Here is a 144,179-nt window from a genome sequence, read left to right as displayed (position 1 = left end):
TTGAAGGGTGAGTGAGAAGAGAGGTAGGAAGAGTGAGAGAGGAGAGGTATGAAGAGTGAGAGACAAGGGAGGTATGAAGAGTGAGTGAGAAGAGAGGTATGAAGGGTGAGTGAGAAGAGAGGTAGGAAGAGAGAGAGGAGAGGTATGAAGAGTGAGTGAGAAGAGAGGTATGAAGCGTGAGAGAGCAGAGCGGTATGAAGAGTGAGAGACAAGGGAGGTATGAAGAGTGAGTGAGCAGAGAGGTATGAAGGGTGAGTGAGAAGAGAGGTAGGAAGAGTGAGAGAGGAGAGGTATGAAGAGTGAGAGACAAGGGAGGTATGAAGAGTGAGTGAGAAGAGAGGTATGAAGCGTGAGAGAGCAGAGCGGTATGAAGAGTGAGAGACAAGGGAGGTATGAAGAGGTGAGTGAGTGAGTGAGTGAGTGAGTGAGTGAGTGAGTGAGTGAGTGAGTGAGTGAGTGAGTGAGTGAGTGAGTGAGTGAGTGAGTGAGTATGGTATGAAGAGTGAGTGAGTGAGAAGAGAGGTATGAAGAGTGAGAGACAAGGGAGGTATGAAGAGTGAGAGACAAGGGAGGTATGAAGAGTGAGAGACAAGGGAGGTATGAAGAGTGCGACAAGGGAGGTATGAAGAGTGAGAGACAAGGGAGGTATGAAGAGTGCGACAAGAGAGGTATGAAGAGTGAGAGACAACAACAAAAACTCTGTGTGATTGCCCATTGTGACCTGGACTGTCGGACTACACCCCCTGTGTACCAGACCGGATTGGCTGAGGACCCGAGTGTGAGGATTACCCCTGGAAAAGGGAACGGACAAAGAGAATGGCTTGTGGACTGTGAGGTGATTGAATTCCCCCTTCTTTCCCTGTGTACCAAAATCCCTAATAAACTTCTCCTTCGCATTCTATTTGTGCTACTGGTGCCTGTTTTATTATTGAACATGGTGATGTGGAATCCCCACACCATTGATCTTGCTACAATATCTTCTGTGAATCCATAAAGCAGACAAATTTTGAGGATTGGTCGAAAATATCCTTTATTAGGCTTCGGGTACACTGGCAATGGTGTTTGGCATGGTGGGCTGTGAAAGTAGAGTGCTTGTGGAAAATGGTCTTGTCCAGTCAGCGGTGTACGGCCACCTGGGTAAGACTGTCGGAATTGGTGTAGGGCTCGTAGACCTTAACCACCAACCGTTTGGACCTCTTGTAGAAGATTTGCTGGTACTTCACGTCTCCTGGAAAGACATGGTTGTGGTTTAGCATTTTACACTTTTTGTGGAAGGGACGTAGGGCAAGATGCCTTTCTTTGTTAAAGGTGTCAACCGTTTGGGACCTAAGTGTTTAGAGACAGACTAGTGTATTGTTTAGGGACGATGAGGGACATTGGGAGCTGCTTTTGAGAGGAAAGATCAGTCAACAAAGGGAATGGGCTGGAGGGATAAAGAAGAAGGTGTGAAATGTCTTAGGAGGGCAGTTTTTACACAGTAAAAATTCTTGTGTATGTGAGATTAAGGAGAAATGGTCACTCTCATACACAACAATACATTTACTGTCTCAAAGCACAACCCAAACCCCTTCCTCATCTCACCTTTCAGTGTCCCTTGCTCGTTTTTGTCCCACAATCTTGTGCTCCATAGCCGCAACAATCTTGTGCTCCATATGTTCCCTCCCTCATGCTTGTGTACTGCCAGAAGAGAAATTACAAAATTGTTATAATACTGTTATTGCATCAAATGATTGTTTTATGCAACAGAATAAAGAGTTCTTATAACTCTGTCTGTGTGAACTGAACGTGTGCCTCTGGGAGATTTAACACTGACAGTGGATTTACGATGGATTGGTGATAAACCTAACAAGACTGCATTCCATAGCATGATTAGTGTCTGTGTGCTTGACTGGAAGGTACCAGGGAGAGATGGCTGCAAACTCAGTGCCTCTTTGATTGACATCATGGGAAAATCAAAGGAATTCAGTCAAGACCTCAGATTTCTTTTTTTAGACCTCCACAAGTCTGGTTCATCCTTGGGAGCAATTTCCAAATGCCTGAAGGTACCACGTTCATCTGTACAAACAATAGTATGCAAGTATAAACACCATGGGACCACGCAGCCGTCATACCGCTCAGGAAGGAGACGCATTCTGTCTCCTAGAGATGAACTTACTTTGGAACGAAAAGTGCAAATCAATCCCAGAACAACAGCAAAGGACCTTGTGAAGATGCTGGAGGAAACAGGTACAAAAGTATCTATATCCACAGTAAAACGAGTCCTATATCGACATAACCTGAAAGGCCGCTCAGCAAGGAAGAAGCCACTGCTCCAAAACTGCCATAGAAAAGCCAGACTACGGTTTGCAACTGCACATGGGGACAAAGATTGTACTTTTTGGAGAAATGTCCTCTGGTCTGATGAAACAAAAATATAACTGTTTGGCCATAATGACCATTGTTTCGTTTGGAGGAAAAGGGGGAGGCTTGCAAGCCGAAGAACACCATCCCAACCGTGAAGCACGGGGGTGGCAGCATCATGTTGTGGGGGTGCTTTGCTGCAGGAGGGACTGGTGCACTTCACAAAATTGATGGCATCATGAGGGCAGGAAAATTATGTGGATATATTGAAGCAACATCTTAAGACATCAGTCAGGAAGTTAAAGCTTGGTCACAAATGGGTCTTCTAAATGGACAATGACCCCAAGCATACTTCCGAAGTTGTGGCAAAATGGCTTCAGGACAACAAAGTCAAGGTATTGGAGTGGCCATCACAAAGCCCTGACCTCAATCCTATAGGAAATGTGTGGGCAGAACTGAGAAAGTGTGTGCGAGCAAGGAGGCCTACAAACCTGACTCATTTACACCAGCTCTGTCAAGAGGATTGGGCCAAAATTCACCCAACTTATTGGGAAGGCTACCCGAAACGTATATATATACATATACATAATATTCTGACATTTCACATTTTTTAAATAAAGTGGTGATCCTAACTGACCTAAGACAGGGAATTGTTACTAGGATTAAATGTCAGGAATTGTGAAAAACTGAGTTTAAATGTATTTGGCTAAGGTGTATGTAAACTTCCGACTTCAACTGTTTAAAGCATTACGTCAAATTAAATATTTGTTTAAGTCTGTGGGAGAAAAACAAAGTACAAAGCAGGAAATGCATTTTTCTATTCTATTACGTTAAACAAAAATTACGTAAAACAGAAATTCTTAGCCCCAGCGCTTTTGGATTGCCCTGCCCGGAATCCTCTCAGCACTTAGGAGACGTACGTCCCAGTGATGGGGTGACCTTCAGTATGTCTGGCTGACTGCCTTCCTGTGAGGGGTAGAAGTGACCCTTGTTGCGTTCCCTGTGGGGTGTACATGGGGGATGACCCCCGCCCCATTAGTGGTGGTTGTTACAGAGTTGGAAATCTTCACAAAGGAGGGAAGGATGTGAATATATAGTTTCACATTCAGGTGAAATGTTTGGACATTGGGGTCCAGATAATGTAGGAAAACAACCGCGCACACACACACACATGAGTGGAAGGAACCTATTTGAGTGGTTTAATCTGTTGCTGTTGAATAGAATGAGGAGGTTATGATTTTAATATACTGGTAAAAAACTTGAGCTGGCCCAGAGAAAATTATTTTATTTAGAGGTGCTGACTCATGGCGAATAAGCTATGAGCTATAGAAATGAAGAGAGTCACACGCTCTATATATAATCTTCCAGTAATTTATTAGGTAAATGTATTTATATTCATTTGTATTGCTTATGATTTTAATATTTACCATAAATTCCTGATATACTGCATTCTCTTTCTACTGAGTACTGACATTGTTGTGATCATATGGCCTTACTGTCTGAAAACTCCAGTAACACTACACCACCCTTGTAATGACACAACACTCTCTCTTTCTTTTAATTTCACAAGGCAACACATGCAGTTAAACTGTGCCATGAATGTACACAAATAATTAACTGGTTAATTGATAAATACAATCATCTTATCATCAACCACAGCTGAATCCAATGATAGACGTCTTGCAGTGATGGTTTTGCAAATGGATGTACAGTCTTTATTATTGTCTAGTGGTGGTATAAGTTAACATCATATCCCTGTAAATCCTCATGGTACTCCAGACAGGTGTACAGCCTGCAGTATGTCGCTCTGGATAAGAGCGTCTGCTAAATGACTTAAATGTAAATGTAAATGTATGGTTTTCAGGCGACGGTCCAGCAAGGAGAGGTGTTGTAAAGAGAGCAGGTGGGGCCACACTCTCCAGGTGGTCCTGGGACAGAGACTCCCTCAGGACATCACTCAGACGGAAGCCCGGGAGGGACAGGAGACGCAGACACATAAGAGTGGAACGACGGATCTTGAGAGAGAGAAAGAGGAGGACAAGGAGAGAAGAGAGAAAGAGAGAGAGAGAAGGAAGACAAGGAGAGAGAGAGAGAGAGAGAGAGAGAGAGAGAGAGAGAGAGAGGAAAGGGAGCGAGAGAAAGAGAAAGAGAAGGGAGAGATGTCTCATCTTGCACTTTTTTTCTGCTGCAGTTATCCAGATCTTTATACGTCGTAAGGGCACCAATATGGAGGGTTTATCCACAGTATGATGCCCAAACCTAAAAAGAACATAGTTTCCACAATATTACATAACTGTAATATCAGTATGTATAAACTACAACAACTTCAACATATGCACTGGTGACGCCTCATTCAGGGCAACTGAGGAACAGCTCCACCAGTCCAGCAGATGGCGCTGTTCTGAATGTAATTCTGTCCAGCAGATGTTCTGAATGTAATTCTGTCCAGCAGATGGCGCTGTTCTGAATGTAATTCTGTCCAGCAGATGGCGCTGTTCTGAATGTAATTCTGTCCAGCAGATGGCGCTGTTCTGAATGTAATTCTGTCCAGCAGCTGGCGCTGTTCTGAATGTAATTCTGTCCAGCAGATGGCGCTGTTCTGAATGTAATTCTGGCATTAATTTGTGTCACAATATTATATCATATTAGTTAGCAAACAATGTAAACAAAATATATAATGCATGCATGTCAACAATTTGATCCTTATCAGTTTCATGGGAATATGCATTTTGATCTTGACTGATGTAAGTAAGCGTGGCTAACTGGCTGAACTAGTCACATTCTGGAGCAGATAAACACTGCCACTGCATGATATAAAAAAGCAACATTTCAGCACAATCATCCTAAATTGTCATAAGAAATGACATGGGGTTTTTGGTATAACCATAGCCTGACATTATCATGCTATTAGTGGGGTTGTTATGTAGAATACTAATTAATCATTAAGTGATCTTGTGAGACATATCACCAATCTGAGAAATGGCACATTCAGTGGCGCATTCAGTTCACCATTTTATTTTTTACACCATTACACCAGGTCCTGGTGACGTCCATGATTTCCCCTGCTAATCAACATTGTTTATCTTCCCTCTCTGACTGTAAGTTAGGCCCCCCGGTGAATGGTGTGATCTGATCATCATCACGGCAATATACACTGCTCAAAAAAATAAAGGGAACACTTTAACAACACAATCAAACTGTCCACTTAGGAAGCAACACGGATTGTGTTGTTTAAGTGTTCCCTTTATTTTTTGGAGCAGTATATATCTACTAAAATGAGAGGGAAAGACAAGTGATTGTGTAACATAACGTCCACTTCATAAAATCAAAGGATAATTTATGTAAAAAAATGTTCATTAGATAGTAACTTTCCTATAGTAGCCAGCTGACATCGAACATAACCTTGTAAATTAATTTATGTTGCAAATATAATAGATAGCCTAGGTTCTGATGTGGGTGAGACTTTGCTTCAGTATACATTCCTCGAGCTCGTTATGTGTCTTGTTTTGTGCACGGTACTCGAGCCTGGAAGGACTCACAGCTGGTAAAAACCTTATAGCCTATTGCACAATATAATCCAAAATTCTAACAAAATACACCAGCGACATTATTTAGGAGATAAAGGTTGTGAGCACAGCGTTTCTGATCAGATCAACAATTATCTTCTAATGTATTTGTGTGGCTACGATGCCATCTTCAAAGAGCACAGCTTGGTTTCCAGAGCATTGAAAGAGACCAATTAAATTGGCAACTACCGGGGTCTGATGTTGCTTCTGGCAATATAGTAAAAGGAGCGTTGTGTTGGGTCTGGTGATGTGCTAAAGACTGACGTAGGCCATTTTGAAAAAAGCCGATGTATTGTATTTATGGGTAGCCACCTCCTGTGTGTGTTGTTGCATGAGCTGGCTGCTTTTTCCTCCTTGCTTGGCAGAGATCTCAGAAAAGATAAAACTGTGAACCCGCTACCCAAATGTATCACAGAAAATGTATATGCCATATTTCAAAATCGATAAGACTTCCCCAATTTAGTGTTTTCGCTGTGACTGAACGTTTACATTTTCCGTAGATGTGAGTTCTATCCTAGCTCTGTAACGTAGCTCTCCCTCGCTCTCCCTCGCTCTCCCTCGCTCTACCTCGCTCTCCCTCGCTCTCCCTCTAGCTCGCTCTACCTCGCTCTCCCTCGCTCTCCCTCTAGCTCGCTCTACCTCGCTCTCCCTCTCTCTCCCTCCCTCTACCTCGCTCTCCCTCCCTCTACCTCGCTCTCCCTCTCTCTCCCTCCCTCTACCTCGCTCTCCCTCCCTCTACCTCGCTCTACCTCGCTCTACCTCCCTCTACCTCGCTCTCCCTCGCTCTCCCTCGCCATCCCTCGCTCTACCTCGCTCTCCCTCGCTCTACCTCGCCATCCCTCGCTCTACCTCGCTCTCCCTCGCTCTACCTCGCTCTCCCTCGCTCTACCTCGCTCTACCTCGCTCTCCCTCGCTCTACCTCGCTCTCCCTCGCTCTAGCTCGCTCTCCCTCGCTCTCCCTCACTCTAGCTCGCTCTACCTCGCTCTCCCTCGCTCTCCCTTAACCTCTTGGGGCTAGGTGGGACGCTAGCGTGCCACCTGTGGTGCACTCCATCAACAGCAGGTGCATTTCAAGAGCGGCAAATTTGAATCCAAATAAATGTCAAAATTCAAATTTTTCAAAAATACAACTATGTTACACCATTTGAAAGATAAACATCTCCTTAATCTAACCACGTTTTACGATTTCAAAAAGGTTTTACGGCGAAAGCATAAATTTTGAGTATGTTAGGACAGTACATTTACAAGAGTTGTGTGTAATGTTTTGTCAAGTCAAAGACAGGGTCACCAAAACCATAAAACCAGCTAAAATGATACACTAACCTTTTACAATCTCCATCAGATGACACTCCTAGGACATTATGTTAGACAATGCATGCATTTTTAGTTCTATCAAGTTCATATTTATATACAAAAACAGCGTTTTACTATGGCATTGATGTTGAGGAAATCGTTTCCCTCCAATAACCGGCAGTCAAGTCAGCGTCACAAATTAAATAATTAAAATTAGAAAACATTGGTAAAATATTATATTGTCATTTAAAGAATTATAGATTTACATCTTTTGAACGCAATCAACTTGCCAGATTTAAAAATAACCTTACTGGGAAATCACACTTTGCAATAATCTGAGCACTGTGCCCAGAAAAATACGCGTTGCGATACAGACTAGACGTCATGTTGGGGAGATCTAAAATCGAAAATACTATGTAAATAATCCATTACCTTTGATTCTCTTCATCAGATGTCACTTCCAGGTATCACAGGTCCATAACGAATGTAGTTTTGTTCAAAAAAGCTCATCATTTATGTCCAAAAATCTCCGTCTCGTTAGCACATGATGTAAGCCAGCCGGACTTCTCGTCATGAACGAGGGGAAAAAATATATTTCCGTTCGTTCAAACATGTCAAACGTTGTATAGCATAAATCATTAGGGCCTTTTTTAACCAGAACATGAATAATATTCAAGGTGGACGAATGCATAGCCTTTTATAACGTATTGGAACGAGGGTACCCAACATGAAGTAGCGCGCCAGGTGTCTAATGGGACATCACCGTTCCATGGCTCTTGTTCGGTCAGATCTCCCTCCAGAAGACTCAAAACACTTTGTAAAGGCTGGTGACATCTAGTGGAAGCAATAGGAAGTGCCAAAATATTCCTAAACCCCTGTGTTTTTCAATGGGATAGGTTTAAAGTCAATACAACACATCAGGTATCCACTTCCTGTCAGAAAATGTCTCAGGGTTTTGCCTGCCAAATGAGTTCTGTTATACTCACAGACACCATTCAAACAGTTTTGGAAACTTTAGAGTGTTTTCTATCCATATATAATAAGTATATGCATATTCTAGTTACTGGGTAGGATTAGTAACCAGATTAAATCGGGTACATTTTTTTTATCCAGACGTGCAAATGCTGCCCCCTAGACCCAACAGGTTAATGATAGGGGTGCACACTTTGACAGACATTCCAACAACGAGTCAGAGGGGTTTAGCAACATAGACAAATGTTCTGTTATTGCCCTTTAAGACTATACAGTAATACAGACCTATGTAGGCCAACATCTAGACCAAGAGCGTAGTATATGGCAATATTGTACAAATCTTATGGGCTTGATAAGAGTATGAAAATCAGCTATATGCTGTACCTGGATCAGTTTTCCCAGAGTGGTGTCGCTACAGCGGACACTGTACTTCCAGTTCTTACTGCTCTTCTTCACCCCCAAACTCCTCAAACCTACTGGGGGTTAACCAATGACCCTGGACCAAAATGCAACTTTCCCCTGAGACAGACCAATGAGGAAGTCAGATATCATACATACTCGGGTTTTATATTTTTCCTCAAATATAACATTTATAGTTTTGATTCAAGATTTAAATGAACACTCAGTGACTCAGTGGTATTATAGAACCCCAGTGTTAGTGTTAAGTCTTAGGCAAGGTTATTCAGGCCGAACCACCCACCTTTGGTCAGCTTGTCCCTGTTGAGCATGCCGTCTTTGTCCCCACAGGTGACCGGGAGCTCCACCAGGAGCTCAGCTGGGACTGGGAGCTCCATCGGGACCGGGAGCTCCCCCGGGACTGGGAGCTCCATCGGGATCACCCAGCGCTGTGACTTATGTGTACTCTTCCGACCCGACACTAGAGCACAGAGAAAGACGGGTCAAAATCCTCTGTGGAAAGAAACATGGACCCCAAAATAGTTTTTTTTTACCTGGAATCCAAAAGGGTTCTTCAAAGAGTTTTCCTATGAGAACAGCCAAATAACCCTTTCAGCTTCTAGCTTTTACAATTTTTTAGAAGAGTGTAGTATATACCCAATTTAGCGCACAACTTTTGATCAGAGTCACATAGTGTATAAGGTATTATTTTAAATGCAGACAGTGTTCCCAGTACCTCCAATCGTTTCTGACACATGGTAAAAGCTATAGGATTTTATGATGTTTATCACATGTATAGTAGTTGAGAAAATTAACATATAAGAAAAGCAATGCCAGTAATACTATTCCTGCAATAATGAATAAAGAGAATAAGTTCATTACTGGTGCCGATCGGTCCAGCGGTTCTGGAGAAGAAGACGTTTAAAGTAGTCAACATCATTAAAAATAGTCCAAAATACATCGAAAGCATATTGCGTAATCAGTTGGATTTTGAGTTTTGATATTTGGCAAGCGTGTCCTCTTTGTCCTGTTGGTGACACATTGGGCCCACAGCTGAACCCCGGGCATTGCTGCTTGCAGCTGTAGTGTATGTTTGAAGTTACAGAGGGACTTTAGACTTTCTAACTCAAGGCCTCCCCCCCCCCCCCCCCCACCCAGCCTGGGAGGTAGGTCAGCCTCTGGACCATCCTCTTCTGACTGGGGGTGGACGTGCTGGGCTGTTCCTCCTTCTTAGCACACTCACTTACCAGTGGTTAGATGTGCCAAGCTTATAGAGACATACCCCCAAGAGACTTGCAGCTGTAATTGCTGCAAAAGGTGGCTCTACAAAGTACTGACTTTGGAGGGGTGAATAGTTATGCACACTCAAGTTTTCATTTTTTTAGTCTAATTTATTGTTTTGCATCTTCAAAGTGGTAGGTATGTTGTGTAAATCACATGATACAAACCCCCCAAAAATCTATTTTAATTCTAGTTTGTAAGGCATCAAAATAAGAAAAGTACTTTCACAAGCCACTGTATCTGGAGGGCTTTCAGTCCAGACTGAGCTTGCTACCAGGCCAAGGTCTGTCTTCTACTCTGCCTGCCACCCCGTGTCTAGAGGGGTTTCAGTCCAGACTGAACAGTCTATTCACAGGATCAGCTATCTGCAGCCAGCTTCATGGAATGACATCAGGAAGACATTGGATCAAAGTGTAAAGAACATTTTCATTGCAATTGATGCCAATTCTCTCACTGAAGAGACAGTGTTTCTGAACAGACCAGTGATATGGAATTACAATTATATCAGCTTCAGTCTGAACATTCAGAACAGCCGCCTTCTTGTTTTATAGTGGACACGCAGGTTCGAGCCGGTATTTTGTAACGGTGTAGCATTATAGGGATAAAAGATTATTCATTTTCATAAAATAAAGCCAAACAAACACCTTGTTTAGAATTTATTTAAATATTGTCAATGGGCCCGATTCCGATTTAGGAAATGTACGCCTTTCCTTCACACTTCTCATTATTAGGTATTCAGACTTACCTTATGAAGGTGCAGAACAAGGTGCGTAACAAGGTGCAGAACAAGGTGCGTAACAAGGTGCGGAACAAGGTGCAGAACAAGGTGCGTAACAAGGTGCGTAACAAGGTGCGTAACAAGGTGCGGAACAAGGTGCGTAACAAGGTGCATAACAAGGTGCATAACAAGGTGCGGAACAAGGTGCGTAACAAGGTGCGTAACAAGGTGCATAACAAGGTGCATAAAAAGGTGCGGAACAAGGTGCGTAACAAGGTGCGGAACAAGGTGCGGAACAAGGTGCATAACAAGGTGCATAACAAGGTGCGGAACAAGGTGCGTAACAAGGTGCGTAACAAGGTGCGTAACAAGGTGCGTAACAAGGTGCGGAACAAGGTGCGTAACAAGGTGCGTAACAAGGTGCGTAACAAGGTGCGGAACAAGGTGCATAACAAGGTGCGGAACAAGGTGCATAACAAGGTGCGTAACAAGGTGCGTAACAAGGTGCGTAACAAGGTGCGTAACAAGGTGCGGAACAAGGTGCGTAACAAGGTGCGGAACAAGGTGCGGAACAAGGTGCATAACAAGGTGCGTAACAAGGTGCGTAACAAGGTGCGTAACAAGGTGCGTAACAAGGTGCGGAACAAGGTGCGGAACAAGGTGCGTAACAAGGTGCGTAACAAGGTGCGGAACAAGGTGCGGAACAAGGTGCATAACAAGGTGCGTAACAGGCTTTGCAGTTTTTATTCAATAGGAGTCACGTGTACTCCCTCTCCGCCCTCTAGGTCAACAGGCTGCTCGTTAGGGCGAACACCTATCACCAGCGTTATGCACCTAACGACGCTCACCTGGACTCCATCACCTCCTTGATTACCTGCCCTTTATATGTCGCTCCCCTTTGGTTTCTTCCCCAGTCGTCATTGTTGCCGTTTCATGTCGGTGTGCTGTTTGTGTTTCTTGTTTTGTTCATTTATTTATTAAATGTATTCACTCCCTGAACTTGCTTCCCGACTCTCAGCGAACATTATTATATATTATTTATATTATTATTATATTATAACATTATTATAGAATGACGACTCAACAAAGGGAAGCATCAGGGAGTGTTTTTTAAACAGATTTGTGTTGGAGCCGGAGCTACCTGGGAGGCCTCAGCGGGTTCGATAGGCTCCCATGCCTCAGCGGGTTCGATAGGCTCCCATGCCTCAGCGGGTTCGATAGGCTCCCATGCATCAGCGGGTTCGATAGGCTCCCATGCCTCAGCGGGTTCGATAGGCTCCCATGCCTCAGCGGGTTCGATAGGCTCCCATGCCTCAGCGGGTTCGATAGGCTCCCATGCCTCAGCGGGTTCGATAGGCTCCCATGCCTCAGCGGGTTCGATAGGCTCCCATGCCTCAGCGGGTTCGATAGGCTCCCATGCCTCAGCTGGGTGAACAGGTTCCTGTACCTCAACCAAGGCACCCGGAGGCTCTCACTCAGCCGGTTCGTCAGGCTCTCACTCAGCCGGCTCATCAGGCTCTCACTCAGCCGGCTCATCAGGCTCTCACTCAGCCGGCTCGTCAGGATCTCACTCAGCCGGCTCGTCAGGATCTCACTCAGCCGGCTCATCAGGCTCTCACTCAGCCGGTTCGTCAGGTTTCTGAGGCGACCGGTCCGCTCCGGATTCCCAGGATCGTCCCTGTGGTCTCATCAATTTCTAAATTACAGTGCATGGAGAATGCTATTTGTAAATTACAGTGCATGGAGAATGCTATTTCTAAATTACAGAGCATGGAGAATGCTATTTCTAAATTACAGTGCATGGAGAATGCTATTTCTATCAGGAAAAAGGACATGCTTTTTCCACGTGGAACCGAAAGGTTCGCTCCACCTTATTCATGGTTTCCTCCCGCATAACGGTAGGGGGGAATTAAGTCAAGGTCAGAATATAGCATTACTAGAGCAACACCTTCATTTCTTAGATCTCCACCCAGAACAATTAGCAGGTGAATAGCATGCTATCGTCACGCTTAAATCCAAGGTCTACGCATAGAGAGAAAAGCGCATAAAAAGGGAATTACCTTCCATTTATGCGTGCTTAACTCGGGTTGGAATCGGCCGCCAACAGAACACAGAAAAGGTACTCCACACCCACCCACACCATTCCATCCGTACAACCAGGGCTGTGAACCGCAGGATATATAGCAGTACTATATTGTCTGGCCTCAATCCATACATGAACCCCTACGTTAGAGGGAGGATGAAATAACACACTCCCCTGCTGTCAAACATTTTCTTTATTGAATGAATGGACTGCTGCTATTGAACAAAAACTGAAATTATCATTCAAAATGAAAAAGAAATTGGATAAATAAAAGCCAACATAGTGATTCTGATTTCCCATAGAATATACATTAAACACTGTAGCATAATATTATCTAAACACTATAGTCTCCCCAGGCAGCTTCACTCAATACATTAGATGATAGACTACTGGAAGGAGCTCATTCCTCTGCACCTCTACAGGCTGACTGATAGACAGATCACCCATGGTCTGCTTTATTCTCTTACTATAGATGAATGATGTAGGATAATAAGGGCAACATCATTTTATACCATTAAAAGGATAAAGTCACTGGACCTCATAATGTGAGCATCCATCAACACTAAATAGTTCCTATAGAAGGAACAAGTTGCAACGTAAATGTAAAAGCCTCTAAATGAACACACCATAATTTCATGGACATTGAGAATGAAACAGACTTGGGGCTCTATTCAATCCGTATCGTGGAAGTTCAGCGTTTACAGCGCGATTTAAATTTAAAGCAAATGTTACTGCGCTAGCGGCGACTGCATTCACAGTGAACACTGAATATGTTTGGCTCAATGGAGAATGAAAGGAATTCCTATCACTTCAGCAACCCAGCTTGAATAGAGCCCCTGGGTGCATTGATTTGAATTCAACGTTTTGTTTCTTTTAAAAATGTCTATATGTGACCTACCTGTAACACATGTTGTAGCCTGGCTGAGAGGCAGTCTGATCTATCATTACATAGCTCGATCTATCTATACAACCTCAAACTGATTCTATAGATCCAATGAAAAGAAAGTAAAGGCATTTCACTGTACTTGAAAACGAGTGACCTTATGGTTCATTCTATAGATGTCTACCCCATTCATATAAAAAGCCTTCCAGAGATAAATTATCTAAAACATATCCGGAAAATATAGCAGCTTCTCTAACAGAACCATTACAGCTCTATGTACAGATTTACTATGTTATTTTCCACACAAATGTACCATGAGTAAAAATATCATTTAAAAAAAGCCTGAAACCATCAACATGAAAGGCTTACTAGTGAGTACATTTTATTGTCCAGTGTTGTATGTATGTATGTTTGCATTTTGATATGAGCCGTTGGTCAGAGTGCTGGGGCTAGGCCTGGATAACGGGTAGTTAGGGCCCCAGGTTGAGGGCTCAGGGCTGGGCAGACACTGCACTGCTCTCCTCCCCTCCTGGACCAGACATCTGCATGAAGAGTTCTCGCAGTTCGCTGACCTCATCTTCCTGCGGCTGGGCAACGCCGCGCTGCTCGCGCTCCTCGATGAAGTCCCACAGACGGACAGAGTTCAGGAACTACAAGACAACAACACAGGACAATTCACAGCAAGTACTTTAATTTTAGTACCAGTATACCGGTTTAGTATTAGCATCATTGTAGTGTTGTATAGAGGTTCAGTATTAGCATCATTGTAGTGTTGTATAGAGGCTCAGTATTAGCATCATTGTAGTGTTGTATAGAGGTTCAGTATTAGCATCATTGTAGTGTTGTATAGAGGCTCAGTATTAGCATCATTGTAGTGTTGTATAGAGGTTTAGTATTAGCATCATGTTAGTGTTGTATAGAGGTTCAGTATTAGCAATGGGCCCCTGAGTGGTGCAGCGGTCCAAGGCAATGTATCTCAGTGCTAGAGGCGCCACTACAGACCCTGGCTCGATTCCAGGCTGTATCACAACCGGCCGTGATTGAGAGTCCCATAGGGGGGTGCACAGTTGGCCCAGTGTCGTCCGGGTTAGGGTTTGGCCGGGGTAGGCAGTCATTGTAAATAAGAATTTGTTCTTGACTGACTTGCCTAGTTAAATAAAGTTTAAATAAATAAAAATAAAATCATGGTAGAGGTTCAGTATTAGCATCATTGTAGTGTTGTATAGAGGCTCAGTATTAGCATCATTGTAGTGTTGTATAGAGGTTCAGTATTAGCATCATTGTAGTGTTGTATAGAGGTTCAGTATTAGCATCATGGTAGTGTTGTATAGAGGTTCAGTATTAGCATCATGGTAGTGTTGTATAGAGGTTCAGTATTAGCATCATTGTAGTGTTGTATAGAGGTTCAGTATTAGCATCATGGTAGTTTAGTATAGAGGCTCAGTATTAGCATCATTGTAGTGTTGTATAGAGGTTTAGTATTAGCAATGTGGTGCTGCTATTTTTATTGACTTGGCCAAAGCTTTTGATACGGTAGACCATTCCATTCTTGTGGGCCGGCTAAGGAGTATTGGTATCCCTGAGGGTCTTTGGCCTGGTTTGGTAACTACTTCTCTCAAAGAGCGCAGTGTATAAAGTCAGAAAATCTGCTGTCTCAGCCACTGCGTGTCACCAAGGGTGTACCCCAAGGCTCCATCCTAGGCCCCACGCTCTTCTCAATTTACATCAACAACATAGCTCAGGCAGTAGGAAGCTCTCTCATCCATTTATATGCAGATGATACAGTCTTATACTCAGCTGGCCCCTCCCCGGATTTTGGGTTAAAGAGACAGTGGGTTTAGGGTTTAGAGCTTGCGGTAGTCACCTCATACAAGTACTTGGGAGTATGGCTAGACGGTGCACTGTCCTTCTCTCAGCACATATCAAAGCTGCAGGCTAAAGTTAAATCTAGACTTGGTTTCCTCTATCGTAATCGCTCCTCTTTCACCCCAGCTGCCAAACTAACCCTGATTCAGATGACCATCCTACCCATGCTAGATTACACAGACATCATTTATAGATCGGCAGGGAAGGGTGATCTCAAGTGGCTAGATGTGCTTTACCGTTCGGCCATCAGATTTGCCACCAAATCACTGCACTCTATACTCCTCTGTAAACTGGTCATCTCCATATACCCGTCGCAAGACCGACTGGTTGATGCTTATTTATAAAAACCTTCCTAGACCTCACTCCCCCTATCTATCTACTGCAGCCCTCATCCTCCACATACAACACCAGTCACATTCTGTTAAAGGTCCCCAAAGCGAACACATCCCTGGGTCGCTCATCTTTTCAGTTCGCTGCAGCTAACGACTGGAACGAGCTGCAACAAACACTCAAACTGAACAGTTTTATCTCAATCTCTTCATTCAAAGACTCAATCATGGACGGTCTTACTGACAGTTGTGGCTGCTTTGTGTGATGTGTTGTTGTCTCTACCTTTTTGCCCTTTGTGCTGTTGTCTGGGCCCAATAATGTATGTACCATGTTTTGTGCTGCTACCATGTTGTGTTGCTACCATGCCGTGTTGTCATGTGTCGCTACCATGCTGTGTTGTCATGTGTCGCTACCATGCTGTGTTGTCATGTGTTGCTGCCTTGCTATGTTGTTGTCTTAGGTCTCTCTTTATGTAGTGTTGTCTCTTGTCGTGATGTGTATTTTGTCGTAAACTCAGCACAAAAAAAAAGAAATGTCCCTTTTTTCAGGACCCTGTCTTTCAAAGATAATTCGTAAAAATCCAAATAACTTCACAGATCTTCATTGTAAAGGGTTTAAACACTGTTTCCCATGCTTCTTCAATGAACCATAAACAATCAATGAACATGCACCTGTGGAACGGTCATTAAGACACTAACAGCTTACAGACGGTAGGCAATTAAGGTCACAGTTATGAAAACTTAGGACACTAAAGAGGCCTTTCTACTGACTCTGAAAAACACCAAATAAAAGATGTCCAGGGTCCCTGCTCATCTGTGTGAACGTGCCTCAGGCATGCTGCAGGGAGGCATGAGGACTGCAGATGTGGCCAGGGCAATAAATTGCATGTCCGTACTGTGAGATGCCTAAGACAGCGCTACAGGGAGACAGGAAGGACAGCTGATCGTCCTCACAGTGGCAGACCATGTGTAACACCTGCACAGGATCGGTACAGAATGCACAATTCCTCCATCAGTGCTCAGACTGTCCGCAATAGGCTGGACTGAGGGCTTGTAGGACTGTTGTAAGGCAGGTCCTCACCAGACATCACCGGCAACAACGTCGCCTATGGGCACAAACCCACCGTCACCGGACCAGACAGGACTAGCAAAAAGTGCTCTTCACTGACGAGTTGCGGTTTTGTCTCACCAGGGGTGATGGTCGGATTCGCGTTTATCGTCGAAGGAATGAGCATTACACCGAGGCCTGTACTCTGGAGCGGGATCGATTTGGAGGTGGAGGGTCCGTCATAGTCTGGGGTGGTGTGTTCACAGCATCATCGGACTGGGCTTGTTGTCATTGCAGCCAATCTCAACGCTGTGCGTTACAGGGAAGACATCATCTTCCCTCATGTGGTACCCTTCCTGCAGGCTCATCCTGACATGACTCTCCAGCATGACAATGCCACCAGCCATACTGCTCGTTCTGTGCGTGATTTCCTGCAGAACAGGAATGTCAGTGTTCTGCCATGGCCAGCGAAGAGCCTGGATCTCAAACCAATTGAGCACGTCTGGGACCTGTTGGATCAGAGGGTGAGGGCTAGGGCCATTCCCCCCCAGAAATGTCCGGGAACTTACAGGTGCCTTGGTGGAAGAGTGGGGTAACATCTCACAGCAAGAACTGGCAAATCTGGTGCAGTCCATGAGGAGGAGATGCACAGCACTACTTAATGCAGCTGGTGGCCACACCAGATACTGACTGTTACTTTTGATTTTGACCCCCTTTGTTCAGGGACACATGATTCCATTTCTGTTAGTCACATGTCTGTGGAATTTGTTCAGTTTATGTCTCAGTTGTTGAATCTTATGTTCATACAAATATTTACACATGTTAAGTTTGCTGACAAACACAGTTGACAGAGAGAGGACGTTTCTTTTTTTCCCGTCCCCGCAGGAGGCATTTTGCCAGGCCATCATTGTAAATAATAATTTGTTCTTAACTGACTTGCCTAGTTAATTAAAGGTTAAAAAAAAAATGAAATTAGCATCATGGTAGTGTTGCATAGATTTTCAGTATTGTATTGGTCACATACACATGGTCAGCAGATGTTATTGTGAGTGTAGCAAAATGCTTGTGCTTCTAGTTCCGACAGTGCAGCAATATCTGACCTGTAATCCAACAATTACACAACAACTAACTAATACACACAAATCTAAAGGAATGGAATAAGAATATGTACATATAAATATATGGATGAGCAATGACAGAGCGGCATAGGCAAGACGCAATAGGTGGTATAGAATACAGTAAATACATATGGAGATGGGCAATGCAAGATATGTAAACATTATTAAAGTGGCATTAAAGTGACTAGTGATCCATTTATTAAAGTGCCCAATGATTTCAAGTCTGTATGTAGGCAGCAGCCTCTCTGAGTTAGTGATTGCTGTTTAGCAGTCTGATGGCCTTGAGATAGAAGCTGTTTTTCAGTCTCTCAGTCCCAGCTTTGATGCACCTGTACTGACCTCGCCTTCTGGATGATAGCGGGGTGAACAGGCAGTGGCTCGGGTGGTTGCTGTCCTTGATAATCTTTTTGGCCTTCCTGTGACATCGGGTGCTGTAGGTGTCCTGGGGGGAAGGTAGTTTGCCCTCGGTGATGCTTTGTGCAGACTGCACCACCTTCTGGAGAGCACTGCGGTTGAGGGCGGTGCAGTTGCCGTACCAGGCTGTGATACAGCCCGACAGGATGCTCTCAGTTGTGCACCTGTAAAGGTTTGTGAAGGTTTTAGATGACAAGCCAAATTTCTTCAGCCTCCTGAGGTTGGAGAGGCGCTGTTGCGTCTTCAACACGCTGTCTGTGTGAGTGGACCATTCCAGTTTGTCCGTGACGTGTACGCAGAGGAACTTAAAAAAAAAACTTTTCACCTTCTCCACCGCGGTCCCGTCGATGTGGATAGGGGGCTGCTCCCTCTGCTGTTTCCTGAAGTCCACGATTGTCTCCATTGTTTTGTTGACGTTGAGTGAGAGGTTGTTTTCCTGACACCACACTCTGAGGGCCCTCACCTCCTCTCTGTAGGCTGTCTCGTCATTGTTGGTAATCAAGCCCACTACTGTTGTGTCGTCTGCAAACTTGATGATTGAGTTGGAGGCGTGCATGGCCACGCAGTCATGGGTGAACAGGGAGCACAGGAGAGGGCTGAGCACGCACCCTTGTGGGGCCCCTGTGTTGAGGATTAGCGAAGTGGAGATGTTGTGTCCTACCTTCACCACCTGGGGGGCGGCCCGCCAGGAAGTTCAGGACCGAATTGCACAGGGCGGTGTTGAGACCCAGGGCCTCAAGCTTAATGATGAGCTTGGAGGGTACCATGGTGTTGAATGCTGAGCTGTAGTCAACGAACAGCATTCTCACATACAGTGGGGAGAACAAGTATTTGATACACTGCCAATTTTGCAGGTTTTCCTACTTACATAGCATGTAGAGGTCTGTAATTTTTAATCATAGGTACATTTACATTTGACATTTTAGTCATTTAGCAGACGCTCTTATCCAGAGCGACTTACAGTAGTGAATGCATACATTTCATAAACATTTTTTTTCCGTACTGGTCCCCCGTGGGTACACTTCAACTGTGAGAGTCGGAATCTAAAACAAAAATCCAGAAATCTGGCTCCAGCGCGCGACCGGGAGCGCGACATTCTTGTTTCTCCTTTTCTATTGACGAAGCTTTTGTCCGGTTGAAATATGATCGACTATTTATGACAAAAACAACCTGAGGATTGATTATAAACATCGTTTGACATGTTTCTACGAACTTTTATGGTACTTTTTAGATTTTTCATCTGCATGCTGTGACCGCGCTTTGTTCCAATGGATTACTGAACAAAACGCGCAAACAAAAAAACGGAGGTTTTTGAATATAAAGAGGGACATTATCGAACAAAACAAACATTTATTGTGTAACATAGATTCTTGGGAGTGCTTCCATAGAAAGATCAAATGTAAGTGATACATTTTATTGCTATTTCTGACTTTTGTTACTCCTCTTCTTGGCTGCTAACTGTTTGTAATGATTTGTCTGCTGGGCGCTGTTCTCAGATAATCGCATGGTATGCTTTCGCCGTAAAACCTTTTTGAAATCTGACACAGGGGTTGGATTAACAAGAAGTTTATCTTTATGCTGGTGTATAACATTTGTATCTTTTATGTATGTTTATTATGAGAATTTCTGTTTTGTTGAGTTTCACGCTCTGCAATTTCACCGGATGTTGTTTGAGACAGTGGATTATTGAACAAAACGCACTAACAAAATGGAGAATTTTGGATATAAAGAGGGACTTGATCGAACAAAACTAACATTTATTGGGTAACTGGGAGACGTGTGAGTGTAACCATATGAAGATCATCAAAGGTAAGTGATTAATTTTATCGCTATTTCTGACTTTTGTTGCTCGTCTACTTGGCTGCTAACTGTTTGTAATGATTTGTCTGCTGGGCGCTGTTCTCAGATAATAGCATGGTTTGCTTTCGCCGTGAAGCCTTTTTGAAATCTGACACTGTGGTTGGATTAACTAGAAGTTCATCTTTAAACCGATGTATAACACTTGTTATATGTTTTATGAATTTTTATAATGAGCATTTCTGTTTTTGAATTTGGCGCTCTGCAATTTCACTGGATGTTGGCCAGGTGGGACGGTAGGATCCCACACCCCCTAGAGAGGTTAACTGACTTGCCTAGTTAAAGAAATAAAAATTAAAAGTAGTGGTGATAGTCTTATCAGAGCAGTCATTGACCCTAGTCTTATCAGAGCAGTCATTAACCCATAGTCTTATCAGAGCAGTCATTAACCCTAGTCTTATCAGAGCAGTCATTAACCCTAGTCTTATCAGAGCAGTCATTTACCCTAGTCTTATCAGAGCAGTCATTAACCCTAGTCTTATCAGAGCAGTCATTTACCCTAGTCTGATCAGAGCAGTCATTTACCCTAGTCTGATCAGAGCAGTCATTAACCCTAGTCTGATCAGAGCAGTCATTAACCCTAGTCTTATCAGAGCAGTCATTTACCCTAGTCTTATCAGAGCAGTCATTTACCCTAGTCTGATCAGAGCAGTCATTTACCCTAGTCTGATCAGAGCAGTCATTAACCCTAGTCTGATCAGAGCAGTCATTAACCCTAGTCTTATCAGAGCAGTCATTTACCCTAGTCTTATCAGAGCAGTCATTAACCCTAGTCTTATCAGAGCAGTCATTAACCCTAGTCTTATCAGAGCAGTCATTAACCCTAGTCTTATCAGAGCAGTCATTTACCCTAGTCTTATCAGAGCAGTCATTTACCCTAGTCTTATCAGAGCAGTCATTAACCCTAGTCTGATCAGAGCAGTCATTGACCCTAGTCTTATCAGAGCAGTCATTAACCCATAGTCTTATCAGAGCAGTCATTAACCCTAGTCTTATCAGAGCAGTCATTAACCCTAGTCTTATCAGAGCAGTCATTTACCCTAGTCTTATCAGAGCAGTCATTAACCCTAGTCTTATCAGAGCAGTCATTTACCCTAGTCTGATCAGAGCAGTCATTTACCCTAGTCTGATCAGAGCAGTCATTAACCCTAGTCTGATCAGAGCAGTCATTAACCCTAGTCTTATCAGAGCAGTCATTTACCCTAGTCTTATCAGAGCAGTCATTTACCCTAGTCTGATCAGAGCAGTCATTTACCCTAGTCTGATCAGAGCAGTCATTAACCCTAGTCTGATCAGAGCAGTCATTAACCCTAGTCTTATCAGAGCAGTCATTTACCCTAGTCTTATCAGAGCAGTCATTAACCCTAGTCTTATCAGAGCAGTCATTAACCCTAGTCTTATCAGAGCAGTCATTAACCCTAGTCTTATCAGAGCAGTCATTAACCCTAGTCTTATCAGAGCAGTCATTTACCCTAGTCTTATCAGAGCAGTCATTTACCCTAGTCTTATCAGAGCAGTCATTAACCCTAGTCTGATCAGAGCAGTCATTGACCCTAGTCTTATCAGAGCAGTCATTAACCCATAGTCTTATCAGAGCAGTCATTAACCCTAGTCTTATCAGAGCAGTCATTAACCCTAGTCTTATCAGAGCAGTCATTTACCCTAGTCTTATCAGAGCAGTCATTAACCCTAGTCTTATCAGAGCAGTCATTAACCCTAGTCTTATCAGAGCAGTCATTTACCCTAGTCTTATCAGAGCAGTCATTTACCCTAGTCTTATCAGAGCAGTCATTAACCCTAGTCTGATCAGAGCAGTCATTTACCCTAGTCTGATCAGAGCAGTCATTAACCCTAGTCTGATCAGAGCAGTCATTTACCCTAGTCTTATCAGAGCAGTCATTAACCCTAGTCTGATCAGAGCAGTCATTTACCCTAGTCTTATCAGAGCAGTCATTTACCCTAGTCTTATCAGAGCAGTCATTTACCCTAGTCTTATCAGAGCAGTCATTAACCCTAGTCTTATCAGAGCAGTCATTAACCCTAGTCTTATCAGAGCAGTCATTTACCCTAGTCTTATCAGAGCAGTCATTTACCCTAGTCTTATCAGAGCAGTCATTTACCCTAGTCTTATCAGAGCAGTCATTTACCCTAGTCTTATCAGAGCAGTCATTAACCCTAGTCTTATCAGAGCAGTCATTTACCCTAGTCTTATCAGAGCAGTCATTAACCCTAGTCTTATCAGAGCAGTCATTTACCTTAGTCTTATCAGAGCAGTCATTAACCCTAGTCTTATCAGAGCAGTCATTAACCCTAGTCTTATCAGAGCAGTCATTAACCCTAGTCTTATCAGAGTAGTCATTAACCCTAGTCTTATCAGAGCAGTCATTTACCCTAGTCTTATCAGAGCAGTCATTAACCCTAGTCTTATCAGAGCAGTCATTAACCCTAGTCTGATCAGAGCAGTCATTAACCCTAGTCTTATCAGAGCAGTCATTAACCCTAGTCTTATCAGAGCAGTCATTAACCCTAGTCTTATCAGAGCAGTCATTAACCCTAACCCATAAAATTCCACCTTTATAATAAAGCATTCCATGCATCTATTATCACATTTGCAGACTAAGAAAGCCTACTATTACTAATGTGATGATTAGATTGGATACTCATAATTGAGCCTAATAATATAACTCAATCACTATTGGCTGAGTAAGTAGTGGCGTAGTGTAGTCCTAGGCTATATCAGGTATAGTGCATTCAGAAAGTATTCAGACCACTTCCCTTTTACCACATTTTGTTACGTTAGTCTCATTCTAAAATGGATCAAATCATTTTTTCCCCCCTCATCAATCTACACACAATAACCCATAATGAAAAAGCGAAAACAGGCTTAAAAATGTTTGCAAATTTATTCAAAATAAAAAAACAAATACCTTATTTAGATAAGTATTCAGACCCTTTGCTATGAGACATGAAATTGAGCTCAGGTGCATCTTGTTTCCATTGATCATCCTTGAGATGTTTCTACAACTTGGGAGTCCACCTGTGGTAAATTCAATTGATTGGTCAGGATTTGGAAAGGCACACACCCGTCTATATAAGGTTCCACAGTTAAAAGTTGTTGTGACTATCATTAATGTGATGACATGATATTCATCAAATAATTACCTAACGTTTAATTATTACCTGATTAAATTAATCATGTAACAATTCAATCATTAGGAATCTGGGGCACCACGGGAAAAGTTTGTTTAATGAGTTACCGTTTCCCGAATTAACTGAAGAACATATCAATATCATACCAGTCATCAATCAATAATTTCCTCATATCAGTCTCATTCTGAATGTCGCTGACTCCGTAAATCCGCACAAACCCGTGTCTCATCGATTATTTCGTACCACACAAATTGATTTGATGATTTATTTACTAACAAGCTAAATGATAACATAAGATAAAGATACACGGTATAGGTTATTGTACTTAATACGATGACAACAAGTCCCTAGCGGACCAACACAATACGACACGTGTTACACAAGATGGAGATTTAAAGAAAGAGAGTGAGAGAGAAATAACACTTGGATACATTTGTAAACAACGCTTAGTTTATCCCTAATACCTTGCCCCGAACTGCCGCTCTTATGGGTAAGAAGTGTAATGCATGTATTTACGTGTTGAAGGTCTCCGTTTGGTATCGCTGTTGGGCCCAGGCCTTCGTGGGCCAAGTTCCGCTTAGTGAGAGAGATTCGACGTAGGCCTTGTTTTTTGGATGGCCGTCTCCTTCGTTCTCAGGTGTAAGTGACTGATTGTCCACAAGATGTCACAATGTCCTTTCCCTTAGTTGTCTGTTTCCTTGTACTTGTTCTGGAAGAGTGGTCTTCTGAGGATGGCTAATCAGCCATGTAGCTGATCCCAGCTTGGGGATGAAAGCAGAGTAGACAAACAATGACCTGAAGAGAATAGCCGGATGGCCCTGCTTAAATTCACCTTCGTAGATACAGTACTCAACCGTAGCATTGATTGGTAAGAGGTTTTATTTGTCTTCAACCTCGTGTTGCGTTTTGGGGTCGTGACTAATTGCAGACCTCGGCTGCAGCGCGTGGTCATCCTAGTCTGGTATGTTAATTCTTACCCTGTTGGGGGTAGGGGGCAGTATTTACACGGCCGGATAAAAAAAACGTACCCGATTTAATCTGGTTATTACTACTGCCCAGAAACTAGAATATGCATATCATTATTTGGATAGGCTTTGGATAGAAAACACCCTAAAGTTTCTAAAACTGTTTGAATGGTGTCTGTGAGTATAACAGAACTCATATGGCAGGCAAAAACCTGAGAAGATTCCTTACAGGAAGTGCCCTCTCTGACCATTCCTTGAGCTTCTTGTCTCTGTTTATTGAAGACTGAGGATCTTTGCTGTAACGTGACACTTCCTACGGCTCCCATAGGCTCTCAGAACCCGGGAAAAAGCTGAATGATATCGAGGCAGCCCCTGGCTGAAACACATTATCGCCTTTGGCAAGTGGCCGATCAGAGGACAATGGGCTTAGGCGCGTGCACGAGTCGACCCCATGCTTTATTTTCTTTTGTCTTTTTACCTAAACGCAGATTCCCGGTCGGAATATTATCGCTTTTTTACGAGAAAAATTGAATAAAAATTGATTTTAAACAGCGGTTGACATGCTTCGAAGTGCGGTAATGGAATATTTCGATTTTTTTTGTCACGAAATGCGTCGTGCTCGTCACCCTTCTTTACCATTCGGATAGTGTCTTGAACGCACGAACAAAACGCCGCTATTTGGATATAACTGTGGATTATTTTGAACCAAACCAACATTTGTTATTGAAGTAGAAGTCCTGGGAGTGCATTCTGACGAAGAACAGCAAAGGTAATAACATTTTTCTTATAGTAAATCAGACTTCGGTGAGTGCTAAACTTGCTGGGTGTCTAAATAGCTAGCCCTGTGATGCCAGGCTATCTACTGAGAATATTGCAAAATGTGCTTTCACCGAAAAGCTATTTTAAAATCGGACATATCGAGTGCATAGAGGAGTTCTGTATTAAAATAATTGTTATGCTTTTTGTGAACGTTTATCGTGAGTAATTTAGTAAAGTTTTAGTAAATTCACCGGAAGTTTGCGGGGGGTATGCTAGTTCTGAACGTCACATGCTAATGTAAAAAGCTGGTTTTTGATATAAATATGAACTTGATTGAACAAAACATGCATGTATTGTATAACAATGTCCTAGGGTTGTCATCTGATGAAGATCATCAAAGGTTAGTGCTGCATTTAGCTGTCTTCTGGGTTTATGTGACATTATATGCTAGCTTGAAAAATGGGTGTCTGATTATTTCTGGCTGGGTACTCTGCTGACATAATCTAATGTTTTGCTTTCGTTGTAAAGCCTTTTTGAAATCGGACAGTGTGGTTAGATTAACGAGAGTCTTGTCTTTAAAATGGTGTAAAATAGTCATATGTTTGAGAAATTGAAGTAATAGCATTTCTAAGGTATTTGAATAACGCGCCACAGGATTCCACTGGCTGTTACGTAGGTGGGACGATTTCGTCCCGCCGACCATAGAGAGGTTAACTAAAATGCTTTATACCCTTGGGTAGAAAGAGGTGTTTCCGTCTTGCTGGCAGGCTCTTTGGGTTCCCTGGGGCGTAGCTAGTTACGAGGCAAGGTATCACAATTTACTATGATCTGATAGACAACTAAAATCACAGTCTCATCGTCACAAAAACACTCTTTAATCTGGATATTTTCTACACAAAGTATGTAAACATTATGAAAACTCTTCAAGTTAATGTTTGTCATAATGTCTTCATTTAACTTTTAATGACATCACAAAACTAAATTTCACATTCCATCTCTTATCATTACCAGCATTCAAAGGATGAAATAGTGTCCCCGTGTCCATTGTTTGATGTGGTAGTTTTGGGCTGTAAACTCTACATAAAGGCACAGACATTCCAGTCGCCCATGCTAGAGCACAAAGGAATTATCTGCTGCCTTACAATTTACAATGGGTATGAGGTGTCATAAAACCCCCATCCCAATCCCTCTCCCCCCTCTGTAGGAGAGAGAGAGTTCTGTAGAGCTGATACACTGTAAACTGATCCTTTGGATCCTCACAGGAGAGTCATGACAGTGCATGTCAGAGCAAAAACCAAGCCATGAGGTCAACGGAATTGTCCGTAAAGCTACAAGACAGGATTGTGTCGAGGCACAGATCTGGGGAAAGGTACTACATTTTTTTGCAGCATTGAAGGTCCCCCCTAGAACACAGTGGCCTCCATCATTCTTAAATGGAAGAAGTTTGGAACCACCAAGACTCTTCCTAGAGCTGGCCGCCCGGCCAAACTGAGCAATCGGGGGAGAAGGACCTTGCTCAGGTAGGTGACCAAGAACCTGATGGTCACTCTGACAGAGCTCCACAGTTCCTCTGTGGATATGGAAGAGCCTTCCAGAAGGACAACCATCTCTGTAGCACTCCACCAATCAGGTCTTTATGGTAGAGTGGCCAGACGGAAGCCACTCCTCAGTAAAAGGCACATATCATCCCAGTTGGAGTTTGCCAAAAGGCACCCTAAAGGACTCTCAGACCATGAGAAACAAGATTCTCTGGTCTGATGAATCCAAGAGTGTGGCTTCGGGACAAGTCTCAATGTCCTTGAGTGACCCAGCCAGAGCCCAGACTTGAACATCTCTGGAGAGACCTGAAATTAGCTGGGTAGCAACACTCCCCATCCAACCTGACAGAGCTTGAGAGGATCTGCAGAGAAGAATGGGAGAAACTCCCCAAATACAGGTGTGCCAAGCTTGTAGCGTCATACCCAAGAAGACTCGATGCTGTGTTTGCTGCCAAAGGTGATTCAACAAAGTCCTGACTAAAGGGTCTGAATATTATGTAAATATTATTGAATATTATGTAAATGGGTCTGAATACTTTCCGAATACTTTTTCTAGAATTTGAATAACTGCAAAAGACAGTGTTTCTCATTCTTTACAGCAATAGCTATTTGCTTTCCAAACTATGATGAAATATTGTAAAATGCTTGGCTGGGCCTCTTTACTGACCGACGCAACTCAACAAATTGTGGGCCCTTCCGACTGTAGGCAATGCAATTTAAAACAATCCATAGCTTATTCCTTTTAAAGAAGCTAATGATTCTCTGTGGCCAAATCATGGAATAGTAGCCTATTTCTGGTATAGTAGCCTATTCTGAATTATTACATTTGTGTCTGTATAGACAGGAGTCTGATAATTCGGCTACATAATTTTGGCAATTTAATTCAAATGTACTTTAGGGGAAGATGAGCTTGTGGACAGGCCGGCTACAGTGTGTCTGCAGGCGGCCTTGTGATTGAGTTTTCAAAACAAATGGCCACTCGATTGACTCAGACTGTTAGTGCTATCGTTAGCATTGCTAGCAGCTACACAGTGGGTAGACATATAGGCCCTACACACACAAAGGGGGCATTCCCATGCCGTTGTTGCCTCTTCAGAATGCTGGCTTATTTTGGGGGGTAAATTAAACATTACTGTTTGAATAAATCATGATAATAAAAAAAGCTAATTGTGAACCAAAAACGAACATGACCAGGTACATTTTTTCACTGGCACCCTTGCGACCAATTAAAATTGTGTGTCTCACTGCCAAAGAAAAACAGTCAGAAACGCAACTGTTTTGGTCTCAGTATCGAACCGAGTGGTGATAGTGGTGTCAGAGGAGAGTCATTGAGTAATGAGAGTAGTAGTGGTGTCAGAGAGGAGTCATTGAGTAATGAGAGTAGTGGTGGTGTCAGAGAAGAGGAGAGTCATTGAGTAATGAGAGTAGTAGTGGTGTCAGAGAAGAGGAGAGTCATTGAGTAATGAGAGTAGTAGTGGTGTCAGAGAGGAGTCATTGAGTAATGAGAGTAGTAGTGGTGTCAGAGGAGAGTCATTGAGTAATGAGAGTAGTAGTGGTGTCAGAGCAGAGTCATTGAGTAATGAGAGTAGTAGTGGTGTCAGAGAGGAGTCATTGAGTAATGAGAGTAGTAGTGGTGTCAGAGGAGAGTCATTGAGTAATGAGAGTAGTAGTGGTGTCAGAGCAGGAGGTCATTGAGTAATGAGAGTAGTAGTGGTGTCAGAGGAGAGGAGAGTCATTGAGTAATGAGAGTAGTGGTGGTGTCAGAGAAGAGTCATTGAGTAATTAGAGTAGTGGTGGTGTCAGAGCAGAGTCATTAAGTAATGAGAGTAGTGGTGGTGTCAGAGCAGAGTCATTGAGTAATGAGAGTAGTAGTGGTGTCAGAGAAGAGTCATTAAGTAATGAGAGTAGTAGTGGTGTCAGAGCAGAGTCATTAAGTAATGAGAGTAGTAGTGGTGTCAGAGCAGAGTCATTGAGTAATGAGAGTAGTGGTGGTGTCAGAGCAGAGTCATTGAGTAATGAGAGTAGTAGTGGTGTCAGAGAGGAGTCATTGAGTAATGAGAGTAGTAGTGGTGTCAGAGCAGAGCAGAGTCATTGGGTAATGAGAGTAGTAGTGGTGTCAGAGAGGAGTCATTGAGTAATGAGAGTAGTAGTGGTGTCAGAGGAGAGTCATTGAGTAATGAGAGTAGTAGTGGTGTCAGAGGAGAGTCATTGAGTAATGAGAGTAGTGGTGGTGTCAGAGAGGAGTCATTGAGTAATGAGAGTAGTGGTGGTGTCAGAGCGGAGTCATTGAGTAATGAGAGTAGTAGTGGTGTCAGAGAAGAGTCATTAAGTAATGAGAGTAGTAGTGGTGTCAGAGAGGAGTCATTGAGTAATGAGAGTAGTAGTGGTGTCAGAGCAGAGTCATTAAGTAATGAGAGTAGTAGTGGTGTCAGAGAAGAGTCATTGAGTAATGAGAGTAGTGGTGGTGTCAGAGCAGAGTCATTGAGTAATGAGAGTAGTAGTGGTGTCAGAGAAGAGTCATTAAGTAATGAGAGTAGTAGTGGTGTCAGAGAAGAGTCATTGAGTAATGAGAGTAGTAGTGGTGTCAGAGGAGAGGAGAGTCATTGAGTAATGAGAGTAGTAGTGGTGTGAGACTAGTAGTGGTGTCAGAGAGGAGTCATTGAGTAATGAGAGTAGTAGTGGTGTCAGAGAGGAGTCATTGAGTAATGATAGTAGTAGTGGTGTCAGAGAGGAGTCATTGAGTAATGAGAGTAGTAGTGGTGTCAGAGAGGAGTCATTGAGTAATGAGAGTAGTAGTGGTGTCAGAGAGGAGTCATTGAGTAATGATAGTAGTAGTGGTGTCAGAGAGGAGTCATTGAGTAATGATAGTAGTAGTGGTGTCAGAGAGCAGAGTCATTGAGTAATGAGTAGTAGTGAGTGGTGTCAGAGCAGGAGTCATTGAGTAATGAGAGTAGTAGTGGTGTCAGAGAGAGAGTCATTGAGTAATGAGAGTAGTAGTGGTGTCAGAGAGAGAGTCATTGAGTAATGAGAGTAGTAGTGGTGTCAGAGGAGAGGAGAGTCATTGAGTAATGAGAGTAGTAGTGGTGTGAGACTAGTAGTGGTGTCAGAGAGGAGTCATTGAGTAATGAGAGTAGTAGTGGTGTCAGAGAGGAGTCATTGAGTAATGATAGTAGTAGTGGTGTCAGAGAGGAGTCATTGAGTAATGAGAGTAGTAGTGGTGTCAGAGAGGAGTCATTGAGTAATGAGAGTAGTAGTGGTGTCAGAGAGGAGTCATTGAGTAATGAGAGTAGTAGTGGTGTCAGAGAGGAGTCATTGAGTAATGAGAGTAGTAGTGGTGTCTTACCCTCACGTTCCCCTCAGAGCCCAGCTGCTTGCGAGGTTTGTCCGGCTCGGCCCGTGTTCCGTCGGGGTAAGCGTGCATGTAGAAACACTTCCCTCCAAACGGACAGGTTCCCCGGCCCTGGTCAAAGTACTTACACGCCTTCTTACTACAGAAGGAAGACAACAGGACAGGGTTAGAGTTAGGGACCAGCACCCTGGTCAAAGTATTTACATGGCTAACTGACTGTTCAATGATCCAAGACCAGCTCAGTTAATCCCGACCATTCTGACAATGAGTCATCATAAGGCTGCATCACATTTACATGATCCTACGGGCATTGACACAGAATACCTCTGTTGATCCTACAGCTATTGTAGGCAGTAATCATGTGCCTATGAACCAGAGTTACTCTGTTAACACTGAGGTGGTGTGTCCTAGTAGGAAGACCACTGTTAACACTGAGGCGGTGTGTCCTAGTAGGAAGACCACTGTTAACACTGAGGTGGTGTTGTCCTAGTAGGAAGACCACTGTTAACACTGAGGCGGTGTGCCCTAGTAGGAAGACCACTGTTAACACTGAGGTGGTGTTGTCCTAGTAGGAAGACCACTGTTAACACTGAGGTGGTGTTGTCCTAGTAGGAAGACCACTGTTAACACTGAGGTGGTGTGATCCTAGTAGGAAGACCACTGTTAACACTGAGGTGGTGTGTCCTAGTAGGAAGACCACTGTTAACACTGAGGTGGTGTTATCCTAGTAGGAAGACCACTGTTAACACTGAGGTGGTGTTATCCTAGTAGGAAGACCACTGTTAACACTGAGGCGGTGTGTCCTAGTAGGAAGACCACTGTTAACACTGAGGTGGTGTGTCCTATAGGAAGACCACTGTTAACACTGAGGCGGTGTGCCCTAGTAGGAAGACCACTGTTAACACTGAGGTGGTGTGTCCTAGTAGGAAGACCACTGTTAACACTGAGGCGGTGTGTCCTAGTAGGAAGACCACTGTTAACACTGAGGCGGTGTGTCCTAGTAGGAAGACCACTGTTAACACTGAGGTGGTGTGTCCTATAGGAAGACCACTGTTAACACTGAGGTGGTGTCCTATAGGAAGACCACTGTTAACACTGAGGTGGTGTGTCCTAGTAGGAAGACCACTGTTAACACTGAGGTGGTGTGTCCTAGTAGGAAGACCACTGTTAACACTGAGGTGGTGTGTCCTATAGGAAGACCACTGTTAACACTGAGGTGGTGTGTCCTATAGGAAGATCACTGTTAACACTGAGGTGGTGTGTCCTATAGGAAGACCACTGTTAACACTGAGGTGGTGTGTCCTAGTAGGAAGACCACTGTTAACACTGAGGTGGTGTGTCCTAGTAGGAAGACCACTGTTAACACTGAGGTGGTGTGTCCTATAGGAAGACCACTGTTAACACTGAGGTGGTGTCCTATAGGAAGACCACTGTTAACACTGAGGTGGTGTGTCCTAGTAGGAAGACCACTGTTAACACTGAGGTGGTGTTATCCTAGTAGGAAGACCACTGTTAACACTGAGGTGGTGTGTCCTAGTAGGAAGACCACTGTTAACACTGAGGTGGGTGTCCTATAGGAAGACCACTGTTAACACTGAGGTGGTGTGTCCTAGTAGGAAGACCACTGTTAACACTGAGGTGGTGTGTCCCATAGGAAGACTACTGTTAACACTGAGGTGGTGTGTCCTAGTAGGAAGACCACTGTTAACACTGAGGTGGTGTGTCCTATAGGAAGACCACTGTTAACACTGAGGTGGTGTGTCCTAGTAGGAAGACCACTGTTAACACTGAGGTGGTGTGTCCCATAGGAAGACTACTGTTAACACTGAGGTGGTGTGTCCTATAGGAAGACCACTGTTAACACTGAGGTGGTGTGTCCTATAGGAAGACCACTGTTAACACTGAGGTGGTGTGTCCTAGTAGGAAGACCACTGTTAACACTGAGGTGGTGTGTCCTATAGGAAGACCACTGTTAACACTGAGGTGGTGTCCTATAGGAAGACCACTGTTAACACTGAGGTGGTGTGTCCTAGTAGGAAGACCACTGTTAACACTGAGGTGGTGTCCTATAGGAAGACCACTGTTAACACTGAGGTGGTGTGTCCTATAGGAAGACCACTGTTAACACTGAGGTGGTGTGTCCTAGTAGGAAGACCACTGTTAACACTGAGGTGGTGTCCTATAGGAAGACCACTGTTAACACTGAGGTGGTGTGTCCTAGTAGGAAGACCACTGTTAACACTGAGGTGGTGTGTCCTATAGGAAGACTACTGTTAACACTGAGGCGGTGTGTCCTAGTAGGAAGACCACTGTTAACACTGAGGTGGTGTGTCCTAGTAGGAAGACCACTGTTAACACTGAGGCGGTGTGTCCTAGTAGGAAGACCACTGTTAACACTGAGGTGGTGTGTCCTATAGGAAGACCCCTGTTAACACTGATGTGGTGTGTCCTAGTAGGAAGACCACTGTTAACACTGAGGTGGTGTGTTTGTTTGTTTAACCTCATGTTGTTCCACTATGAGGTTAGCTGGCATTATGTTGTTCCACTATGAGGTTAGCTGGCATTACGTTGTTCCACTATGAGGTTAGCTGGCATTATGTTGTTCCACTATGAGGTTAGCTGGCATTATGTTGTTCCACTATGAGGTTAGCTGGCATTATGTTGTTCCACTATGAGGTTAGCTGGCATTATGTTGTTCCACTATGAGGTTAGCTGGCATTATGTTGTTCCACTATGAGGTTAGCTGGCATTATGTTGTTCCACTATGAGGTTAGCTGGTATTATGTTGTTCCACTATGAGGTTAGCTGGCATTATGTTGTTCCACTATGAGGTTAGCTGGTATTACGCTGTTCCACTATGAGGTTAGCTGGCATTATGTTGTTCCACTATGAGGTTAGCTGGCATTATGTTGTTCCACTATGAGGTTAGCTGGCATTATGTTGTTCCACTATGAGGTTAGCTGGCATTATGTTGTTCCACTATGAGGTTAGCTGGTATTACGCTGTTCCACTATGAGGTTAGCTGGCATTATGTTGTTCCACTATGAGGTTAGCTGGCATTATGTTGTTCCACTATGAGGTTAGCTGGCATTATGTTGTTCCACTATGAGGTTAGCTGGTATTACGCTGTTCCACTATGAGGTTAGCTGGCATTATGTTGTTCCACTATGAGGTTAGCTGGCATTATGTTGTTCCACTATGAGGTTAGCTGGCATTATGTTGTTCCACTATGAGGTTAGCTGGCATTATGTTGTTCCACTATGAGGTTAGCTGGCATTACGTTGTTCCACTATGAGGTTAGATGGTATTATGTTGTTCTGCTTTGAGACACAGTAAAAGGTCAGCAGCCCACAGATCTCTTCTGTTCTAAAGCTGTAGTCAGAGTCCTCCTGTCTATCATATAGAGCTGTGGTCAGTGTGCTGTGTAGTTAGTACACAGTATTAGCTTGTACCTGACTGCAGACCTTAACTGTTGTTCTCATCCTTAATGTGTAGTTAGTGTTCAAAACATTAGGAACATCTGCTCTTTCCATGACAGACCGACCAGATGAATCCAGGTGAAGCTATGATCCCTTATTGATGTCACCTGTTCAATCCACTTCAACCGGTGTAGATGAAGGGGGAGGAGACAGGTCAAATAATTCTTTTTAAGTCTAGAGACAATTGAGACATGGATTGCGCATGTGTGCTATTCAGACGGTGAATTGGCAAGACAAAAGATTGAAGTGCCTTTGAACGGGGGATGGTAGTAGGTGCCAGGAGCACCTGGGTTTTTTCACGCTCAACCGTTTCCCGTGTGTATCAAGAATGGTCCCCCACCCAAAGGACATCCAGACAACTTGACACAACTGTGGGAAGCATTGGAGTCAACATGGGCCAGCATCCCTGTGTAACGCCTTTGACACCTTGTAGTCCATGCCCTGATGAACTGAGGCTGTTCTTAGGGTTTATGTACACTATATATACAAAAGTATGTGGACACCCCTTAAAATTAGTGGAGTCTGCTTTTTTTTAGCCACACCTGTTGCTAACACAGCCATGCAATGTCCATAGAAAAACATTGGCAATAGAACGGCCTTACTGAAGAGCTCAGTGACTTTCAACGTGGCACCATCATAGGATACCACTTTTCCAGCAAGTCAGTTCGTCATATTTCTGCCCTGCTGGAGCTGCCCCAGTTAACTGTAAGTGCTGTTATTGTGAAGTGGAAACGTCTAGGAGCATCAACTGTTAAGCCGCGAAGTGGTAGGCCATACAAGCTCACAGAACGGGTCCCGCTGAGTGCTGAAGCATGCACAGCGTAAAAATCGTCTGTCCTCAGTTGCAAAACTTACAACCAAGTTACAAACTGCCTCTGGACGAAACGTAAGCACAAGAACTGTTCATCGGGAGCTTCATGAAATGGGTTTCCATAACAAGCCTAAGATCACCATACGCAATGCCAAGCGTCAGCTAGAGAGGTGAAAAGCTCGCTGCCATTGGACCCTGGAGCAGTGAAAAACGCGTTTCCTTTCGAGTGATGAACACCTTCGACGTCACACACGCATTCACATTTTCTCAAAAGATGCTGGAATGAGATATTTGACAAGCAGGTGTTCACATATGTTTTGTCATGTATACAGTACCAGTCAAAAGTTTGGACACACCTACTCATTCAAGGGGTTTTCTTTATTTTTAGTATTTTCTACATTGTAGAATAATAGTGAAGACATCGACATGATGAAATTACACACATGGAATCATGTAGTAACCAAAAAGGTATTAAACAAATCAAAATATATTTCATATTTTAGATTCTTCAAAGTAAACACCCTTTGCATTGATGACAGCTTTGCACAATCTTGGCATTTTCTCAACCAGCTTCATGAGGAATGCGGTCTTGAAGGAGTTCCCACATATGCTGAGCACTTGTTAGTTGCTTTTCCTTCACTCTGCAGTCCAACTCATCCAAAACCATCTCAGATTGGGGTTGAGATTGGGTGATTTTGGAGGCTAGGTCATCTGATGCAGCAATCCATCCTTGGTCAAATATCCCTTGGGCAGCAGCGTAGCCTTGTGGTTAGAGCATTGGACTAGTAACTGAAAGGTTGCAAGATCGAATCCCCGAGCTGACAAGGTACAAATTTGTCATCTGCCCCTGAACAAGGCAGTTAACCCACTGTTCCTAGGCCATCATTGAAAATAAGAATTTGTTCTTAACTGACTTGCCTAGTTAAATAAAGGCACAAAAGGTGTGTTTTCGGTCATTGTCCTGTTGAAAGTCCCACTAAGCGCAAACCAGATGGGAGGCGTATTGTTGTGCATGCTGATTAAGTTTGCCTTGAATTCTAAATAAATCACAGTCTCACCAGCAAAGCATCCCCACACCATCACACCTCCTCCTCCATGCTTCACGTTGGGAACCACACATGTAGAGATCATCCGTTCACCTACTCGGTGTCTCACGAAGACACGACGGTTGGAACCAAAAGTCTCAGATTTGGACTCATCAGACCAAAGGACAGATTTCAACCGGTCTAAATGTCCATTGCTTGTGTTTCCTGGTGTCCTTTAGTAGTGGTGTCTTTGCAGCAATTCAACCAATAATGCCTGATTCACACAGTTGCTGTTGAGATGTGTCTGTTACTTGAACTCTGTGAAGCATTTATTTGGGCTGCAATCTGAGGTGATGTTAACTCTAATGAACTTACCCTCTGCAGGAGAGGTAACTCTGGGTCTTCCTTTCCTGTGGCGGTCCTCATGAGAGCCAGTTTCATCATAAGCATGCTTGATGGTTTTTGTGACTGCACTTGAAGAATATTTCAAAGTTCTTGACATTTTCCGTATTGACTGACCTTCATGTCTTAAAGTAATGATGGACTGTCGTTTCTCTTTGCTTATTTGAGCTGTTCTTGCCATAATATGGACTTGGTCTTTAACCAAATAGGGCTGTCTTCTGTATACCACCACCCCTACCTTGTCACAACACTACTGATTTGGCTCAAACGCATTAAGAAGGAAAGAAATTCCACAAATTAACAAGGCACACCTGTTAATTGAAATGCATTCCAGGTGACTACCTCATGAAGCTGGTTGAGAGAATGCCAAGAGTGTTCAAAGCTGTCATCAAGGCAAAGGGTGGTTACTTTGAAGAATCTCGAATATAAAATATTTGTTGGGTTACTACATGATTCCATATGTGTTATTTCATAGTTTTGATGTCTTCACTGTTATTCTGCAATGTAAATGGAATGAGTAGGTGTGTCCAAACTTTTGACTGACACACACACACACACACACACACACACACACACACACACACACACACACACACACACACACACACACACCTGACTCCAGACTTGAAGTCCTCTATCAGTCTGTTCTTCTCATCCTGGTCCTCCACCCAGTAACCACTGGGGATGACAAACTCAGACACCACTCTGCACTCTGGACACGACCTGGAGAGAGAGAGAGAGAGGCACACGGTTAGCCACATCCCTGTGTACACAGTTAACCACAACATTGGTCCTCCACCCAGTAACCACTGGGGATGACAAACTCAGACACCACTCTGCACTCTGGACACGACCTGGAGAGAGAGAGAGGCACACGGTTAGCCACATCCCTGTGTACACAGTTAACCACAACATTGGTCCTCCACCCAGTAACCACTGGGGATGACAAACTCAGACACCACTCTGCACTCTGGACAAGACCTGCACTCTGGACAAGACCTGACCACAGACAGACAGACAGTTAACCATTTACATTTACATTTTAGTCATTTAGCAGACGCTCTTATCCAGAGCGACTTACAGTAGTGAATGCATACATTTCATACATTTTTTTTTTTTTCTGTGCTGGCCCCCCGTGGGAATCGAACCCACAACCCTGGTGTTGCAAACACCATGCTCTACCAACTGAGCTACAGGGAAGGCTAACCACAACATTGTATACTATGTCCAGTGATTCTGTGCTACTTCATAACTGCTGAGTACCACAATGCCACTACAGTGGCATCCTGCTGAAACGTGATCAGGGTTACATGATTAACTGATACAGTATTACACAGTAATAACAGTGGAGGTTATGCCTTTACATTAGCCCCCTGGTGGTTACTGTGGTGAATCAACTACCACATCCTCCCTATTATGTAGAAGCTCTACTACCATAGTATATTAGCAACCATCAACACTTGATGATCTTGTTTTCAAACTGCTTGGTGTTTATAGTAGTTATCAACTCACTTGTTCTCAAACTGCTTGGCGCAGCGCCACTGGCGGATGCAGGAGAGGCAGTATGTGTGACAGCAGGAAGAGAGGATCCCGAAGCGTCTCTCCGAGGCAGCAGTTTTCTCATAAACCACCTCCATACAGATAGAACACACCTTGTCCTGGCTGTGCTGCGCTGCAAACGCCTTCTCCATGTCCGCCTCAAACACCAACATGCACATCTGACAGAGGAGGGCGACACATGTACTGATTAATATCCAAAACAGTATCATCTTCAGCCAACAGTTTTGTTTGACTTGTCCATTGTCCTCCACATAGGACACACTTCTATCAACATAAAGATGCATCAGACAGTGTAATTAGAGACTACAGAACCACATGGCCTCATACCTTCTCCTGAGCTCTGCTCTGCTCAGGGTCATGTGGGGGTCAGGGTTAAAGTATGGGTCCTACCTCCTCCTGAGCTCTGCTCTGATCGGGGTCATGTGGGGGTCAGGGTTAAAGTATGGGTCCTACCTCCTCCTGAGCTCTGCTCTGATCGGGGTCATGTGGGGGTCAGGGTTAAAGTATGGGTCCTACCTCCTCCTGAGCTCTGCTCGGGGTCATGTGGGGGTCAGGGTTAAAGTATGGGTCCTACCTTCTCCTGAGCTCTGCTCTGCTCGGGGTCATGTGGGGGTCAGGGTTAAAGTATGGGTCATACCTTCTCCTGAGCTCTCCTCTGATCGGGGTCATGTGGGGGTCAGGATTAAAGTATGGGTCCTACCTTCTCCTGAGCTCTGCTCGGGGTCATGTGGGGGTCAGGGTTAAAGTATGGGTCCTACCTTCTCCTGAGCTCTGCTCGGGGTCATGTGGGGGTCAGGGTTAAAATATGGGTCCTACCTTCTCGTGAGCTCTCCTCTGCTCAGGGTTGTGTGGGTGGAGCACCTGCAGACGGCAGATGTCACACATATCACCGTGGAGATAGGGACAGGTGTTTCCGTAGTTACACTGTCCTGCAGCGGCGTAGGGACAGAGCTGTGGCTGGGTGCCAGGGACATGGTAGGGGCCGGCCGTGGCAGAACACTCCAGACCGGTCCTGATGGCATCCAGGTAGGAGTGTGGAGGTTTGGCATGGGCACTGTTGTCATGGTACTCCGTCCAACAGTCCGCCTCTGAGCCACCCCCACCGAAGGGCATCATTGTACTGTCACACCCCAGGGCTGGAACACACAGGCACAAACAGAGAGAGAAAGACAGCTGAAGTCAAGGCCACAGAATACTGGATTCACCATTCATAGTACTGGCTGCATCACATGGACACCTCCTAGTGACAAACTACATACTAAAACTATTTATTTAAATCTGAGACACAACTATACAGTTGAAGTCAGAAATGTACAAACACTTAGGTTGGAGTCATTAAAACTCGTGTTTCAACCACTCCACAAATTTCTTGTTAACAAGCTATAGTTTTGGCAAGTCGGTTAGGACATCTACTTTGTGCATTACACAACTCATTATTCCAACAATTGTTTACAGACAGATTATTTAACTTATAATTCACTGTATCACAATTCAAGTGGGTCAGAAGTTTACATACACTAAGTTGACTGTGCCTTTAAACAGATTGGAAAATTGTAAGAAATTATGTCATGGCTTTAGAAGCTTCTGATAGGCTAATAGACATCATTTGAGTCAATTGGAGGTGTACCTGTGGATGTATTTCAAGGCCTACCTTCAAACCCAGTGCCTCTTTGCTTGACATCATGGACAAAAGAAAAGAAATCAGCCAAGACCTCAGAAAATAAATTGTAGACCTCCACAAGTCTGGTTCATCCTTGGGAGCAATTTCCAAATGCCTGAAGGTACCACGTTCATCTGTACAAACAATAGTATGCAAGTATAAACACCATGGGACCATGCAGCCGTCATACCGCTCAGGAAGGAGACGCGTTCTGTCTCCTAGAGATGAACGTACTTTGGTGCGAAAAGTGCAAATCAATCCCAGAACAACAGCAATGGACCTTGTGAAGATGCTGGAGGAAACAGGTACAAAAGTATCTATATCCACAGTAAAACGAGTCCTATATCGACATAACCTGAAAGGCTGCTCAGCAAGGAAGAAGCCACTGCTCCAAAACCGCCATAAAAAGGTCAGACTACGGTTTGCAGCTGCACATGGGGACAAAGATCGTACTTTTTGGAAAAATGTCCTCTGGCAAGATGAAACAAAAATAGAACTGTTTGGCCATAATGACCATTGTTACGTTTGGAGGAAAAAGGGGGAGGCTTGCAAGCCGAAGAACACCATCCCAACCGTGAAGCACGGGGGTGGCAGCATCATGTTGTGGGGGTGCTTTGCTGCAGGAGGGACTGGTGCACTTCACAAAATAGATGGCATCATGAGGGAGGAAAATTATGTGGATATATTAAAGCAACATCTCAAGACATCAGTCAGGAAGTTAAAGCTTGGTCCCAAATGGGTCTTCCAAATGGACAATGACCCCAAGCATACTTCCAAAGTTGTGGCAAAATGGCTTAAGGACAACAAAGTCATGGTATTGGAGAGGCCATCACAAAGCCCTGACCTCAACTCTATTGAAAATGTGTGGGCAGAACTGAAAAAGCGTGTGTGAGCAAGGAGGCCTACAAACTTGACTCAGTTACACCAGCTCTGTCAGGAGGAATGAGACAAAATTCACCCAACCTATTGTGGGAAGCTTGTGGAAGGCTACCCGAAATGTTTGACCCAAGATAAACAATTTAATGGCAATGCTACCAAATACTAATTGAGTGCATGTAAACTTCTGACCCACTGGGAATGTGATGAAAGAAATAAAAGCTGAAATAAATAATTCTCTCTATTATTCTGACATTTCATTCTTAAAATAAAGTGGTGATCCTAACTGACCTAAGACAGGGAATTTTTACTAAATGTATTTGGCTGAGGTGTATGTAAACTCCCGACTTCAACGGTACCCTCTCACATGTAGACTAGTATAATATTAACTTTTGCAAAATTATACAACACATGTTAATGTCTCGGGAACAGGAGTGGAGAAATAAGATCTTTCAGCATGTCTTGGGAAAATGTGAATGTCTGTGTAATGTCATCTTTGACATTATTATGCAAGCAGAAAGTACACTACATAACCAGAAGTATGTGGACACCTGCTCGTCAAACATCTCATTCCAAAATCATGGGCATTAATATGGAGTTGGTCGCCCCTTTGCTGCTATAACAGCCTCCACTCTTCTGGGAAGGCTTTCCACTACAGTGCCTTGCAAAAATATTCATCTGCCTTGGCGTTTTTCCTATTTTGTTGATTACATCCTGTAATTTAAATTGATTTTTATTTGGATTTCATGTAATGGACATACACAAAATAGTCCAAATTGGTGAAGTGAAATTAAAAATATTACTTGTTTCAAAAAAAGTATTAAAAATGGAAAACTGGTGCGTGCATATGTATTCACCCCTTTACTATGAAGCCCCTAAATAAGATCTGGTGCAACCAATTACCTTCAGAAGTCACAGAATTAGTTAAATAAAGTCTACCTGTGTGCAATCTAAGTGTCACATGATCTCCGTGTATACACACACACACACACACACACACACACACACACACACACACACACACACACACACACACACACACACACACACACACACGTTCTGAAAGGCCCCAGAGAATGCAACACCACCAAGCAAGCGGCACCATGAAGACCAAGGAGCTCTCCAAACAGGTCAGGGACAAAGTTGTGGAGAAGTACAGATCAGGGTTGGGTTATAAAAAAATATCAGAAACTTTGAACATCCCACGGAGCACCATTAAAACCATTATTAGAAAATGGAAAGAATATGGCACCACAACAAACCTGCCAAGAGAGGGACGCCCACCAAAACTCACAGACCAGGCAAGGAGGGCATTAATCAGAGAGGCAACAAAGAGACCAAAGATAACCCTGAAGGACCTGCAAAGTTCCACAGGGGAGATTGGAGTATCTGTCCATTGGATCACTTTAAGCTGTACACTCCACAGAGCTGGGCTTTATGGAAGTGTGGCCAGAAAAAAAATCATTGCTTAAAGAAGAAAATAAGCAAACACATTTGGTGTTTGTCAAAAGGCATGTGGGAGACTCCCCAAACATATGGAAGAAGGTACTCTGGTCAGATGAGACTAAAATTGAGCTTTTTGGCCATCAAGGAAAACGCTATGTCTGGCGCAAACCCAACACCTCTCATCACCCCGAGAACACCATGTTTTTCATCGGCAGGGACTGGGAAACTGGTCAGAATTGAAGGAATGATGGATGGCGCTAAATAGAGGGAAATTCTTGAGGGAAACCTGTTTCAGTCTTCCAGGGATTTGAGACTAGGACGGAGGTTCACCTTCCAGCAGGACAATGACCCTAAGCATACTGCTAAAGCAACACTCGAGTGGTTTAAGGGGAAACATTTAAATGTCTTGGAATGGCCTAGTCAAAGCCCAGACCTCAACCCAATTGAGAATCTGTGGTATGACTTAAAGATTGCAATATACCAGCGGAACCCATCCAACTTGAAGGAGCTGGAGCAGCTCTGCCTTGAAAAATGGGCAAAAATCCCAGTGGCTAGATGTGCCAAGCTTATAGAGACATACCCCAAGAGACTTGCAGCTGTAATTGCTGCAAAAGGTGGCTCTAAAATGTATTGACTTTGGGGTGGTGAATAGTTATGCACGCTCAAGTTCTGTTTTTTTGTCTTATTTTTTGTTTGTTTCACAATGAAAAATATTTTGCATCTTCAAAGTGGTAGGCATGTTGTGTAAATCAAATCATACAAACCTCCAAAAAATCTTTTTTAATTCCAGGCAACAAAATAGGAAAAATGCCAAGGGGGTGAATACTTTCGCAAGCCACTGTAGATGTTGGAACATCGCTCCCGAGTGTGGTGCAGCGGTCCAAGGCACTGCATCTCAGTGCTAGAGGCGTCACTACAGACCCTGGTTCGATTCCAGGCTGTATCACAACCGGCTGTGATTGGGAGTCCCGTAGGGCAGCGCACAATTGGCCCAGCGTCATCCGGGTTAGGGTTTGGCCGTCATTGTAAATAAAGACTTGTTCTTAACTGACTTGCCTAGTTAAATAAAAGTTCAATATATAAAACAAATTGCTGTGGGGACTTGCTTCCATTCAGCCACAACAGCATCGGCGTTCCAATTCATCCCAAAGGTGTTCGATGGGGTTTAGGTCAGGGCTCTGTGCAGGCCAGTCAAGTTCTTCTACACCGATCTCGATAAACCATTTCTATATGGACCTCACTTTGTGCACGGGGGCATTGTCATGCTGAAACAGGAAAGGGCCTTCCCTAAACTGTTTCCACAAAGTTGGAAGCACAGAATTGTCTAGAATGTCATTGTATGCTGGAGCATTAAGATGTCCCTTCACTGGAACTAAGAGGCCTAGCCTGAATCATGAAAAACAGCCCCAGACCATTATTCATCCTCCAAACTTTACAGTTGCCACTATGCATTCTGATTTGTCCATCAGACTGCAAGGTGGTGAAGCGTGATTCATCACTCCAGAGAACGTGTTTCCACTGCTCCAGAGTCCAATAGCAGCGAGTTTTACACAACTCCGTCCAACGTTTGTCATTGCACATGGTGATCTTAGGCTTGTGTGCGGCTGCTCGGCGATGGAAACTAATTTCATGAAGCTCCCGACGAATAGTTATTGTGCTGACTTTGCTTCCAGAGGCTGTTTGGAACTTGATACTGAGTTTTACAACTGAGGACAGATGATTTTAATGCGCTACAGCACTCTGCGGTCCCGTTCTGTGAGCTTGTGTGGCCTAAAACGTTGCGGCTGAGCCGTTGAAGCTCCTAGACATCTCCACTTCACAATAACAGCGCTTACAATTGACTGGGGCAGCTCAAGCAGGGCAGAAATTTGATGAACTGACTTGTTGGAAAGGCGGCATCCTATAACGGTGCCATGTCACTAAGCTCTTAAGTTAGGCCATTCTACTGCCAATGTTTGTCTATGAAGATTGCATGGCTGTGTGAAGTCTTATCAGAAATGTGTTTCTTAGTTCTCAGCTTTTCATTTCCTTAAAACCGGTCAAACTAATGATATTTGGACATATTGTACAGGAACAATCTTTCCACTGTTTAGGAGTTATTGCTTTTTCTCCCCGGTCCCTAAAGGAAACAACTCAACTTCACCGGTGTTAACTAGATTACTAAACACATTCATTAGATCAATGTAAGACAATCTGGTGAAGGCTCATTTATTTAGTCTTTTAGGACAGGGCAACAATTTAAGACAGAAGAGAAGCTGAATGTATCCAACTATAGTTGACAAACAAATGGCCAACCAAATGTTGGAAATTATAAACAGAAACTTAATTTAAATTATAGTAAATTAATGATAGTAGGCTAAATTACTATTGTGGATCGAACTGCGCAGGTAGCATACTTTCTGAAGTGATCTGTTTGAAAATAGAAGAATATTTCGAAGATAAATACACAACGCAGAGAGAGTACGAGGGGTCAAGAGGACGAGAAGTCAATAGACTCAACGATCAATGGAAATAGTGGTTTTTCTGTAATAGGGAATCATTTATCAAATGGGTCAGAGACATGGGAGGAATTTGTCTATACAGTGAGCCTGAAATAGGACACTTGTTATTTGGCCATAGGCTCAGTTGTACTGCAAGGACTTCTAATTGATGAACCACAGTCTAGGGCTGGGTTATAAAACTAGATCCTGTCCCTTTGATCTGTGGGGAGAACCACAGGAGAGAATCACTGGAGAGCATCACCGAGGACAGGGGAGAATTACCATCTACTTCCAAGCATGATTTGTCCTATTTGAATAAACCTATTTTCCTCCCCCGATTTTCTTTGGGGTCTGTGTTATTAAAGAATAACATCAGCTGCTAACAACAATCAGATGAAAACATCACACAACACCTATGCCATTTTTAATTTCACCTTTATTTAACCAGGTAGGCCAGTTGAGAACAATTTCTCATTTACAACTGCGACCTGGCCAAGATAAAGCAAAGCAGTGCGACAAAAAACAACACAGAATTACACATAAATAAACGTACAGTCAATAACACAATAGAAAAGAAAGATTTTTCTATTTATGAACAGTGTGTGCAAATGTAGAAGAGTCGGGAGGTAGGCAATAAATAGGCCATAGAGGCGAAAATAATTACAATTTAGAATTAATAATGGAGTGATGAATTATAATAGATAATAGAATGAATAATGGAGTGATGGATGTGCAGATGATGATGTGCAAGTAGAGATACTGGGGTGAAAAAGAGCACGAGAAGAGCAAGAGGGTAAGTAATGATGGGCTCACCTTGGGCTCACCTTGGGGTCACCTTGGGGTCACCCTGGGGTCACCTTGGGGTCACCTTGGGCTCACCTTGGGGTCACCTTGGGCTCACCTTGGGCTCACCTTGGGCTCACCTTGGGGTCATGATAGGGGCTGCACCAAATGTTCGATGTATTATAATAATAATTGATTGAGTTTATTTTTACAGGGACAGTGCACATTATTAATCAACGTTTCAGTAAAAGTGCCGGTTTTAGCCAGCCGGCTAATTTTCAACCGCAGTCCCTGATTATGCTTATGTTGTATTAATAGAAGGGGAAGGGCTATAAGACCCTTCCTCCACTACATTTATAGGGTCCTGGACTACAGATTAGCAATATAAATATATATATATATATATATATATATATATATATGCATTATAAGGTTTAATAATGTTCCACAGTTATTTTCTAGTCTCTGCTTCTTATAAGAAACGGTCTGAGAGATGTGTGAGTTATTGCAGTCAGAACAGGGTGTCTGTGAGAAAGCGCCTCGAGGCTAAAAGAGATTCATAGACACAAAACCCTGCAGGGGAGTGAACGAGATAAGAGACAAGTCAGACATACCACTATAAAGCCACACGGGAGTGGAAAATTACTGCTGAGCCCTTAGAAAACATTGTTCTATTGTTCTCTCCTGCAAGTTTGCAAAACTGTATATAGCCTCGCTACTGTTTTTTTTTCACTGTCTTTTTTACTGTTGTTTTATTTCTTTACTTACCTATTGTTCACCTAATACCTTTTTTGCACTGTTAGTTAGAGCCTTAAGTAAGCATTTCACTGTAAGGTCTACACCTGTTGAACTCGGTGCACGTGACAAACTTTGATTTGATATGCATGGGCTTGGTCTCATGAGTAGAAGGTGTTGAAGTAGGCAGTTACATCACTAGGGGTTGACTAAAAGCAACTTTTCCTATTTTGCAGAACTCTGGAGAGAAATAATTTGTAAGTTTGATCCTTGACTTCTGTCTACAGCTGTATTTTGATTAAAATTGATATGATTTATAAGTGCACATTGACAATTCATTATTAAATAAAAGCCCAAGAAAAGGACCCCAACAGTAATAATTTGGGGACGAGGTAGTTGGGTGGGCTGTTTACAGATGGGCTGTGTACAGGTACAATGATCAGTAAGCTGCTCTGACAGCTGGTGCTTAAAGTTAGAGAGGGAGATATAAGACTCCAACTTCAGAGATTTTAGCAATTCGTTCCAGTCATTGCCACAGAGAACTGGAAGGAGAGGTGGCCGAAGGAGGAATTGGCTTTGGGGATGACCAGTGCAATATACCTGCTGGAGCGCGTGCTACGGGTGGGTGCTGCTATGGTGACCAGTGAGCTGAGATAAGGCGGGGCTTTACCTAGCAAAGACTTATAGATGACCTTGAGCCAGTGGGTTTGGCGACGGATATGTAGTGAGGGCCAGCCAACGAGAGCATACAGGTCGCAGTGGTGGGTAGTATATGGGGCTTTGGTGACAAAACGGATGGCACTGTGATAGACTGCATCCAGTTTGCTAAGTACAGTGTTGGGGGCTATTTTGTAAATGACATCGCCAAAGTCAAGGATCGGTCGGATAGTCAGTTTTACGAGGGTATGTTTGGCAGCATGAGTGAAGGATGATTTGTTGTAATCTGCCTGTAAACAATTGTTGGAATAATGACTTGTGTCATGCACAAAGTAGATGTCCTAACCGACTTGCCAAAACTATAGTTTGTTAACAAGAAATTTGTGGAGTGGTTGAAAAACGAGTTTTAATGACTCCAACCTAAGTGTATGTAAACTTCTGACTTCACCTGTAGGTCCTAGATGGCAGGAAGCTTGGCCCCTATGATGTACTGAGCTGTACGCATTGTCCTCTGTAGCGCCTTATGGTCGGATGCTGAGGAATTCCCATACCAGGCGGTGAGGCAACCGGTCAGGATGCTCTATTGTGTAGCCGTATAACTTTTTGAGGATCTGAGGACCCATGCCAAAACTTTGTCTCCTGAGGGGGAAAAGGTGTTGTCGTGCCCTCTTCATGACTGTCTTGGTGTGTTTGGACCATGATAGTTTGTTGGTGATGTGGACACCAAGGAACTTGAAGCTCTCGACCTGCTCCACTACAGCCCTGTCGATGTGAATGGGGGCGTGCTCAGTCCTCCTTTCCCTGTAGTGCACAATCATCTCCTTTGTCTTGCTCACATTGAGGGAGAGGTTGTTGTCCTGGCTCAACATTGCCAGGTCTCTGACCTCCTCCCTGTAGGCTGTCTCATCGCTGTCGCGTTGGTAGGATAGTCTCAACCGGAATCATCCAGTTTATTCTCCAGTGATTGCACGTTGGCCAATAGAACGGATGGTAGAGGCGGGTTACCCACTCGCCGATGAATGCTCCCAAGGCACCCCGATCTACAACCCTTGTATTTCCTTTTTTTTCTTCACACGAATGACTGGGATTTGGGCCTGGTCTCGGAGAGGCAGTATATCCTTCGCGTCGGACTTAAAATAAAAAAATCTTCATCCAGTTCGAGGTGAGTAATCGCTGTCCTGATTTCCAGAAGATCTTTTCAGTCATAAGAGACGGTGGCAGCAACATTATGTATAAAATCAGTTAAATAATGCGGGGAAAAAAGCAATACAAAATATATATAATTGTGTTTTATACTTATTGCAGACAAGGCAGCTAGTATTACAGTGGTACCCCAATGCCGTGCGCAACAAACTGAGCATTCATTTTCAATAATCAATGTTCATTGATACTACTAAAACAAGAGTGTCTGCTCTGCTTGCATTTTGAGTAGTTGAGACAAAAAGGGTAGAAAAGTTAATTTTACTGTATTAGAGGAGAAGTTGACTGATATGACTGATTCTGTTGGACCAAACCTCAAATACAACTAGCGAGTTGAAACCGCTTTGTCAGAGGGGAAGATGTGATCTCTCAACTTTGTTGGCGTGAGAGGAAGGGGAGGGGCTTGGTGTGTGTGTGTAAACCATAGAGGAAGGTGCAAAGCGAGAGGTTTCACTCTTGATAAAATTCTGTCCAAAATAAGGCCAATGCGTTTCTATGGGCTTATTTTGTCCTTAAGCTTGTCGCCTGCCTTCCTGCCTTTGGGACGACTCCCATTGTTAGGGTGGAGACGTGAGCATCTCGTCATTATATACAGATCTTTGGTGTAAATGGGAAGATGCACAGCACAGGAGCGAACGAGACAAGACCAAAAAGACAACATGAGAACAAGCGGACAAACGTTCCTTAAAAATGAAAAATAACAAAACCTTCATTCTTGACACAGGCATTTCAAATACCGCGCAAAAACATACATTTGAATGAATCAAATTAATTGTATATATTGCCCAGTCCTAGCGTCAACTCAAAAACAGAATAATAACGGGATATTGGTGGGCATGTAAACTGGTCAGTGAGATTCCACCTTGCTTACCTCTATCTCTCAGCACCAGCGGTTTCTTCCCGCCCTGATGCCTGGCTTGGGGTGCAGTGGGGGCGAGAGGTCCAGGCACCCCAGGGGGGATGAAGGCCCCAGCAGTGATGGGGTTTCTGTTAGGGAGGTCCATGGGCACAACTCTCCCTCCTCCTCCACCACCACCACCAGCCGGCTTGATGTGGTCATACCTACAACAGACACAGTCAAAACACACACTATGATAATAAACACACATTTATTGAACACTATAGATGAGTATAAAACATCATACAGTAACTGTACATTCCAGCCCATCGGGGTGGTCAGTATGTTGGATCTTACCTGCAGCGGTCTCCGTAGGCACACACACCTCTCTGGTAGAACTTACAGATGGTTGAAGGTTTACTGGTGGTCAGGTCATGAGAGAACATGCATCTATTCCCCTCTCGGCAGACACCATGGAGAAAATACCTGCATAGCAACACACAAAAAAACGGCAGAATGAGCAAGCTGTGGGTTAGTCATGATACCTTGGTTTCTGCTTATTCAGGCCGGTGTTCTGAGAACTGATATATAGTCTGATTAGGTTCATACTCCCGTTTCAAGATGGAGACAAGCATGTCTTTGTTTGATCAGTGTTTGTAGCTGAAAAGCTTTTTGTGGTCTCCGTTTACCTTTGTTTCATGTAGCTGCAAACACACTGGACAATAGTGCAATATTGCATACAGAGTTTAAGGAGACATACAAAACAGGTCTATGAAACTCGAGGCCTACTTGAATATACCTTGGAACCTTACCCTGCACTGGGGCATTATCTGAGCAGACGCCAGCCTACTGTTGCTTTCATCCTTCCACTTTTATAAATTGTATTAGTCACATGCACCGAATACAACAGGTGTAGTAGACCTTACGGTGAAATGCTTACTTACAAGCCCCTAACCAACAATTCAGTAAAAAAATTACAGATAAGAATAAGAAATAAAAGTAACAAGTAATTAAAGAGCAGCAGTAAAATAACAATAGCGAGACTATATACAGGGGGGTACCAGTACAGAGTCAATGTGTCGGGGCACCGGTTAGTTGAGGTAATATGTACATGTAGGTAGAGTTGTTAAAGTGACTATGCATAGATGACAACAGAGAGGAGGGCAGTGGGGGGGGGGGGGGGCAATGCAAATAGTCTGAGTAGCCATTTCATTAGGTGTTCAGGAGTCTTATGGTTTGGGGGTAGAAGCTGTTTAGAAGCCTCTTGGACCTAGACTTGGCGCTCCCTTACCGCTTTCCGTGCGGTAGCAGAGAGAACAGTCTAAGACTAGGGTGACTGAAGTCTTTGACCATTTTTAGGGCCTTCCTCTGACACCGCCTGGTATAGAGGTCCTGGATGGCAGGAAGCTTGGCCCCAGTGATGTACTGGGCCGTTTGCACTACCCTCTGTAGTGCCTTGTGGTCGGAGGCCGAGCAGTTGCCATACCAGGCAGTGATGCGACCAGTCAGGATGCTCTCGATGGTGCAGCTGTTGAACCTTTTGAGGATCTGAGGACCCATGGCAAATCTTTTCAGTCTCCTGAGGGGGAATAGATTTTGTAGTGCCCTCTTCACGACTGTCTTGGTGTGCTTGGACCATGTTAGTTTGTTGGTGATGTGGACACCAGGGAACTTGAAGCTCTCAACCTGCTCCACTGCAGCCCCGTCGATGAGAATGGGGGCATGCTCGGTCCTCTTTTTCCTGTAGTCCACAATCATCTCCTTTGTCTTGATCACGTTGAGGGAGAGGTTGTTGTCCTGGCACCACACTGCCAGTTCTATGACCTCCTCCCTACAGGCTCTCTCGTCATTGTCGGTGATCAGGCATTGTCGGTGATCACTGTTGTGTCATCAGAAAACTTAATGATGGTGTTGGAGTCGTGCCTGTCCGTGCAGTCATGAGTGAACAGGGAGTGCAGGAGGGGACTGAGCACGCACCCCTGAGGGGCCCCTGTGTTGAGAATCAGCGTGGCGGCTGTGTTGTTACCTACCCTCACCACCTGGGGGCGGCCTGTCAGGAAGTCCAGGATCCAGTTGCAGAGGGAAGTGTTTAGACCCAGGGTCTGTAGGTTATTCATGAGCCTTGAGTGCACTATGGTGTTGAATGCTGAGCTGTAGTCAATGAATAGCATTCTCACATAGGTGTTCCTATCTGTGGATCTGTTGGGGCGGTATGCAAATTGGAATGGGTCTAGGGTTTCTGGGATAATGGTGTTGATGTGAGCTTTGATCAGCCTTTCAAAGCACTTCCTGGCTACAGACGTGAGTGCTACGGGTCGGTAGTCATTTAGGCAGGTTACCTTAGTGTTCTTGGGCACAGGGACTATGGTGGTCTGCTTAATAAATCCTCTTAGGGATAGGGGGCAGTATTTTCACGTCCGGATGAAAAACGTGCCCAAAGTAAAATGCCTGGTACTGGACCCAGAAGGTAGGATATGCATATTATTAGTAGATTTGGATAGAAAACACTCTGAAGTTTCTAAAACTGTTTGAATGATGTCTGTGAGTATAACAGAACTCATATGGCAGGCGAGAAACCCTGAGGAAAATCCAACCACGAAGTGGGAAATCTGAGGCTTGTAGTTTTTCAAGTGGATTTCTATTGAATTTGTAGTGTTTACGGGGTCATGTTGCACTTCCTGAGGCTTCCACTAGATGTCAACAGTCTTTAGAACGTTGTTTCAGGCTTTTACTGTGAACAGACAGCCAACAAGAGCTTCTGGAAACCGGTGTCCCAGGATAAGGCACGAGTTCAGTCACGAACACAGGCTTGGGAACGAGCTGACTTCATATTCATTCCTAAAGAGAACGGAATCGTCCTGTTGGAATTTTATTGAAGTTTTATGTTAAAAACATCCTAAATATTGATGCTATACATCGTTTGACATGATTCTACAAACTGTAGTATAACTTTTGGGACTTTTCGTCTGAAGTTAGCAAGCGTGCGCCTGGAGTAGTGAACCTAACACGCAAACAAAATGGAGGTATTTGGACATAAAGATGAAGTGTATCGAACAACACGAAATGTTATTGTTGAACTGGGATTCCTGGGAGTGCATTCTGATGAAGATCATCAAAGGTAAGTGAATATTTATAAAACTATTTCTGAGTTTTCTTGACTCCAAGATGGCGGGTTTCTGCTTGGCTTGTGGTTGTTTTCTGAGCTCTGTACTCAGATTATTGCAAACGTGTGCTTTCGCCGTGAAACTTTTTTGAAATCTGACACAGCGGTTGCATTAAGGAGACGTTTATCTATAATTCTTTCATTAACTGTTGAATACTTTATCAACGTTTATGACGAGTATTTCTGTAAATTGATGTGGCTCTCTGCAAAATCATCGGAAGTTTTGGTGGCAAAACATTTTCTGAACATCACGCGCCAATGTAAAATGGGGTTTTTGGATATAAATATGAACTTTATTAAACAAAACATGCATGTATTGTGTAACATTGAGTCCTGGGAGTGTCATCTGATGAAGATCAACAAAGGTTAGTAATTAATTTTATTTCTGGTTTTTGTGATGCCTCTCCTTACTTGGAAAAAGGCTGTTTGGCTTTTCTTGTTTAGGTGATGTGCTAATATAATCTAATGTTTTGCTTTCGCCGTAAAGCCTTTTTGAAATCGGACACTATGGTTAGATTAACGAGAATCTTATCTTTAAAACATGTTGTGGTATTACAGACTCGGACAGGGAGAAGTTAAAAATGTCAGTGAAGACACTTGCCAGTTGGTCAGCGCATGCTCACAGTACACATCCTTGTAATCCGTCTGACCCTGCGGTGTTGTGAATGTTGACCTGTTTGAAGGTCTTACTCAGAGAGCGTGATCACACAGTCTTCCGGAACAACTGGTGCTCTCATGCATGTTTCAGTGTTATCTGCCTCGAAGCGAGCATAGAAGTAGTTTAGCTCATCTGGTAGGCTCGTTTCACTGGGAAGCTCTCGGCTGTGCCTTCCTTTGTAGTCTGTAATGGTTTGCAAGCCCTGTCACATACAATGAGCTTCAAAGCCGGTATAGTACGATTCAATCTTAGTCCTGTATTGACACTTTGCCTGTTTGATGGTTCGTCTGAGGACATAGCGGGATTTATTATAAGCTTCTGGGTTAGAGTCCCGCTCCTTGAAAGCGGAAACTCTAGCCTTTAGCTCAGTGCGGATGTTGCCTGTAATCCTTGGCTTCTGGTTGGGCTATGTACGTACGGTCACTGTGGGGACGACGTCATCGATGCACTTATTGATGAAGCTGGTGACTGATGTGGTGTACTCCTCAATGCCATCGGAGGAATCCCGGAACATGTTCCAGTCTGTGCTAGCGAAACAGTCCCGTAGCTCAGCATCTGCTTCATCTGACCACTTTTTTTAATGATCTTGTCTCTAGGGCTTCCCTCTTTAATTTTTAATTAAATAAAAATCAGGAGGATAGATAGAATTATGGTCAGTGTCATACCCTGATCTGTTTTTTCCTTGTCATTGTCTCCAACCCCTCCAGGTGTCGCTTATTTTCGGAGGTTTATATACACCGTAGCCAAATACATTTAAACTCAGTTTTTCACAATTCCTGACATTTAATCCTAGTAAAAAAATCCTTGTTTTAGGTCAGTTAGGATTACCACTTTATTTTGTCACAACACAATGCCACAGATGTCAAGTTGAGGGAGCGTGCAATAGACATGCTGATTGCAGGAATGTCCACCAGAGCTGTTGCCAGAGAATAGAATGTTGTGAAAAAAGCTGAAAATGTCCCAGTTCTTCCTTGGCCTGCATACTCAAACACGTCACCCATTGAGCATGTTTGGAATGCTATGGATCGAAGTGAATGACAGCGTGTTCCAGTTCCCGCCAATATCCAGCAACATCGCAAAGCCATTGAACAGAAGTGGGACAGCATTCCACAGGCCACAATCAAACACCTGATCAACTTAAATTAAAGGAGATGTGTTGTCCTACATGACCAGAACATTTTTTTTAAAGGTATTTGTGACCAACAGATGCATACAGTTGAAATCAGAAGTTTACATACACCTTAGCCAAATACATTTAAACTCATTTTTTCACAATTCCTGACATTTAATCCTCGTAAAAAGTCCCTGTCTTAGGTCAGTTAGGATAACTACTTTATTTTAAGAATGTGAAATGTCAGAATAATGATTTATTTCAGCTTTTATTTCTTTTATCACATTCCCAGCGGGTCAGAAGTTTACATACACTCAATTAGTATTTGGAAGCATTGCCTTTAGAATTGTTTAACTTGGGTCAAACGTTTCAGGTAGCCTTCCACAACCTTCCAACAATAAGTTGGGTGAATTTTGGCCCATTCGTCCTGACAGAGCTGGTGTAACTGAGTCAGGTTTGTAGGCCTCCTTGCTCGCACACACTTTCTCAGTTCTGCCCACACATTTCCTATAGGATTGAGGTCAGGGCTTTGTGATGGCCACTCCAATACCTTGACTTTGTTGTCCTTAAGCCATTTTGCCACAAATTTGGAAGTATGCTTGGGGTCATTGTCCATTTGGAAGACCCATTTGCGGCCAAGCTTTAACTTCCTGACTGATGTCTTGAGATGTTGCTTTAATATATCCGCATAATTTTTCCCTCCTGCAGCAAAGCACCCCCACAACATGATACTGCCACCCCCATGGTTCACGGTTGGGATGGTGTTCTTCGGCTTGCAAGCCTCCCCCTTTTTCCTCCAAACATAACGATGGTCATTATGGCCAAAAAGTTTGATTTTTGTTTCATCAGACCAGAGGACAATTCTCCAAAAAGTACAATCTTTGTCCCCATGTGCAGTGGCAAACCGTAGTCTGGCTTTTTTACGCCGGTTGTGGAGCAGTGGCTTCTTCCTTGCTGAGCGGCCTTTCAGGTTATGTCGATATAGGACTTGTTTTACTGTGGATATAGATACTTTTGTACTTGTTTCCTCCAGCATCTTCACAAGGTCCTTTGCTGTTGTTCTGGGATTGATTTGCACTTTTCGCACCAAAGTACGTTCATCTCTAGGAGACAGAACGCGTCTCCTTCCTGAGAGGTATGACGGCTGCGTGGTCCCAAAGTGTTTATACTTGCGTACTATTGTTTGTACAGATGAACGTGGTACCTTCAGGCATCTGGAAATTGCTCCCAAGGATGAACCAGACTTATGAAGGTCTACAATTGGTTTTCTGAGGTCTTGGCTGATTTCTTTTGATTGTCCCATGATGTCAAGCAAAGACGCACTGAGTATAAAGGTAAGCCTTGAAATACATCCACAGGTACACCTCCAAAATACTTAAATGATGTCAGAAGCTTCTAAAGCCATTACATACTTTTCTGGAATTTTCCTAGCTGTTTAAAGGCACAGTCAACTTAGTGTATGTAAACTTCTGACCCACTGGAATTGTGATACAGTGAATTATAAGTGACAATCTGCCTGTAAACAATTATTGGAAAAAGTACTTGTGTCATGCACAAAGGAGAAGTCCTAACCGACTTCCTAAAACTATAGTTATTAACAAGAAATTTGTGGAGTGGTTAAAAAAATGAGTTTTAATGACTCCAACCTAAGTGTATGTAAACTTCCTACTTCACCTGTATCTGTACTCCCAATAATTTGAAATCGATAGATCAGGTCCTAATGAATTTATTTCAATTGACAGATTTCCTTATAACGTCAACAGTGAAGAGGCGAAAAGGTGACTCGGGGATGAAACAGACGCCTCTCAAGTCCTCAACTGGCAGCTTCATTAAATAGTACCCGCAAAACACCAGTCTCAACATCAACAGTGAAGAGGCGACTCTGGGATGCTGGTCTTCTAGGCAGAGTTCCTCTGTCCAGTGTCTGTGTTCTTTTTGCACATCTTAATCTTTTCTTTTTATTGGCCAGTCTGAGATATGGCTTTTTCTTTGGAACTCTGCCTAGAAGGCCAGCATTCCGGAGTCGCCTCTTCATTTGCTGTTGAGACTGGTGTTTTGTGGGTACTATTTAATGAAGCTGCCAGGTGAGGACTCGTGAGGTGTCGGTTTCTCAAACTAGACACTATAATGTACTTGTCCTCTTGCTCAGTTGTGTACCGGGGCCTCCCACTCGTTCTATTCTGGTTAGAGCCAGTTTGCGCTGTTCTGTGAAGGGAGTAGTACACAGCATTGTCCGAGATCTTCAGTTTCTTGGCAATTTCTCGCATGGAATAGCCTTCATTTCTCAGAACAAGAATAGACTGACAAGTTTCAGAAGAAAGTTTTGTTTCTGGCCATTTTGAGCCTGCAATCAAACCCACAAATGCTGATGCTCCAGATACTCAACTAATCTAAAAGACCAGTGTTATTGCTTCTTTAAATCAGAACAACAGTTTTCAGCTGTGCCAACATAACTGCAAAGGGTTTTCTAATAATCAATTAGCCTTTTAAAATGATAAACTTGGATTAGCTAACACAACGTGCCATTGGAACACAGGAGTGATGGTTGCTGATAATGGGCCTCTGTACACCTATGTAGATATTCCATAAAAAATCTGCCGTTTCCAGCTACAATAGTCATTTACAACATTAACAATGTCTACACCAGATTTCTGATCAATTTGCTATTATTTTAATGGACAAATATTTTTGCTTTTCTTTCAAAAACAAGGACATTTCTAAGTGACCCCAAACTTGAACGTGTGAGTGTGTCACACACACCAGTCAAAAGTGGACACGCCTACTCATTCAAGGGTTTTTCTTTAATTTTACATTGTAGAATAATAGTGAAGACATCAAAACTATGAAATAACACATATGGAATCATGTAGTAACTAAAATCAAAATAAGATTTATATTTGAGATTCTTAAAAGTAGTCACCCTTTGCCTTGATGACAACTATGAACATTCTTAGCATTCTCTCAACCAGCTTCACTTGGAATGCTTTTCCAACAGTCTTGAAGGAGTTCCCACATATGCTGAGCACTTGGCTGCTTTCCTTTGCAGTCCAACTCATCCCCAACCATCTCAATTGGGTTGAGGTTTGGTGATTGTGGAGGCCAGGTCATCTGATACAGCACTCCATCCCTCTCCTTGGTGAAATAGCTCTTACACAGCCTGGAGGTGTGTTTGTCATTGTCCTGTAAAAAAACAAAATTATTTTCCCACTAAACGCAAACGGGATGTCGTATCGCTGCAGAATGCTGTGGTTGCCATGCTGGTTAAGTGTCTAAATCTAAATAAATCAGTGTCACCAGCTAAGCACCCCCACACCATCACACCTCCTCCTCCATGCTTCACGGTGGGAACCACACATGCGGTGATCATCCGTTCACCTACTCGGTGTCTCACGAAGACACGACGTTTGGAACCAAAAATCTCAAATTTAGACTCATCAGACTAAAGGACAGATTTCCACTGGTCTAATGTCCATTGATCGTGTTTCTTGGCCCAAGCAAGTCTCTTCTTCTTATTAGTGTCCTTTAGTAGTGGTTTGTTTGCAGCAATTCGACCATGAAGGCCTGATTCACAGTCTCCTCTGAACAGTTGAGATGTGTCTGTTACTTGAACTCTGTGAAGCATTTATTTGGGCTGCAATCTGAGGTGCAGGTAACTAATGAACGTATCCTCTGCAGCAGAGGAAACTCTGGCTCTTCCTTTCCTGTGGTGGTCCTCATGAGAGCCAGTTTCATCACAGCACTTGATGGTTTTTGTGACTGCACTTTAAGAATATTTCAAAACTCTTGAGATTTTCAGGATTGACTGACCTTCATGTCTTAAAGTAATGACGGACTGCCATTTCTCTTTGCTTATTTGAGCTGTTCTTCCTATAATATGAACTTGGTCTTTTACCAAATAGTTATATCTTCTGTATACCACCACCCCTACCTTGTCACAACACTACTGATTGGCTCAAATGCATTAAGAAGAAAATAAATTCCATAAATTAATTTTTAACATATCAAATACACATGGTTAGCAGATGTTATTGCGGTTGTAGCGAAATGCTTGAGCTTCTAGTTCCGACTGTGCAGAAATATCTAACATGTAATCTAACAATTTCGCAACATATACCCAAAACACACAAATCTAAGCAAGGAATGGAATTAAGAATATATAAATATATGGACGAGCAATGTCAGAGCGGCATAGACTAAGCTGCAAATGATAGAATACAGTATATACACATATGAGATGAGTAATGCAAGATATGTAAACAAGTTTTTTTTTTTTTTACACCTTTATTTAACTAGGCAAGTCAGCTAAGAACAAATTCGTATTTACAATGACGGCCTACCACAGCCGACGCTGGGCCAATTGGGACTCCCAATCACGGCCGGATGTGATGCAGCCTGGATTCGAACCAGGGACTGCAGTTACGGTGTGGAGATTTTATTAAAGTGACTAGTGTTCAATTTATTAAAGTGGCCAATGATTTCAAGTCTGTGCAGCCTCTCTGTGCTAGTGATGGCTGTTTAAGAGTCTGATGGCCTTGAGATAGAAGCTGTTTTCAGTCTCTCGGTCCCAGCTTTGATGCACCTGTACTGACCTCACCTTCTGGATGATAGCGGTGTGAACAGGCAGTGGCTCGGGTGGTCGTCTGTCCTTGATTATCTTTTTGGCCTTCCTGTGACATCGGGTGTTGTAGGTATCCTGGAGGGCAGGTAGTTTGCCCCCGGTGATGCTTTGTGCAGACCTCACCACCCTCTGGAGAGCCTTACGGTTGTGGGCGGAGCAGCTGCCGTACCAGGCTGTGATACAGCCGGACAGGATGCTCTCGATTGTGCGTCTGTAAAAGTTTGTGAGGGTTCTAGATGACAAGCCAAATTTCTTCAGCCTCCTGAGGTTGAAGAGGCGCTGTTGCGCCTTCACCACACTGTCTGTGTGAGTGGACCATTTCAATTTGTCCCTGATGTGTATGCAGAGGAACTTGAAGCTTTCCACCTTCTCCACTGCTGTTCCGTCGATGTGGATAGGTGGGTGCTCCCTCTGCCGTTTCCTTAAGTCCACAATCATCTCCATTGTTTTGTTGACGTTGAGTGAGAGGTTGTTTTCCTGACACCACTCTCCGAGGGCCCTCACCTCCTCCCTGTAGGCGGTCTCGTCGTTGTTGGTAATCAAGCCCACTACTGTTGTGTCGTCTGCAAACTTGATTACTGAGTTGGAGGCGTGCGTGGCCACGCAGTCGTGGGTGAACAAGGAGTACAGGAGGGGGCTGAGTACACACCCTTGTGGGGCCCCAGTGTTGAGGACCAGCGAAGTGGAGATGTTGTTTCCTACCTTCACCACCTGGGGGGCGGCCCGTCAGGAAGTTCAGGACCCAACTGCACAGGGCGGTGTTCAGACCCAGTGTCTCAAGCTTAATGATGAGCAGCATTCCTCATCCAGATGGGATAGGGCAGTGTGATGGTGATTGGATCGTCTGTGGACCTATTGGGGCGGTAAGCAAATTGGAGTGGGTCTAGGGTGACAAGTAAGATGGAGGTGATATGATCCATGACTAGTTTCTAAAAACACCTAATGGTGACAGAAGTGAGTGCTACGGGACGATAGTCATTTATTTTAGTTAGCTTTGCATTCTTGGGTACAGGAACAATGGTGGCCATCTTGAAGCATGTGGGGACAGCAGACTGGGATAGGGAGAGATTGAATATGTCAGTAAACACACCAGCCAGCTGGTCTGCGCATGCTCTGAGAACCTGGCTAGGGATGCCTTCTGGGCCGGCAGCCTTGCGAGAGTTAACACGTTTAAGTTTCTTACTCACATCGGCCACGGAGAAGGAGAGCCCACAGTCCTTGGTAGCGGGCCGGTTCGGTGGCACTGTGTTATCCTCAAAGCGGGCAAATAAGGTGTTTAGCTTGGCTGGAAGCAAGATGTCAGTGTCCGCGACGTGTCTGGTTTTCCTTTTGTAGTCCGTGATTGTCTGTAGACCCTGCCACATACGTCTCATGTCTAAGCCGTTGAATTGCGACTCCACTTAGTCTCTATACTCACAAGGCACACCTGTTAATTGAAATGCATTCCAGGTGACAACCTCATAAAGCTGGTTGAGAGAATGCCAAGAGTGTGCAAAACTGTCATCAAGGCAAAGGGTGGTTACTTTGAAGAATCTCAAATATAAATATGTTGATGTTTAACACTTTTTTGTTACTACATGATTCCATGTGTTATTTCATAGTTTTGATGTCTTCACAATTATTCTACAATGTAGAAAATAACTCTACACACACTTGGAAATTGTGGTGCCAGTGTCACAAAACAAATCCTAATTTAAAACAATTTTGAATTCAAGCTGCAACAACAAAGTGGAATAACTCAAGGGGTGTGAATACTTTCTGAAGGCACTGTTTAGTCTAGTGAGTGTGCATAGGATCAGAGTGAGTCAGTGCACATAGTTTGAGTACCATTAATTGACTAATTAGCAGTCCAGCTATTTAACAGTTTTATGGCTGTCTAGGAGCCTGTTGGCCCAAGAGCCGATACTCCGGTACCGTTTGCCGATACTCCGGTACCGCTTGCCGATACTCCGGTACCGCTTGCCGATACTCCGGTACCGCTTGCAAGCAGAGTGAACAGTTGATGGATGGGTGGCTGGAGTCTTGGGGAATTTTTTCGGGCCTTCCTCTGACGCAGCCTGATATAAAGTTCCTAGATGGCAGGGAGCTCGGCACCAGTGATGTACTGGGCTGTCCGCACCACCATCTGTAGCTCTTATTTAACTAGACAAGACAGTTAAGAACAAATTCATATTTACAATGACGGCCTAGGAACAGTGGGTTAATAACTGCCTTGTTCAGGGGCACAACGACAGATTTTTACCTTGTCAGCTCGGGGATTCGATCTTGCAACCTTCCGGTTACTAGTCCAACGCTCTAACCACTAGGCTACCTGCCACTCTTTGCGGTCAAGGACGATGCATTTGCCATATCCAAGCGAGGATGAAGCCAGTCAAGATGCTCTCAATGGCGCAGCTGTTGAACTTGAGGACGCGAGGGCCCATGCCACATTTTTTCAGCCTCCTAAGGAGGAAGCGGCGCTGCCATGCCCTCTTCATGACGGTGCGGGTGGGTGTGTGTGTGTGTGTGTGTGTGTGTGCGCCATGTTAGGTCGTTAGTGATGTGGACGCCAAGAAACTCAAAGCACTCGACCTGCTCCACAACAGCCTTGTCGATGTGTATGGGGGTGTGCTCTCCACTCTTTCTCCTATAGTCCACAATCAGCTCCTTGGTCTTACTGATGTTGAGGGAGAGGATGTTGTCCTGGTACCACACTGCTAAGTCTCTGACCTCCTCCCTATAGGCTGAATCATTGCCGTCGGTGATCAGGCCTACCACCGTTGTGTCGTCAGCAAACTTAATGATGGTGTTGGAGTCCTGAGTGGCCACACAGTCCTGGGTGGAGACAGGAAGTGACTAGGCACACACCCCTGAGGGGCCCCCGTGTTGAGGATCAACATGGCGTAGGCGTTGTTACCTACCCTTACCACCTGGGGGCGGCCCGTCAGGAAGTCCAGGATCTAGTTGCAGAGGGATGGGTCAGTCCCAGGGTTCCTAGCTTGGTAATGAGCTGGGAAGGGACTATGGTGTTAAACGCTGAACTGTAGTCTATGAACAGCATCCTCACATAGTTATGTCCCCTCGTCCAGGTGGGAGAGGACAATGTGAAGCGCAACTGAGGTTGCATCATCTTTGGAATGCGAATTGGAGTGGTTCCAGGGCGTCTGGGATGATGGTGGTTCCAGGGCGTCTGGGATGATGGTGGTTCCAGGGCGTCTGGGATGATGGTGGTTCCAGGGCGTCTGGGATGATGGTGGTTCCAGGGCGTCTGGGATGATGGTGGTTCCAGGGCGTCTGGGATGATGGTGGTTCCAGGGCGTCTGGGATGATGGTGGTTCCAGGGCGTCTGGGATGATGGTGGTTCCAGGGCGTCTGGGATGATGGTGGTTCCAGGGCGTCTGGGATGATGGTGGTTCCAGGGCGTCTGGGATGATGGTGGTTCCAGGGCGTCTGGGATGATGGTGGTTCCAGGGCGTCTGGGATGATGGTGGTTCCAGGGCGTCTGGGATGATGGTGGTTCCAGGGCGTCTGGGATGATGGTGGTTCCAGGGCGTCTGGGATGATGGTGGTTCCAGGGCGTCTGGGATGATGGTGGTTCCAGGGCGTCTGGGATGATGGTGGTTCCAGGGCGTCTGGGATGATGGTGGTTCCAGGGCGTCTGGGATGATGGTGGTTCCAGGGCGTCTGGGATGATGGTGGTTCCAGGGCGTCTGGGATGATGGTGGTTCCAGGGCGTCTGGGATGATGGTGGTTCCAGGGCGTCTGGGATGATGGTGGTTCCAGGGTGTCTGGGATGATGGTGGTTGTTCCAGGGTGTCTGGGATGATGGTGGTTGTTCCAGGGTGTCTGGGATGATGGTGGTTGTTCCAGGGTGTCTGGGATGATGGTGTTGATGTGTGTCATAATCAGCCCTTCAAAGCACTTCATAATTACAGACAAACTGAAAATTGACATAACTTTCATTAGCTGGCTAAGGCTTGCATGCTAGCTACACTGACAGCTGTCAGTCAGTGGCCTATTTGTGGTTATTTCTCTGCTAAATGTGGAAATCACCACAACTTTCCCACTTCCAATTCCTGAATATATATTTGCAGCCTGCATCAGTCTTAGAGGTGGAACCTAAAAGAGAATTTCCACTCTAGGACAGGAATTACTGGAAATAGGTGCAGCAACTTCCTCTTAGGTCGGCCTTTTAGTAATCAAACAATGTGTACGCCGCCATCTTGTCTATTTCAAATCTCATTGATCAAGACAGGCAAGTGTCATCATGGCGAGAAAGTTTGGGGTGGACTCACCTGTCTCACTCAATTAGAAGATTTGAAATAGACAGATGGCGGTGTTGGATTACATAGAGAAAAATGCATTTTCTAAATTCAAATGCACCACCTGCAACTACACACCGACATTTTAAAAGATACATATTTGGCCGAAACAAGAACAAAGATAACTTACGATACTAAGGTTGGTCGAAAATTCTGTGCTACATCACAGTACCTAATTTGTAACTCCCAGTAATGGATACCATAAATCTTTGGATTAAATCACATGATCTGGAGTAACAATCTGTAGCTGCACTTTCTATAGGCTAGGCAGCCAATAGAGGGCAGTAGATCTGCACTATCATCTAGGATTGATGTGGATTCCAGCTAATACACTGGTGTTCCGGCTTGTACATAAAGTATCCTCCATTCAGGCTGCAAAGGAATCACTTTCCTCCTTAACGTCCTAATAAAACCATTTTCCATTAACTTAGGATATTGCACACCCTTGGCTGAACGTGGTGTGCAACATCCTAAATTGTCCGAAAAATGTGAACTTTTTTTATTTTTATTAAGACAGTACACATTTTTCCCAACGGCCATTAAAGCTAGATAGGAAGGGAAATGATGTGTTTGCAGCCTGAATTGAGGATGCTTTATATTAGCCTGGACAATAGAACGAGTCAAAATTCACCCAAGGCTGAAAAACGGCAAAAGAACGTTGGCTAAGCTGGAACGCTAGCGCGAGTCCACAGCAAATGAACGTTCGCAGAGCCTGTTTTGACTGGAGTGATGCTTCGAATTCCATTTCGCCTAAATGGCACAAAAAAAAAAAAAAGATTCTGTTCGTGAGACGAAACAGGAAAAAAAAATGTAAATAAAAAAACCACTTGTGTATAAAGTAAACATCTGCACCACGATGGTGTCAACTGTGCTTATGTCTGCGTAATGATAGAGCAGGAAAAAATGAAAACGGACTAAACAGACTATTTCTGGTTTAGTGACCGATGACAACCGAGCTTGCTGCCCAGACTTAAATAATTACAAAGAGGAGATTCTCCTGATTGAAAATGGTGCCCGACTTGAAAAAAAATGTAAATATACACATTGTGAGATATTTGGCGAAATAGATTGTTTTCCTATGGAGATGCATGCCAATGGGGAGAGCTCAGCGTTCCAAGGGCAAAAGGTATTTGGGGCTAGCATTGGATGACAACCGAGCTCGCTGCCCAAACTTACATGATTGGAAAGAGGAGATTCCCATGATTAAAATGGCGTTTGACTTGAAAAAAATCTAAATATACACATTGCGAGATATTTGACGAAATAGACAGACATGCCTCTATTACCAAATAGAAAACAATGGGACGACCACAGAGTTCCATGAGTCATTTCCTGTTGTTGTATACAATTTAACTACCAGCAACGTGGGCAGGACTCACATCATGACCACACCCACACTGCAAAATAAATGTACACATGCATGTTATTCAATCATTGCACCCACACTGCTTGCGCACCACAGCGAGAGTGTGCGTGGCCAGGCGCTAAAAATAGAAATAGGTTCTATTTGTGATGCTCAACACGCTGCAAGTCAGGCCTCTCCCATCTCCTCATTGGTTTTTAAGAGCATATACCCACGTGGGTGATTGACAGATCAACTGACTGGAGTGTGGATGACAGTTCTAGTAATTAGAGGTCGACCGATTAATTGGCATGGCCGATTAATTAGGGCCAATTTCAAGTTATGACAATCGATAATTGGCATTTTTGGACGCCGATTATATTGCATTCCACGAGGAAACTGCGTGGCAGGCTGACCACCTGTTACGCGAGTGCAGCAAGGAGCCAAGGTAAGTTGCTAGCTAGCATTAAACTTATCTTATAAAAAAACAATCAATATTCACATAATCACTAGTTAACTACACATGATTGATATTACTAGGTTAACTAGCTTGTCCTGCGTTGCATAAAATCAATGCGGTGCCTATTAATTTATCATCGAATCACAGCCTACTTCAACTTCACCAAACGGGTGATGATTTAACAAAAGCGCATTCACGAAAAAAAGCACAATCGTTGCACGAAACATCAACATGCCTTTCTTAAAATCAATACAGAGAAGTATATTTTTTTAAACCTGCATATTTAGTTAAAAGAAATTCATGTTAGCAGGAAATATTAACTAGGGAAATTGTGCCTCTTCTCTTGCATTCATTGCACACAAGAGTCAGGGTGTATGCAGCAGTTTGAGCCGCCTGGCTCGTTGCAAACTAATTTGCCAGAATTTTACATAATTATTACATAACATTACAGGTTGTGCAATGTAACAGCAATATTTAGACTTAGGGTTGCCACCTGTTCGATAAAATACGGAACGGTTCCGTATTTCACCGAAAGAATAAACGTTTTGTTTTCGAAATGATAGTTTCCGGATTTGACCATATTAATGAATTAAGGCTCGTATTTCTGTGTTCATTATAATTAAGTCTATGATTTGATATTTGATAGAGCAGTCTGACTAAGCGGTGGTAGGCAGCAGCAGGCTTATAAGCATTCATTCAAACAGCACTTTACTGTGTTTGCCAGCAGCTCTTAGCAATGCTTGAAGCACAGCTCTGTTTATGACTTCAAGTCGATCAACTCCCGAGATTAGGCTGGCAATACTAAAGTACCTATTAAAACATCCAATAGTCAAAGGTATATTAAATACAAATGGTATAGAGAGAAATAGTCGTTGCGTCATAATTGCTATAATAACTACAACCTAAAACTTCTTAACTGGGAATATTGAACCACCAGCTTTCACATGTGCTGAGCAAGGAACTTAAATGTTAGCTTTTTTTACATGGCACATACTGCACTTTTACTTTCTTCTCCAACACTGTGTTTTTTCATTATTTAAACCAAATTAAGCATGTTTCATTATTTATTTGGAGACCAAAAAGATGTTATTATATTAAGTTAAAATAAGTGTTAATTCAGTATTGTTGTAATTGTCATTATTACAAAACACACACACAGTTGAAGTCAGAAGTTTACATACACTTAGGTTAGAGTAATTAAAACTAATTTTTCAACCACTCCACAAATTGCTTGTTAACAAACTATAGTTTTGGCAAGTCGGTTAGGACATCTACTTTGTGCATGACACAAGTCATTTTTCCAACAATTGTTTACAGACAGATTATTTCAGTGTCACAATTCCAGTGGGTCAGAAGTTTACATACACTAAGTTGACTGTGCCTTTAAACAGCTTGGAAAATTCCATAAAATTATGTCATGGCTTTAGAAGCTTTTGACATTATAAGTATTTTGGAGGTGTACCTGTGGATGTATTTCAAGGCTTACCTTCAAACTCAGTGCCTCTTTGCTTGACATCATGGGACAATCAAAAGAAATCAGCCAAGACCTCAGAAAAAAAAATTGTAGACCTCCACAAGTCTGGTTCATCCTTGGGAGCAATTTCCAGATGCCTGAAGGTACCACGTTCATCTGTACAAACAATAGTACGCAAGTATAAACACCATGGGACCAGGCAGCCATCATACCGCTCAGGAAGGAGATGCGTTCTGTCTCCTAGAGATGAACGTACTTTGGTGTGAAAAGTGCAAATCAATCCCAGAACAACAGCAAAGGACCTTGTGAAGATGCTGGAGGAAACAGGTACAAAAGTATCTATACCCACAGATAAACAAGTCCTATATCGACATAACCTGAAAGGCCGCTCAGCAAGGAAGAAGCCACTGCTCCAAAACCGCCATAAAAAAAGCCAGACTACGGTTTGCAACTGCACATGGGGACAAAGATTGTACTTTTTGAAGAAATGTCCTCTGGTCTGATGAAACAAAAATAGAACTGTATTGCCATAATGACCATCGTTATGTTTGGAGGAAAAGGGGGAGGCTTGCAAGCCAAAGAACACCATCCCAACCGTGAAGCACGGTGGTGGCAGCATCATGTTGTGGGGGTGCTTTGCTACAGAAGGGACTGGTGTACTTTTACAAAAATAAATGGGATCATGAGGGCAGGAAAATTATGTGAATATATTGTAGCAACATCTCAAGACATCAGTCAAGAAGTTAAAGCTTGGTCGCAAATGGGTCTTCTAAATGGACAATGACCCCAAGCATACTTCCGAAGTTGTGGCAAAATGGCTTAAGGACAACAAAGTCAAGGTATTGGAGTGGCCATCACAAAGCCCTGACCTCAATCCAATAGAACATTTGTGGGCAGAACTGAAAAAGCATGTGCGAGCAAAGGAGGCCTAAAAACCTGACTCCATTACACCAGCTCTGTCAGGAGGAATGAGACAAAATTCACCCAACTTATTGTGGGAAGCTTGTGGAAGGCTACCTGAAACGTTTGACCCAAGTTAAACAATTTAAAGGCAATGCTACCAAATACTAATTGAGTGTATGTAAACTTCTGACCCACTGGGAATGTGATGAAAGAAATAAAAGCTGAAATAAATCAATCACTCTCTTTATTATTCTGGTTATTTCACATTCTTAAAATAAAGTGGTGATCCTAACTGACCTAAAACTGAGAATTTTTACAAGGATTAAATGTCAGGAATTGTGAAAAACAGATCTTAAATGTATTTGGCTAAGGTGAATGTAAACTTACGCCTTCAACTATATATATAAGTAAAACGGCCGATTAATCGGTATCGGCTTTTTTTTTTGGTCCTCCAATAAATCGGTATTGGTGTTGAAAAATCATAATCGGTCGACCTCTAGTAGTAATGCACTGTAAAGTTGGTTGCCAACCACCATATAAAGTCCAAAGAAGTAAAAAAGAAGCCTGAGGAAGGAGGAGAGATGATGAGAAAGGAATTCGGTTCACCGTTTTATCTGTGGATTAATTGTGGGAGTAGAGGACCTTGTGCATTTCAGGTAAAATAACAACCCAATGTTTATATCCCTGGACAAATTAGCTAGCAAAAGCAAGCTAGCTAGCTAGCTAGCTTACCATAAATGTTTAATGCTTTTCGACTTCTCCCCAAATTAAAATAATTGGTTCAGTTTTTGATATTTACAGCTGCATGTCCTGATCATGTCTGGTGTGGGGGTACAAAAATCAACATCCAGTCGCACGCCATCATTCGCAAGTTGATTTTGTCGCCCCACACCAAACGCGATCATGACACGCAGGTTGAAATATAAAAACAAACTCTGAACCAACTATATTAATATGGGGACAGGTCGAAGAGCATTAAACATTTATGGCAATTTAGCTATTTAGCTTGCAGTTTGTAGCTAATTTGTCCTATTAAGCTAACTTGCTGTTGCTAGCTAATTTGTCCTGGGATATAAACGTTGAGTTGTTATTTTACCTGAAATGCTCAAGGTCCTCCACTCCGACAATTAATCCACAGATAAAACGGCCAACCGAATCATTTCTAGTCATCATTCCTCCTTCAAGGGTTTTTTCTTCTTTGGACTTTATATGAGGATTGGCATCTACCTTTCATAGTTACCACGACAACCGACCTAACTTAGATCATCTTTCAATCACCCACGTGGGTATAACCATTGAGGAGATGGCACGTGGGTATCTACTTCTATAAACCAACCAGGAGATGGGAGAGGCAGGACTTGCACCGAGTTCACAACTGACTTCTATTTTAGCACTTGGCAACGCAGAGCTCGTTGGCGCAATAATTGAATAACATGCATGTTTACATTTATTTTGCAATGCTCGTGGATGCGAGCGGTGTGGTCAGCATGATTGCTAACAATAACAAAGCAGGTGAAAGAACAATGGGCTGGGAATAGTACAGTCGGAAGGAGAGTTGGTGCCATGTTGCTCAATATAACTAATAGGAGCTGGTATGGTGAAAATGCCCTAAAATAAGGCCTGTTTTTTCGTGATTACTTCAAAAGTACAGCAAGCAGCTGAGAAATATGGTCATATTATGAAACTGGGCTCCATGGCGGATGCAATGAACTAGTTAACTGAAAAAGCTTTGTTAAACATGTCATGTGTCCAGCCTATTTATATAAGAGCCGGGCATCATCATCGATTATAGTGCAGATCTAGCGCCCACTGTCGGCTACCTAGGCTACACTTTAGCGCTAACTAGCAAACAAAAACACAAATCGCGTGATCAATGGACATGTTCAATCTGAGCAACATACTACCGCATGTTCTCATATGTCGCACCAGACTGGTCTCAGCTTCAAAGCTAACGTTAACAAGCTAACTAGCAACGGCAACGAGTTAGCTAATGTTGGCTAGCCAGCCAGCTAGCTAAGAAGCTAGCTAACATTTCCTAATTACAAGACCGGAAACATCACACAGCTTGAGGCAAGAAACGTACTCAAGGAATAGTAAAACCATTAAACAATTCTACCTGCAGGTGACTTGCTTCGTGCTCATTTTTGTTCATCGATAACATTGGCGCAACAGTATTTATGTTTTCGTTGTCACGTTTGAGTGCAAACCGAAACACCCGCCTATGAACCCCCAGAATCAATAAAAATAAGGTTCCGATGTTAAGGTTCCGGACGCGGTGTTGGCAGACTGGTCGCCGGGGAAATGGCTGAAGCAGAAGCGTCGTTTGAAAAGCTGAAAGCAGGTCCAGTACAATGAGCGACAAAGATGAGTGGACAACAGTGAAGTCTTAGAATGGGTTTATTTGGGAAAACCCGTTTGAAGTCACGAGGATGGTGAAGAAGGCGTTGGGAAAAGTGGATGCAGACAAAGTAACCAGGAGGTGTATGGTGTTATCACTGGAGTCCTTTTGGACATTGATAGTCAATATCATAGGCAAAAAATTCCAGAAGTAGTTAATGCACGTCTAATGACCGTATGGGGAAGGGAGCAAAGTGTATCTGTATTACTGATGTTTGATGAGTGTTAACCACTCTATATAAAGTTGGGATATAAGATACATGTCAGAGCATATGTACAAAACCCAATGCAATGCAAGAAGTGTAAAAAGGGGCAGAGTTTGAGCCCCACCTGTTTAGTGTAATGTTATTTATTTTTGCCTGTTTTGCATGTTATTTTGGCATTAACAGGTATCACATCAGTTTGCAAACAATGTAAATAAAAACAATCGAGTTAATAAAGCTGCAAACAAACATGGTCTCTTTTTTGCTGTCTTGAGTTAGGCAGCTCCAAAATGCAGGTGTTTCAGACTCGCTCAGTGCTTTCTGTGGTGGTGGGGCAGCCAGCGGAAAATATGGAGCATAGAGGTTGGTAATGTTCTCTAGTCGCGCTGTGATTGGCTCAGTGTTCTGTCATGCATGGGGACACTAGGTCACCGCATAATCTACGGGTAGAGCTTGAGAATTCAAGCCCCTTGGGTGCTGCCATAGAGTAACATTAGAAGTGCCCATCCAAGAAAGCTCAAGGTCATTGGCCACAGATAAAATGACGTCAAATGAAGATATACCAACCGTAGCTTCGATTGGATTGGTCATGTCAACATCTGGGACACAATAAAGTCCATGGAGAATAAGAGCACCTCCTCCCAGCTGCCCACTGCACAGAGGCTTGGAAACGCTGTCACCACTGATAAATCCACGATAATTGAGAATTTCAATGAGCATTTTTCTACGGCTGGCCATGCTTTCCACCTGGCTACCCCTACCCCGGTCAACAGCCCTGCACCCCCCACAGCAACTTGCCCAAACCTCCCCCATTTCTCTTTCACCCAAATCCAGATAGCTGATGTTCTGAAAGAGCTGCAAAATCTGGACCCCTACAAATCAGCCGGGCTAGACAATCTGGACCCTCTCTTTCTAAAATTATCCGCAGAAAATTGTTGCAACCCCTATTACTAGCCTGTTCAACCTCTCGTATCATCTAAGATCCCCGAAAATTGAAAAGCTGCCGCGGTCATCCCCCTCTTCAAAGGGGGTGACACTCTAGACCCAAACTGCTGCAGACCTACAGTTGAAATCGGAAGTTTACATACACCTTAGCCAAATACATTTAAACTCAGTTTTTCACAATTGCTGACATTTAATCCTAGTAAAAATTCCCTGTTTTAGGTCAGTTAGGATCAACACTTTATTTTAAGAATGTGAAATGTCAGAATATTAGAGAGAATGATTTATTTGAGCTTTTATTTCTTTCATCACATTCTCAGTGGGTCAGAAGTTTACATACACTCAATTAGTATTTGGTAGCATTGCCTTTAAATTGTTTAACTTGGGTCAAATGTTTCAGGTAGCCTTCCACAAACTTCCCACAATAAGTTGGGTAAATTTTGGCCCATTCCTCCTGACAGAGCTGGTTTAACTGTGTCAGGTTTGTAGGCCTCCTTGCTCGCACACGCTTTTTCAGTTCTGCCCACAAATTTTCTATAGGATTGAGGTCAGGGCTTTGTGATGGCCACTCCAATACCTTGACTTTGTTGTCCTAAAGCCATTTTGCCACAAATTTGGAAATATGCTTGGAGTCATTGTCCATTTGGAAGACCCATTTGCGACCAAGCTTTAACTTCCTGACTGATGTCTTGAGATGTTGCTTCAATATATCCACATAATTTCCCTGCCATCTATTTTGTGAAGTGCACCAGTCCCTCCTGCAGCAAAGCACCCCCACAACATGATGCTGCCACCCCCGTGCTTCACGGTTGGGATGGTGTTCTTCGGCTTGCAAGCCTCCCCCTTTTTCCTCCAAACATAACGATGGGCAAACTGTTCTATTTTTGTTTCATCAGACCAGAGGACAATTCTCCAAAAAATACAATCTTTGTCCCCATGTGCAGTTGCAAACCGTAGTCTGGCTTTTTTATGGCGGTTAAGGAGCAGTGGCTTCTTCCTTGCTGAGCGGCCTTTCAAGTTATGTCGATATAGGACTCGTTTACTGTGGATATAGATACTTTTGTACCTGTTTCCTCCAGCATCTTCACAAGGTCCTTTGCTGTTGTTCTGGGATTGATTTGCACATTTCGCACCAAAGTACATTCATCTCTAGGAAACAGAACGCGTCTCCTTCCTGAGCGGTATGACGGCTGCGTGGTCCCATGGTGTTTATACTTGCATACTATTGTTTGTACAGATGAACGTGGTACCTTCAGGCATCTGGAAATTGCTCCCAAGGATGAACCAGACTTATGAAGGTCTACAATTGTTTTTCTGAGGTCTTGGCTGATTTCTTTTGATTGTCCCATGATGTCAAGCAAAGAGGCACTGAGTATAAAGGTAAGCCTTGAAATACATCCACAGGTACACCTCCAAAATACTTAAATGATGTCAGAAGCTTCTAAAGCCATTACATACTTTTCTGGAATGTTCCTAGCTGTTTAAAGGCACAGTCAACTTAGTGTATGTAAACTTCTGACCCACTGGAATTGTGATACAGTGAAGTAGAAGTGAAATAATCTGTCTGTAAATATTTGGGGTAAAAATTACTTGTGTCATGCACAAAGTAGATGTCCTAACTGACTTGCCAAAACTATAGTTTGTTAACAAGAAATTTGTGGAGTGGTTGAAAAACGAGCTTTAATGACTCCAACCTAAATGTATATAAACTTCTGACTTCAACCGTATATCTATCCTACCCTGCCTTTCTAAGGTCTTCAAAAGCCAAGTTAACAAACAGATCACTGACCATTTTGAATCACACCGTACCTTCTCTGCTATGCAATCTGGTTTCCGAGCTGGTCATGGGTGCACCTCAGCCACGCTCAAGGTCCTAAACGATATCACAACCGCCATCGATAAGAGACAGTACTGTGCAGCCGTCTTCATCGACCTGGCCAAGGCTTTCGACTCTGTCAATCACCACATTCTTATCGGCAAACTCAACAGCGTTGGTTTCTCAAATGACTGCCTCGCCTGGTTCACCAACTACTTCTCAGACAGAGTTCAGTGTGTCAAATCGGAGGGCCTGTTGTCCGGACCTCTGGCAGTCTCTATGGGGGTGCCACAGGGTTCAATTCTAGGGCCGACTCTTTTCTCTGTATACATCAATGATGTCGCTCTTGCTGCTGGTCGCTCTTCTCCTTTCGACAACCGTGACACATACACCATGTGTAGCATTAGAGAAGGACATACACCATGTGTAGCATTAGAGAAGGACATACACCATGTGTAGCATTAGAGCAGGTCTGCCCAACCCTCTTCCTGGAGATCTACCGTCCTGTGGGTTTTCAGTCCAACCCTAATTTAACACACCTGATTCTACTAATTAGCTGCTCAACAAGACCTTAACAAGCTGAATCAGAACCGCTAAATTAGGGTTGGACTGAAAACCGACAGGACGTTAGATCTCCAGGAAGAGGGTTGGACTGAAAACCGACAGGACGTCAGATCTCCAGGAAGAGGGTTGGACTGAAAACCGACAGGATGTTAGATCTCCAGGAAGAGGGTTGGGCAGCCCTGAATTAGAGCATTGCTTCAAAAGATCAATCAGGTTTAAGAGGGCAGCAACTGAAAATGTTTCATAGGATAAAGTGTGGCTAATCAGCAGTGGGGGGGAAATGATCATACTTGAGTAAAAGTATAGATACCTTAATAGAAAGTTACTCATGTAAAAGTGGAAGTCACCCACTAAAATACTACTTGAGTAAAAGTATATACTTAAGTATCAAAAGTAAAAGTATAAATAATTTCAAATTCCCTATATTTAGCAAACCAGACGGCACCATTTTCTTGTTTTAAAAATGTACAGATAGCCAGGGGCACACTCCAACACTCCAACATAATTTATAAAAGATGCATTTGTGTTTAGTGAGTCCTCCAGATCAGAGGCAGTAGGGATGACCAGGGATGTTCTCCGTTTAGTGAGTCCTCCAGATCAGAGGCAGTAGTGATGACCAGGGATGTTCTCTGTTTAGTGAGTCCTCCAGATCAGAGGCAGTAGGGATGACCAGGGATGTTCTCTGTTTAGTGAATCCTCCAGATCAGAGGCAGTAGGGATGACCAGGGATGTTCTCTGTTTAGTGAGTCCTCCAGATCAGAGGCAGTAGGGATGACCAGGGATGTTCTCTGTTTAGTGAGTCCTCCAGATCAGAGGCAGTAGGGATGACCAGGGATGTTCTCTGTTTAGTGAGTCCTCCAGATCAGAGGCAGTAGGGATGACCAGGGATGTTCTCTGTTTAGTGAGTCCTCCAGATCAGAGGCAGTAGGGAAGACCAGGGATGTTCTCTTGATAAGTGTGTGAATTGGACCATTTCCCTGTCCTGCTAAGCATTCAAAATGTAATGAGTACTTTTGGGTGTCAGGGAAAATATAGGAGTAAAAAGTACATTATTTTCTTTAGGAATGTAGTGAAGTAAAAGTTGCCCAAAATATAAATAGTAAAGTACAGATACCCCAAAAAAACTACTTAAGTAGTACTTTAAAGTATTTTTACTTATGTACTTTACACTACTGCTAATCAGGCAATGGTTGTTATGGTGGTATCTCACAGAGGAATGTGTCCGTTTTGATTGAAGAGAAGGTGACATATACCCCAGAAGTCTGCAGACTACAGGGATGAGTTCATATACACTACTAACTACTAAATTAATAATTATTTTATTTTGAAGACAGGATTCCTTGACTCAGTCATGGAAAAGATGGAACTCCTGGTCAGAAATATGAGCACAACAGAAATAAATGTGTCCCTAATGTTTGAAGTAACGGTAATAAAAAAAAAAACCATCTAGATTGCGAAAGGGACGCCATCGACGGCTTAACCATCAAGGGCGACGTTGTCAATCAGGCCAGGATTGTTATGGTTCAAAATGGAAACAGGTAATTATGTGACTGAGTTATCAGACAATACATGACTACTGTTTAACTTTCCACTCCCTAATAAGACACTTGTCTTACCCCTGCTTGTTTACGTCTCCCACGCGGGTATTTAGCTATTTCCTGGCTAAATCGGCAACGCCAGCCCAAGAGACAGCTGACGTTGTGTCTGAGGCAATAAAGAGACTAAAAAGCATAGGACTGACTAAGTAACAATGTCTATATACAATAGTCCAGTTTCATCATTACTATATATTTGGAATTCACAGTAATTACTTTAAATGCCACAGGTCATCAATGTGATGTGTGACCACATTGCTCTCCCTCGCCCTCCATTTGGCAAATCTGACCATAATTCTATCCTCCTGATTCCTGTTTACAAGTAAAAATTAAAGCAGGAAGCACCAGTGACTCGGTCAATAAAAAAGTGGTCAGATGAAGCAGATGCTAAACTACAGGACTGTTTTGCTAGCACAGACTGGAATATGTTCCGGGATTCTTCCGATAACATTGAGGAGTACACCACCTCAGTCACCGGCTTCATTAATAAGTACATCGATGATGTCGTCCCCACAGTGACATTACGTACATACCCCCAACCAGAAGCCATGGATTACAGGCAACATCCGCACTGAGCTAAAGGGTAGAGCTGCAGTTTTCAAGGAGCGGGACTCTAACCCGGAAGCTTCTAAGAAATCCCGCTATGCCCTCCGACGAACCATCAAACAGGCAAAGCATCATTACAGGACTGAGATTGAATCGTACTACACCGGCTCCGACGCTCGTTGGATGTTTTTCTACATTTTAGTAATTTAGCAGACGCTCTCATCCAAAGCGACTTACAGTAGTGAATGCATACATTTCAAACATTTTTTCCCCCCGTACTAGTCCCCCGTGGGAATCGAACCTACAACCCTGGCGTTGCAAACACCATGCTCTACCAACTGAGCCACACGGGATGTGGCAGGGCTTGCAAACTATTACAGACTACAAAGGGAAGCATAGCCGAGAGCTGCCCAGTGACACGAGCCTACCAGATGAGCAAAATTACTTCTATGCTCGCTTTGAGGCAAGTAACACTGAAACATGCATGAGAGCATCAGCTGTTCCGGACAACTGTATGATCAAGCTCTCCGCAGCCGATGTAAGACCTTTAAACAGGTCAACATTCACAAGGCCGCAGGGCCAGACGGATTACCAGGACGTGTACTCACCAACTGGCAAGTGTCTTAACTGACATTTTCAACCTCTCCCTGTCTGAGTCTGTAATACCAACATGTTTTAAGCAGACCACCATAGTCCCTGTGCCCAAGAACACTAAGGTAACCTGCCTAAATGACTACAGACCCGTAGCACTCACGTCGCTCAACAAGATCAAGACTAAGGAGATGATTGTGGACTACAGGAAAAGGAGGACCGAGCACGCCCCCATTCTCACTGACGGGGCTGTAGTGGAGCAGGTTGAGAGCTTCAAGTTCCTTTGCTTCCACATCACCAACAAACGAACATGGTCCAAACATACCGAGACAGTCGTGAAGAGGGCACGACAAAGCCTATTCCCCCTCAGGAGACTGAAAAGATTTGGCATGGGTCCTCAGATCCTCAAAAGGTTTTACAGCTGCACCATTGAGAGCGTCCTGACCAGTTGCATCACTGCCTGGTACGGCAACTGCTCAGCCTCCGACCGCAAGGCACTACAGAGGGTAGTGGGAACGGCCCAGTACATCACTGGGGCCAAGCTTCCTGCCATCCAGGACCTCTATACCAGGCGGTGTCAGAGGAAGGCCCTAAAAATGGTCAAAGACTCCAACCTCTGTTATCTATGCATAAGTCATTTTAATAACTCTACCCACATGTACATATTACTTCAATTACCTCGCCTAACCGGTGCCCCGCACATTGACTCTGTATCGGTACCCCCTGTATATAGCCTCCACATTGACTCTGTACCGGTACTCCCCTGTATATAGCCTCCACATTGACTCTGTACCGGTACCCCCTGTATATAGCCTCCACATTGACTCTGTACCAGTACCCCCTGTATATAGCCTCCACATTGACTCTGTACCAGTACCCCCTGTATATAGCCTCCACATTGACTCTGTACCGGTACCCCCTGTATATAGCCTCCACATTGACTCTGTACCAGTACCCCCTGTATATAGCCTCCACATTGACTCTGTACCGGTACCCCCTGTATATAGTCTCCACATTGACTCTGTACCGGTACCCCCTGTATATAGCCTCCACATTGACTCTGTACCGGTACCGCCTGTATATAGCCTACACATTGACTCTGTACCGGTACCCCCTGTATATAGCCTCCACATTGACTCTGTACCGGTACCCCCTGTATATAGCCTCCACATTGACTCTGTACCGGTACCCCCTGTATATAGCCTCCACATTGACTCTGTACCGGTACCCCCTGTATATAGCCTCCACATTGACTCTGTACCGGTACCCCCTGTATATAGCCTCCACATTGACTCTGTACCGGTACCCCCTGTATATAGCCTCCACATTGACTCTGTACCGGTACCCCCTACCGGTACCCCCTGTATATAGCCTCCACATTGACTCTGTACCGGTACCCCCTGTATATAGCCTCCACATTGACTCTGTACCGGTACCCCCTACCGGTACCCCCTGTATATAGCCTCCACATTGTCTCTGTACCGGTACCCCCTGTATATAGCCTCCACATTGACTCTGTACCGTAACACCCTGTATATAGCCTCCACATTGACTCTGTACCAGTACCCCCCTGTATATAGCCTCCACATTGACTCTGTACCGGTACCCCCTGTATATAGCCTCCACATTGACTCTGTACCGGTACCCCCTGTATATAGCCTCCACATTGACTCTGTACCAGTACCCCCTGTATATAGCCTCCACATTGACTCTGTACCAGTACCCCCTGTATATAGCCTCCACATTGACTCTGTACCGGTACCCCCTGTATATAGCCTCCACATTGACTCTGTACCGGTACCCCCTGTATATAGCCTCCACATTGACTCTGTACCGGTACCCCCTGTATATAGCCTCCACATTGACTCTGTACCGGTACCCCCTGTATATCCTGTTAGGGCTAGGGGGCAGTATTGACACGGCTGGATAAAAAACATACCCGATTTAATCTGGTTACCACTCCTACCCAGTAACTAGAATATGCATATACTTATTACATATGGATAGAAAACACCCTAAATTTTCTAAAACTGTTTGAATGGTGTCTGTGAGTATAACAGAACTCAAATGGCAGGTCAAAACCTGAGAGATTCCTTTACAGGAAGTGGCCTGTCTGACCATTTCTTGAACTTCTTTTCCATCTCTATCATTTACTAAGGATCTCTGCTCTAACGTGACACTTCCCACGTCGTCCATAGGCGCTCAGAGCCCGGGAAAAAACAGAATGTCGTCATTCCAGCCCCAGGCTGAAACACATTATCGCCTTTCTCAAGTGGCCGATCAAGGGACACTGGGCTTATGCGCATGACCCGACCGCCCCAGCCTTTGGGATTTTTTCCTCTGTTTGCCGAAAAGGAGATTCTCTGTCGGAATATTATCGCTTTTCTACGAGAAAAATGTCGTAAAAATTGATTTTAAACAGCGGTTGACATGCTTCGAAGTACGGTAATGGAATATTTAGAATTTTATTGTCACGAATTGCGCCATGCGCGCGACACTTCTTTACCATTTCGGATAGTGTCTGGAACGCACGAACAAAACGCCGCTATTCGGATATAACGATGGATTATTTTGGACCAAACCAACATTTGTTATTGAAGTAGCAGTCCTGGGTGTGCATTCTGACGAAGACAACAAAAGGTAATCAAACTTTTATAATAGTAAATATGATTATGGTGAGTGCTAAACTTGCCGGGTGTCTAAATAGCGAGCCCGTGATGCCTGGGCTATGTACTTAGAATATTGCAAAATGTGCTTTCACCAAAAAGCTATTTTAAAATCGGACATATCGAGTGCATAGAGGAGGTCTGTATCTATAATTCTTAAAATAATTGTTATGCTTTTTGTGAACGTTTATCGTGAGTAATTTAGTAAAATGTTAGCGAATTCCCCGGAAGTTTGCGGGGGGTATGCTAGTTCTGAACGTCACATGCTAATGTAAAAAGCTGGTTTTTGATATAAATATGAACTTGATTGAACAAAACATGCATGTATTGTATAACATAATGTCCTAGGGTTGTCATCTGATGAAGATCATCAAAGGTGAGTGCTGCATTTAGCTGTCTTCTGGGTTTTGGTGACATTATATGCTGGCTTGAAAAATGGGTGTCTGATTATTTCTGGCTTGGTACTCTGCTGACATAATCTAATGTTTTGCTTTCGTTGTAAAGCCTTTTTGAAATCGGACAGTGTGGTTAGATTAACGAGAGTCTTGTCTTTAAATAGCTGTAAAATAGTCATATGTTTGAGAAATTGAAGTAATAGGATTTTTAAGGTTTTGAAAATCGCGCCACAGGCTGCCAGTGGCTGTTACGAGGATATAGCCTCCACATTGACTCTGTACCGGTACCCCCTGTATATAGCCTCCACATTGACTCTGTACCGGTACCCCCTGTATATAGCCTCCACATCGACTCTGTACCGGTACCCCCTGTATATAGCCTCCACATCGACTCTGTACCGTAATACCCTGTATATAGCCTCCACATTGACTCCGTACCGGTACCCCCCTGTATATAGCCTCCACATTGACTCTGTACCGTAATACCCTGTATATAGCCTCCACATTGACTCTGTACCGGTACCCCCTGTATATAGCCTCCACATTGACTCTGTACCGTAATACCCTGTATATAGCCTCCACATTGACTCTGTACCGGGACCCCCTGTATATAGTCTCCACATTGACTCTGTACCGGTACCCCCTGTATATAGCCTCCACATTGACTCTGTACCGGTACCCCTGTATATAGTCTCCACATTGACTCTGTACTGGTACCCCCTGTATATAGCCTCCACATTGACTCTGTACCGGTACCCCCCTGTATATAGCCTCCACATTGACTCTGTACCGTAATACCCTGTATATAGCCTCCACATTAACTCTGTACCGGTACCCCCTGTATATAGCCTCCACATTGACTCTGTACCGTAATACCCTGTATATAGCCTCCACATTGACTCTGTACCGGTACCCCCCCTGTATATAGTCTCCACATTGACTCTGTACCGGTACCCCCTGTATATAGCCTCCACATTGACTCTGTACCGTAATACCCTGTATATAGCCTCCACATTAACTCTGTACCGGGACCCCCTGTATATAGCCTCCACATTGACTCTGTACCGGTACCCCCTGTATATAGCCTCCACATTGACTCTGTACCGGTACCCCTGTATATAGCCTCCACATTGACTCTGTACCGGTACCCCCTGTATATAGCCTCCACATTGACTCTGTACCGGGACCCCCTGTATATAGCCTCCACATTGACTCTGTACCGGTACCCCCTGTATATAGCCTCCACATTGACTCTGTACCGGTGCCCCTGTATATAGCCTCCACATTGACTCTGTACCGGGACCCCCTGTATATAGCCTCCACATTGACTCTGTACCGGTACCCCCTGTATATAGCCTCCACATTGACTCTGTACCGGTACCCCCTGTATATAGCCTCCACATTGACTCTGTACCGGTACCCCCTGTATATAGCCTCCACATTGACTCTGTACCGGTACCCCCTGTATATAGCCTCCACATTGACTCTGTACCGGTACCCCTGTATATAGCCTCCACATTGACTCTGTACCGGTACCCCTGTATATAGCCTCCACATTGACTCTGTACCGGTACCCCCTGTATATAGCCTCCACATTGACTCTGTACCGGTACCCCCTGTATATAGCCTCCACATTGACTCTGTACCGGTACCCCCTGTATATAGCCTCCACATTGACTCTGTACCGGTACCCCCTGTATATAGCCTCCACATTGACTCTGTACCGGTACCCCCCTGTATATAGCCTCCACATTGACTCTGTACCGGTACACCCTGTATATAGCCTCCACATTGACTCTGTACCGTAATACCCTGTATATAGCCTCCACATTGACTCTGTACCGGTACCCCCTGTATATAGCCTCCACATTGACTCTGTACCGGTACCCCCTGTATATAGCCTCCACATTGACTCTGTACCGGTACCCCCTGTATATAGCCTCCACATTGACTCTGTACCGGTACCCCCTGTATATAGCCTCCACATTGACTCTGTACTGGTACCCCCTGTATATAGCCTCCACATTGTTATTTTACTGCTGCTCTTTAATTATTTGTTACTTTTATTTCTCTTTTTTTTGTATTTTTCTTAACTGTATTGTTGGTTAAGGACTTGTAAGCAAACATTTCACTAAGGTCTACACCTGTTGTATTCGGCACATGTGACAAATAACATTTGATTTGAGTTGTCCCACCCAAAAATTACAATAAGCACTAAATAACACCAATTAGCCCAATTGGTCAGGAGCCCGTAAAACAGCTGCTATTCCCTCCAGTGCCATTCTCACTGTTCCCTCCAGTGCCATTCTCACTGTTCCCTCCAGTGCCATTCTCACTGTTCCCTCCAGTGCCATTCTCACTGTTCCCTCCAGTGCCATTCTCACTGTCCCCTCCAGTGCCATTCTCACTGTCCCCTCCAGTGCCATTCTCACTGTCCCCTCCAGTGCCATTCTCACTGTCCCCTCCAGTGCCATTCTCACTGTCCCCTCCAGTGCCATTCTCACTGTCCCCTCCAGTGCCATTCTCACTGTCCCCTCCAGTGCCATTCTCACTGTCAGCTGTCTTCTTGTCCTAAATGGAACGTAATGTTCTATATAGGCCAATTCCATTCCATTATTTTTCCTACTACATTATTATTATTAAAAAGGTCCAGCCATAAACTATCAAGGACTTTTAGGTTTTACAGTTTCAAATTGACATAATTGTTTATTACTGATTTATAATTGATCTATAAACCCAAAAGGTAGACTTAGAAATCTGTAATAAACAGTTGTCATCTATTAAAATAGTAAACTGAAGATGAGTCTTTAGCATTCTACATTTCCCTCCTACCTGATGACAGAATGATAGGACATTTGAAGCCATTTCTTTGGCACCACGTGACTGCAGACTCACTTGGCCAGTGGAACGCAGGGGAATGCTGTTATTTGTATTTATGGCAGCAGCTACTCTTCCTGGGGAAATTAAGGCAGTTATACCATTTTAAAAACATTACAATACAGTCATTACAGAATTCACAACACACCGTGTTCCCTCAGGCCCATACACCACTACCACAGGTCTACAACTCAAAATCCATGTGTGTGTGTTTACATGTGTCTGTGCTGCTTCACAGTCTCCGCTGTTTCATAAAGTGAATTTTTATCTGCTTTTTAAATCTGATCGACTGCTGCATCAGTTACCTGATGTGGAATAGAGTTCTATGTAGTCATGGTTCTATGCAGTACTGTGCTCCTCCCATAGTCTGTTCTGGACTTGGGGACTGTGAAGAGACCTCTGGTGGCATGTCTTGTGGGGAGATTGACTTCATCACTACTTGTTTTTGTAAGAGCTGTGTGCTAGTATTTTAAACTGACACCTCTTACAAAAACAAGTAGTGATGAAGTCAATCTCTCCTCCACTTTGAGCAGTGAGAGATTGACATGCATATTAATGTTAGCTCTACGTGTACATTTAAGGGCCAGCTGTGCTGCCCTGTTCTGAGACAACTGCAATTTTCCCAAGTCCCTCTTTGTGGCACCTGACCACACGACTGAACAGTAGTCCAGGTGTAACAAAACTAGGGCCTGTAGGACCTGCCTTGTTGATAGTGCTGTTAAGAAGGTAGAAACTAGGGTCTGTAGGACCTGCCTTGTTGATAGTGTTATTAAGAAGGTAGAAACTAGGGCCTGTAGGACCTGTCTTGTTGATAGTGTTGTAGAGAAGGTAGAAACTAGGGCCTGTAGGACCTGCCTTGTTGATAGTGTTGTTAAGAAGGTAGAAACTAGGGCCTGTAGGACCTGCCTTGTTGATTGTGTTGTTAAGAAGGTAGAGCAGTGCTTTATTATGGACAGACTTCTCCCCATCTTAGCTACTGTTGTATCAATATGTTTTGACCAGGACAGTTTACAATCCAGGGTTACTCCAAGCAGTTTAGTCACCTCAACTTGCACATTATTCATTACAAAATGTAGTTGAGGTTTAGGGTTTAATTTATGATTTGTCCCAAACACAATGCTTTTAGTTATAACTGGGTTCCACAGGGATGCTGGCCCATGTGGACTCCAATTCTTTCCACAGTTGTGTCAAGTTGGATGGATGTCCTTTGGGTGGGGGACCATTCTTGATACACACGGGAAACTGTTGAGCGTGAAAAAGCAGCAGCGTTGCAGTTCTTGACACAAACCGGTTCGCCTGGCACCTACTACCATACCCTGTTCAAAGACACTTCAATCTTCTGTCTTGTCTACTAAGCATCTGAATGGCACATACACAATCCATGTCTCAATTGACTCAAGGTTTAGAAATCCTTCTTTAACTTGTCTCCTCCCCTTCATCTACACTGATTGAAGTGGATTTAACAAGTGACATCAATAAGGGATCAAAGTTTTCACCTGGATTCACCTGGTCAGTCTGTAATGGAAAGAGCATGTTGTCCACTCAGTGTATATTTGAGTCCTGCTGGGGAGGGAGTCACTAGTTCCTATGGTCCTACTGTCACATGAACTAGCCTTCCTCCAATCTACTGTTTACAGCGCACACACACACACACACACACACACACACACACACACACAGGGTGATGGGAGGCATGGGGTCTAACGCAGAAACATTCAACAGGTCAATAATGGAAATGCTAGAATCAACGCTACCAGTGGTGGAAAGGAATGATGGACAATATTTTATTCAGATGAAAATAGAGTACTTCGGAAAATGTAAAATTGTTTTAAAAATTTTAAAAAAAAAAGAAAGTTATTAATTTACAAGGCTTGTAACATTACATCATGATACAACACAATGTGGTTCTGTACCTCCAACAGACCAAGCAAGACATTATCCCATTCTCATGACTAACCTGGTCCCAGGTCTGTTCCTGCTACAGCCAAACCTCTGATTAGTTTAGTACGAGCACTAAGAATAGGAAGGAGTTGGTTATATAGTCTGGGAAAAGCAGGCCATGACACCTCATCCCAACATTATTACACTCCTTCAGCCCTAGAGAGATCGATCTCTCCTCCATCTCTCCACTACAGCCCATTCAGTCCTCGATCTCCCTCTCTCCACTACAGCCCATTCAGTCCTCGATCCCCCTCTCTCCACTACAGCCCATTCAGTCCTCGATCTCCCTCTCTCCACTACAGCCCATTCAGTCCTCGATCTCCCTCTCTCCACTACAGCCCATTCAGTCCTCGATCTCCCTCTCTCCACTACAGCCCATTCAGTCCTCGATCTCCCTCTCTCCACTACAGCCCATTCAGTCCTCGATCTCCCTCTCTCCACTACAGCCCATTCAGTCCTCAATCTCCCTCTCTCCACTACAGCCCATTCAGTCCTCGATCTCCCTCTCTCCACTACAGCCCATTCAGTCCTCGATCTCCCTCTCTCCACTACAGCCCATTCAGTCCTCGATCTCCCTCTCTCCACTACAGCCCCAGCAGTGTCTTGGCCTCCTCACTTTGGGCCATCAGGGTCTCACTGGCGTACTTCTGAAGGAGCTCCATCTTCTTCCTTCTCACCAACGCCTCCTCAATCTAGAAACACAAAGATTTATTCAAGAGGTTCTCTGGTACTTTTTTTTGTATACTTCTTAGCCAGTAGTTCTGAAAGTAGCGTTCACGTCCCAGAAAACTGTGTACGTCATCGCTCTGCTGTGTGTGTGTGTATGATGTGCCTCTTTCTAGCTGTCGCTCAAATGGCGAGGGGCTGAAGCTCATTGGCTAGAACTCGAACGGCTAGGGTGCTGGCCCATTTAGGGAAAATGGTGCTGCACAGTTTCCAGAAAACAGTCACTTTTAAACTAGGGATTTCATCGCTAACTGAGGTAAAGCAGTAAGTCTGCTCATAGATTATGCATATTCAAACTTTACATTAACACATCCAGCCCAAAGCGTTTAAAAAATGCTTAGTAGTCGACAAAGTTGCGGTGCGTGTTTTTAACTTAACCCCAATCTGGAGAGGATCAAAGACATCACTAAACTAGCCCTATCCATCCCCAATCTGGAGAGGATGATATCACTAAACTAGCCCTATCCATCCCCAATCTGGAGAGGATCATATCACTAAACTAGCCCTATCCATCCCCAATCTGGAGAGGATCATATCACTAAACTAGCCCTATCCAACCCCAATCTGGAGAGGATCATATCACTAAACTAGCCCTATCCATCCCCAATCTGGAGAGGATCATATCACTAAACTAGCCCTATCCATCCCCAATCTGGAGAGGATCATATCACTAAACTAGCCCTATCCATCCCCAATCTGGAGAGGATCATATCACTAAACTAGCCCTATCCATCCCCAATCTGGAGAGGATCAAAGACATCACTAAACTAGCCCTATCCATCCCCAATCTGGAGAGGATCAAAGACATCACTAAACTAGCCCTATCCATCCCCAATCTGGAGAGGATCATATCACTAAACTAGCCCTATCCATCCCCAATCTGGAGAGGATCATATCACTAAACTAGCCCTATCCATCCCCAATCTGGAGAGGATCATATCACTAAACTAGCCCTATCCATCCCCAATCTGGAGAGGATCATATCACTAAACTAGCCCTATCCAACCCCAATCTGGAGAGGATCATATCACTAAACTAGCCCTATCCATCCCCAATCTGGAGAGGATCATATCACTAAACTAGCCCTATCCATCCCCAATCTGGAGAGGATCATATCACTAAACTAGCCCTATCCATCCCCAATCGGGAGAGGATCATATCACTAAACTAGCCCTATCCATCCCCAATCGGGAGAGGATCATATCACTAAACTAGCCCTATCCATCCCCAATCTGGAGAGGATCATATCACTAAACTAGCCCTATCCATCCCCAATCTGGAGAGGATCAAAGACATCACTAAACTAGCCCTATCCATCCCCAATCTGGAGAGGATCATATCACTAAACTAGCCCTATCCATCCCCAATCTGGAGAGGATCAAAGACATCACTAAACTAGCCCTAACCATCCCCAATCTGGAGAGGATCATATCACTAAACTAGCCCTATCCATCCCCAATCTGGAGAGGATCATATCACTAAACTAGCCCTAACCATCCCCAATCTGGAGAGGATCAAAGACATAACTAAACTAGCCCTAACCATCCCCAATCTGGAGAGGATCAAAGACATCACTAAACTAGCCCTATCCATCCCCAATCTGGAGAGGATCATATCACTAAACTAGCCCTATCCATCCCCAATCTGGAGAGGATCATATCACTAAACTAGCCCTAACCATCCCCAATCTGGAGAGGATCAAAGACATCACTAAACTAGCCCTATCCAACCCCAATCTGGAGAGGATCATATCACTAAACTAGCCCTATCCAACCCCAATCTGGAGAGGATCAAAGACATCACTAAACTAGCCCTATCCATCCCCAATCTGGAGAGGATGATATCACTAAACTAGCCCTATCCATCCCCAATCTGGAGAGGATCATATCACTAAACTAGCCCTATCCATCCCCAATCTGGAGAGGATCATATCACTAAACTAGCCCTATCCATCCCCAATCTGGAGAGGATCATATCACTAAACTAGCCCTATCCATCCCCAATCTGGAGAGGATCATATCACTAAACTAGCCCTATCCATCCCCAATCTGGAGAGGATCATATCACTAAACTAGCCCTATCCATCCCCAATCTGGAGAGGATCATATCACTAAACTAGCCCTATCCATCCCCAATCTGGAGAGGATCAAAGACATCACTAAACTAGCCCTATCCATCCCCAATCTGGAGAGGATCATATCACTAAACTAGCCCTATCCATCCCCAATCTGGAGAGGATCATATCACTAAACTAGCCCTATCCATCCCCAATCTGGAGAGGATCATATCACTAAACTAGCCCTAACCATCCCCAATCTGGAGAGGATCAAAGACATCACTAAACTAGCCCTATCCATCCCCAATCTGGAGAGGATCATATCACTAAACTAGCCCTATCCATCCCCAATCTGGAGAGGATCAAAGACATCACTAAACTAGCCCTACCCATCCCCAATCTGGAGAGGATCATATCACTAAACTAGCCCTATCCAACCCCAATCTGGAGAGGATCATATCACTAAACTAGCCCTAACCATCCCCAATCTGGAGAGGATCATATCACTAAACTAGCCCTATCCATCCCCAATCTGGAGAGGATCATATCACTAAACTAGCCCTATCCATCCCCAATCTGGAGAGGATCATATCACTAAACTAGCCCTATCCATCCCCAATCTGGAGAGGATCATATCACTAAACTAGCCCTATCCATCCCCAATCTGGAGAGGATCATATCACTAAACTAGCCCTATCCATCCCCAATCTGGAGAGGATCATATCACTAAACTAGCCCTATCCATCCCCAATCTGGAGAGGATCATATCACTAAACTAGCCCTATCCATCCCCAATCTGGAGAGGATCAAAGACATCACTAAACTAGCCCTATCCATCCCCAATCTGGAGAGGATCATATCACTAAACTAGCCCTATCCATCCCCAATCTGGAGAGGATCATATCACTAAACTAGCCCTATCCAACCCCAATCTGGAGAGGATCATATCACTAAACTAGCCTTATCCATCCCCACCTGGAGAGGATCATATCACTAAACTAGCCCTATCCATCCCCAATCTGGAGAGGATCATATCACTAAACTAGCCCTATCCATCCCCAATCTGGAGAGGATCATATCACTAAACTAGCCCTATCCATCCCCAATCTGGAGAGGATCATATCACTAAACTAGCCCTATCCATCCCCAATCTGGAGAGGATCATATCACTAAACTAGCCCTATCCATCCCCAATCTGGAGAGGATCATATCACTAAACTAGCCCTATCCATCCCCAATCTGGAGAGGATCATATCACTAAACTAGCCCTATCCATCCCCAATCTGGAGAGGATCAAAGACATCACTAAACTAGCCCTATCCATCCCCAATCTGGAGAGGATCATATCACTAAACTAGCCCTATCCATCCCCAATCTGGAGAGGATCAAAGACATCACTAAACTAGCCCTATCCATCCCCAATCTGGAGAGGATCATATCACTAAACTAGCCCTATCCATCCCCAATCTGGAGATGATCATATCACTAAACTAGCCCTATCCATCCCCAATCTGGAGAGGATCATATCACTAAACTAGCCCTATCCAACCCCAATCTGGAGAGGATCATATCACTAAACTAGCCCTATCCATCCCCAATCTGGAGAGGATCATATCACTAAACTAGCCCTATCCATCCCCAATCTGGAGAGGATCATATCACTAAACTAGCCCTATCCATCCCCAATCTGGAGAGGATCATATCACTAAACTAGCCCTATCCATCCCCAATCTGGAGAGGATCATATCACTAAACTAGCCCTATCCATCCCCAATCTGGAGAGGATCATATCACTAAACTAGCCCTATCCATCCCCAATCTGGAGAGGATCATATCACTAAACTAGCCCTATCCATCCCCAATCTGGAGAGGATCAACACCGCCCACCATCCCCACTGGAGAGGACGCTCACCGCCCTATCCATCCCCAATCTGGAGAGGATCATATCACTAAACTAGCCCTATCCATCCCCAATCTGGAGAGGATCAAAGACATCACTAAACTAGCCCTATCCATCCCCAATCTGGAGAGGATCATATCACTAAACTAGCCCTATCCATCCCCAATCTGGAGATGATCATATCACTAAACTAGCCCTATCCATCCCCAATCTGGAGAGGATCATATCACTAAACTAGCCCTATCCAACCCCAATCTGGAGAGGATCATATCACTAAACTAGCCCTATCCATCCCCAATCTGGAGAGGATCATATCACTAAACTAGCCCTATCCATCCCCAATCTGGAGAGGATCATATCACTAAACTAGCCCTATCCATCCCCAATCTGGAGAGGATCATATCACTAAACTAGCCCTAACCATCCCCAATCTGGAGAGGATCAAAGACATAACTAAACTAGCCCTAACCATCCCCAATCTGGAGAGGATCAAAGACATCACTAAACTAGCCCTATCCATCCCCAATCTGGAGAGGATCATATCACTAAACTAGCCCTATCCATCCCCAATCTGGAGAGGATCATATCACTAAACTAGCCCTAACCATCCCCAATCTGGAGAGGATCAAAGACATCACTAAACTAGCCCTATCCATCCCCAATCTGGAGAGGATCATATCACTAAACTAGCCCTAACCATCCCCAATCTGGAGAGGATCAAAGACATCACTAAACTAGCCCTATCCATCCCCAATCTGGAGAGGATCATATCACTAAACTAGCCCTATCCAACCCCAATCTGGAGAGGATCAAAGACATCACTAAACTAGCCCTATCCATCCCCAATCTGGAGAGGATCATATCACTAAACTAGCCCTATCCATCCCCAATCTGGAGAGGATCATATCACTAAACTAGCCCTATCCATCCCCAATCTGGAGAGGATCATATCACTAAACTAGCCCTATCCATCCCCAATCTGGAGAGGATCAAAGACATCACTAAACTAGCCCTATCCATCCCCAATCTGGAGAGGATCATATCACTAAACTAGCCCTATCCATCCCCAATCTGGAGAGGATCATATCACTAAACTAGCACTATCCATCCCCAATCTGGAGAGGATCATATCACTAAACTAGCCCTATCCATCCCCAATCTGGAGAGGATCATATCACTAAACTAGCCCTATCCATCCCCAATCTGGAGAGGATCATATCACTAAACTAGCCCTATCCATCCCCAATCTGGAGAGGATCAAAGACATCACTAAACTAGCCCTATCCATCCCCAATCTGGAGAGGATCATATCACTAAACTAGCCCTATCCATCCCCAATCTGGAGAGGATCATATCACTAAACTAGCCCTATCCATCCCTAATCTGGAGAGGATCAAAGACATCACTAAACTAGCCCTATCCATCCCCACCTGGAGAGGATCATATCACTAAACTAGCCCTATCCATCCCCAATCTGGAGATGATCATATCACTAAACTAGCCCTATCCATCCCCAATCTGGAGAGGATCATATCACTAAACTAGCCCTATCCATCCCCAATCTGGAGAGGATCATATCACTAAACTAGCCCTATCCAACCCCAATCTGGAGAGGATCAAATCACTAAACTAGCCCTATCCATCCCCAATCTGGAGAGGATCATATCACTAAACTAGCCCTATCCATCCCCAATCGGGAGAGGATCATATCACTAAACTAGCCCTATCCAACCCCAATCTGGAGAGGATCATATCACTAAACTAGCCCTACCCATCCCCAATCTGGAGAGGATCATATCACTAAACTAGCCCTATCCATCCCCAATCTGGAGAGGATCATATCACTAAACTAGCCCTAACCATCCCCAATCTGGAGAGGATCAAAGACATCACTAAACTAGCCCTAACCATCCCCAATCTGGAGAGGATCAAAGACATCACTAAACTAGCCCTATCCATCCCCAATCTGGAGAGGATCATATCACTAAACTAGCCCTATCCATCCCCAATCTGGAGAGGATCATATCACTAAACTAGCCCTATCCATCCCCAATCTGGAGAGGATCATATCACTAAACTAGCCCTATCCATCCCCAATCTGGAGAGGATCATATCACTAAACTAGCCCTATCCATCCCCAATCTGGAGAGGATCATATCACTAAACTAGCCCTATCCATCCCCAATCTGGAGAGGATCATATCACTAAACTAGCCCTATCCATCCCCAATCTGGAGAGGATCATATCACTAAACTAGCCCTAACCATCCCCAATCTGGAGAGGATCAAAGACATCACTAAACTAGCCCTATCCATCCCCAATCTGGAGAGGATCATATCACTAAACTAGCCCTATCCAACCCCAATCTGGAGAGGATCAAAGACATCACTAAACTAGCCCTATCCATCCCCAATCTGGAGAGGATCATATCACTAAACTAGCCCTATCCATCCCCAATCTGGAGAGGATCATATCACTAAACTAGCCCTATCCATCCCCAATCTGGAGAGGATCATATCACTAAACTAGCCCTATCCATCCCCAATCTGGAGAGGATCATATCACTAAACTAGCCCTATCCATCCCCAATCTGGAGAGGATCATATCACTAAACTAGCCCTATCCATCCCCAATCTGGAGAGGATCATATCACTAAACTAGCCCTACCCATCCCCAATCTGGAGAGGATCATATCACTAAACTAGCCCTACCCATCCCCAATCTGGAGAGGATCATATCACTAAACTAGCCCTATCCATCCCCAATCTGGAGAGGTTCATATCACTAAACTAGCCCTATCCATCCCCAATCTGGAGAGGATCATATCACTAAACTAGCCCTATCCATCCCCAATCTGGAGAGGATCAAAGACATCACTAAACTAGCCCTATCCATCCCCAATCTGGAGAGGATCAAAGACATCACTAAACTAGCCCTATCCATCCCCAATCTGGAGAGGATCATATCACTAAACTAGCCCTATCCATCCCCAATCTGGAGAGGATCATATCACTAAACTAGCCCTATCCATCCCCAATCTGGAGAGGATCATATCACTAAACTAGCCCTATCCATCCCCAATCTGGAGAGGATCAAAGACATCACTAAACTAGCCCTATCCATCCCCAATCTGGAGAGGATCATATCACTAAACTAGCCCTATCCATCCCCAATCTGGAGAGGATCATATCACTAAACTAGCCCTATCCATCCCTAATCTGGAGAGGATCAAAGACATCACTAAACTAGCCCTATCCATCCCCACCTGGAGAGGATCATATCACTAAACTAGCCCTATCCATCCCCAATCTGGAGATGATCATATCACTAAACTAGCCCTATCCATCCCCAATCTGGAGAGGATCATATCACTAAACTAGCCCTATCCATCCCCAATCTGGAGAGGATCATATCACTAAACTAGCCCTATCCAACCCCAATCTGGAGAGGATCAAATCACTAAACTAGCCCTATCCATCCCCAATCTGGAGAGGATCATATCACTAAACTAGCCCTATCCATCCCCAATCGGGAGAGGATCATATCACTAAACTAGCCCTATCCAACCCCAATCTGGAGAGGATCATATCACTAAACTAGCCCTACCCATCCCCAATCTGGAGAGGATCATATCACTAAACTAGCCCTATCCATCCCCAATCTGGAGAGGATCATATCACTAAACTAGCCCTAACCATCCCCAATCTGGAGAGGATCAAAGACATCACTAAACTAGCCCTAACCATCCCCAATCTGGAGAGGATCAAAGACATCACTAAACTAGCCCTATCCATCCCCAATCTGGAGAGGATCATATCACTAAACTAGCCCTATCCATCCCCAATCTGGAGAGGATCATATCACTAAACTAGCCCTATCCATCCCCAATCTGGAGAGGATCATATCACTAAACTAGCCCTATCCATCCCCAATCTGGAGAGGATCATATCACTAAACTAGCCCTATCCATCCCCAATCTGGAGAGGATCATATCACTAAACTAGCCCTAACCATCCCCAATCTGGAGAGGATCAAAGACATCACTAAACTAGCCCTATCCATCCCCAATCTGGAGAGGATCATATCACTAAACTAGCCCTATCCAACCCCAATCTGGAGAGGATCAAAGACATCACTAAACTAGCCCTATCCATCCCCAATCTGGAGAGGATCATATCACTAAACTAGCCCTATCCATCCCCAATCTGGAGAGGATCATATCACTAAACTAGCCCTATCCATCCCCAATCTGGAGAGGATCATATCACTAAACTAGCCCTATCCATCCCCAATCTGGAGAGGATCATATCACTAAACTAGCCCTATCCATCCCCAATCTGGAGAGGATCATATCACTAAACTAGCCCTATCCATCCCCAATCTGGAGAGGATCATATCACTAAACTAGCCCTACCCATCCCCAATCTGGAGAGGATCATATCACTAAACTAGCCCTACCCATCCCCAATCTGGAGAGGATCATATCACTAAACTAGCCCTATCCATCCCCAATCTGGAGAGGATCATATCACTAAACTAGCCCTATCCATCCCCAATCTGGAGAGGATCATATCACTAAACTAGCCCTATCCATCCCCAATCTGGAGAGGATCAAAGACATCACTAAACTAGCCCTATCCATCCCCAATCTGGAGAGGATCAAAGACATCACTAAACTAGCCCTATCCATCCCCAATCTGGAGAGGATCATATCACTAAACTAGCCCTATCCATCCCCAATCTGGAGAGGATCATATCACTAAACTAGCCCTATCCATCCCCAATCTGGAGAGGATCAAATCACTAAACTAGCCCTATCCAACCCCAATCTGGAGAGGATCATATCAATAAACTAGCCCTAACCATCCCCAATCTGGAGAGGATCAAAGACATCACTAAACTAGCCCTATCCATCCCCAATCTGGAGAGGATCATATCACTAAACTAGCCCTATCCATCCCCAATCTGGAGAGGATCATATCACTAAACTAGCCCTATCCATCCCCAATCTGGAGAGGATCATATCACTAAACTAGCCCTATCCATCCCCAATCTGGAGAGGATCATATCACTAAACTAGCCCTATCCATCCCCAATCTGGAGAGGATCATATCACTAAACTAGCCCTATCCATCCCCAATCTGGAGAGGATCAAAGACATCACTAAACTAGCCCTATCCATCCCCAATCTGGAGAGGATCATATCACTAAACTAGCCCTATCCATCCCCACCTGGAGAGGATCATATCACTAAACTAGCCATATCCATCCCCAATCTGGAGAGGATCAAAGACATCACTAAACTAGCCCTATCCATCCCCAATCTGGAGAGGATCATATCACTAAACTAGCCCTATCCATCCCCAATCTGGAGAGGATCATATCACTAAACTAGCCCTATCCATCCCCAATCTGGAGAGGATCATATCACTAAACTAGCCCTATCCAACCCCAATCTGGAGAGGATCATATCACTAAACTAGCCCTATCCATCCCCAATCTGGAGAGGATCATATCACTAAACTAGCCCTACCCATCCCCAATCTGGAGAGGATCATATCACTAAACTAGCCCTATCCATCCCCACCTGGAGAGGATCATATCACTAAACTAGCCCTATCCATCCCCAATCTGGAGAGGATCATATCACTAAACTAGCCCTATCCAACCCCAATCTGGAGAGGATCATATCACTAAACTAGCCCTACCCAACCCCAATCTGGAGAGGATCATATCACTAAACTAGCCCTACCCATCCCCAATCTGGAGAGGATCATATCACTAAACTAGCCCTACCCATCCCCAATCTGGAGAGGATCATATCACTAAACTAGCCCTATCCATCCCCAATCGGGAGAGGATCATATCACTAAACTAGCCCTATCCATCCCCAATCTGGAGAGGATCATATCACTAAACTAGCCCTACCCATCCCCAATCTGGAGAGGATCATATCACTAAACTAGCCCTATCCATCCCCAATCTGGAGAGGATCAAATCACTAAACTAGCCCTATCCATCCCCAATCTGGAGAGGATCATTTCACTAAACTAGCACTATCCATCCCCAATCTGGAGAGGATCATATCACTAAACTAGCCCTAACCATCCCCAATCTGGAGAGGATCAAAGACATCACTAAACTAGCCCTAACCATCCCCAATCTGGAGAGGATCAAAGACATCACTAAACTAGCCCTATCCATCCCCAATCTGGAGAGGATCATATCACTAAACTAGCCCTATCCATCCCCAATCTGGAGAGGATCATATCACTAAACTAGCCCTATCCATCCCCAATCTGGAGAGGATCATATCACTAAACTAGCCCTATCCATCCCCAATCTGGAGAGGATCATATCACTAAACTAGCCCTAACCATCCCCAATCTGGAGAGGATCAAAGACATCACTAAACTAGCCCTATCCATCCCCAATCTGGAGAGGATCATATCACTAAACTAGCCCTATCCAACCCCAATCTGGAGAGGATCAAAGACATCACTAAACTAGCCCTATCCATCCCCAATCTGGAGAGGATCATATCACTAAACTAGCCCTATCCATCCCCAATCTGGAGAGGATCATATCACTAAACTAGCCCTATCCATCCCCAATCTGGAGAGGATCATATCACTAAACTAGCCCTATCCATCCCCAATCTGGAGAGGATCATATCACTAAACTAGCCCTATCCATCCCCAATCTGGAGAGGATCATATCACTAAACTAGCCCTACCCATCCCCAATCTGGAGAGGATCATATCACTAAACTAGCCCTACCCATCCCCAATCTGGAGAGGATCATATCACTAAACTAGCCCTATCCATCCCCAATCTGGAGAGGATCATATCACTAAACTAGCCCTATCCATCCTCAATCTGGAGAGGATCATATCACTAAACTAGCCCTATCCATCCCCAATCTGGAGAGGATCAAAGACATCACTAAACTAGCCCTATCCATCCCCAATCTGGAGAGGATCATATCACTAAACTAGCCCTATCCATCCCCAATCTGGAGAGGATCATATCACTAAACTAGCCCTATCAATCTCCAATCTGGAGAGGATCAAAGACATCACTAAACTAGCCCTATCCATCCCCAATCTGGAGAGGATCAAATCACTAAACTAGCCCTATCCAACCCCAATCTGGAGAGGATCATATCACTAAACTAGCCCTATCCATCCCCAATCTGGAGAGGATCATATCACTAAACTAGCCCTATCCATCCCCAATCTGGAGAGGATCACATCACTAAACTAGCCCTATCCATCCCCAATCTGGAGAGGATCATATCACTAAACTAGCCCTAACCATCCCCAATCTGGAGAGGATCATATCACTAAACTAGCCCTATCCATCCCCAATCTGGAGAGGATCATATCACTAAACTAGCCCTATCCAACCCCAATCTGGAGAGGATCAAAGACATCACTAAACTAGCCCTATCCATCCCCAATCTGGAGAGGATCATATCACTAAACTAGCCCTATCCATCCCCAATCTGGAGAGGATCATATCACTAAACTAGCCCTATCCATCCCCAATCTGGAGAGGATCATATCACTAAACTAGCCCTATCCATCCCCAATCTGGAGAGGATCATATCACTAAACTAGCCCTATCCATCCCCAATCTGGAGAGGATCAAAGACATCACTAAACTAGCCCTATCCATCCCCAATCTGGAGAGGATCATATAACTAAACTAGCCCTATCCATCCCCAATCTGGAGAGGATCATATCACTAAACTAGCCCTATCCATCCACAATCTGGAGAGGATCATATCACTAAACTAGCCCTATCCATCCCCAATCTGGAGAGGATCATATCACTAAACTAGCCCTATCCATCCCCAATCTGGAGAGGATCATATCACTAAACTAGCCCTATCCATCCCCAATCTGGAGAGGATCATATCACTAAACTAGCCCTATCCAACCCCAATCTGGAGAGGATCATATCACTAAACTAGCCCTATCCATCCCCAATCTGGAGAGGATCAAAGACATCACTAAACTAGCCCTATCCATCCCCAATCTGGAGAGGATCATATCACTAAACTAGCCCTAACCATCCCCAATCTGGAGAGGATCATATCACTAAACTAGCCCTATCCATCCCCAATCTGGAGAGGATCAAAGACATCACTAAACTAGCCCTATCCATCCCCAATCTGGAGAGGATCATATCACTAAACTAGCCCTATCCAACCCCAATCTGGAGAGGATCATATCACTAAACTAGCCCTACCCATCCCCAATCTGGAGAGGATCATATCACTAAACTAGCCCTATCCATCCCCAATCTGGAGAGGATCAAAGACATCACTAAACTAGCCCTATCCATCCCCAATCTGGAGAGGATCAAAGACATCACTAAACTAGCCCTATCCATCCCCAATCTGGAGAGGATCATATCACTAAACTAGCCCTATCCAACCCCAATCTGGAGAGGATCATATCACTAAACTAGCCCTATCCATCCCCAATCTGGAGAGGATCATATCACTAAACTAGCCCTATCCATCCCCAATCTGGAGAGGATCAAAGACATCACTAAACTAGCCCTATCCATCCCCAATCTGGAGAGGATCAAAGACATCACTAAACTAGCCCTATCCATCCCCAATCTGGAGAGGATCATATCACTAAACTAGCCCTATCCATCCCCAATCTGGAGAGGATCATATCACTAAACTAGCCCTATCCATCCCCAATCTGGAGAGGATCAAAGACATCACTAAACTAGCCCTATCCATCCCCAATCTGGAGAGGATCATATCACTAAACTAGCCCTATCCAACCCCAATCTGGAGAGGATCAAAGACATCACTAAACTAGCCCTATCCATCCCCAATCTGGAGAGGATCATATCACTAAACTAGCCCTATCCATCCCCAATCTGGAGAGGATCATATCACTAAACTAGCCCTATCCATCCCCAATCTGGAGAGGATCATATCACTAAACTAGCCCTATCCATCCCCAATCTGGAGAGGATCATATCACTAAACTAGCCCTATCCATCCCCAATCTGGAGAGGATCATATCACTAAACTAGCCCTACCCATCCCCAATCTGGAGAGGATCATATCACTAAACTAGCCCTACCCATCCCCAATCTGGAGAGGATCATATCACTAAACTAGCCCTATCCATCCCCAATCTGGAGAGGATCATATCACTAAACTAGCCCTATCCATCCTCAATCTGGAGAGGATCATATCACTAAACTAGCCCTATCCATCCCCAATCTGGAGAGGATCAAAGACATCACTAAACTAGCCCTATCCATCCCCAATCTGGAGAGGATCATATCACTAAACTAGCCCTATCCATCCCCAATCTGGAGAGGATCATATCACTAAACTAGCCCTATCAATCTCCAATCTGGAGAGGATCAAAGACATCACTAAACTAGCCCTATCCATCCCCAATCTGGAGAGGATCATATCACTAAACTAGCCCTATCCATCCCCAATCTGGAGAGGATCATATCACTAAACTAGCCCTATCCATCCCCAATCTGGAGAGGATCAAATCACTAAACTAGCCCTATCCAACCCCAATCTGGAGAGGATCATATCACTAAACTAGCCCTATCCATCCCCAATCTGGAGAGGATCATATCACTAAACTAGCCCTATCCATCCCCAATCTGGAGAGGATCACATCACTAAACTAGCCCTATCCATCCCCAATCTGGAGAGGATCATATCACTAAACTAGCCCTAACCATCCCCAATCTGGAGAGGATCATATCACTAAACTAGCCCTATCCATCCCCAATCTGGAGAGGATCATATCACTAAACTAGCCCTATCCAACCCCAATCTGGAGAGGATCAAAGACATCACTAAACTAGCCCTATCCATCCCCAATCTGGAGAGGATCATATCACTAAACTAGCCCTATCCATCCCCAATCTGGAGAGGATCATATCACTAAACTAGCCCTATCCATCCCCAATCTGGAGAGGATCATATCACTAAACTAGCCCTATCCATCCCCAATCTGGAGAGGATCATATCACTAAACTAGCCCTATCCATCCCCAATCTGGAGAGGATCATATCACTAAACTAGCCCTACCCATCCCCAATCTGGAGAGGATCATATCACTAAACTAGCCCTATCCATCCCCAATCTGGAGAGGATCATATCACTAAACTAGCCCTATCCATCCCCAATCTGGAGAGGATCAAAGACATCACTAAACTAGCCCTATCCATCCCCAATCTGGAGAGGATCATATAACTAAACTAGCCCTATCCATCCCCAATCTGGAGAGGATCATATCACTAAACTAGCCCTATCCATCCACAATCTGGAGAGGATCATATCACTAAACTAGCCCTATCCATCCCCAATCTGGAGAGGATCATATAACTAAACTAGCCCTATCCATCCCCAATCTGGAGAGGATCATATCACTAAACTAGCCCTATCCATCCACAATCTGGAGAGGATCATATCACTAAACTAGCCCTATCCATCCCCAATCTGGAGAGGATCATATCACTAAACTAGCCCTATCCATCCCCAATCTGGAGAGGATCAAAGACATCACTAAACTAGCCCTATCCATCCCCAATCTGGAGAGGATCATATCACTAAACTAGCCCTAACCATCCCCAATCTGGAGAGGATCATATCACTAAACTAGCCCTATCCATCCCCAATCTGGAGAGGATCAAAGACATCACTAAACTAGCCCTATCCATCCCCAATCTGGAGAGGATCATATCACTAAACTAGCCCTATCCATCCCCAATCTGGAGAGGATCATATCACTAAACTAGCCCTATCCAACCCCAATCTGGAGAGGATCATATCACTAAACTAGCCCTACCCATCCCCAATCTGGAGAGGATCATATCACTAAACTAGCCCTATCCATCCCCAATCTGGAGAGGATCAAAGACATCACTAAACTAGCCCTATCCATCCCCAATCTGGAGAGGATCATATCACTAAACTAGCCCTATCCATCCCCAATCTGGAGAGGATCATATCACTAAACTAGCCCTATCCATCCCCAATCTGGAGAGGATCATATCACTAAACTAGCCCTATCCATCCCCAATCTGGAGAGGATCAAAGACATCACTAAACTAGCCCTATCCATCCCCAATCTGGAGAGGATCAAAGACATCACTAAACTAGCCCTATCCATCCCCAATCTGGAGAGGATCATATCACTAAACTAGCCCTATCCATCCCCAATCTGGAGAGGATCATATCACTAAACTAGCCCTATCCATCCCCAATCTGGAGAGGATCAAAGACATCACTAAACTAGCCCTATCCATCCCCAATCTGGAGAGGATCATATCACTAAACTAGCCCTATCCAACCCCAATCTGGAGAGGATCATATCACTAAACTAGCCCTATCCATCCCCAATCTGGAGAGGATCATATCACTAAACTAGCCCTATCCATCCCCAATCTGGAGAGGATCATATCACTAAACTAGCCCTATCCATCCCCAATCTGGAGAGGATCATATCACTAAACTAGCCCTATCCATCCCCAATCTGGAGAGGATCATATCACTAAACTAGCCCTATCCATCCCCAATCTGGAGAGGATCATATCACTAAACTAGCCCTATCCATCCCCAATCTGGAGAGGATCAAAGACATCACTAAACTAGCCCTATCCATCCCCAATCTGGAGAGGATCATATCACTAAACTAGCCCTATCCATCCCCAATCTGGAGAGGATCATATCACTAAACTAGCCCTATCCATCCCCAATCTGGAGAGGATCATATCACTAAACTAGCCCTATCCATCCCCAATCTGGAGAGGATCATATCACTAAACTAGCCCTATCCATCCCCAATCTGGAGAGGATCATATCACTAAACTAGCCCTACCATCCCCAATCTGGAGAGGATCAAAGACATCACTAAACTAGCCCTATCCATCCCCAATCTGGAGAGGATCAAGACATCACTAAACTAGCCCTATCCATCCCCAATCTGGAGAGGATCATATCACTAAACTAGCCCTATCCATCCCCAATCTGGAGAGGATCATATCACTAAACTAGCCCTATCCATCCCCAATCTGGAGAGGATCATATCACTAAACTAGCCCTATCCATCCCCAATCTGGAGAGGATCATATCACTAAACTAGCCCTATCCATCCCCAATCTGGAGAGGATCATATCACTAAACTAGCCCTACCCATCCCCAATCTGGAGAGGATCATATCACTAAACTAGCCCTACCCATCCCCAATCTGGAGAGGATCATATCACTAAACTAGCCCTATCCATCCCCAATCTGGAGAGGATCATATCACTAAACTAGCCCTATCCATCCTCAATCTGGAGAGGATCATATCACTAAACTAGCCCTATCCATCCCCAATCTGGAGAGGATCAAAGACATCACTAAACTAGCCCTATCCATCCCCAATCTGGAGAGGATCATATCACTAAACTAGCCCTATCCATCCCCAATCTGGAGAGGATCATATCACTAAACTAGCCCTATCAATCTCCAATCTGGAGAGGATCAAAGACATCACTAAACTAGCCCTATCCATCCCCAATCTGGAGAGGATCATATCACTAAACTAGCCCTATCCATCCCCAATCTGGAGAGGATCATATCACTAAACTAGCCCTATCCATCCCCAATCTGGAGAGGATCAAATCACTAAACTAGCCCTATCCAACCCCAATCTGGAGAGGATCATATCACTAAACTAGCCCTATCCATCCCCAATCTGGAGAGGATCACATCACTAAACTAGCCCTATCCATCCCCAATCTGGAGAGGATCATATCACTAAACTAGCCCTAACCATCCCCAATCTGGAGAGGATCATATCACTAAACTAGCCCTATCCATCCCCAATCTGGAGAGGATCATATCACTAAACTAGCCCTATCCAACCCCAATCTGGAGAGGATCAAAGACATCACTAAACTAGCCCTATCCATCCCCAATCTGGAGAGGATCATATCACTAAACTAGCCCTATCCATCCCCAATCTGGAGATGATCATATCACTAAACTAGCCCTAACCATCCCCAATCTGGAGAGGATCATATCACTAAACTAGCCCTATCCATCCCCAATCTGGAGAGGATCATATCACTAAACTAGCCCTATCCATCCCCAATCTGGAGAGGATCATATCACTAAACTAGCCCTATCCATCCCCAATCTGGAGAGGATCATATCACTAAACTAGCCCTATCCATCCCCAATCTGGAGAGGATCATATCACTAAACTAGCCCTATCCATCCCCAATCTGGAGAGGATCATATCACTAAACTAGCCCTATCCATCCCCAATCTGGAGAGGATCATATCACTAAACTAGCCCTATCCATCCCCAATCTGGAGAGGATCATATCACTAAACTAGCCCTATCCATCCCCAATCTGGAGAGGATCATATCACTAAACTAGCCCTATCCATCCCCAATCTGGAGAGGATCATATCACTAAACTAGCCCTATCCATCCCCAATCTGGAGAGGATCATATCACTAAACTAGCCCTATCCATCCCCAATCTGGAGAGGATCATATCACTAAACTAGCCCTATCCATCCCCAATCTGGAGAGGATCATATCACTAAACTAGCCCTATCCATCCCCAATCTGGAGAGGATCAAAGACATCACTAAACTAGCCCTATCCATCCCCAATCTGGAGAGGATCATATCACTAAACTAGCCCTATCCATCCCCAATCTGGAGAGGATCATATCACTAAACTAGCCCTATCCATCCCCAATCTGGAGAGGATCAATATCACTAAACTAGCCCTATCCATCCCCAATCTGGAGAGGATCATATCACTAAACTAGCCCTATCCATCCCCAATCTGGAGAGGATCATATCACTAAACTAGCCCTATCCATCCCCAATCTGGAGAGGATCATATCACTAAACTAGCCCTATCCATCCCCAATCTGGAGAGGATCATATCACTAAACTAGCCCTATCCATCCCCAATCTGGAGAGGATCAAAGACATCACTAAACTAGCCCTATCCATCCCCAATCTGGAGAGGATCATATCACTAAACTAGCCCTAACCATCCCCAATCTGGAGAGGATCATATCACTAAACTAGCCCTATCCATCCCCAATCTGGAGAGGATCAAAGACATCACTAAACTAGCCCTATCCATCCCCAATCTGGAGAGGATCATATCACTAAACTAGCCCTATCCAACCCCAATCTGGAGAGGATCATATCACTAAACTAGCCCTACCCATCCCCAATCTGGAGAGGATCATATCACTAAACTAGCCCTATCCATCCCCAATCTGGAGAGGATCATATCACTAAACTAGCCCTATCCATCCCCAATCTGGAGAGGATCAAAGACATCACTAAACTAGCCCTATCCATCCCCAATCTGGAGAGGATCATATCACTAAACTAGCCCTATCCATCCCCAATCTGGAGAGGATCATATCACTAAACTAGCCCTATCCATCCCCAATCTGGAGAGGATCATATCACTAAACTAGCCCTATCCATCCCCAATCTGGAGAGGATCAAAGACATCACTAAACTAGCCCTATCCATCCCCAATCTGGAGAGGATCAAAGACATCACTAAACTAGCCCTATCCATCCCCAATCTGGAGAGGATCATATCACTAAACTAGCCCTATCCATCCCCAATCTGGAGAGGATCATATCACTAAACTAGCCCTATCCATCCCCAATCTGGAGAGGATCAAAGACATCACTAAACTAGCCCTATCCATCCCCAATCTGGAGAGGATCATATCACTAAACTAGCCCTATCCATCCCCAATCTGGAGAGGATCATATCACTAAACTAGCCCTATCCATCCCCAATCTGGAGAGGATCATATCACTAAACTAGCCCTATCCATCCCCAATCTGGAGAGGATCATATCACTAAACTAGCCCTATCCATCCCCAATCTGGAGAGGATCATATCACTAAACTAGCCCTATCCATCCCCAATCTGGAGAGGATCATATCACTAAACTAGCCCTATCCATCCCCAATCTGGAGAGGATCATATCACTAAACTAGCCCTATCCATCCCCAATCTGGAGAGGATCATATCACTAAACTAGCCCTATCCATCCCCAATCTGGAGAGGATCATATCACTAAACTAGCCCTAACCATCCCCAATCTGGAGAGGATCAAAGACATCACTAAACTAGCCCTATCCATCCCCAATCTGGAGAGGATCATATCACTAAACTAGCCCTATCCATCCCCAATCTGGAGAGGATCATATCACTAAACTAGCCCTATCCATCCCCAATCTGGAGAGGATCAAAGACATCACTAAACTAGCCCTATCCATCCCCAATCTGGAGAGGATCATATCACTAAACTAGCCCTATCCATCCCCAATCTGGAGAGGATCAAAGACATCACTAAACTAGCCCTATCCATCCCCAATCTGGAGAGGATCATATCACTAAACTAGCCCTATCCATCCCCAATCTGGAGAGGATCATATCACTAAACTAGCCCTATCCATCCCCAATCTGGAGAGGATCATATCACTAAACTAGCCCTATCCATCCCCAATCTGGAGAGGATCATATCACTAAACTAGCCCTATCCATCCCCAATCTGGAGAGGATCATATCACTAAACTAGCCCTAACCATCCCCAATCTGGAGAGGATCATATCACTAAACTAGCCCTATCCATCCCCAATCTGGAGAGGATCATATCACTAAACTAGCCCTATCCATCCCCAATCTGGAGAGGATCACATCACTAAACTAGCCCTATCCATCCCCAATCTGGAGAGGATCATATCACTAAACTAGCCCTAACCATCCCCAATCTGGAGAGGATCATATCACTAAACTAGCCCTATCCATCCCCAATCTGGAGAGGATCAAAGACATCACTAAACTAGCCCTATCCAACCCCAATCTGGAGAGGATCATATCACTAAACTAGCCCTATCCATCCCCAATCTGGAGAGGATCATATCACTAAACTAGCCCTATCCATCCCCAATCTGGAGAGGATCATATCACTAAACTAGCCCTATCCATCCCCAATCTGGAGAGGATCATGTCACTAAACTAGCCCTATCCATCCCCAATCTGGAGAGGATCATATCACTAAACTAGCCCTATCCATCCCCAATCTGGAGAGGATCATATCACTAAACTAGCCCTATCCATCCCCAATCTGGAGAGGATCATATCACTAAACTAGCCCTATCCATCCCCAATCTGGAGAGGATCATATCACTAAACTAGCCCTATCCATCCCCAATCTGGAGAGGATCATATCACTAAACTAGCCCTATCCATCCCCAATCTGGAGAGGATCATATCACTAAACTAGCCCTATCCATCCCCAATCTGGAGAGGATCATATCACTAAACTAGCCCTATCCATCCCCAATCTGGAGAGGATCATATCACTAAACTAGCCCTATCCATCCCCAATCTGGAGAGGATCATATCACTAAACTAGCCCTATCCATCCCCAATCTGGAGAGGATCATATCACTAAACTAGCCCTATCCATCCCCAATCTGGAGAGGATCATATCACTAAACTAGCCCTATCCATCCCCAATCTGGAGAGGATCAAAGACATCACTAAACTAGCCCTATCCATCCCCAATCTGGAGAGGATCAAAGACATCACTAAACTAGCCCTATCCATCCCCAATCTGGAGAGGATCATATCACTAAACTAGCCCTATCCATCCCCAATCTGGAGAGGATCATATCACTAAACTAGCCCTATCCATCCCCAATCTGGAGAGGATCATATCACTAAACTAGCCCTATCCATCCCCAATCTGGAGAGGATCACATCACTAAACTAGCCCTATCCATCCCCAATCTGGAGAGGATCATATCACTAAACTAGCCCTATCCATCCCCAATCTGGAGAGGATCATATCACTAAACTAGCCCTATCCATCCCCAATCTGGAGAGGATCAAAGACATCACTAAACTAGCCCTATCCATCCCCAATCTGGAGAGGATCATATCACTAAACTAGCCCTATCCATCCCCAATCTGGAGAGGATCATATCACTAAACTAGCCCTATCCATCCCCAATCTGGAGAGGATCAAAGACATCACTAAACTAGCCCTATCCATCCCCAATCTGGAGAGGATCATATCACTAAACTAGCCCTATCCAACCCCAATCTGGAGAGGATCATATCACTAAACTAGCCCTATCCATCCCCAATCTGGAGAGGATCATATCACTAAACTAGCCCTATCCATCCCCAATCTGGAGAGGATCATATCACTAAACTAGCCCTATCCATCCCCAATCTGGAGAGGATCATATCACTAAACTAGCCCTATCCATCCCCAATCTGGAGAGGATCATATCACTAAACTAGCCCTATCCATCCCCAATCTGGAGAGGATCATATCACTAAACTAGCCCTATCCATCCCCAATCTGGAGAGGATCAAAGACATCACTAAACTAGCCCTATCCATCCCCAATCTGGAGAGGATCATATCACTAAACTAGCCCTATCCATCCCCAATCTGGAGAGGATCATATCACTAAACTAGCCCTATCCATCCCCAATCTGGAGAGGATCATATCACTAAACTAGCCCTATCCATCCCCAATCTGGAGAGGATCATATCACTAAACTAGCCCTATCCATCCCCAATCTGGAGAGGATCATATCACTAAACTAGCCCTACCCATCCCCAATCTGGAGAGGATCAAAGACATCACTAAACTAGCCCTATCCATCCCCAATCTGGAGAGGATCAAAGACATCACTAAACTAGCCCTATCCATCCCCAATCTGGAGAGGATCATATCACTAAACTAGCCCTATCCATCCCCAATCTGGAGAGGATCATATCACTAAACTAGCCCTATCCATCCCCAATCTGGAGAGGATCATATCACTAAACTAGCCCTATCCATCCCCAATCTGGAGAGGATCATATCACTAAACTAGCCCTATCCATCCCCAATCTGGAGAGGATCATATCACTAAACTAGCCCTACCCATCCCCAATCTGGAGAGGATCATATCACTAAACTAGCCCTACCCATCCCCAATCTGGAGAGGATCATATCACTAAACTAGCCCTATCCATCCCCAATCTGGAGAGGATCATATCACTAAACTAGCCCTATCCATCCTCAATCTGGAGAGGATCATATCACTAAACTAGCCCTATCCATCCCCAATCTGGAGAGGATCAAAGACATCACTAAACTAGCCCTATCCATCCCCAATCTGGAGAGGATCATATCACTAAACTAGCCCTATCCATCCCCAATCTGGAGAGGATCATATCACTAAACTAGCCCTATCAATCTCCAATCTGGAAAGGATCAAAGACATCACTAAACTAGCCCTATCCATCCCCAATCTGGAGAGGATCATATCACTAAACTAGCCCTATCCATCCCCAATCTGGAGAGGATCATATCACTAAACTAGCCCTATCCATCCCCAATCTGGAGAGGATCAAATCACTAAACTAGCCCTATCCAACCCCAATCTGGAGAGGATCATATCACTAAACTAGCCCTATCCATCCCCAATCTGGAGAGGATCACATCACTAAACTAGCCCTATCCATCCCCAATCTGGAGAGGATCATATCACTAAACTAGCCCTAACCATCCCCAATCTGGAGAGGATCATATCACTAAACTAGCCCTATCCATCCCCAATCTGGAGAGGATCATATCACTAAACTAGCCCTATCCAACCCCAATCTGGAGAGGATCAAAGACATCACTAAACTAGCCCTATCCATCCCCAATCTGGAGAGGATCATATCACTAAACTAGCCCTATCCATCCCCAATCTGGAGATGATCATATCACTAAACTAGCCCTAACCATCCCCAATCTGGAGAGGATCATATCACTAAACTAGCCCTATCCATCCCCAATCTGGAGATGATCATATCACTAAACTAGCCCTAACCATCCCCAATCTGGAGAGGATCATATCACTAAACTAGCCCTATCCATCCCCAATCTGGAGAGGATCATATCACTAAACTAGCCCTATCCATCCCCAATCTGGAGAGGATCATATCACTAAACTAGCCCTATCCATCCCCAATCTGGAGAGGATCATATCACTAAACTAGCCCTATCCAACCCCAATCTGGAGAGGATCATATCACTAAACTAGCCCTATCCATCCCCAATCTGGAGAGGATCATATCACTAAACTAGCCCTATCCATCCCCAATCTGGAGAGGATCATATCACTAAACTAGCCCTATCCATCCCCAATCTGGAGAGGATCATATCACTAAACTAGCCCTATCCATCCCCAATCTGGAGAGGATCATATCACTAAACTAGCCCTATCCATCCCCAATCTGGAGAGGATCATATCACTAAACTAGCCCTATCCATCCCCAATCTGGAGAGGATCATATCACTAAACTAGCCCTACCCATCCCCAATCTGGAGAGGATCATATCACTAAACTAGCCCTATCCATCCCCAATCTGGAGAGGATCATATCACTAAACTAGCCCTATCCATCCCCAATCTGGAGAGGATCAAAGACATCACTAAACTAGCCCTATCCATCCCCAATCTGGAGAGGATCATATAACTAAACTAGCCCTATCCATCCCCAATCTGGAGAGGATCATATCACTAAACTAGCCCTATCCATCCACAATCTGGAGAGGATCAATTCACTAAACTAGCCCTATCCATCCCCAATCTGGAGAGGATCATATCACTAAACTAGCCCTATCCATCCCCAATCTGGAGAGGATCATATCACTAAACTAGCCCTATCCATCCCCAATCTGGAGAGGATCATATCACTAAACTAGCCCTATCCAACCCCAATCTGGAGAGGATCATATCACTAAACTAGCCCTATCCATCCCCAATCTGGAGAGGATCAAAGACATCACTAAACTAGCCCTATCCATCCCCAATCTGGAGAGGATCATATCACTAAACTAGCCCTAACCATCCCCAATCTGGAGAGGATCATATCACTAAACTAGCCCTATCCATCCCCAATCTGGAGAGGATCAAAGACATCACTAAACTAGCCCTATCCATCCCCAATCTGGAGAGGATCATATCACTAAACTAGCCCTATCCAACCCCAATCTGGAGAGGATCATATCACTAAACTAGCCCTACCCATCCCCAATCTGGAGAGGATCATATCACTAAACTAGCCCTATCCATCCCCAATCTGGAGAGGATCATATCACTAAACTAGCCCTATCCATCCCCAATCTGGAGAGGATCAAAGACATCACTAAACTAGCCCTATCCATCCCCAATCTGGAGAGGATCATATCACTAAACTAGCCCTATCCATCCCCAATCTGGAGAGGATCATATCACTAAACTAGCCCTATCCATCCCCAATCTGGAGAGGATCATATCACTAAACTAGCCCTATCCATCCCCAATCTGGAGAGGATCAAAGACATCACTAAACTAGCCCTATCCATCCCCAATCTGGAGAGGATCAAAGACATCACTAAACTAGCCCTATCCATCCCCAATCTGGAGAGGATCATATCACTAAACTAGCCCTATCCATCCCCAATCTGGAGAGGATCATATCACTAAACTAGCCCTATCCATCCCCAATCTGGAGAGGATCAAAGACATCACTAAACTAGCCCTATCCATCCCCAATCTGGAGAGGATCATATCACTAAACTAGCCCTATCCAACCCCAATCTGGAGAGGATCATATCACTAAACTAGCCCTATCCATCCCCAATCTGGAGAGGATCATATCACTAAACTAGCCCTATCCATCCCCAATCTGGAGAGGATCATATCACTAAACTAGCCCTATCCATCCCCAATCTGGAGAGGATCATATCACTAAACTAGCCCTATCCATCCCCAATCTGGAGAGGATCATATCACTAAACTAGCCCTATCCATCCCCAATCTGGAGAGGATCATATCACTAAACTAGCCCTATCCATCCCCAATCTGGAGAGGATCATATCACTAAACTAGCCCTATCCATCCCCAATCTGGAGAGGATCATATCACTAAACTAGCCCTAACCATCCCCAATCTGGAGAGGATCAAAGACATCACTAAACTAGCCCTATCCATCCCCAATCTGGAGAGGATCATATCACTAAACTAGCCCTATCCATCCCCAATCTGGAGAGGATCATATCACTAAACTAGCCCTATCCATCCCCAATCTGGAGAGGATCAAAGACATCACTAAACTAGCCCTATCCATCCCCAATCTGGAGAGGATCATATCACTAAACTAGCCCTATCCATCCCCAATCTGGAGAGGATCAAAGACATCACTAAACTAGCCCTATCCATCCCCAATCTGGAGAGGATCATATCACTAAACTAGCCCTATCCATCCCCAATCTGGAGAGGATCATATCACTAAACTAGCCCTATCCATCCCCAATCTGGAGAGGATCATATCACTAAACTAGCCCTATCCATCCCCAATCTGGAGAGGATCATATCACTAAACTAGCCCTATCCATCCCCAATCTGGAGAGGATCATATCACTAAACTAGCCCTAACCATCCCCAATCTGGAGAGGATCATATCACTAAACTAGCCCTATCCATCCCCAATCTGGAGAGGATCATATCACTAAACTAGCCCTATCCATCCCCAATCTGGAGAGGATCACATCACTAAACTAGCCCTATCCATCCCCAATCTGGAGAGGATCATATCACTAAACTAGCCCTAACCATCCCCAATCTGGAGAGGATCATATCACTAAACTAGCCCTATCCATCCCCAATCTGGAGAGGATCAAAGACATCACTAAACTAGCCCTATCCAACCCCAATCTGGAGAGGATCATATCACTAAACTAGCCCTATCCATCCCCAATCTGGAGAGGATCATATCACTAAACTAGCCCTATCCATCCCCAATCTGGAGAGGATCATATCACTAAACTAGCCCTATCCATCCCCAATCTGGAGAGGATCATGTCACTAAACTAGCCCTATCCATCCCCAATCTGGAGAGGATCATATCACTAAACTAGCCCTATCCATCCCCAATCTGGAGAGGATCATATCACTAAACTAGCCCTATCCATCCCCAATCTGGAGAGGATCATATCACTAAACTAGCCCTATCCATCCCCAATCGGGAGAGGATCATATCACTAAACTAGCCCTATCCATCCCCAATCTGGAGAGGATCATATCACTAAACTAGCCCTATCCATCCCCAATCTGGAGAGGATCATATCACTAAACTAGCCCTATCCATCCCCAATCTGGAGAGGATCATATCACTAAACTAGCCCTATCCATCCCCAATCTGGAGAGGATCATATCACTAAACTAGCCCTATCCATCCCCAATCTGGAGAGGATCATATCACTAAACTAGCCCTATCCATCCCCAATCTGGAGAGGATCATATCACTAAACTAGCCCTATCCATCCCCAATCTGGAGAGGATCATATCACTAAACTAGCCCTATCCATCCCCAATCTGGAGAGGATCAAAGACATCACTAAACTAGCCCTATCCATCCCCAATCTGGAGAGGATCAAAGACATCACTAAACTAGCCCTATCCATCCCCAATCTGGAGAGGATCATATCACTAAACTAGCCCTATCCAACCCCAATCTGGAGAGGATCATATCACTAAACTAGCCCTATCCATCCCCAATCTGGAGAGGATCATATCACTAAACTAGCCCTATCCATCCCCAATCTGGAGAGGATCACATCACTAAACTAGCCCTATCCATCCCCAATCTGGAGAGGATCATATCACTAAACTAGCCCTAACCATCCCCAATCTGGAGAGGATCATATCACTAAACTAGCCCTATCCATCCCCAATCTGGAGAGGATCAAAGACATCACTAAACTAGCCCTATCCATCCCCAATCTGGAGAGGATCATATCACTAAACTAGCCCTATCCATCCCCAATCTGGAGAGGATCAAAGACATCACTAAACTAGCCCTATCCATCCCCAATCTGGAGAGGATCATATCACTAAACTAGCCCTATCCATCCCCAATCTGGAGAGGATCATATCACTAAACTAGCCCTATCCATCCCCAATCTGGAGAGGATCATATCACTAAACTAGCCCTATCCATCCCCAATCTGGAGAGGATCATATCACTAAACTAGCCCTATCCATCCCCAATCTGGAGAGGATCACATCACTAAACTAGCCCTATCCATCCCCAATCTGGAGAGGATCATATCACTAAACTAGCCCTATCCATCCCCAATCTGGAGAGGATCATATCACTAAACTAGCCCTACCCATCCCCAATCTGGAGAGGATCATATCACTAAACTAGCCCTACCCATCCCCAATCTGGAGAGGATCATATCACTAAACTAGCCCTATCCATCCCCAATCTGGAGAGGATCATATCACTAAACTAGCCCTATCCATCCCCAATCTGGAGAGGATCATATCACTAAACTAGCCCTATCCATCCCCAATCTGGAGAGGATCAAAGACATCACTAAACTAGCCCTAACCATCCCCAATCTGGAGAGGATCAAAGACATCACTAAACTAGCCCTATCCATCCCCAATCTGGAAACAGAGATGTACATACTAATAGATTAGCATTAATGTACTGAGCCCCACTCAGACTCGTTGGAACATGACTTTCTACACAGTCTAGAGATGTGTGTGTGAATGCAGGCACCTCTTTCTGTGACGGCACAGGGACGTGAGCGATAAAGGAAGTGAGAGTTCCATCCTCTCCTTCCATCTGTTCTCTAGACTCGTCATCTGAATGCTGAGAGATCAAAAGGTTAGGTTATCATCTGAATGCTGAGATCAAAAGGTTAGGTTATCATCTGAATGCTGACAGATCAAAAGGTTAGGTTATCATCTGAATGCTGACAGATCAAAAGGTTAGGTTATCATCTGAATGCTGACAGATCAAAAGGTTAGGTTATCATCTGAATGCTGACAGATCAAAAGGTTAGGTTATCATCTGAATGCTGACAGATCAAAAGGTTAGGTTATCATCTGAATGCTGAGAGACAGATCAAAAGGTTAGGTTATCATCTGAATGCTGAGAGACAGATCAAAAGGTTAGGTTATCATCTGAATGCTGAGAGACAGATCAAAAGGTTAGGTTATCATCTGAATGCTGAGAGATCAAAAGGTTAGGTTATCATCTGAATGCTGACAGATCAAAAGGTTAGGTTATCATCTGAATGCTGAGAGATCAAAAGGTTAGGTTATCATCTGAATGCTGAGAGATCAAAAGGTTAGGTTATCATCTGAATGCTGACAGATCAAAAGGTTAGGTTATCATCTGAATGCTGACAGATCAAAAGGTTAGGTTATCATCTGAATGCTGACAGATCAAAAGGTTAGGTTATCATCTGAATGCTGACAGATCAAAAGGTTAGGTTATCATCTGAATGCTGACAGATCAAAAGGTTAGGTTATCATCTGAATGCTGACAGATCAAAAGGTTAGGTTATCATCTGAATGCTGACAGATCAAAAGGTTAGGTTATCATCTGAATGCTGACAGATCAAAAGGTTAGGTTATCATCTGAATGCTGACAGATCAAAAGGTTAGGTTATCATCTGAATGCTGACAGATCAAAAGGTTAGGTTATCATCTGAATGCTGACAGATCAAAAGGTTAGGTTATCATCTGAATGCTGACAGATCAAAAGGTTAGGTTATCATCTGAATGCTGACAGATCAAAAGGTTAGGTTATCATCTGAATGCTGACAGATCAAAAGGTTAGGTTATCATCTGAATGCTGACAGATCAAAAGGTTAGGTTATCATCTGAATGCTGACAGATCAAAAGGTTAGGTTATCATCTGAATGCTGACAGATCAAAAGGTTAGGTTATCATCTGAATGCTGACAGATCAAAAGGTTAGGTTATCATGGGAATACCTTTTGACTTTAAAATGGCCAGTAAATCAGAGTCAGTATGTTTTGACTGATATTCACCTCATCCTCCTTTACAGCATACATGTGTTCCTCCTCTTCCTCTACCTCCTCTCTTCCTCCTGCAAGCCGCGCTTCTCTCTCCGCTTTCCATTTCTCCACTGCCTTCAATATCACTGAAACACACACACACACACACACACACACACACACACACACACACACACACACACACACACACACACACACACACACACACACACACACACACACACACACACACACACACACACACACACACACACACACACACACACACACACACACACACACGTTACTTGAGGCGACCATGTGTAGTGGGTTAAGTATAGTGTAGTGGGTTATGTATAGAGTTGTATTGGGTTATGTATAGTGTAGTGGGTTAAGTAGTGGGTTATGTATAGTGTATTGGGTTATGTATAGTGTAGTGGGTTATGTATAGTGTAGTGGGTTAAGTATAGTGTAGTGGGTTAAGTATAGTGTAGTGGGTTAAGTATAGTGTAGTGGGTTATGTATAGTGTAGTGGGTTATGTATAGTGTAGTGGGTTATGTATAGTGTAGTGGGTTATGTATAGTGTATTGGGTTATGTATAGTGTATTGGGTTATGTATTGTGTATTGGGTTATGTATTGTGTAATGTATAGTGTATTGGGTTATGTATTGTGTATTGGGTTGTATTGGGTTAAGTATAGTGTAGTGGGTTAAGTATAGTGTAGTGGGTTATGTATAGTGGGTTATGTATAGTGTATTGGGTTATGTATAGTGTAGTGGGTTATGTATTGGGTTAAGTGTAGTGGGTTATGTATAGTGTATTGGGTTATGTGTTGGGTTATGTATTGGGTTAAGTATTGGGTTAAGTGTAGTGGGTTATGTATAGTGTATTGGGTTATGTATAGTGTATTGGGTTATGTATAGTGTATTGGGTTATGTATAGTGTATTGGGTTATGTATAGTGTATTGGGTTATGTATAGTGTATTGGGTTATGTATAGTGTATTGGGTTATGTATAGTGTATTGGGTTATGTATAGTGTATTGGGTTATGTATAGTGTATTGGGTTAAGTATAGTGTATTGGGTTAAGTATAGTGTATTGGGTTAAGTATAGTGTATTGGGTTATGTATAGTGTATTGGGTTATGTATTGTGTATTGGGTTATGTATAGTGTATTGGGTTATGTATTGGGTTATGTATTGTGTATTGGGTTGTATGGGGTTAAGCATTGTGTATTTTTTATTTAAATAGGCAAGTCAGTCAAGAACAAATTCTTATTTACAATGACGGCCTTCCCCGGCCAAACCCGGACGACGCTGGGCCGCCCTATGGGACTCCCAATCACAGCCTACACCAAACCTGGAGGACGCTGGGCCGCCCTATGGGACTCCCAATCACAGCCTACACCAAACCTGGAGGACGCTGGGCCCCCCTATGGGACTCCCAATCACAGCCTACACCAAACCTGGAGGACGCTGGGCCGCCCTATGGGACTCCCAATCACAGCCTACACCAAACCTGGAGGACGCTGGGCCGCCCTATGGGACTCCCAATCACAGCCGGTTGTGATACAGCCTGGAATGGGTTGTATCGGGCTAAGTACTGTGCCTTGGGTTGTATTGTGCTGAGTATTGTGTATTGGGTTAAATATTGGGTTGTTTTGTGTAAAGTATTAGGTTAAGTACTGTGTAGTATTGGGTTAAGTACTGTGTAGTATCAGGTTAAGTACTGTGTAGTACTGTGTAGTATTGGGTTAAGTACTGTGTAGTATTGGGTTAAGTACTGTGTAGTATCGGGTTAAGTACTGTGTAGTATCAGGTTAAGTACTGTGTAGTATTAGGTTAAGTACTGTGTAGTATCAGGTTAAGTACTGTGTAGTATTGGGTTAAGTACTGTGTAGTATCAGGTTAAGTACTGTGTAGTACTGTGTAGTATCAGGTTAAGTACTGTGTAGTACTGTGTAGTATTGGGTTAAGTACTGTGTAGTATTGGGTTAAGTACTGTGTAGTATCAGGTTAAGTACTGTGTAGTATCAGGTTAAGTACTGTGTAGTACTGTGTAGTATTAGGTTAAGTACTGTGTAGTATTGGGTTAAGTACTGTGTAGTATCAGGTTAAGTACTGTGTAGTATCAGGTTAAGTACTGTGTAGTATCAGGTTAAGTACTGTGTAGTACTGTGTAGTATCAGGTTAAGTACTGTGTAGTACTGTGTAGTATTGGGTTAAGTACTGTGTAGTACTGTGTAGTACTGTGTAGTACTGTGTAGTATCAGGTTAAGTACTGTGTAGTACTGTGTAGTACTGTGTAGTATTGGGTTGTATTGGACTAGTGAAGGTGGTGCCGGAGGGGAAGGCTGCCGTCTTACCGGCTCTTAACCAACCATGCTATTTTGTTTGTCTTTTAGCGTTGTTTTACCTTGTTTTGAACACATTTCAACCCCTCCCTGACTGAGTCTGTAATACCTACATGTTTCAAGCAGACCACCATAGTCCCTGTGCCCAAGAACACTAAGGTAACCTGCCTTAATGACTACTGACCCGTAGCACTCAGGTCTGTAGCCAGGAAGTGCTTTGAAAGGCTGGTCATGGCTCACATCAACACCATTATCCCAGAAACCCTAGACCCACTCTAATTTGCATACCGCCCAAACAGATCCACAGATGATGCAATCTCTATTGCCACTCCACACTGCCCTTTCCCACCTGGACAAAAGGAACACCTATGTGAGAATGCTGTTCATTGACTACAGCTCAGCGTTCAACACCATAGTGCCCTCAAAGCTCATCACTAAGCTAAGGATCCTGGGACTAAACACCTTCCTCTGCAACTGGATCCTGGACTTTCTGACGGGCCGCCCCCAGGTAGTAAGGGTAGGTAGCAACACATCCGCCACGCTGATCCTCAACACTGGAGCTCCCCAGGGGTGCGTGCTCAGTCCCCTCCTGTACTCCCTGTTCACTCATGACTGCATGGACAGGCACGACTCCAACACCATCATTAAGCTGGCAGATGACACAACAGTGGTAGGCCTGATCACCGACAACTATGACTGACACAGCCTATAGGGAGGAGGTCAGAGACCTGGCCGGGTGGTGCCAGAACAACAACCTCTCCCTCAACGTGATCAAGACAAAGGAGATGATTGTGGACTACAGGAAAAGGAGGACAGAGCACGCCCCCATTCTCATCGACGGGGCTGTAGTGGAGCAGATTGAGAGCTTCAAGTTCCTTGGCGTCCACATCACCAAACTAACATGGTCCAAGCACACCAAGACAGTCGTGAAGAGGGCACAACAAACCTATTCCCCCTCAGAAGACTGAAAAGATTTGGCATGGGTCCTCAGATCCTCAAAAGGTTCTACAGCTGCACCATCGAGAGCATCCTGACTGGTCTTATCACTGCCTGGTATGGCAACTGCTCAGCCTCCGACCACAAGGCACTACAGAGGGTAGTGCGTACAGCCCAGTACATCACTGGGGCCAAGCTTCCTGCCATCCAGGACCTCTACACCAGGCGGTGTCAGAGGAAGGCCCTAAAAATGGTCAAAGACTCCAGCCACTCTAGTCATAAACTGTTCTCTCTGATACCGCACGGCAAACGGTACCGGAGCGCCAAGTAAAGGTCCAAGAGGCTTCTAAACAGCTTCTACCCCCATAACACTCCTGAACAGCTAATGAAATGGCGACCCAGACTATTTGCATTGCCCCCAACCCCCTCCCTACGCTGCTACTCTGTTATTATCTATGCATAGTCACTTTAATAACTCTACCTACATATTACCATCTGTACCGGTATCCCGTTTACAGCCCGCTATTATTTACTGCTGCGCTTTAATTATTTGTCATTCTCATTCTCTTACTTTTTGTTTCGGTATTTTCTTAACTGCATTGTTGGTTAAGGGCTTGTAAGTCAGCATTTCACTGTAAAGTGTTGTATTCCGGGCATGTGACAAATAAAATGTGATTTGATTGGCCTAAGTATTTGGTTGTATTGGCCTAAGTATTTGGTTGCATTGGCCTAAGTATTGTGTATTGGGTTCAAGTGGGGTAAGTATTGTGTATTGGGTTGTATCGGGTTAAGTACTGGGTATTTATTTTTTACCTTTATTTAACTAGGAAAGTCAGTTAAGAACAAATTCTTATTTACATTGACAGCCTAGGAACAGTGGGTTAACTGCCTTGTTCAGGGGCATAATGACAGATTTTGACCTTGTCAGCTCGGGGATTCGATCGTGCAACCTTTCGGTTACTAGTCCAACGCTCTAAGTATTGGGCTAAGTATTGTGTATTGGGTTAAGTATTGTGTATTGGGTTAAGTATTGAATTAAGGCACAAATTCAGGGGAGAGATACCATGACACCAACAATACTGCTTTGTTCCAGAATGTCATGATGAAACAGAAAGCAGGAGACATGGAGAGTGAATGAGCGATTTGAGTTGAGGGTAGAGGAGGCCAACCTCCTCCAGCTGAGGGTAGAGGCGGCCAACCTCCTCCAGCTGAGGGTAGAGGAGGCCGCCAACCTCCTCCAGCTGAGGGTAGAGGAGGCCGCCAACCTCCTCCAGCTGAGGGTAGAGGAGGCCGCCAACCTCCTCCAGCTGAGGGTAGAGGAGGCCGCCAACCTCCTCCAGCTGAGGGTAGAGGAGGCCGCCAACCTCCTCCAGCTGAGGGTAGAGGAGGCCGCCAACCTCCTCCAGCTGAGGGTAGAGGAGGCCGCCAACCTCCTCCAGCTGAGGGTAGAGGAGGCCAACCTCCTCCAGCTGAGGGTAGAGGAGGCCGCCAACCTCCTCCAGCTGAGGGTAGAGGAGGCCGCCAACCTCCTCCAGCTGAGGGTAGAGGAGGCCGCCAACCTCCTCCAGCTGAGGGTAGAGGAGGCGGCCAACCTCCTCCAGCTGAGGGTAGAGGAGGCGGCCAACCTCCTCCAGCTGAGGGTAGAGGAGGCGGCCAACCTCCTCCAGCTGAGGGTAGAGGAGGCGGCCAACCTCCTCCAGCTGAGGGTAGAGGAGGCGGCCAACCTCCTCCAGCTGAGGGTAGAGGAGGCGGCCAACCTCCTCCAGCTGAGGGTAGAGGAGGCCGCCAACCTCCTCCAGCTGAGGGTAGAGGAGGCCGCCAACCTCCTCCAGCTGAGGGTAGAGGAGGCCGCCAACCTCCTCCAGCTGAGGGTAGAGGAGGCCGCCAACCTCCTCCAGCTGAGGGTAGAGGAGGCCGCCAACCTCCTCCAGCTGAGGGTAGAGGAGGCCGCCAACCTCCTCCAGCTGAGGGTAGAGGAGGCCGCCAACCTCCTCCAGCTGAGGGTAGAGGAGGCCGCCAACCTCCTCCAGCTGAGGGTAGAGGAGGCCGCCAACCTCCTCCAGCTGAGGGTAGAGGAGGCCGCCAACCTCCTCCAGCTGAGGGTAGAGGAGGCCGCCAACCTCCTCCAGCTGAGGGTAGAGGAGGCCGCCAACCTCCTCCAGCTGAGGGTAGAGGAGGCCGCCAACCTCCTCCAGCTGAGGGTAGAGGAGGCCGCCAACCTCCTCCAGCTGAGGGTAGAGGAGGCCGCCAACCTCCTCCAGCTGAGGGTAGAGGAGGCCGCCAACCTCCTCCAGCTGAGGGTAGAGGAGGCCGCCAACCTCCTCCAGCTGAGGGTAGAGGAGGCCGCCAACCTCCTCCAGCTGAGGGTAGAGGAGGCCGCCAACCTCCTCCAGCTGAGGGTAGAGGAGGCCGCCAACCTCCTCCAGCTGAGGGTAGAGGAGGCCGCCAACCTCCTCCAGCTGAGGGTAGAGGAGGCCGCCAACCTCCTCCAGCTGAGGGTAGAGGAGGCCGCCAACCTCCTCCAGCTGAGGGTAGAGGAGGCCGCCAACCTCCTCCAGCTGAGGGTAGAGGAGGCCGCCAACCTCCTCCAGCTGAGGGTAGAGGAGGCCGCCAACCTCCTCCAGCTGAGGGTAGAGGAGGCCGCCAACCTCCTCCAGCTGAGGGTAGAGGAGGCCGCCAACCTCCTCCAGCTGAGGGTAGAGGAGGCCGCCAACCTCCTCCAGCTGAGGGTAGAGGAGGCCGCCAACCTCCTCCAGCTGAGGGTAGAGGAGGCCGCCAACCTCCTCCAGCTGAGGGTAGAGGCGGCCAACCTCCTCCAGCTGAGGGTAGAGGAGGCCAACCTCCTCCAGCTGAGGGTAGAGGAGGCCAACCTCCTCCAGCTGAGGGTAGAGGAGGCCAACCTCCTCCAGCTGAGGGTAGAGGAGGCCAACCTCCTCCAGCTGAGGGTAGAGGAGGCCAACCTCCTCCAGCTGAGGGTAGAGGAGGCCAACCTCCTCCAGCTGAGGGTAGAGGAGGCCAACCTCCTCCAGCTGAGGGTAGAGGAGGCCAACCTCCTCCAGCTGAGGGTAGAGGAGGCCGCCAACCTCCTCCAGCTGAGGGTAGAGGAGGCCGCCAACCTCCTCCAGCTGAGGGTAGAGGAGGCCGCCAACCTCCTCCAGCTGAGGGTAGAGGAGGCCGCCAACCTCCTCCAGCTGAGGGTAGAGGAGGCCGCCAACCTCCTCCAGCTGAGGGTAGAGGAGGCCGCCAACCTCCTCCAGCTGAGGGTAGAGGAGGCCGCCAACCTCCTCCAGCTGAGGGTAGAGGAGGCCGCCAACCTCCTCCAGCTGAGGGTAGAGGAGGAGGCCAACCTCCTCCAGCTGAGGGTAGAGGAGGCCAACCTCCTCCAGCTGAGGGTAGAGGAGGCCAACCTCCTCCAGCTGAGGGTAGAGGCGGCCAACCTCCTCCAGCTGAGGGTAGAGGAGGCCAACCTCCTCCAGCTGAGGGTAGAGGAGGCCAACCTCCTCCAGCTGAGGGTAGAGGAGGCCAACCTCCTCCAGCTGAGGGTAGAGGAGGCCAACCTCCTCCAGCTGAGGGTAGAGGAGGCCAACCTCCTCCAGCTGAGGGTAGAGGAGGCCAACCTCCTCCAGCTGAGGGTAGAGGAGGCCAACCTCCTCCAGCTGAGGGTAGAGGAGGCCGCCAACCTCCTCCAGCTGAGGGTAGAGGAGGAGGCCAACCTCCTCCAGCTGAGGGTAGAGGAGGCCAACCTCCTCCAGCTGAGGGTAGAGGCCAACAGCCTAATGTCACATCCTGGGACAGCAGAGGGACAGCCTAATGTCACATCCTGGGACAGCAGAGGGACAGCCTAATGTCACATCCTGGGACAGCAGAGGGACAGCCCAATGTCACAACCTGGAGTCACGTTAACTAAAGTCTTGTGCTGACACGTTCCCTTTCCAGAGACACAGGAGGACTCCTGAGTGACCTGCCCAACTCCTCACCATGGCCTCAGTACCACACACCCAGCAGGGAGGATATTACCGTAATTCCCGGAATATTGAGCGCACCTGAATATAAGCCGCACCCACTGAATTACATTTTTTATTTTATTTTGAACATAAATAAGCCGCACATGTCTATAAGCCGCAGGTGCCTACCGGTACATTGAAACAAATGAACTTTAGAGGCTTTAACGAAACACGGCTTGTAACAAAAAAATACAAAATTAGCAGTAAACAGTAGCCTACCAAGAAAGTCATTGGTCACCATCTTCCTCCTCCTGTAGACTGAAACCACTGAAGTCATCTCCTTCGGCGTCGGAGTTGAATAGCCTCAGAATTACTTCATCCGATATTGGATCGTTTTCATCGTTGCTCTCGTCACTGCTTGACTTTAACCCGTTCGGCAATTTCATTGGTCTAATGAAAACTTCATGCCGCCAAAAAACTGAGCACGTCACAGAATGTGTTTTTTTTTTTTTTTTCAATGCGGGAAAAATCCATATATTAGCCGCGTTATTGTTTAAGCCGCGAGGTTCAAAGCGTGGGAAAAAAGTTGCGGCTTATAGTCCGGAATTTACGGTAATCTACAACAGAGGGGGGGGGGGGGGGTCAACCAGCAGGGGAATACCTTCTTTTTCGTACTCTTGCTCCAGAGGGACCAGCGCCCCATCATCCTCATCTCTGTATCCGTAGTACTCAGCATCGATGTCCTTCATCAGCTCAGCTCTGCTCTTCCTGGGGGGAGGGATGGCTGGGGGGGGGGGGGGGGGGGGGGGGTGGTGATCAGTACACATTCAACAGTGGTATAAACATGGTATTAAACTAAACTGGATATCATCCATGGAGTATAAATTGCCAGTAAACCTACGTTCTTTCTCAAACAGCTCTCTGACTCCAGGCAGGTCTTTAGCTGCTCCAAAGTACTTGTATCCTCTGTTTCCTGGGACCTCCTTCCCTTCGTGGTCCAGCATCTTTGGTCCCACTCTCTGGAAGATAGATACAAGAGAACAAAGATTATTCAGGACAAGACTAACACTGTACTGAGAGTCACTTAATATCTCATTAACATTACATCAGTGATCAGGTAATGACTTGACTCTGATTTGGCTTTGGAATTTAGCCATTTTACAAGTGTGTTTCGTTCAGCTTTTTCACTTCGAACTTATGTCTCCACCACGCACCGGTCTGGTAAGGTTGAACACGACTTCTCCTACTCAGCTTCACGACAAAAACTTCTCCCACTAGGGTGTGAAACCTACTCCCGTTGCCTGTTGCTTGGATTACACCTGGCGATCTGTTCACCATCTGCCCTGGCCTGTCTCCCCCCCATCTGGTACAGGTACCCTCCCCCCCCCCCCCCCCTATCTGGTACAGGTACCCCTCCCCCCCTATCTGGTACAGGTACCCTCCCCCCCCCTATCTGGTACAGGTACCCTCCCCCCCCCTATCTGGTACAGGTACCCTCCCCCCCCCTATCTGGTACAGGTACCCTCCCCTCCCCCCTATCTGGTACAGGTACCCCCCCCCCCCCCGCTATCTGGTACAGGTACCCCCCCCCCCCCGCTATCTGGTACAGGTACCCCCCCCCCCCCCCCCTATCTGGTACAGGTACCCCCCTCCCCTATCTGGTACAGGTACCCCCCCCCCCCCTATCTGGTACAGGTACCCTCCCCCCCCCCCTATCTGGTACAGGTACCCCCCCCCCCCCCCCTATCTGGTACAGGTACCCTCCCCCCCCCCTATCTGGTACAGGTACCCTCCCCCCCCCCCCTATCTGGTACAGGTACCCTCCCCCCCCCCCCCTATCTGGTACAGGTACCCTCCCCCCCCCCCCTATCTGGTACAGGTACCCTCCCCCCCCTTATCTGGTACAGGTACCCTCCCCCCCCCCCTATCTGGTACAGGTACCCCCCCCCCCCCCCCTATCTGGTACAGGTACCCTCCCCCCCCCCCTATCTGGTACAGGTACCCTCCCCCCCTCCCCTATCTGGTACAGGTACCCTCCCCCCCTCCCCTATCTGGTACAGGTACCCCCCCCCCCCTATCTGGTACAGGTACCCCCCCCCCCCTATCTGGTACAGGTACCCTCCCCCCCCTATCTGGTACAGGTACCTCCCCCCCCCCCTATCTGGTACAGGTACCCTCCCCCCCCTATCTGGTACAGGTACCCCCCCCCTCCCCTATCTGGTACAGGTACCCCCCCCTCCCGCTTGTCCCTCCTAAGCTTTCGCTCACCTCCACACACACACACACACACACACACACACACCTCCACACACACACACACACACACACACACACACACACACACACACACACACACACACACACTTTGGACTGATTGGAAGTTGGCAGATTGGCTGGTCCGACTTCAGACGAGTCCCAAGACGCTTGTGGGGGTTGGAGAACACCATAGTGTTCGTGAGAGTCTCATTTCTCCATAGAGGGGTCATAATAGTTTGTAAGCCAAACCGTTCGGACGCTACAGACGATTTTGTGAGAAGACCGATTTTCGGGTTGTCTCATGGTCTGACAAACACCAGTGTAGCTCTGTCACCTTTCACCACCGATGCGGAAGAGTGACATCGGCAGATGCAATGGATTGAGACGCTCAAGGGCAGTCAGATATTTCACCTTGTCGGCTCGGGTATTCGAACCACCAACCTTTTTCATACTTCCATAGAAGGTTTTGGAATAATAGAGTAAGGCATTTGTGACAATTCTAGAGTAATAAAAACGTGTCTTGTCCAGGCCACAGAGCAGTGCGCCATAGCCAATCAGAGCTACAGTAGGCCTATATGCAAGCAAGCCATTTGCCACATGGCCTGGCACCATTCACTTTGAACTGGACTGTGTGTTTACAAGCAGTAGCAACAGCGTGACTTTAGAAAGCATTCACAAAAGCCACAAAATACACCTGATTGGTTTTCTACAAATATTTCAACAACACGGCAGTCCTCATACATTTGGGAACTTTACAGTCCGATTGACCAAACAACCATGAAAAAAGGTACGCTCTCCGCCCTTCAGTCGCAAATCAGCAACAACTACTGTGATCCAGAGCGAGATGAGCTCATATCTAACAGCAGATAAACCCTCTCAATCTTTATCAGCTTGTAGTTGGCCGTCAAAATTGCACTGAAAACCGATGTCGTGCCGATAGGAATAAACATCTCTCTGGGAAGAAGGGCGGGGGGGGGGGGTGTATGTTTCATGATTAACGTCACATGGTGTAATTGTAACATACAGGAACTAAAGTCCTTTTGTTCATCTGACCTAGAATTCCTCACAATCAAACGACGACCGTATTATCTCCCAAGGGAATTCTCCTCGGTTATCGTCACAGCCGTGTACATCCCCCCCCCTCAAGCCGATACCAAGACGGCCATCAAGGAACTTCACTGGACTTTATGTAAACTGGAAACCGTACACCCTGAGGCTACATTTATTGTAGCTGGGAATTTTAACAATACCTAAATTCTATCAGTGTATTGACAGTAGATCTCGTGGATCACTGCTGCTCTAACTTCTGCGATGAATACAAGGCCCTCCCCCACCCTCCTTTCAGGCAAATCTGACCACAACTCCATTTTGCTCCTCCCTTCCTATAGGCAGAAACTCAAACAGGATGAACGTGGTACCTTCAGGCATTTGGAAATTGCTCCCAAGGATGAACCAGACTTGTGGAGGTCTACCATTTTTTTTTCTGAGGTCTTGGCTGATTTTTTTGATTTTTCCATGATGTCAAGCAAAGAGGCACTGAGTTTGAATGTAGGCCTTGAAATACATCCACAGGTATACCTCCAATTGACTCAAATGATGTCAATTAGCCTATCAGAAGCTTCTAAAGCCATGACAATTTTCTGGAATTTTCCAATCTGTTTAAAGGCACAGTCAGCTTAGTGTATGTAAACTTCTGACCCACTGGAATTGTGATACAGTGAATTATAAGTGAAATAATCTGTCTTTAAACAATTGTTGGAAAAATGACTTGTGTCATGCACAAAGTATATGTCCTAACCGACTTGCCAAAACTATAGTTTGTTAACAAGCAATCTGTGGAGTGGTTGAAAAACAAGTTTGAATGACTCCAACCTAAGTGTATGTAAACTTCTGACTTCAACTGTATCTAAATAGTGTAGTTGTTAGCGAATGTAGTGATGTCCTCTGTGTTGTTAGCGAATGTAGTGATGTCCTCTGTGTTGTTAGTGAATGTAGTAATGTCCTCTGTGTTGTTAGTGAATGTAGTAATGTCCTCTGTGTTGTTAGTGAATGTAGTCATGTCCTCTGTGTTGTTAGCGAATGTAGTCATGTCCTCTGTGTTGTTAGCGAATGTAGTGATGTCCTCTGTGTTGTTAGCGAATGTAGTGATGTCCTCTGTGTTGTTAGCGAATGTAGTGATGTCCTCTGTGTTGTTAGCGAATGTAGTGATGTCCTCTGTGTTGTTAGCGAATGTAGTGATGTCCTCTGTGTTGTTAGCGAATGTAGTGATGTCCTCTGTGTTGTTAGCGAATGTAGTAATGTCCTCTGTGTTGTTAGTGATGTCCTCTGTGTTGTTAGTGAATGTAGTGATGTCCTCTGTGTTGTTAGTGAATGTAGTGATGTCCTCTGTGTTGTTAGCGAATGTAGTGATGTCCTCTGTGTTGATAGCGAATGTAGTGATGTCCTCTGTGTTGTTAGCGAATGTAGTGATGTCCTCTGTGTTGTTAGCGAATGTAGTAATGTCCTCTGTGTTGTTAGCGAATGTAGTAATGTCCTCTGTGTTGTTAGTGAATGTAGTAATGTCCTCTGTGTTGTTAGTGAATGTAGTAATGTCCTCTGTGTTGTTAGTGAATGTAGTGATGTCCTCTGTGTTGTTAGTGAATGTAGTGATGTCCTCTGTGTTGTTAGTGAATGTAGTGATGTCCTCTGTGTTGTTAGTGAATGTAGTGATGTCCTCTGTGTTGTTAGTGAATGTAGTGATGTCCTCTGTGTTGTTAGTGAATGTAGTGATGTCCTCTGTGTTGTTAGTGAATGTAGTGATGTCCTCTGTGTTGTTAGTGAATGTAGTGATGTCCTCTGTGTTGTTAGTGAATGTAGTGATGTCCTCTGTGTTGTTAGTGAATGTAGTGATGTCCTCTGTGTTGTTAGTGAATGTAGTGATGTCCTCTGTGTTGTTAGTGAATGTAGTGATGTCCTCTGTGTTGTTAGTGAATGTAGTGATGTCCTCTGTGTTGTTAGTGAATGTAGTGATGTCCTCTGTGTTGTTAGTGAATGTAGTGATGTCCTCTGTGTTGTTAGTGAATGTAGTGATGTCCTCTGTGTTGTTAGTGAATGTAGTGATGTCCTCTGTGTTGTTAGTGAATGTAGTGATGTCCTCTGTGTTGTTAGTGAATGTAGTGATGTCCTCTGTGTTGTTAGTGAATGTAGTGATGTCCTCTGTGTTGTTAGTGAATGTAGTGATGTCCTCTGTGTTGTTAGTGAATGTAGTGATGTCCTCTGTGTTGTTAGTGAATGTAACATGATGGACTGACTGGTTTAAATGTGATGTAAGAATGTATGTGATCCTTTTAATGGAAGGTGGAGGGGGCACATAACTGGATGGAGGGGGCACATAACTGGATGGAGGGGGCACATAACCACCATAGGATAAAGGTTGAAATCTCCCAACTCCATTACCCCGTAGTCAGGTCCTCCCAGCTCCTTGATCCTGACCTCCCAGTGACCTTTCTCTCTCAGCAGCTTATTGATCTCATCGTTCAGGTCCCGGATCTTAAACTCTCCCAGACCAGCTATCAGAGAGAATAACAGGCAAACACATGGATGAGGTTATGCTCTTCATTCATAAACATTTATTAAACGGTTCAATGTCACATGTAGGACAACTCACCGTTTTGAATCTGAGCAACTTTCTTGGAGATCTCACTGATAATCTGTCGTCTCCACTTCTCTGCTTTCGGCAGCTCAGTACATTCTGAGGCCAGGAACGGTCTCCTCTCCTGGAACAGTCAACAAACATGTCAGGATGACAACACAAGAGCCACGACGACATGACTTTATGGTGTTCAGTGAACTCTGGGACAAGAAATCTAAAATGTGTAATCATTCCCCTAAAGGACATGATGACATCATCTTCCTCACCCTGACTTTGCCCTCCTCCAGCTGAGCATTTCTGAACCGGGCCAAGGCCGTCCTGGGGAGACGAGGTGCATTTCACAAGTTAATACAAATACACACTGATTAATAATACATTCATGACCAGTACATAGAGTAGCCAGCCAGGGTCCCCGGCCCCGTGCGTTCTAAATGCCCCTCCCCTCGCGCGTTCTAAATGCCCCTCCCTCGCGCGTTCTAAATGCCCCTCCCCCGCGCGTTCTAAATGCCCCTCCCCCTGCGCGTTCTAAATGCCCCTCCCCCGCGCGTTCTAAATGCCCCTCCCCTCGCGCGTTCTAAATGCCCCTCCCCTCGCGCGTTCTAAATGCCCCTCCCCCGTGCGTTCTAAATGCCCCTCCCCTCGCGCCTTCTAAATGCCCCTCCCCCGCGCGTTCTAAATGCCCCTCCCCCGCGCGTTCTAAATGCCCCTCCCCGCGCGCGTTCTAAATGCCCCTCCCCGCGCGCGTTCTAAATGCCCCTCCCCCGCGCGTTCTAAATGCCCCTCCCCCGCGCGTTCTAAATGCCCCTCCCCGGCGCGTTCTAAATGCCCCTCCCCGCGCGTTCTAAATGCCCCTCCCCCGCGCGTTCTAAATGCCCCTCCCCCGTGCGTTCTAAATGCCCCTCCCCGCGCGTTCTAAATGCCCCTCCCCCGCGCGTTCTAAATGCCCCTCCCCCGCGCGTTCTAAATGCCCCTCCCCGGCGCGTTCTAAATGCCCCTCCCCGCGCGTTCTAAATGCCCCTCCCCCGCGCGTTCTAAATGCCCCTCCCCCGCGCGTTCTAAATGCCCCTCCCCCGCGCGTTCTAAATGCCCCTCCCCCGCGCGTTCTAAATGCCCCTCCCCGGCGCGTTCTAAATGCCCCTCCCCCGCGCGTTCTAAATGCCCCTCCCCCGCGCGTTCTAAATGCCCCTCCCCGGCGCGTTCTAAATGCCCCTCCCCGGCGCGTTCTAAATGACCCCTCCCCCGTGCGTTCTAAATGCCCCTCCCCGCGCGTTCTAAATGCCCCTCCCCGCGCGTTCTAAATGCCCCTCCCCGCGCGTTCTAAATGCCCCTCCTTGAGCGTTCTAAATGCCCCTCCCCGCGCATTCTAAATGCCCCTCCCTGCGCGTTCTAAATGCCCCTCCCTGCGCGTTCTAAATGCCCCTCCCCGCGCGTTCTAAAGTCCACAACAATGCTTACACCACGTGAGGAGACCACTTTTGGAAATGTTTGTGGTTTTAGTTATCCTTTAATTCAAGTGAGCACCAAGCAAGAGGCCGTTTAGCTGTGTTTTTGTAGTGCACGTGTGATGGTAGAGTTTGCCAAACAAACACCTACTGGGTTGATGAAAATCATCACGATATCATTCTGCCAAGTAAACACAGGCTACTTTCATTAGCATCATCGCTAACGGCTACGTAAACGCAGGGGCATTCTTGTTGCCTCTTCAGAAATTTGCAGGAAATACGAATCACTGAAGCATTCGGTTCATGTCTTATGATAAACTTGGGAAAATGAATAAGTGTTCAATACATTCAGTTAATTCCCTACTAAAATTGTTTCATTCTGTTTTAATGTGTGGATTCTGCGAGGGCAATAACGATCATATTTGGCCCAGAATGAGGCTCTCCACTACCAACAGTGATGATTCACCGTCTTCATAGAATATTTTCAGAATTTATCTGCAGATGATCACCAAAAAGTCCACCAGTATCCTATGAAAATTAGGGTTAGGGTTAACCCAAATGAACAGCTTTCTCACCGATGTGATTCGGTTGGCTACACTGACTGACGAGAGTCTCTCACTTTACCATCATTGTCTGGCAAACCCCGATATCCTAGGAAAGGAAACCTAAGAATTATTTTGGTTTACGTGTCCCGATGCGACACCATTCCCGATGCGACACCATTCCCGATGCGACACCATTCCCGATGCGACACCATTCCCGATGCGACACCATGGACATACAGTGCATTCGTTAAGTATTCAAACCCCATTACTTTTCCCACATTTTGTTACAGCCTTCTTCAAAAATTGTTAAATAGTTCCCCCCCCCCCCCCCCTTCACCAATCGACACACAATATCCCATAATGACAAAGCAAAATCCTTGGATTACCAGGACTTGTACTCAATGCATGCGCGGACCACCTGGCAAGTGTCTTCACTGACAATTTCAACCTCTCCATGACCGAGTCTGTAATACCTACATGTTTCAAGCAGACCACCATAGTCCATGTGCCCAAGAACACTAAGGTAACCTGCCTAAATGACTACTGACCCGTAGCACTCACGTCTGTAGCCATGAAGTGCTTTGAAAGGTTGGTCATGGTTCACATCAACACCATTATCCCAGAAACCCTAGACCCACTCCAAATCACATACCGCCCCAACAGATCCACAGATGACGCAATCTCAATTGCAATCCACACTGCCCTTTCCCACCTGGACAAAGGGAACACCTATGTGAGAATGCTGTTCATTGACTACAGCTCAACATTCAACACCATAGTGCCCTCAAAGCTCATCACTAAGCTCATCACTAAGCTAAGGATCCTGTGACTAAACACCTCTGCAACTGGATCGTGGACTTCCTGACGGGCCGTCCCCAGGTGGTAAGAGTAGGTAACAACTCATCTGCCATGCTGATCCCCACAGGGGTGTGTACTTTAGTCCCCTCCTGTACTCCCTGTTCACCCACGACTGCGTGGCCAAACACGACTCCAACACCACCATTAAGTTTGCTAACAACACAACAGTGGTAAGCCTGATCACAGACAACGATGACAAAAGCCTATAGGGAGGTGGTCAGAGAACTGGCAGTGTGGTGCCAGGACAACAACCTCTCCCTCAATGTGAGCAAAACAAAAGGAGTTGATCGTGGACAACAGGAAAAGGCGGGCCGAACAGGCTGTAGTGGAGCGGGTTGAGAGATAAGTTCCTTGGCGTCCACGTCACCAACGAACTATCTTGGTCCAAACACACCAAGACAGTCGTGAAGAGGGCACGACAACACCTTTTCCCCCTCAGGAGACTGAAAATATTTGGCATGAGTCCCCAGATCCTCAAAACGTTCTACAGCTGCACCACCGAGTGCATCCTGACTGGTTGCATCACCGCCTGGTATGGCAACTGCTCGGCATCTGACCTTAAGGCACTACAGAGGGTAGTGCGAACGGCCCAGTACATCACTGGGGACAAGCTTCCAGCCAACCAGGACCTATATACTAGGTGGTGTCAGAGGAAGGCCCATAGAATTGTCAGAGACCCCAGCCACCCAAGTCATAGAATGTTCTCTGCTACCGCACGGCAAGCGGTACCGGAGCGCCAAGTCTAGGTCCAAAAGGCTCCTTAACCTGTTATGGCTAGGGGGCAGTATTTTCACGGCTGGATAAAAAACGTACCCGATTTAATCTGATTATTAGTCCTGCCCAGAAACTAGAATATGCATATAATTATTAGCTTTGGATAGAAAACACTCCAAAGTTTCTAAAACTGTTTGAATGGTGTCTGTGAGTATAACAGAACTCATTTGGCAGGCCAAAACGTGAGAAGATTCTGTACAGGAAGTACCCTGTCTGACCATTTCTTGAACTTCTTTGCCATCTCTATCTATTACAAAGGATCTCTGCGCTAACGAGACACTTCCCACGGCTCCAATAGGCTCTCAGAGCCCGGGAAAAACCTGAATGTCGTCATCCCAGCCCCAGGCTGAAACACATTATTGCCTTTCTCAAGTGGCCGATCAAGGGACTGTGGGCTTAGGCGCGTGCACTGGCCGCCCCCGTCTTTGTGTTTTTTCCTCTGTTTGCCGAAAAGGAGATTCCTGGTCGGAATATTATCGCTTTTTTACGAGATAAATTGCATAAAAATTGATTTTAAACAGCGGTTGACATGCTTCGAAGTACGGTAATGGAATATTTAGAATTTTTTTGTCACGAAATGCGCCATGCGCGTGACCCTGATTTACCATTTCGGATAGTTTCTGGAACGCACGAACAAAACGCCGCTATTCGGATATAACGATGGATTATTTTGGACCAAACCAACATTTGTTATTGAAGTAGCAGTCCTGGGAGTGCATTCTGACGAAGACAACAAAAGGTAATCAAACTTTTGTAATAGTAAATCTGATTTTGGTGAGTGCTAAACTTGCCGGGTGTCTAAATAGCTAGCCCGTGATGGCTGGGCTATGTACTTAGAATATTGCAAAATGTGCTTTCACCAAAAAGCTATTTTAAAATCAGACATATCGAGTGCATAGAGGAGTTCTGTATCTATAATTCTTAAAATAATTGTTCTGCTTTTTGTGAACGTTTATCGTGAGTAATTTAGTAAATTGTTAGTAAATTCCCTGGAGGTTTGCGGGGGGTATGCTAGTTCTGAACGTCACATGCTAATGTAAAAAGCTGTTTTTTGATATAAATATGAACTTGATTGAACAAAACATGCATGTATTGTATAACATAATGTCCTAGGTGTGTCATCTGATGAAGATCATCAAAGGTTAGTGCTGCATTTAGCTGTCTTCTGGTTTTTTGTGACATTATATGCTAGCTTGAAAAATGGGTGTCTGATTATTTCTGGCTGGGTACTCTGCTGACATAATCTAATGTTTTGCTTTCGTTGTAAAGCCTTTTTGAAATCGGACAGTGTGGTTAGATTAACGAGAGTCTTGTCTTTAAAATGCTGTGAAATAGTCATATGTTTGAAAAATTGAAGTTTTCGGATTTTAGAGGAATTTGTATTTCGCGCCACGCCCATCATTGGATATTGGAGCAGGTGTTCCGCTAGCGGAACGTCTAGATGTAAGAGGTTAACAGCTTCTACACCCAAGCCATAACACTGATGAACACCTTAACTAAACAAATGGCCAACGGACTATTTACATTGACCCCCCCAGACCTCATTTGCTTTGTACACTGCTACTACTCGCTGTTTATCATCTATGCATAGTCACTTCGCCCCTACCTACATGTACAAACTAACTACATGGACAAATTACCTCATCTAACCTGTAACCCAGCAAACTGACTCGGTACCGGTAACCCCTGTATACAGCCTCATTATGTTACTTTATTTTTTTGGTAAATATTTTCTTAACTCTTCTTGAACTGAACTGTTGGTTAAGGGCTTGTAAGTGAGCATTTCACTGTAAGCTCTACACTTGTACTCAGCACATGACAAATACATCTTGATTTGATTGAAAAAAAAAAAAAAAAAAGGTTTTTAGAAATTTGGGCAAAAGAATATATAAAAAAACTGATATGACATAAGTATTCAGACCCTTTACTCAGTATTTTGTTGAAGCACCTTTGGTAGCGATTACAGCCTCAAGTCTTCTTGGGTGTGACCCTACAAGCTTGGCACACCTGTATTTGGGGAGTTTCTCCCAATATTCTCTGCAGATCCTCTCAAGCTCTGTCAGGTTGGATGGGGATCGTCGCTGCACAGCTATTTTCAGGTCTCTCCAGAGATGTTAGATTGGGTTCAAGTCTGTCCTCTGGCTGGGGCACAAAAGGACATTCAGAGACTTGTCCCGAAGCCCATCCTGCGTTGTCTTGGCTGTGTGCTTAGGGTCGTTGTCCTGTTGGAAGGTGAACCTTCGCCCCAGTCTGAGGTCCTGAGCGCTCTGAGCCGGATTCATCAAGGATCTCTCTGTACTTTGCTCCGTTCATCCTTCCCTCGATCCTGACTAGTCTCCCAGTCCCTGCCACTGAAAAACATCCCCACAGCATGATGCTGCCACCACCATGCTTCACCGTAGGGATGGTGCCAGGTTTCCTCCAGACGTGACGCCTGGCATTCAGGCCAAAGAGTTCAATCTTCGTTTCATCAAATCAAATTGTATTTGTCACATGCGCTGAAAACAACAGGTGTAGACCTTACAGTGAAATGCTTACTTACAAGCCCTTAATCAACAATGCAGTTAACCAACAATGCAGTTAAGAAAAAATAAGTGTAAAGTAAAAAATGTTAAACAGTAACAAATTATTAAAGAGCAGCAAGAAAATATCAATAGCGTGGCTATATATAGGGGGTACCGGTTAGTCGAGGTAATTGAGGTAATATGTACATGTAGGTAGAGTTACAGTGACTATGCATCAGACAATATAATCTTGTTTCTCATGGTCTGAGAGTCCTTTAGGTGCCTTTTGGTCCAACTCCAAGCAGACTGTCATGTGCTTTTACTGAGGAGTGGCTTCCGTCTGGCCACTCTACCATAAAGGCCTGATTGGTGGAGTGCTGCAGAGATGGTTGTCCTTCTGGAAGGTTCTCCCATCTCCACAGAGGAACTCTGGAGCTCTGTCAGTGGCCATAGGGTTCTTGGTCACCTCCCTGACCAAGGCCCTTCTCCCCCGATTGCTTAGTTTGGCCGTGCGGCCAGCTCTAGGAAGAGTCTTGGTGGTTCCAAACTTCTTCCATTTAAGAATGATGGAGGCCACTGTGTTCTTGGGGACCTTTAATGTTGCAGAAATGTTTTGGTACCCTTCCCCAGATCTGTGCCTCAACACAATCCTGTCTCGGAGCTCTACGAACAATTCCTTCGACCTCATGGCTTGGTTTTTGCTCTGACATGCACTGTCAACTGTGGGACCTTATATAGACAGGTGTGTGTCTTTCCAAATCATGTCCAATCAACTGAATTTACCACAGGTGGACTCCAATCAAGTTGTGTAAACATCAAGGATGATCAATGGAAAGAGGATGCACCGGAGCATAATTTCAAGTCTCATAGCAAAAGGTCTGAATACTTATGTAAATAAGGTATGTTTTTTATTTGTAATACTTTTGCAACTTTTTCTAAAAACCCGTTTTCACTTTGTCATTATTGGGTATTGTGTGTGGATGTTATTTATTGAATTAATTTTAGAATAAGGCTGTAACGTAACAAAATGTGGAAAAAGTCAAGGGATCTGAATACTTTCCGAATGCACTATACAACTACATGGCATGATTTAAGAATGGCAAAGGGATATTTTATTTATTTTTATTTAACTAGGCAAGTCAGTTAAGAACAAATTCTTATTTACAATGACGACCAGGGAAAAGTGGGTTAACTGCCTTGTTCAGGGGCAGAACGACTTTTAACCTTGTCAGCTCGGGGATTCGATCTAGCAACCTTTCGGTTACTGGCCCAGCGCTCTAACCACTAGGCTACCTGCTGGTTACTGGCCCAGCGCTCTAACCACTAGGCTACCTGCTGGTTACTGGCCCAGCGCTCTAACCACTAGGCTACCTGCTGGTTACTGGCCCAGCGCTCTAACCACTAGGCTACCTGCTGGTTACTGGCCCAGCGCTCTAACCACTAGGCTACCTGCTGGTTACTGGCCCAGCGCTCTAACCACTAGGCTACCTGCTGGTTACTGGCCCAGCGCTCTAACCACTAGGCTACCTGCTGGTTACTGGCCCAGCGCTCTAACCACTAGGCTACCTGCTGGTTACTGGCCCAGCGCTCTAACCACTAGGCTACCTGCTGGTTACTGGCCCAGCGCTCTAACCACTAGGCTACCTGCCGCCCCATAGAGACTTTATTCAGTCAGTTTAACACCTTTTATATCAACTAGTCAGCACTTGCTGTTCAGTTGTCAATCAACGCACAGTAAATAGCCTACTGTCGCCACGACTTTGAGTGGCTGGCTATGTGAAACACACAAAATAAAATAAATGAGTCAGAAAACAATAATTTGTCTAAGGGGATTGACTCATCATTACCGTTTACATTACATGGGACATGCAAATTCACGAGCATCATGCTTTCTCTCCTTCCTCGGTGTAAATACATTCAACTGCAACTAGAGATCTGTATATAATGATGAGATGCTCAGGTCTCCACCCCAACAATGGAAGTTGTTGTCCCAAAAGCGGGAAGGCAGGAGACCAAATTAAATCCATAGAAATGCATAGGGCTTATTTTGGACAGATTTTGGCGAGAGTGAAACCTGTCGCCTCTTCCTCTCTGCTGTATTTCTGTCATCGCTGGCTTTGTGACTGACCTATCAATAGATCACTAGGAGATGCTTATCGTTCATTCCAGCAGGAAAGGGCTCGACAGACTAGCGAATTGAAACTTCTAAATGAAAAGTAGCCTAGTTAATATGAAATGGAAAACATAGCTGGCTGAAAATGAGCCTGTAACCAGCTGATTAGTCGACAGCCGGCGCGAATAGAAAACACTGCATCATCACCAGAGCATAACACAGTGAGTGACATGTTCAGTGGCTACGTGACCGAGACACCACATGGAATATAAACAGAAATAGCATCAGTATTCTCTGACATTAAGTTATGACAGTAGGCCTATGGCTCAAATATAAATCACAATATAAGGCAAGCATATACTTACATGGCCTTCTCCGCATTACGAGCCTATTAGAAAGAAAACAATAAATGGTCAATCCATTTGAACCCAATCACTGACAGCAACCTTTTCTATTTGAATGAAACTTTCCATACATATTTGCCCATTTTAGAAGTGCTCAGAAAGTGAATTTTTGCACCTAAATGCCAAAACAAAAGATAAGAGTTTTTAACTTGTCCATGTACAACAGATTTTTTACTTGTGCGAAAAAGAGTCCATAATACCATCGGCCAAAAGGGTGACTGAAAAGTACATAGGAGGGATCTGAAATAAACGTCTGCGCTTGGTTGGTGACCACCCCCATAGATGATGTTAACGCCCCCCCATAGGCGATGTTAACGCCCCCCCATAGATGATGTTAACGCCCCCCCACAGGCGATGTTAACGCCCCCCCACAGGCGATGTTAACGCCCCCCCCACAGGCGATGTTAACGCCCCCCCACAGGCGATGTTAACGCCCCCCCACAGGCGATGTTAACGCCCCCCCACAGGCGATGTTAACGCCCCCCCACAGGCGATGTTAACGCCCCCCCACAGGCGATGTTAACGCCCCCCCACAGGCGATGTTAACGCCCCCCCACAGACGATGTTAACGCCCCCTTAGCGATGTTAACGCCCCCGCTAGGCGATGTTAACGCCCCCCCTAGGCGATGTTAACGCCCCCCCACAGACGATGTTAACGCCCCCCCACAGACGATGTTAACGCCCCCTTAGCGATGTTAACGCCCCCCCACAGACGATGTTAACGCCCCCCCACAGACGATGTTAACGCCCCCTTAGCGATGTTAACGCCCCCCCTAGGCGATGTTAACGCCCCCCCATAGGCGATGTTAACGCCCCCCATAGGCGATGTTAACGCCCCCCATAGGCGATGTTAACGCCCCCCCATAGGCGATGTTAACGCCCCCCCCCATAGGCGATGTTAACGCCCCCCCCCATAGGCGATGTTAACGCCCCCCCATAGGCGATGTTAACGCCCCCCCATAGGCGATGTTAACGCCCCCCATAGGCGATGTTAACGCCCCCCATAGGCGATGTTAACGCCCCCCCATACGCGATGTTAACGCCCCCCCATACACGATGTTAACGCCCCCCATAGACGATGTTAACGCCCCCCATAGACGATGTTACCGCCCCCCCATAGACGATGTTACCGCCCCCCCATAGACGATGTTACCGCCCCCCCATAGACGATGTTACCGCCCCCCTAGACGATGTTAACGCCCCCCTAGACGATGTTAACGCCCCCCTAGACGATGTTAACGCCCCCCCTAGACGATGTTAACGCCCCCCCTAGACGATGTTAACGCCCCCCCTAGACGATGTTAACGCCCCCCTAGACGATGTTAACGCCCCCCTAGACGATGTTAACGCCCCCCTAGACGATGTTAACGCCCCCCTAGACGATGTTAACGCCCCCCCTAGACGATGTTAACGCCCCCCCCTAGACGATGTTAACGCCCCCCTAGCGATGTTAACGCCCCCCCTAGACGATGTTAACGCCCCCCCTAGACGATGTTAACGCCCCCCTAGCGATGTTAACGCCCCCCCTAGACGATGTTAACGCCCCCCTAGCGATGTTAACGCCCCCCATAGACGATGTTAACGCCCCCCTAGACGATGTTAACGCCCCCCTAGAGGATGTTAACGCCCCCCTAGAGGATGTTAACGCCCCCCTAGAGGATGTTAACGCCCCCCTAGAGGATGTTAACGCCCCCCTAGCGATGTTAACGCCCCCCTAGCGATGTTAACGCCCCCCTAGCGATGTTAACGCCCCCCTAGCGGATGTTAACGCCCCCCTAGCGGATGTTAACGCCCCCCTAGCGGATGTTAACGCCCCCCTAGCGGATGTTAACGCCCCCCTAGCGGATGTTAACGCCCCCCTAGAGGATGTTAACGCCCCCCTAGAGGATGTTAACGCCCCCCTAGAGGATGTTAACGCCCCCCTAGACGATGTTAACGCCCCCCTAGACGATGTTAACGCCCCCCTAGACGATGTTAACGCCCCCCTAGAGGATGTTAACGCCCCCCTAGAGGATGTTAACGCCCCCCTAGACGATGTTAACGCCCCCCTAGACGATGTTAACGCCCCCCTAGACGATGTTAACGCCCCCCTAGACGATGTTAACGCCCCCCTAGAGGATGTTAACGCCCCCCTAGAGGATGTTAACGCCCCCCTAGAGGATGTTAACGCCCCCCTAGCGAAGTTAACGCCCCCCTAGCGAAGTTAACGCCCCCCTAGCGAAGTTAACGCCCCCCATAGACGAAGTTAACGCCCCCCCCCCATAGACGATGTTAACGCCACCCCCCCATAGACGATGTTAACGCCCCCCCCCCCAGCGATGTTAACGCCCCCCTAGAGGATGTTAACGCCCCCCTAGACGATGTTAACGCCCCCCTAGTGGACAGCTAAAAAAGAAAATGTACAATAGAAAAGACTGTTACGCATTTAGCTGGAATGCAACAGGAGGGACAAGAGTTATCATGACAGTGATAAATAATATATTTAGTAGAGCCAGGATATGCATATAATTGGTAGATTTGGGTAGAAAACACTAAAGTTTCTAAAACTGTTAAAATAACGTGTGAGTATAACATAACTTATTTGGCAGGCGAAACCCCGAGGACAAAATGTTTTATTTTTTTTTGAGTTCACTGTGTTTTCAATTGGTTTTCTATGGGGAACTATATTTATGAGGCACCTGGTTGGAGTTCCTATGGCTTCCACTAGAAGTCAACAGTCTTTAGAAATTGGTTGATGTTCTTCTTTTGAGAAATGAAGAAGTACGGCTGTACTTTAAGTGTCAAGCCAAGTGGATTCCATTGTTTGTTGCGCACGACCTGGAGCTCGCTCCACGTTGATTTTATCCGCTATTGAACACAGTATATTCCGTCTTATATTTTATCGATTATTTACATTTTAGGATACCTAAGGTTGGATTAGGAAAGTTGTTTGAAATGTTTGGACCAAGTTTACAGGTAACTTATTAGATACTTTGTAGTCATGTTGGGCGAGTTGGAACCGGTGTATTTTCTGAATCGAACGTGCCAAATAAACGGGCGTTTTCAGGATATAAACAAGGAATTTATCAAACAATAGGACCAGTTGTGATGTTTCTGTGACATTTTGGAGTGCCAACAGAAGAAGATCTTCAAAGGTGAGGCATTAATTATATCGTTATTTCTGACTTTCGCGTCGCACCTGCCTGGTTGAAATATTACTTTCATGTGTTTCTATGATGGGGCGCTGTCCTCAGATAATCGCATGGTTTGCTTTCGCCGTAAAGCCTTTTTGAAATCTGACACGGCGGCTGGATTAACAAGAAGTTAAGCTTTATTTTGGTGTATTGCACTTGTGATTTTATGAAAGGTAAATATTTCGAATAATTTAATTTGAATTTCGCACTCTGCAATTTCACCGGATGTTATCGAAAGGAATGTCTAGCCGTAACAGGCTAAAATTTTCAATATTGGTATCGGATTTTTTGGCAAGGAAAATATGAGGGGTTTAATAGACCAGGTCACTGAGGGGTTTAATAGACCAGGTCACTGAGGGGTTTAATAGGCCAGGTCACTGAGGGGTTTAATAGGCCAGGTCATATCCACTGAGGGGTTTAATAGGCCAGGTCACTGAGGGGTTTAATAGACCAGGTCACTGAGGGGTTTAATAGGCCAGGTCACTGAGGGGTTTAATAGGCCAGGTCATATCCACTGAGGGGTTTAATAGACCAGGTCACTGAGGGGTTTAATAGACCAGGTCATATCCACTGAGGGGTTTAATAGGCCAGGTCACTGAGGGGTTTAATAGACCAGGTCACTGAGGGGTTTAATAGGCCAGGTCATATCCACTGAGGGGTTTAATAGACCAGGTCACTGAGGGGTTTAATAGACCAGGTCATATCCACTGAGGGGTTTAATAGGCCAGGTCACTGAGGGGTTTAATAGACCAGGTCACTGAGGGGTTTAATAGACCAGGTCACTGAGGGGTTTAATAGACCAGGTCACTGAGGGGTTTAATAGACCAGGTCATATCCACTGAGGGGTTTAATAGGCCAGGTCACTGAGGGGTTTAATAGGCCAGGTCATATCCACTGAGGGGTTTAATAGGCCAGGTCACTGAGGGGTTTAATAGACCAGGTCACTGAGGGGTTTAATAGGCCAGGTCATATCCACTGAGGGGTTTAATAGGCCAGGTCACTGAGGGGTTTAATAGACCAGGTCACTGAGGGGTTTAATAGGCCAGGTCACTGAGGGGTTTAATAGGCCAGGTCATATCCACTGAGGGGTTTAATAGACCAGGTCACTGAGGGGTTTAATAGACCAGGTCATATCCACTGAGGGGTTTAATAGGCCAGGTCACTGAGGGGTTTAATAGACCAGGTCACTGAGGGGTTTAATAGGCCAGGTCATATCCACTGAGGGGTTTAATAGACCAGGTCACTGAGGGGTTTAATAGACCAGGTCATATCCACTGAGGGGTTTAATAGGCCAGGTCACTGAGGGGTTTAATAGACCAGGTCACTGAGGTAAACCAGGTCACTGAGGGGTTTAATAGACCAGGTCACTGAGGGGTTTAATAGACCAGGTCATATCCACTGAGGGGTTTAATAGGCCAGGTCACTGAGGGGTTTAATAGGCCAGGTCATATCCACTGAGGGGTTTAATAGGCCAGGTCACTGAGGGGTTTAATAGACCAGGTCACTGAGGGGTTTAATAGGCCAGGTCATATCCACTGAGGGGTTTAATAGGCCAGGTCACTGAGGGGTTTAATAGACCAGGTCACTGAGGGGTTTAATAGGCCAGGTCACTGAGGGGTTTAATAGGCCAGGTCATATCCACTGAGGGGTTTAATAGACCAGGTCACTGAGGGGTTTAATAGACCAGGTCATATCCACTGAGGGGTTTAATAGGCCAGGTCACTGAGGGGTTTAATAGACCAGGTCACTGAGGGGTTTAATAGGCCAGGTCATATCCACTGAGGGGTTTAATAGGCCAGGTCATATCCACTGAGGGGTTTAATAGACCAGGTCACTGAGGGGTTTAATAGACCAGGTCATATCCACTGAGGGGTTTAATAGGCCATGTCACTGAGGGGTTTAATAGACCAGGTCACTGAGGGGTTTAATAGACCAGGTCACTGAGGGGTTTAATAGACCAGGTCACTGAGGGGTTTAATAGACCAGGTCATATCCACTGAGGGGTTTAATAGGCCAGGTCACTGAGGGGTTTAATAGGCCAGGTCACTGAGGGGTTTAATAGGCCAGGTCATATCCACTGAGGGGTTTAATAGGCCAGGTCACTGAGGGGTTTAATAGACCAGGTCACTGAGGGGTTTAATAGGCCAGGTCATATCCACTGAGGGGTTTAATAGGCCAGGTCACTGAGGGGTTTAATAGACCAGGTCACTGAGGGGTTTAATAGGCCAGGTCATATCCACTGAGGGGTTTAATAGGCCAGGTCACTGAGGGGTTTAATAGGCCAGGTCACTGAGGGGTTTAATAGGCCAGGTCACTGAGGGGTTTAATAGGCCAGGTCACTGAGGGGTTTAATAGGCCAGGTCACTGAGGGGTTTAATAGGCCAGGTCACTGAGGGGTTTAATAGGCCAGGTCACTGAGGGGTTTAATAGGCCAGGTCACTGAGGGGTTTAATAGGCCAGGTCACTGAGGGGTTTAATAGGCCAGGTCACTGAGAGGTTTAATAGGCCAGGTCACTGAGGGGTTTAATAGGCCAGGTCACTGAGGGGTTTAATAGGCCAGGTCACTGAGGGGTTTAATAGGCCAGGTCAAAGATATGGACTGATACAACAATCAGACAGACACTGGAGTGTCCGCTAGAGAAATAACCCAGATCATCCAACAGTCAAGAGAGAGAAACAACATTTTCTGACCGGATATTTTGCACCGCTTTGGTGAGACTAGCTCTTTCTACATTGTTCCCTTGCTTTGTGTAAATATAACACATTAAATGAAATGGGCTATAGCAAATAGGACTATAGGCAATTTACTCAGAAAGTAAACTATGCACTGCCCTGCTGTGTGCTGCGGCAGCGCCACTGCCTGATCGGAGGAATAGTTTGATAGTGATGTTTTTTTACTTGTCCATTCGAACAGCTGAAATGTATATTCTGGTTGTCCGACATTTTTTTCTCTCCCCCATTTACCCCAGACAAGTCTTCAATTTATTTGATTTATTATTAACTTGTATTTATTCAGAGTAGCCCAACTGAGACCAGGGTCTCATTCCCAATGGTGTATTGAGTACAAACATTTTGTCACAACATGAAGAACAATTAAGATCACAAAACAAGAATAAAAATAACAAGACACAACTTCAACAAATATACCACTACAATCAAAACAACTGCAATCCTCAATAAATTAACTCAACAACAAAGTCCTAAACTAGGAGGACTAGGGGATCAAGATGCAAGACATTTTGTAGGTTATTCCAACAATTTGGAGCAAATAAGCTAAAGGAGGATTTGCCTCAATTGGTAGAGACCAGAGGGACCTCAAGAATTAACCAATCCTGCTAGTGGGTATGGTATCTCGTTCTTTTATATGTTAGCAACAGAGTTAGGTAAGTTGGAAGCTTGTGTAGTAGGGCTTTGGAAACAAAAATGGAATAATGAATTGATCTACAGGACTTTAATGAGGACCAGCCAACCTTTTGATACAGGATGCAGTGGTGAGTATTAAAACTGTCACCAGTGATAAAAACTAATGGCGCTATCGTAGACAGCATCCAAAGGTTTAAGAGTAGTGGCTGCTGCAATCTGGTAAATGGTGTCACCATAATCAAGAACTGGCAAGTTGACTGTACACTCTGCTTCCTGCTATTTAGGGAGAAGCGATATCTATTTCAAAACAACAACAAAAAGCCCACTTTAAATCTTAACTTTTTGACTAGCTGGAATCCCGAGCAGTCCAAGTGTCAGATCTGTTGATGTGTCCTTGAGCAAGACACTTCACCCTAATTACTCCTGTAATTCTAATTACTCCTGTAATTCTAATTACTCCTGTAATTCGCTCTGGGTAAGAACGTCTACTAAATGACTAAAATATAAATGCATGCAATAAGGGTTAACTTTGAGCACCTATATCTCCTGAATGTTTTGGCAACCAGGTCCAAAATGTAACGTTCTGACCACATCTCCCATAGGCAAACATGTATGGAAAGTTGTTTGAATCAAAAGAGATGCTGTCTAAAAGTGATGGATTTTCCCATAGTTAAATAGTGCGTTTCTTACAGCTATGAAAGTCAGTAGTATCACTTGGTTCATGGGAAATTAACTCAAACAATTAGCTAGTTAGTCGAGGATTTTTTATTTAAACATTTGTGATAACAAGCTAGCTTCTTGGGCTAGCAGCTAAAGTTAGCCAGCTAGCTAATAGCAAGATTGATAGCTACATTAACTTCTTCAATTATTACTTATCTCTGACGAAATAAATGAAGTACGTTTATTACTTACCATATATATTGATTATCTAGCTAAAGTAGTTACTTCAAGTCTTTGAACACCTCTTCCGAAACGTTTGCTAGATGTTTTTCACAAGTTGAAAGCGGGTGAACCAAAGACAGTACCGTATGAAGATAGGCTAAAACTGCTCCTCCAATAGAAATCACACGTGAAGGCGATGTCATGGCGACGTCGGCTAGATGAGCGCATGCGCAGAAACTAGTCATCGGATCTAACGGTCGTCTCGCGCCGAACTGCGCATGTGCAGACCGTCAATTCAAAGGCACTTCACTGTCAGTTTGTCACTTTCACGCGGTTGGAGTAATAACATGTTCAACTACTTAAGACATTGTCTCGAATCTAGGCTATGCCTTTAGATTTCGCGAAAATTAACAACTAAGGAAGTATTTTTCACTTTTCTCAATGACTTCTCAAACTCCAAACTCCGACCTTTCCCGGAAGTCTCGTGATGTTGCGCCTCTGAGTTGAGAAACTCTGTGGTGCACGCTGCGAAACCAACCGGAAGTAGAACGTTGCATTCTGGAGTCAAAGTTGAAAGTTGAGGCAAAGGCACTCAAACGTGCGGCAATTCTGATTTTTGTTTTAGCTTATACATAACGCATTTTTTTATGATCAAATAGTCCAGATTTGTTGAAAAGGCTTCATAAACAATCGAACTGAATCTCATGGTGTAAGCTGTTTCTTTATTTTTGTATGACTCTGACTGTTGTAACTATGTTTGTTGTATTCTTTCTGTGCATTTTTACCTCAACTGCCTACATTCATGATATATTGTGGGTATATTGTAAGAATGCTACACAAAACTGTGAATATTGCGTAGCCATCACGTCTAAGAATTGTCCTGATGGTGCTTGTTTACTATTCACACAGCTGAAATAGCCTAGATAACTGTTATGTTTGTCACGGTGTTCATTAAGCATCAGCTGTCAGAGCAGCTTACCGATCACTGTACCTGTACACAGCCAATCAGTAAATAACCCATCTAACTACCTCATCCCCATATTATTACTTACCCTCTTGCACTTTTGCACCCCAGTATGTCTACTTGCACATCATCATCTGCACATCCATCACTCCAGTGTTAATGCTAAATTGTAATTATTTCGCCGCTATGGCCTATTTATTGCCTACCTCCCTTTCTATTGTGTTATTGACTGTACATTTGTTTATGTGTAACTCTGTTGTTTGTTTTTGTCGCACTGCTTTGCTTTATCTTGGCCAGGTCACAGTTGTAAATGAGAACTTGTTCTCAACTGGCCTACCTGATAAAATAAAGGTGAAATAAATGAAAAAAATTAAGCATTGACTATAAAACATTGAATAATTTTCCTTTGCTCTCCTACAGGTTCTGAAAGTAATCTGAACGTTATGTCAGCTCTCTACAGGTTCTGAAAGTATTCTGAACGTTATGTTAGCTCTCTACAGGTTCTTAAAGTAATCTGAACGTTATGTCAGCTCTCTACAGGTTCTGAACGTAATCTGAACGTTATGTCAGCTCTCTACAGGCTCTGAACGTAATCTGAACGTTATGTCAGCTCTCTACAGGTTCTGAACGTAATCTGAACGTTATGTCAGCTCTCTACAGGTTCTGAAAGTAATCTGAACGTTATGTCAGCTCTCTACAGGTTCTGAACGTAATCTGAACGTTATGTCAGCTCTCTACAGGTTCTGAAAGTAATCTGAACGTTATGTCAGCTCTCTACAGGTTCTGAAAGTAATCTGAACATTGTCAGCTCTCTACAGGTTCTGAACGTAATCTGAACGTTATGTCAGCTCTCTACAGGCTCTGAACGTAATCTGAACGTTATGTCAGCTCTCTACAGGCTCTGAACGTAATCTGAACGTTATGTCAGCTCTCTACAGGTTCTGAAAGTAATCTGAACGTTATGTCAGCTCTCTACGGGTTCTGAACGTAATCTGAACGTTATGTCAGCTCTCTACAGGCTCTGAACGTATTCTGAACGTTATGTCAGCTCTCTACGGGTTCTGAACGTAATCTGAACGTAATGTCAGCTCTCTACGGGTTCTGAACGTAATCTGAACGTTATGTCAGCTCTCTACGGGTTCTGAACGTAATCTGAACGTTATGTCAGCTCTCTACGGGTTCTGAACGTAATCTGAACGTTATGTCAGCTCTCTACAGGCTCTGAACGTATTCTGAACGTTATGTCAGCTCTCTACGGGTTCTGAACGTAATCTGAACGTTATGTCAGCTCTCTACAGGTTCTGAACGTAATCTGAACGTTATGTCAGCTCTCTACAGGTTCTGAACGTAATCTGAACGTTATGTCAGCTCTCTACAGGCTCTGAACGTTATGTCAGCTCTCTACAGGTTCTGAACGTAATCTGAACGTTATGTCAGCTCTCTACAGGCTCTGAACGTAATCTGAACGTTATGTCAGCTCTCTACAGGTTCTGAACGTAATCTGAACGTTATGTCCGCTCTCTACAGGTTCTGAACGTTATGTCAGCTCTCTACAGGTTCTGAACGTAATCTGAACGTTATGTCAGCTCTCTACAGGCTCTGAACGTAATCTGAACGTTATGTCAGCTCTCTACAGGTTCTGAACGTAATCTGAACGTTATGTCCGCTCTCTACAGGTTCTGAACGTAATCTGAACGTTATGTCAGCTCTCTACAGGTTCTGAACGTAATCTGAACGTTATGTCAGCTCTCTACAGGTTCTGAACGTAATCTGAACGTTATGTCAGCTCTCTACAGGTTGCAGCTATTGTTCACCCTTTTCTTATTACATGTTTTACATTTTGCTGTTTGAATAAATAACATAATAACCTTTGTGTGTGTTTAGGACCCCACTATGTGAGGGGTCTTTAATATAAAGGGGTTGTTCTATCCCCACTATGTGAGGGGTCTTTAATATAAAGGGGTTGTCCTATCGCCACTATGTGACGGGTTTTTAATA

General features: G+C 44.9%; 2 protein-coding genes across 2 annotated transcripts; both read right to left on the bottom strand.

Annotated features, from left to right (window-relative positions):
• Window positions 1–12,824: 12,824 nt before the first annotated feature.
• On the bottom strand, window positions 12,825–68,251 carry LOC106566275 (E3 ubiquitin-protein ligase makorin-2). The gene is made up of 8 exons (XM_082959540.1): window positions 68,024–68,251; window positions 48,235–48,363; window positions 47,911–48,101; window positions 38,019–38,338; window positions 37,155–37,360; window positions 36,255–36,365; window positions 29,920–30,064; window positions 12,825–14,182 (listed from the first exon to the last, which is right to left on the bottom strand). The coding sequence occupies exons 1-8, from the start codon at window positions 68,047–68,049 to the stop codon at window positions 14,024–14,026; spliced, it is 1,287 nt and encodes a 428-aa protein (XP_082815666.1). The 5' UTR covers window positions 68,050–68,251; the 3' UTR covers window positions 12,825–14,023.
• A 14,008-nt stretch (window positions 68,252–82,259) lies between these two features.
• isy1 (ISY1 spliceosome associated protein) lies at window positions 82,260–141,434 on the bottom strand. Its single transcript, XM_045692007.2, has 10 exons — window positions 141,248–141,434; window positions 133,761–133,783; window positions 125,426–125,477; window positions 125,175–125,283; window positions 124,964–125,076; window positions 120,174–120,291; window positions 119,934–120,056; window positions 112,073–112,185; window positions 110,792–110,884; window positions 82,260–83,132 (listed from the first exon to the last, which is right to left on the bottom strand). The coding sequence occupies exons 1-10, from the start codon at window positions 141,248–141,250 to the stop codon at window positions 83,025–83,027; spliced, it is 855 nt and encodes a 284-aa protein (XP_045547963.1). The 5' UTR covers window positions 141,251–141,434; the 3' UTR covers window positions 82,260–83,024.
• Between the last annotated feature and the right edge of the window lie 2,745 nt (window positions 141,435–144,179).

This window comes from Salmo salar, chromosome 12 (assembly GCF_965601325.2).
Source record: "Salmo salar chromosome 12, fSalSal1, whole genome shotgun sequence".
In the NCBI taxonomy this organism is placed as follows: Eukaryota; Metazoa; Chordata; class Actinopteri; order Salmoniformes; family Salmonidae; genus Salmo; species Salmo salar.
This window is presented reverse-complemented; position numbering and strand designations above follow the sequence as displayed.

Bases quoted from the DNA above. Each gene is read 5' to 3' on its own strand.
- LOC106566275 (XM_082959540.1), bottom strand. From the start codon at position 68,049: ATGAGCACGAAGCAAGTCACCTGCAG. The intron at 48,102-48,234 runs GTAAGATCCAAC...TGTCTGTTGTAG, and splicing joins GCCTACGGAGACCGCTGCAG to GTATGACCACATCAAGCCGG. The intron at 30,065-36,254 runs GTGTGTGTGTGT...TTCCTTCTGTAG, and splicing joins GACTTCAAGTCTGGAGTCAG to TAAGAAGGCGTGTAAGTACT.
- isy1 (XM_045692007.2), bottom strand. The intron at 125,284-125,425 runs GTGAGGAAGATG...TGACTGTTCCAG, and splicing joins TGGAGGAGGGCAAAGTCAGG to GAGAGGAGACCGTTCCTGGC. The intron at 120,057-120,173 runs GTAGGTTTACTG...CCCCCCCCCCAG, and splicing joins AGAGCTGTTTGAGAAAGAAC to CCATCCCTCCCCCCAGGAAG.